Below are 144,179 nucleotides of genomic sequence, written 5' to 3'. Positions count from 1 at the left end.
TAAAAAGAACACAATGACACTGCAGTATTGATTTGCATTGACTCAATACCATACTGTGACTGAACAATACAATGATGAACAATGTCCCATTGTCTGCTTTGTTGAGCATTACCTTCTCACTATATCCCTGGAATGGATGATATCATTGAACAGATCTCGCTGAGCTGAATATTGTGAATCCTTTGTCATGCTCAGACGCTCCTCTCTTTCTCTCCTGGTTGTGTTAGCGTATCTTTTTCCAGACGACTGAGCAACAGACAGAACGGAATCGCTTTGTCCTGGTCTGGCTCTCGTTTGTAGTGCTGGACTGCACATTTCAGACCCACTGTTCACATCAGTCAAGCCAGGGAAAGGTCAAGTTCACCATGCACATTAGAGATGTTCTTTATGCATGCAGTGACAGGATCTTGCAAGCTAAACAAATGCCCTTTCACTTCCAATCCACCACGTTGTCAAATATATAGGAAACGTCGTCAAACCAATGCTCCAAATAGCAGACGAATATGCAGTATAAATGTGCAGTATAAAGATGCAGCATAAGACAATAGTTTGGGAGGTCCCACTGGGCACAATGTCTATTCCACGTTGGTTCAGCATCATTTCGGTGCACTGACATGGAAACAACGTTGATTCAACCAGTGTGTGCCCAGTGGGATATTTTTACTTGCACATCGGTGTCACAATAACAAGCATGTGCATTCTTTGTGATGTTGGGATATTTGATTGGATAGAAAATACCTTTGAACTTACATGGAAACTTTGAGACAGTCTGAATTCATTGCCACCATTTTCCCAAAGATGATTTGTATGCTGCCTCCGTGCTGTCAGAGGAGTCCCTCCTAAAACATTGAACAGGAGATTCTTTCTCAGGTCACACAAGTGAGCCAGCATTCACAGAGAGCAAGTATAACATTGAAGTTAGAACAAAAGAGGCCTATTCGGATTGAAGTGTAGCAACACAGAGTTGGGAGATGAAAGTGGGGTTTAACACGTCTGATTGAAATGGCATGCAACCTGCCGAAATGAAGTGCCCCGGGTATCCAGAGAATGCACGCACGTACACACACACATGCACGCACGCACACACACATGGCAAACATGTGCACCAAGGGTCTCAGCAGGCTTTCTAACCACCTCCTGGCTAGATGGGTTTCTTAAAGAGCTAACTCATTGGCTGCTTTAAATAGAAACATTGAAAGACGTTGACTCACCTGTAGCAGGGTGTCAGAACGAATCAGTTGGACGGGCATTTGATTTCTACAGGCGGACCATTTTTTTCACAGAACCCCTTGTGCATGAATTTTGTTAATGGGTGTTATATTAAAGACTATGGGCAGCTCATGAGTTTCAAATTTGGGGAAGCTTACATTTTATCCTACCGTTTCTTCTGATCTGTGTGCCAGTTATGATTATTTTTATATATACAGTATGCACATTTTCGTGGAAGAGCACCATTTCAATAATAAAGGTTTTCCTTTCTCAAAATTATTGTCATGTGGCTAATCATAAAAATCTCAATTAAAATGATAAAAAAATCTAAAAGCTTAAATTCAACTAATGCAAGAACACCAGCCTTTGCCCTGACCCATTGGCGGCCAAATCAATTAGCGCATGTAACTCAGAGATAGCCTATAGGCCAAGCCAGCAATAAGCGATAACTTTCATCGTCAACTAAGTAAAATACATAGGCCTAAAGCCGACACGTAAAAACAGTAGAACATATCCTGATGAAAATTCATCTCTCTACTCCGCCTGTCTGCCTCCCTTTCTGTCTGTCTTGACTAGCTATCACTAGTGCAACACTGTATTAACTCAGCAGGTTGGCATGCTGAGGCGCGCGCGCGCTACCTCAACATTATCAGGACAGAGAAACCACACACATGCTCATTGCTCACATGGAGCACTCCAAACAAAAGACAATTAACTAAATTACAAACTCTTAAATTGTGGTCATGAAATAAACCAAAGCTTGTTGTGAACTCTGCAAACAACATTTCCACTCAGAGAATGAGAATGGTAAATGATAGTAACACATGCATTAACCCCCTAGAGTCGAATCTAAATGACATAACAAAATAATCCCCATCAAAATCCATCAGTTTAAACTAGTGTCGCACTTCCGCATCTGCAGTGAAAGGTGGCAGAGCTAGAGCTGTGTTTCTCATACCATGAGACATCACGAAAATCGGTCTTCGGATGTAAATGTCTGTAGAGTCCGAAACGTTTGACCTACAAATGACTCGTTTTTGTTATATCTCCTAGATTTAGGACATGCACTTCAAAACCTTGTTTCTTACTATACATTTTTTTTTACGGTCCTTTTTTCCATTTATTAATGAATTATTCAATGCTTTTCTATGGGCTTTAGTAGTAAAGGCCAAAATCAATATTTTATCAAATATTTTTTTTATATGGATTTGTATTCCTAAAGGGGTCCTAAAATTCAAAATCAAATAGCTAAATGATCCATGGTATGACCATCTTAAAACAATTACATATGCCAGCTTTGCATCCCACCAAAACCAGAGATCTGTATGTGGAAACTAGAGATCTGTATGTGGAAACTAGGCATATGTCGCCGTCACTACTTCACAGAAGAGCCATTTGAACATAAACTTTTGTTTAATCAAAATGCGTTTTTTTGGCAGAAATGCCTTCTGTAACATGTAAACGTTCATGTGGCTTAATAACAAACGTGTATGCTATCTGTAAATACGAGTACAATTGTTAAATTGAGTTTAGCCTCAAAAAAGGACAGGAACCTTCCCGCCAGCCATGATTGGCTGAGATAATGGATGGGCTGGACATAACGAAAGATGAGTTTGGATTGGTCTGCCATGTAGTACTCTTCTGTCTATAACATGAGCTGGTCAGTATGTGTAGGTAATCCTTTCTAACGCTGCTTAAAAAATATATATCACATAGTAGAATTGCAAGTGTTGCTCTCCACCTTCTGGAGGACCGAGTTTTGAAATCAGTGGAATGCCCGGTGGAATTAGAATATGATAGCGATGGTGAAAATGCTGACGTTTGATTGCAAATATCCAGGGTCGAAAAGAAAACACACAGAAGGCTGCTGTATAAAACACCTGTCTCCAGATTACGTCTTCAAACTAAGGGCAACCATGGCATCCGTGACAGACAGGGAGAAGCGTTCATCCATGTATACGGGTAAGATAGTCTAGCTAGCTACATTTTCAGATATTAAACGTTTCTAATTTTGTCAGAAAGTAATTTTCATTTCAAGTTAAAGCGTACTGTTAGCTAGCTAGCCAATGTTAGCTGGCTGGCTCGCTAGCTAACATTACGTGTATGATCTGTGTAGCAATATTATTCTAATTTGCATCGTTAGTTATAGCCTAATGGTAGCTAGCTAACTTTGAACCTGGTTGGTTAGTTACCTACAGATTCATCCAGGGTAGTAATGTTATGAGTTGGGATTATGGTTAATTGTTTAGCTAGCTACATGTCTAAACAAAAGACTCCACTATGCAAGTAATAATTTCAATAGAATGGTCATGATACTGTCGATAGACGTAGCTGGTACATTCGCTTTGGCTATCTACTCCGATTTCAGAGCACTCTCGTCTGAGTGTGCCAGAGCGCCGAATAACTGACAAATTACGAACGCTTAACAACCGTTGAATATGGCTGGTGTCAGTAAACATTGGCAATGACGAGATGCTCATGTCTCTGCCCTAACAATGCCAGTCATTGTCCTAAAGGCGGGAATGCAGGCGACAAGCTTAGGTCTACCTATTATTCCCATATTAACGCATTGGGTTTATTCAGGAATCATGACAGATTTTGATGAGAGTGAGCCCTCTCCTTCGCCTCTTCCTCTCTGCTGAAACTAGCGAGCGAAACAGCGCCCCTCTGTCTAACTATATGTAGCCCGTGTATCTGATTATGTCTGTCCAGACAGCATCAGATACAGTGGCAAGAAAAAGTATGTGAACCCTTTGGAATTACCTGGAGTTCTGCATAAATTAGTCATAACATTTAATCTGATCTTAATCTTAGTCACAACAATAGACAATCACAGTGTGCTTAAACTAATAACACACAAATGATTGTATTTTGCTTGTCTACATTGAATACACAATTTAAACATTCACAGTGTAGGTTGGTAAAAGTATGTGAACCCCTAGGTTAATAGCTTTTCCAAAAGCTAATTGGAGTCAGGAGTCAGCTAACCTGGAGTCCAATCAATGAGACAAGATTAGAGGTGTTGGTTAGAGCTGCCCTGCCCTATAAAAACACTAACAAAATTTGAGTTTGCTATTCACAAGAAGCATTGCCTGGTGTGAACCATTCCTCGAACAGAAGAGATCTCAGAATTGTTGAAGCTGGAAAGGGTTACAAAAGTATCTCTAAAAGCCTTGATGTTCATCAGTCCACGGTAAGACAAATTGTCTAGAAATGGAGAAAGTTAGTGTATAAGAGGTCATACAATAGATTTTGTAGTGATTCCTATGTTGTTGATGTAAATCATTTTTGTTAGTCCATGGTGTGTAATAAGGAGCAGACAGATGTTGCACTTGACTCATTGATGAAATTGCTTATCCCAGTTACTAATAAGCAGGCACCCACTAATACAATGACAGTAAAAACTGTTAAATCCCCGTGGATTGATGAGGAATTGAAAAATGGTATAGTTGAGAGGGCTGAGGAAAAAGGAATGGCAAATAAGTCTGACTGCACCTACTGCAAATTGAGAAATCATGTAACTAAACTGAATAAAAAGAAGAAAATTTACTACGAAACAAAGATAAATGACATAATGATAGTAAAAAGCTTTGGAGCACCTTCAGTTACATTTTTGGGAAAACGGCAAACAGCTCCATCATTCATTGAATCAGATGGCTCCTTCATCACAAAAATGACTGATTTTGCCAACTACCTTAATGTTTTTAGGTATTTAGGTATGACATGCCACTTAGGTATGACATGCCAGAAACAAATGCTGACACTACACATCCAAGTATATCTTAACAAATTATGAAAGAAAAGATTTCTGTAGAGTGAATGTGTAAGTGAAACAACTATTGTTGTCTATCAACAAATACAAGCCACTGGGTTCTGACAATGTGGATGGAAAGTTACTAGGCATAATGGAGGATGATATTGCCACTCCTATTTGCCATATCTTCAATTTAAGCCTACTACAAAGTGTGTACCCTCAGGTCTGGAGGGAAGCAAAGTCATTCCGCTACCTAAGAATAGTAAAGCCCCCTTTACTGGCTCAAATACCTGACCAATCAGCCTGTTACCAACCCTTAGTAAAGTTTTTTTTTTAATCATGTTTGACCGGATACAATGCTATTTTATGGTAAACAAATTGACAACAGACTTTCAGAACGCTTATAGGGAAGGACATTCAACAAGCATAGCAGTAACACAAACGACTGACAATTGGCTGAGAGAAAATTGATGATCAAAATATTGTGGGGGCTGTTTTGTTAGACTTCAGTGCAGCTTTTGACCTTATCGATTATAGTCTGCTGCTGGAAAAAGGTATGTGTTATGGGATTACATCCACTGCTATATTGTGGATAAAGATTTACCTGTCTAATAGAACACAGAGGGTGTTCTTTAATGGAAGCCTCTCCAACATAATACAGCTAGAATCAGGAATTCCCCAGGGCAGCTGTCTAGGGCTCTTACTTTTATCAATCTTTACTAATGACATGCCACTGGCTTTCAGTAAAGCCGGTGTGTCTATGTATGCAGATGACTCAACACTATACACGTCAGCTACTAAAGCGACTGAAATGACTGCAATACTTAACAAAAAGCTGCAGTTAGTTTCAGAACGGGTGGCAAGGAGTAAGTTAGTCCTTAATATTTCAAAACTGAAAGCATTGTATTTGGGACAAATCATTCACTAAACCAAAACTTCACTACTTGTAACACTACTTGTATTTGTGAGAGGTATTGATTGACATGTTGAAAGCACCGAGCTGTCTGTTTAAAGGACTAGCACACAGCTCAGACACCCATGCACACCCCACAAGATATGCCACCAGAGGTCTCTAAACAGTACGCACGTCCAGAACAGACTATGGGAGGCACACAGGTCTACGGTATATAGAGCCCATGAATACATGGAATTCTATTCCACATCAGGTAACTGATGCAAGCAGTAAATCAGATTTGAAAAAATCTGATATACACCTAATCGAACAGCAGGGACTATGAAGCAACAAAAACATGGGCACAGACACATGCATACGCACACTTGATAACATATGCACTATACACACATATACACAGGGATCTTGTGTTTTAGATATCTGGGAGTGGAGTAGGGGCCTGAGGGCACACGCTTGGTGTGTTGTGAAATCTGTAATGTATTGTAATGTTTTTAAAATTGTATAACTGCCTTAATTTTGCTGGACACCAGGAAGAGTAGCTGCTGCCTTGGGAGCCATAATAAATATAAATACAAATAACCCAATTACACTTCATGACACAATTGTAAGTTGCTAGCTTGTATTCGTTCAGTAACATATTCTAAGTGACTTGCACTATTGGGTCACAATACTCAGGCCCTTGACCCCGAACCGACAAGTTGCCTAGAACCTCTGAAAATACTGAACCACAATCTTAGTTTCTTGTTTAACTATCCATCTTATATAAATATATCTGTTTATTAATGATTTAAGACTATTTTGTTGGGTAAATGACTGAAATGTAGATCCCACTGGTGAAGAGTTTCAGTACCCATAACAAGTATGAATTATTGAAGTTCATCAGCGCCAGTCCTAATGATTTACTCATCACATTTCCCTGAGGAAACGGTTTCTTTCCAGTCCAGATGTAGCTGTCGCCTCAAATTACCTGCTCTCTTTCATGTTCCAGTCTCCTACAGACCAGAACATCCCAATAAACTGATTTTTTGTCACACAGAGTAAACTTTGACCAAAAGTGAATAAGAGCAGTATGCTGTGAATCTTAACTTCCCTATGTCTTCAAACATTTTGGAAAATTTGAGGCCAACCCTCCTGAAGAATTTAAAACTGCTCTTAGTATTGACAAGATGAATCTATCAGCAAAGGTCAAATTCAGGTGCTGCTGAACGGTCTTCTCCTCATTGTTATTCAAACCAATTTCAGAGCCCTGAGAAACAAATCAATTTAATGTGTTATAATCTCCACGGGTAGCATGGGATAGGAAATTGATGAGGAGAAATAGTTGGTCTGTTAACCATTAGCCTATCATCCTGCCTTTGAATATCAACAGTCAAAATGGCCGCTTTCTCATTCGATGATTCAGTACATCTACGTCCATGGTAGTTCTGACTTCCAGACATACCAACTAAGAGTTATAAAGCCGTTATTGCCAAGACCTTAATGATCTGTCTTTGCCTGAAACAAACAACTGCCAAGGCTTACTGCAGGCAATGATTCGTCAAAATGTATGGGTAAAACAAACTGTACTAGCAAAAGAGACAGGAGACATGAACCAGATCAGGGTAGTCCAGACGTATTTCCACCCATGGGTTTCTACCTCAAATTAAGATTGCCAATAACAAGAGACACCCAGGTGCAGCTCTGCAGCTGTTTGAACGTTCTGCGGTATTTCCATTATTTCATGCCTGTCGTTCTCATGAGCCGGTCCATGTGAAACTGCCAAAGCCATTGAAAATGTGGCAAGAGAGTGAGCAAGCGAAAACAAAGAGTTTTAGCATGGCACTATTCCCTCTGTGGTAATTCAATTGAAACTGTTTTTTATTTGAAATGGGGTCTGATAGGTTATGCCACAGTGTTTATCTGGCTCTTAGTAAATATCATAGACAAAGCAGAAATGCCACTCATTGTGTTGTCATGGCTCGTGTCCTGCAGGAGAACAAAGACTATATTTCCATAAAAGTGTTGCAGATGTCTATGTGACTCATAAAGCAAATGCAAACTTCTTGCCTTGTTTTTAAACTTAGGGCTTTACCATAAATGTTTTATATATATTTCCACACCATGAGGTTGGAATAATACTGTGAAATTGTGAAAATTATGATAATGCCGTTTTAGTGTAAGAACTGTTTGAAAAGACTACCTTGGCTTTCCATGGTGACATCACCATGCGGTAAATTAGTTAATAGACCAATAAGAAAGGGAATTCCAAACCTCTCTGCCAATAACAGCTACTTTTCAGTTTCCTCTCCCCACTCAGACCACTCCCAGATAGTCATAGCAAAATGCATGCTTGAGAAATTGCCCTTTGCTAAGAAGCTATTTTTGTTAATTTTTTGTTTACTATTTTAATTGAAAACAATCACAGTAAGTACTTAATTGTTACCCAGAAAATATTTTATATTCTGATAAAAACGATGCATTGGACCTTTAAAAAAACGTGTGATGAGAATACCATCTATTTCACTTATTTCATGTGAGAAATAAAATGTAAACAGCATCTATGTACAGTATGACAATATCTACAGTGTTGTTGGCTTTTGTTACTATTGCAGGCACAATAATAAGAATCCCAGCTTAGCGAAGTGCTTTTGCAACCAGTTTGGTCTTGACTGAGGACTGGCATTGTTCAACACTTCTATCGGGGATAAGTAAATGTTTCACAGTTTTCAGATGCAACACATTTCAATGGGTCTGAGTGCTCTTATGAATCCCAAGAACAAACTTGTGCAAGTCATTCAACTTCTATTCACTATTCTTTGCAGGTTGAATGTGAGCATACGATCCAAGCACATATTTCCAGTAAGCCGTTCAGCTGTGGTTGTCATGCTTTTCTGAGACACAGAACAGTGGCCTCTGAAGAGGATTGCGCAAAGTCATGAGAGGCCACTTTTGTGTAAATAGCTCTCAATAGAATACTGCTGAATATTAACAGACATACAGTATTCCCTATTTGTTTCATAACGTTATTTGCTAAGCTTGAGGGTTACACTTCCATTTTCACAACATATCATTTCCTGGCCTTCTCTCTGATGATGTCACGTTGGAGGAAGGGTAAGAGCGGTTAAAATATCGCTAAGAGCATTAATCCCTTTTGCGTTAGCCTCTAGAACAGGAACGAGAAGCTTCAATGTTCTGTGTCATCTAAATACAGCCTCTGCACAAAGCAGATGTGTGTGTCTTTTGCGGAAACACGTGCAGGACTCAACCAGGGAGACGTGACATGGGTCACTAGACTGTATGCTAAGTGACGTAGCCGTCAGGACCCAGCTGCCCCTCATAGATAATTTAGTGAATTATCGATAGCTAATGTTCGGAAAAGTTGTGTGTGTGTCTCAAGGTGTCAGATTACTCAAAGGGTCTCAATGAGACAATATGAAGAAATATGGGCCGTGCAATGAGGAAGAACAACATAATAGAGACATAGATCAAGTTGAAATAGTGACTATCTGCTTATACAGTACCAGTCCAAAGTTTGGACACACCTACTCATTAAAGGGTTTTCCTATATTTTAGCTATTTTCTACATTGTAGAATAATAGTGAATACATCAAAACTATGAAATAACACATATGGAATCATGTAGTAACCAAAAAAGTGTTAAACAAATCATAATATATTTTATATTTTACATTCTTCAAAGTAGCCACCCTTTACCTTAATGACAGCTTTGCACACTCTTGGCATTCTCTCAACCAGCTTCACCTGGAATGCTTTTCAAACAGTCTTGAAGGAGTTCCCACATATGCTGAGTACTTGTTGGCTGCTTTTCCTTCACTCTGCAGTCCTACAAACCATCTCTGGTTTGGGATGAGGTCGGTGATTGTGGAGGCCAGGTGGAGGCCAGGTCATCTGATGCAGCACTCCATCACTGTCATTCTTGGTCAAATAGCCCTTACACAGCCTGGAGGTGTGTTGGGTCATTGCCTTGTTGAAAAACAAATGATCGTCCCACTAAGTGCAAACCAAATGGGATGGCGTATTCCTGCAGAATGATGTGGTAGCCATGCTGGTTAAGTGTGCCTTGAATTCTAAATAAATCACAGACAGTGTTACTCCACACAATCACACCACCTCCTCCATGCTTCATGGTGGGAACCACACAAATCTCAAATTTGGACTCATCAGACCAAAGTCTAATGTTCATTGCTTGTGTTTCTTGGCCCAAGCAAGTCTCTTCTTCTTATTGGTGTCCTTTAGTAGTGGTTTCTTTGCAGCAATTACGACCACGAAGGCCTGATTCACACATTCTCTTCTGAACAGTTGATGCTGAGATGTGTCTGTTACTTGAACTCTGTGAAGCATTTATTTGGGCTGCAATCTGAGGTGGAGTTAACTCTAGTGAACTTCTCCTCTGCAGCAGATGTAACTCTGGGTCTTCTTTTCCTGTGGTGGTCCTCATGAGAGCCAATTTCATCATAGCGCTTGTTGGTTTTTGTGACTGCACTTGAGAAAAGTTGACTGACCTACATGTCTTAAAGTAATGATGGACTGTCGTTTCTCTTTCCTTTTTGAGCTGTTCTTGCCATAATATGGGCTTGGTCTTTTACCATTTAGAGCTGTTTTCTGTGTACCTTGTCACAACACAAATGTTGGCTCAAACACATTAAGAAGTTAAGAAATTCCACAAATTAACTTTTAAGGCACACCTGTTAATTGAAATGCTTTCCAGGTGACTACCTCATGAAGCTGGTTGTGAGAATGCCAAGATTGCAAAGCTGTCATCAAGGCAAAGGGTGGCTACTTTGAAGAACCTCAAATATAAAATATATTTTGAATTGTTTAACACATTTTTGATTACTACATGATTCCATATGTGTTATTTCATAGTTTTGATATCTTTGCTGTTATTCACTATATACCCTTGAATAAGTAGGTGTGTCCAAACTTTTGACTGGTATTGTACGTTCCAAGCAACCGGGAAATCAGCCAAGCTAGCATTTTATCCCCAAGCTCTCTTTTGTTTACCTAATAGTTAACAATACTGCATTTAGGCCTATAAGCACAGAGGTAGAACATACACTGAGTATACAAAACATTAAGAACACCTGCTCTTTCCATGACATAGACTGACCAGGTGAATCTTGGCGAAAGCTGTGATCCCTTATTTATGTCACTTCTTAAATTCACTTTAATCAGTATAGATGAAAGGGAGGAGACAGGTTAAAACATGATTTTTAAGCCTTGAGACAACTGAGACATGTATTGTGCATGTGTGCCATTCAGAGGGTAAATGGACAAGACAAAATATTTAAGTGCCTTTGAATGGGGTATGGTAGTAGGGACACCGGTTTGTGCCAAGAACTACAACGCTGCTGGGTTTTTCACACTCAAGTTTCCCGTGTGTATCAAGAATGGCCCACCACCCAAAGGAGATTCAACCAACTTAACAAAACTGTGGGAAGCATTGGAGTCAACATGCTCCAGCATCCCTGTGGAATGCTTTCGACACCTTGCAGAGTCCATGCCCCGACGAAATGATGCTGTTCTGATAGCAAAAGGGAAGGATAAGTTCAATATTAGGAAGGTGTTCCAAATGTTTGGTATACTCAATATACATTTTATTATAATTATAATTATTATGTTCAAATTAGAAAACATTACCAAGGTCCGAACCTTGGTGTCCTTGTAGTTACGGTCCTGTGTACAAGCATTATGTGGTATTATAACACTGTGTTGCATCATTCCCAAAGCTCTTCAACCCATCAAGGGATTCGGAATTCAGAGATTCTAGCCTAAGAGTTGATCTGGGAGTCAGTGATTTTAATGTGTCACTACAATATCATCCAGTTCTCTTGGATGCCTCTTATGTTATGTTCCCTGACCTTGATGGTGATTCTGCAAACTCGCAGACAGACAGTAGCTTTGATTGGTTTGCCTAGCATCTCAGAGAGGGAACGTGAAAAGCCACGGTGTGAAAGTTGACAGCTATGGCACATGAATAGTCTCAAGTCTAGTCCCCTGTCAAGGGGATAGTCAAAAACCCAAGCTCAATCAAAAGCTCAAAAGAAAGTCTGTTCCCACACTTCATATAGTCCACTTAAAAAAAAGGAAATATTGGTTTAAATAAACACATAATTCCAGATCATTATCAAGTTTGAGCTCTTAATTGTGGTAGTTTATCTTGAATCAGGACTCATAAAGGGGCAGTGCAGTCAAAAACGTGATTTTTCCATTTTTTTAAATGATTTTCTTTTATATGACATGACATTTTGAAAATTATGATAATTACCTTTTTGTGCAAGAGCCTGTTAAGGTGGGATGAAGTTTTTGGCCCGGATCACGACATCACAATTTGATCTGATTATTCAGAACAATGACCAGTCATGTTTTATTTGCATACGTATCCTTCTTCTTTGAAGGGGTAAGCATGATCGTCTATAGAGCAGGGGTGTCAAACTCAGCGCACGGGCCATATTGAAAAAACACAACAAATTCGCAGGCCAGACTGGGCTGTAACGATGTTCCTCCTCCTCTTCATACGAAGAGGAGGAGTAGTGATTCGACCAACATGCAGCGGGTTGTGAATACATAATGAATTTATTAAGGTAAACGACAAAACACGAAAACAAACACTGGGAAGGATTACAAAATAACAAAAAACGAATGTATACTGACCTAAACCATGAGTACTTACATAAAACACGAAGCACGTATGAACAGGTACAGACTATGACAAACCGAACGAACAAACGCTACAGTCCCGTGTGGTACAGACACGGACGACAATCACCCACAAACAAACAGTGAGAACACCCTACCTTAATATGACTCTCAATTAGAGGAAAACGCAAAACACCTGCCTCTAATTAAGAGCCATACCAGGCAACCCAAAACCAACATAGAAACAGAAAACATAGACTGCCCACCCAAAACTCACGCCCTGACCATCACACACATACAAAACAACAGAAAACATGTCAGGAACGTGACATGGGCATTGTTTTATTTAAAAAGATATGGCCCTTTATAATGTCCACTTATGTACATAGGATGCTGAATATAGCATTTTAGTATATTAAAATAAAAGAAGAGAGAAATCACAAAGTATTTAATAACCAAAAAAATGAACTATATATTTTTACACTGTAGGGAACAATGGTGAGGTTGAATGCAGCATTGTTGTATGGTGCTCTCAAAATATATTGTAGTTGATCAAATGTTGCTGTAATTGGCCTACATGTTTCTCCTTTGCATGCTGTTTTGTTGCAGATTTCGTTTTTTGGTTATTAATTGTCAAGCTTTAAAACTTCTTATGGCTGCAGGGGCAGTATTGAGTAGCTTGGATGAAAAGGTGCCCAGAAGTGCCCAGAGTAAACTGCCTGCTCCTCAGTCCCAGTTGCTAATATATGCATATTATTATTCGTATTGGATAGAAAACACTCTGAAGTTTCTAAAACTGTTTGAATGATGTCTATGAGTATAACAGAACCCATATGGCAGGCAAAAACCTGAGAAAAAAATCCAACCAGGAAGTGGGAAATCTGAGGTTTGAGGTCTGAGGTTTTTTCAACTTATCGCCTATCGAATACACAGTGGGATATGGGTCCGTTTGTACTTCCTACGGCTTCCACTAGACGCCAACAGTCTGTAGAACCTTTTACTGTGAAGTGGGGCCGAAGGAGACGGGAATGAATAAGGTCTACCATGCTCTGACCATGCGCGTTCACATGAGGGAGCTCTGTTCCATCGCACTTCTGAAGACAAAGGAATTCTCCGGTTGGAAAATTATTGAAGATTTATGTTAAAAACATCCTAAAGATTGATTCAATACATCGTTTACGGATCTTTTGACATTTCGTCTGCTTTTAGTGAACGCGCTTCCTGACTTTGGATTTGTTTACCAAACACGCTAACAAAAATATATTTTTGGACATAAATGATGGACATTACCGAACAAAACAAACATTTCTTGTGGAAGTGGGAGTCCTGGGAGTGCATTCTGACGAAGATCAGCAAAGGTAAGTGAAGATTTATAATGCTATTTATGAGTTTTGTTGACAGCACCTTTTGGCGGGTAACTGTATGGCTTCCTTTTGTGGCTGAACACTGTTCTCAGATTATTGAATATTGTGCTTTTGCCGTAAAGCTTTTTGAAATCTGACACAGCGGTTGCATTAAGAACAAGTGTATCTTTAATTCGATGTGAAACATGTATCTTTCATCAAAGTTTATGATGAGAATTTTTGTTATTTGATGTGGCTCTCTGCAACTTCTACGGATATTTTGGAGGCATTTCTGAACATGGCGCCAATGTAAACTGAAGTTTTTGGATATAAATATGAACTTTATCGAACAAAACATACAGTATATGTATTGTGTAACATGAAGTCCTGTGAGTGTCATCTGAGATTTCTGTTGTTTGAATTTGGCGCCCTGCTCTGGCTGTTGTCATATCGATCCCGTAACGGGATTGCAGCCATTTAAAAACCGAAGCCAAACTGCAACCTTTTAGTAGCTTAGCAAGGACTAAGTCATGTGTCTGTACACTTTCACTCTGCTGCACGCTGTTAACGGACACACAAACGCAGCACAATTTAAGTTGAATTCACCGATACAAGTCATCAGGTTGGAATTTCATAAAAAAGACTCAACTGTTGACTCATGCATACTCGCTTGAGTGTCCTATTGTCCTAGTAGTAATGTATACCCTTGTGTGAATCCTTCATCTTAGAACTTTTTGACAATCAAGATGACTTTTTCTGTAAGCTACAGCAATGACCTACAGCAATGACCTACAGCAATGACCTACAACGAAGACACCTCGCCATCCATCACAATTCTTAGCCCCCCCCAGTTTTGTTTCATCAACTCCCATTTGTCCCATTTCTCTTCTTCTCTGTCTACATCCTGCCTTTCTTCCCTTCGTGCCATTGTTGTTGACTCCTCAGTGAATTCATAACTGTAATCGACCTATCCGTCATGCTGTCTCTTCACCTGTACTCCCTGAGAATGCCACATCCGCTCTGTGATTCCTCTTAGTTTTCCTGCCAGGCTTCAGTGTGTCAAAACACACTGTTGTTGCTGTTGTTGACGCCCCAGTGTGTTTGTGGCATACTTTTGTGGGCTTTATACAATAACACTCAGTCCATGTTGGTCCAGGTCATTTTTGATGATAATGAGCAGTATTGTGTTAAGTACTGTAAGACATTATTCAAATACACCAGATTTTGTTACATGGCATTTCCCCCCAGCTGTTTTCAACTTGAAGGACCAAATTGGTCTGTGTGCAGTGGGTATCATAATTATTCACCACATGTTGTTGCTTTACAAAGTGGAAGTGAAATATACATAGTTGTTATTTAAAAAAAATCATTAATCAACACAAAATACTCTATAATGTCCTAGTGAAAATAAAGTTCTACAAATAAATAAAAACTCAAATATAGCCGTTGCATGAGTACAGTTGAAGTCGGAAGTCTACATACACTTAGGTTGGAGTCATTAAAACTCAATTTTCAACCACTCCACAAATTTCTTGTTAACAAACTATAGTTTTGGCAAGTCGGTTAGGACATCTACTTTTCCAAAAATGGTTTACAGAAAGATTATTTAACTTATAATTCATTGTATCACAATTCCAGTGGGTCAGAAGTTTACATACACTAAGTTGACTGTGCCTTTAAACAGCTTGGAAAATTCCAGAAAATTATGTCATGGCTTTAGAAGCTTCTGATAGGCTAATGGACATCATTTGAGTCAATTGGAGGTGTACCTGTGGATGTTTTTCAAGGCCTACCTTTAAACTCAATGTCTCTTTGTTTGACATCATGGGAAAAACTAAATACAGTGTGGAGAACAAGTATTTGATACACCGCCGATTTTTCAGGTTTTCCTACTTACAAAGCATGTAAGTCACATTGTATTATTTTTAAGTAATTAATTTGCATTTTATTGCATGACATAAGTATTTGATCACCTACCAACCAGTAAGAATTCCGGCTCTCACAGACCTGTTAGTTTTTCTTTAAGAAGCCCTCCTGTTCTCCACATTACCTGTATTAACTGCACCTGTTTGAACTCGTTACCTGTATAAAAGACACCTGTCCACACACTCAATCAAACAGATTCCAACCTCTCCACAATGGCCAAGACCAGAGAGCTGTGTAGGGACATCAGGGATAAAATTGTAGACCTGCACAAGGCAGGGATGGGCTACAGGACAATAGGCAAGCAGTTTGGTGAGAAGGCAACAACTGTTGGCGCAATTATTAGAAAATGGAAGAAGTTCAAGATGACTGTCAATCACCCTCGGTCTGGGGCTCCATGCAAGATCTCACCTTGTCATCAATGAGGAAGGTGAGGGATCAGCCCAGAACTACACGGCAGAACCTGGTCAATGATCTGAAGAGAGCTGGAACCACAGTCTCAAAGAAAACCATTAGTAACACACTATGCCGTCATGGATTAAAATCCTGCAGTGCACGCAAGGTCCCACTGCTCAAGCCAGCGCATGTCCAGGCCCGTCTGAAGTTTGCCAATGACCATCTGGATGATCCAGAGGAGGAATGGGAGTAGGTCATGTGGTTTGATGAGACAAAAATAGAGATTTTTGGTCTAAACTCCACTCGCCGTGTGTGGCGGAAGAAGAAGGATGAGTACAACCCCAAGAACACCATCCCAACCGTGAAACATGGAGGTGGAAACATCATTCTTTGGGGATGCTTTTCTGCAAAGGGGACAGGACGACTGCACCGTATTGAGGGGAGGATGGATGGGGCCATGTATCGCGAGATCTTGGCCAACAACCTCCTTCCCTCAGTAAGAGCATTGAAGATGGGTCGTGGCTGGGTCTTCCAGCATGACAACGACCCGAAACACACAGCCAGGGCAACTAAGGAGTGGCTCCGTAAGAAGCATCTCAAGGTCCTGGAGTGGCCTAGCCAGTCTCCAGACCTGAACCCAATAGAAAATCTTTGGAGGGAGCTGAAAGTCTGTATTACCCAGCGACAGCCCCAAAACCTGAAGGATCTGGAGAAGGTCTGTATGGAGGAGTGGGCCAAAATCCCTGCTGCAGTGTGTGCAAACCTGGTCAAGAACTACAGGAAACGTATGATCTCTGTAATTGCAAAGAAACGTTTCTGTACCAAATATTAGGTTCTGCTTTTCTGATGTATCAAATACTTATGTCATGCAATAAAATGCAAATTAATTACTTAAAAATCATACAATGTGATTTTCTGGATTTTTGTTTTAGATTCTGTCTCTCACAGTTGAAGTGTACCTATGATAATAATTACAGACCTCTACATGCTTTGTAAGTAGGAAAACCTGCAAAATCGGCAGTGTGTCAAATACTTGTTCTCCCCACTGTATATCAGCCAAGACCTCAGAAAATAATTGTGGACCTCCACAAGTCTGGTTCATCCTTGGGAGCAATTTCAAAATGTCTGAAGGTGCCACGTTCATCTATACAAACAATAGTACGCAGTATAAACACCATGGGACCACGCAGCCGTCATACCGCTCAGGAAAGAGATGCGTTCTGTCTCCTAGAGATGAATGTACTTTGGTGCGAAAAGTACAAGTCAATCCCAGAACAACAGCAAAGGACCTTCTGAAGATGCTGGAGGAAACAGGTACACAAGTATCTATATCCACAGTAAAACGAGTCCTAAATTGACTTAACCTGAAAGGCCACTCAGCAAGGAAGAAGCCACTGCTCCAAAACCGCCATAAAAAAGTCAGACTACGGTTTGCAACTGCACATGGGGACAAAGATCGTAGTTTTTGGAGAAACGTCCTCTGGTCTGATGAAACAAAAATAGAACTGTTTGGCCATAATGACCATCGTTAAGTTTGGAGGAAAAAGCGGGAGGCTTGCAAGCCGAAGAACACCATCCCAACTGTGAAGTACAGAGGTGGCAGCATCATGTTGTGGGGGTGCTTTGCTGCAGGAGGGACTGGTGCATTTCACAAAATAGATGGCATCATGAGGAACTAAAATTATGTGGATATATTGAAGCAACATCTCAAGACATCAGTCAGGAAGTTAAAGCTTGGACGCAAATGGGTCTTCCAAATGGATAATGACCCCAAGCATACTTCCAAAGTTGTGGCAAAATGGCTTAAGGACAACAAAGTCAAGGTATTGGAGTGGCCATCACAAAGCCCTGACCTCAATCCTATAGAAAATGTGTGGGCATAACTGAAAAGGCGTGTGTGGGCAAGGAAACCTACAAACCTGACTCAGTTACACCAGCTCTGTCAGGAGGAATGGGCAAAAATTCACCCAACTTATTGTGGGAAGCTTGTGGATGGCTCCCCGAAACATTTGACCCAAGTTAAACAAATTAAAGGCAATGCTACCAAATACTACTTGAGTGTATGTAAACTTCTGACCCACTGGGAATGTGATGCAAGAAATAAAGATGAAATAAAGAATTCTCTCTACTATTATTCTGACATTTCACATTCTTAAAATAAAGTGATGATCCTAACTGACCTAAGACAGGGAATTTTTACTAGGATTATATGTCAGGAATTGTGAAAAACTGAGTTTAAATGTATTTGGCTAAGGTGTATGTAAACTTCCGACTTCAACTGTAAGTATTCCCACCCTTTGTTTAGGCAAGCCTAAATTAGTTCAAGAGTAAAATGTGGCTTAAAAAATCATATGATAATTTACATGGACTCACTCTGTGTGAAATATTAGGGGTTTATATGATTTTTTATGACTACCCCTTCTTTTGTCCCCCATACATACAACATCTGTAAGGTCCTTTATTCAAGTATTGAATTTCAAGCAGAGATTCAACTTCAAAGACCAGGGAGGTTTTCGAAAGGCTCATAAAGAATGGCAGTGATTGTTAGATGGTTAACAATAACAGATCAGACATTGAATATCTCTTTATTAAGCATGGTCAAGTTAATAATTATGCTGTGGATTATGTATTAAACCACCCAGACACATCAAAGATACAGTCATCCTTCTGAACAGAGCTGCAGAACAGGAAGGAAACTGCTCAGGGATGTCCCCATGAGACCATTGGTGATTTTAAAGGAGTTCAATGGCTGTGATGGGTGAAAACTGAGGATGGATCAGCAACATTGTAGTGACTCCAAAATAATGACCTAAATGACAAAGTGAACAGAATAATAAACATTTTGAATAAAAATATTTCAAAACATGCATCCTGCATGCAACAAGGCACTAAAGTAATACTGAAAGAAAAAAAGAACACAGCAAAGGAATTCACTTTTTGGCCTTATGTTAGGGGAAAATCCAACACAACACATGACTGAGTAACTGCCTCCTTATTTTCAAGCATGGTGGTGGCTGCACATGCTTGACATCGGCAAAGACTTGGAAGTTTTTCAGGATCAAAAGAAACGGGGTGAAGCTAAGCACAGGCAAAATCCTAGAGGAAAATCTGGGAGAGGAATTTAACTTTCAGCAGGAAATAACCTGAAACGCAGGGCCAAATCTACACGAGTTGGTTACCAAGATGACAGTGAATGTTCCTGAGTGTCCAAGTTATAGTTTTGACTTAAACCTGCTTGAAAATGTTGGCAAGACTTGACAATTGCTGTCCGATGATCACCAACACCTTGACAGCACTTGAAGAATTTTGAAAAGATGAATGGGCAAATATTGCACAATCCAGGTGTGCAAAGCTCTTAGAGACTTACAAAAGAAGTCTCACAGCTGTAATCACTGCTAACGGTGTTTCTAACATGTCTTGAACCAGGGTGGTGAATACTTATCTAATCAAATATCATTTTTCTTCCACTTTGACATTGAAGTTTTTTGTGTAGCTCATTGACAAAAAAATGACAATTAAATGCATTTTAATCCATCTTTGTAACAATAAAATGTGAAGAAATCGAAGGGGGTTGAATACTTATGATACCCACTGTATATGATCACATACTGTAACTGTTATGGCAATAATCCAGTTTATTTCTTGCTTATGTCTTTTAATAATTCATCACATGCATTATTCCTGTCTGTGAGCTACTATAATATCACCTTGCTAGCTCCTAGGAAGCTGCACAATACAGTATTATTACTTTGATGGGGGAGACTTTCTATTCATTCCGGATTTCGTTCATAATTAAATGTATTTAGAAGAATGTAGTTTATCTGTGTACATGCACATTGCAGACAGCACCCCCCATCACTTGTTCTATTTTCTGTAGACTGTGAAATAAGCATATGCTATAAACACCATATTCAGTTTTATTTAACCCTTATTTTACCAGGTAAACTGACTGAGAATACATTTTAATTTACAGCATCGCCCTGGGGAATAGTTACAGGGGAGAGGAGGGAGGATGAATGAGCCAATTGGAAGCTGGGGATGATTAGGTGACCATGACGGTATGAGTGCCAGCTTGGGAATTTAGCCAGGACACCGGGGGTTAACACCCCTACTCTTATGATAAGTGCCATGGGATCTTTAGTGACCACAGAGAGTCAGGACACCCATTTAACATGCTTCATTCTATAGCTAGAGGACTCCTGATATCTCCAGGAGTGATAAGTATCATTTTTTTGGTCTTTATCTGTTTTGGTCTAGTACTGTCTTTTTGCTAGCTACGGCCATCTACTTTAAGTGCTACCTCTTCCCTGTGGCCTACTTGGTGTGTGAACTGCTGACTGCTCATAATTTGCAGATAGTTGTTGACACATCATCCAGGATCAAGGGACAGGTCAATTTGTGACCTGTTTTGGTAATCAGTGGCTGTATTCGAGGGGGAGTGGTTTCACCTCTCCTAGGCAACAGCAATTAGCACAGGCAGGTGTGCTCTCCACCTCTGCTAGGCTATTATCAATTAGAGTTAGTTCTTCAGTCTCCCCTGGCTCCTCAGTAGCAGCTGTAAGCGGCGATCGTGTCAGTGGTGGTTTTGTCGCAAAACTAAGACCGTCGCCTTAACAAAGACGGTTCTGCCGAGTTTTTTGAGGAAGGAAGGAGAAGAAGGCTCCACACCACTCTCTCACTTGAGTATCTTACCTAGTTATTTTCAAATTATCACATTTTTCTCTTTTGTAGCTTTGTCAACTATGTGTGTGTTTTCTATACCTGTTCGCACCACTCCCTCTAGGCTTTACAGACACTCCCCTCCCCTTGGCTGCAACCCTTCTAATTTTGTGTACCCTGCTGTTTTTGGAACTGCCGATCTGCGTCAAAGAACTCCAAGTTCATCTCAACCTATGCTGCCCTTCAGTCCTTTTGGCCCTGACGGAGACACGGATCACCCCAGAGAACACTGCTAATCCAGCTACTCTTTCTTCATCTGACTATGTTTTCTCTCATAGTCCGAGAGCATTTGGTTGTCGCGGTGGTGGCACTTGTCTACTCATTTCTTCTTAGTGGAGATTTTCTATTTTCTCCCTCTCTCACCTGTCCATCTCCTCATTTGAATTCCATGCTGTCACTGTCACTTTTCCACTCAATCTATTGCCCACCAGGTGCCCTTGGAGAGTTCCTCAAAGAGCTTGACACCTTGATAAGCTCATTTCCTGACAATGGCTCACCGCTCTTTGTATGTGACCCTGGACCACACCCTGTCATTCTCTGCAAACATCAAAGCAGTGACCAGCTCATGCAGGTCATGCTCTACAACATCCATAGAGTACGACTCTACCTCACACAGGAAGCAGCACATGTCCTAATCCAGGCACTTGTCCTCTCCCGTCTGGACTATTGTATTGTGCCATCAAAGAGTATCAAAAAGTATTTTAATGAATCTTCCTCCTCACCATGACCCCCCCCCCCCCCCCCCCTCCGACTACTGACATTACTGATAGCTACGATATTGAGGGAAAATGTACTTTCTATGCCTGTGATATGTGGTTGTCCCACCTTGCTATCTTAAGATGAACGCACTAACTGTAAGTGGCCCTGGATAAGAACATCTGCTAAATGACTAAAATGTTCAAAAATGAACGTCTCATCTGAAAGACGTCACCTTACACAGGGTAATGTCCCGATCCACTGCCCTCCGAGCAGCACCTGTAACGCTCCTCCATGTGAAGGCGTGTTTCTAGGATGAAAATGCATGACGGACAAAGAGGAAGAAGAACACAACGCACTTAAGAGCAGTTGGGGAAAATAATGATATGAATAAAAGTGCCACTAAGAACCAAAGCGGTTGTATCAAGTCTAATCTATACAGTTAGTTCCTGCAAACAAGAGTTTTCATTCATCCTCCCCTGACTTTTATCATTTCAAATGCTCCGGAGGGCCACAGTAGAAGCATATAGAAAAATGATGTCTCAAAGGGGTGAGTCACGAAGTATGTTATAAGAAGTGCGTTGAGAATAAGTAATAATACTGTATTGTGCAGCTTCCTAGGAGCTAGCAAGGTGATATTATAGTAGCTCACAGGCAGGAATAATGCATGTGATGAATTATTAAAAGACATAAGCAAGAAATAAACTGGATTATTGCCATAACAGTTACAGTATGTGATCATATACAGTGGGTATCATAAGTATTCACCCACCTTCGATTTCTTCACATTTTATTGTTACAAAGATGGATTCAAATGCATTTAATTGTCATTTTTTTTGTCAATGAGCTACACAAAATACTCCAATGTCAAAGTGGAAGAAAAATGATATTTGATTAGATAAGTATTCACCACCCTGGTTCAAGACATGTTGGAAACACCGGTAGCAGTGATTACAGCTGTGAGACTTCTTTTGTAAGTCTCTAAGAGCTTTGCACACCTGGATTGTGCAATAGTTGCCCATTCATCTTTTCAAAATTCTAGAGTTAGTTCTTCAGTCTCCCCTGGTTTCTCAGTAGAGTAGATCAGAGGTGATATATCTTTGGGGGGAAACCAGAGAAACAAAGTAAATACCTTAAAATAGAGACACGTAACAGGTTTGGCAACGCTCGGGGGTACACAACAAACAACCGTGCGTGTCTAAACATCCAATGGCAGATGGCAAGCGGTGCTAGACGGGTAGTGTGTTGTGCGGTAACACTCTTTGACATGCTGTAGGCTGCACTCAGCGAAGTGGAATGGCGGCAGCGTGCACTCCGAGGTGAGGTCACACTGCCGAGCCCACTGGGAATCCAGCCATTGCGAAGATGTAGTGCCCTTGGCTAGCTGCTAACACACCACATGACCTCTTGTCACGGGATAGGCAATTAGTGCTAAATGAAATCCGTGAAACCGAGTTGATTGGATTATTTTGTCCCTTCCTTGAGATGGCGAGGCATTAACGCACTGAAAAACAGGCCAGGGTGATGGCTCAGTAGCCTCTAGTACACTACTGTTTTTCTGCAATTATAGTCCCATATCATTGCTGTCTCCTTTTTGCAGACGGGTGAGTGTGCTATGATTAGCATTAGCTTAAAGGGTAAGTACAGTGGACTTGTCTGGGCTCAGTGAGCAGCAGTGAATCCCTGGCTGCTTCTATCAAACCATCGCCGGACTTTAAAGGTGGCATGGTGTCTTCAGGGAGAATTCCCTCTCAGTTCTCATACTCCTGTGCAGTCTCTCCAAGTTTCCCAGGTTCCCTTCTCTCGCTCTCTCTCTGTAGAGCAGATGCTTTCCCCTGTTATCTGGGCTGATTCAAGGGCAAGACTGCACTTAAACATTGTGTTCTCTGAAGTCAGAGTGAAAGTATCTACATTCACAGGTTAAAAAGCTGTATGATATCACCTCTATTTAGTATATTGAGCTCTGTATTCTTTTGACTCTCCCTTAGTTATTCATCCTGGTTGACTATCCAGAGGTGCTACATGTTCCGAGCCATTCATTCAAAGCAAGTGCTAGTTCAAACATCGATACATTGTGGCATTTCAACAACCCGATTTGTTTAAAGCATTGCTCTATTCTAAAATATATATAGCACTTATTCTCCAGAAATCCCCATGTGTTTTTAGGAGAGGGATAGATGTACTTGAATACATGTTTTTTTTGGTAACACAAAACTGCAACTCATTTTGGAAGTTAGGGGTATAATACAGTATGCGGTCAGGTCCGAATGTTGATGACATTACTATTTTGAACAAAGATTATTACAACAGGGAGTTGAACTTTATGTTATGAATATGAATTCTATATTACCATATTACCCAAAAATGCAATAAAACAAAGCAATTTTGAGAGGGATAGAAAAGAGAAGGAGAGAATCCGTTCTCTTTTCAATAATACAACCCACAATGTGTATCAGTAAATATTGGTTATACAAACTAAAACAGAAGATAAAAAATACAGCTGCGAGCAGCAATGAATGGGGTTCACAGGATGACAGAAAGGACACAAGATCAGTTGGATAACAAAGCAAGCAGTCTGTCATGTAGGAACTATCTTCCTTTATGTGCAATCAGTGAAAGCATTAGCATGTTTATTTCTCAATACCACAAGGATGACTCGAGTGAAGTTAAGCGTGATAGAGCTATCAGCGCTATGACCATGCACTATGACCATGCGCTATGACCATAATAGCAATGTCAAGTTTCAAGTTGATAGGGCACTGTGGAGTGGATTTACAGTGGTTTCAATGGACACAGAATATCGGACTTTTGATTTGTCAATAACTCAGTCATCTTTTGACCGATCCCTTCGATTTTATCAAATTAAGTTCGGACATATACCATGGGCCTGCATTCCAAATGGTGTCATTTGGTTCTATGGTTCATGAGAAGTATACTTAGAAGTATACTAGAAGTATTTTTTTGCATATTTTAGCATATTAGCGTATGTGCTAATATTCATCTATGGTATAGTATGGCCATCTTTGAATGCATCAATGTTATTTTCTCAAACTCTTTAGGGACTATTATGATGAGTACTAAGACCACATTTTGAGTGAATCTGTCTTTTAGTCCATGAGAAGAAGATTTTTTACGATTATTTTATGCGTTACATAGTAAAAGAAAAGTGAATTCTTAATAGTTTATTTTTTTCAGATATCAATGCCAAACTTAACATTGTTCATCATAGTAATGTCTGTGATGGCCCTAAAAAGGTTCAAGTTGATAGGCTATTGTGGAGTGGATTTACAAAGGATTAAAATGGACACGTAAAATCAGATTTCCTGATTTATCTATTACTCAGCCATCTCTTAACCAATCCCTTAGCTTTTCTCAAACTATGTTAAGAAATGTACTATGGGCCTACATGAGGTACTGGTGTTATTTTGACTTATTGTTCACGAGAATACATTTTTCTAAAGTTTTCCCAAATTGCCAAGATGGAGGAAAATCTATCCTGACAGACCTTATGGGTCCTTCAGGCAAATTTCTTTAACATGAGGAAAGACACCTACATACAATGGTTTAAGGTCAAACGGGCCAGCGGATATGAGGTGAGACTGCTTATACCAGTGCCACCTATAGGCCAACCAGTGCCATTCTTTTTGACCAAGTTACTCGTGGCCTGTAGTCTCTGTGTGCCAAATTACAAAAAATGTTACCAATCTATGCTTGAGTTATTTGCTATGCTGTTAATGCCTAATTACATTTACTTCGTCATACTCAGCACCATGACCCGTTGTATCCAGTCTAACAACCCATATTTATCGTTCACAGTATGATTTCATCAAACTTACTGAATCTACTATTTTCTTCATGATCTGGAAACCCTCCAAAGAACAACCACTGAAGTATTATAAAGATCATTATTTACCAGTCTAGTCTATTGGATGTGCATCAGGCATTTTATGACAGAACATACATTAAAATTATGCGTGCATTAGTATTTCAAATAATTTTCAATAAAACTAATACAGTCTGGCTGTTGTCAATGTAGAATCAGCTAGAAAAAAGATTGTTTGGCAGACTAATGCCTAGCAGATGTTAGACGATGAGAGATGCTGAGGAGGAGGAATAGAAGGTGAGCTTGGCCTTTAAGTGCCGCTGTTATCCGTCACACCGCATGACAGCTGAATTTAAATTGAGGAGCAGAGTTCTTCAATCAATCCATTTTGGATGTCTGCTTCTGAGCAAAAGTTTTCTGGGAACACTGCAATGACAGGTCCCAAGAAGTTGGCCCAGGAGAGAGAAGAAAATAAAAATGGACTACTTTTCACCCTTTTGTGAGGCTATTCAAAACATTGTTGTTGTGAAATTGTTAGATTAGATTTTACTGCACTGTTGGAGCTAGAAACACAAGCATTTCGCTACACCCGCAATAACATCTGCTAAACATGTGTATGTGACAAATAAAATGTGATTTTGATTTTAAAATAACTATATGTGTATAATTTTCACACAATAAATGCTTACTTAAACATCCTTAACCAACAGTGCAGTTCAAGAAGAGTTCAGAAAATATTTACTAAAAAAACAAAAGTAAAAAATAATCAAATTAACACAATAAAATAACAACAACAAGGCTATATACAGGGGTATCGGTACTGAGTCAGTGTGCGGGGGTACAGGTTAGAGGTTATTTGTACATGTAGGTAGGGGTGAAGTGACATTGCATACATAATAAACAGCTAGTAGCAGCAGTGTACAAAACAAATGGGGAGGGGGGGTCAGTTAGTTGTTCAGCAGTCTTATGGCTTGGGGGTAGAAGCTGTTAAGGAGCCTTTTGGTCTTAGACTTGGCGCCTCGGTACCACTTGCCGTGCGGTAGCAGAGAAAACAGTCTTTAAAACCTCTCTAGGGTACGTGAGACGTTAGCGTCCCAGCTCTTCAACAGCCAGTGAAACTGCAGGGCGCCAAATTCAAAACAACAGAAATCCCATAATTAAAATTCCTCAAATATACATGTATTTTACACCATTTTAAAGATACACTTAATGTAAATCCAGCCACAGTGTCTGATTTCAAAAAGGCTTTACGACGAAAGCAAACCAAATGATTATGTTAGGTGAGTGCCTATTCACAGAAAAACACAGCCATCTTTTCAGCCAAAGAGAGGGTTCACAAAAAGCAGAAATATAGATATTTGTACATGTAGATTAATCACTAACCTTTGATGATCTTCATCAGATGACACTCATAGGACTTCATGTTACACAATACATGTATGTTTTGTTCGGTAAAGTTCATATTTATATCCAAAAATCTGAGTTTACATTGGCGCCTTACGTTCAAAAGTTCCAAAACATCCTTTGATTTTGCAGAGAGCCACATCAATTTACAGGAATACTCATAATAAACATTGCTAAAAGATACAACTGTTATGCATGGAATTTTAGATGCACTTCACCTTAATGCAACCGCGGTGTCAGATTTAGAAAAAGCAAAAACCATGCAATAATCTGAGGTCGGCGCTCAGAGCCCAATCAATACACAAATATGGCCGCCATATTATGCAGTCAACAAAGTCATAAAAGCATTATACATCTTCACTTACCTTTGCTGATCTTCGTCGGAATGCACTCCCAGGACTCCCACTTCCACAAGAAATTTTCGTTTTGTTCGGTAATGTCCATCATTTATGTCCAAATAGTTACTTTTGTTAGCGCGTTTGGTAAACAAATCCAAAGTCAGGAAGCACGTTCACTAAAAGCAGACAAAATGTCAAAATGTTCCGTAACAGTTAGTAGAAACATGTCAAACGATGTATTGAATCAATCTTTAGGATGTTTTTAACATAAATCTTCAATAATGTTCCAACCGGAGAATTCCTTTTGTCTTCAGAAAAGCAAATGGAACGGGAGCAAACTCTCATGTGAACGCGCATGGTCATCTCGTGGCTGCTGGCAGACCTCTGACTCATTCCTCTCTCCTTTGGCCCCACTAAACAGTAGAGGCATCAGACAAGGTTCTAAAGACGGTTGACATCTAGTGGAAGCCGTAGGAAGTGCAACATTACCAATATCCCACTGTATCTTCAATAGAAGCTGAGTTGAAAATCGACCAACCTCAGATTTCCCACTTCCTGGTTGGATTTTTTCTCAGGTTTTTGCCTGCCATATGAGTTCTGTTATACTCACAGACAGCATTCAAACAGTTTTAGAAACTTCAGAGTGTTTTCTATCCAAATATACTAATAGTATGCATATTCTAGATTTTATGACTTTGTAGCAGGCCGTTTACTCTGGGCATGCTTTTCATCCGGATGTGAAAATACTGCCCCCTACCCCAAGGAAGATAACTTGGGTGACTGGAGTCTCTGACAATTTTACGGGCTGACATCGCATATTATATAGGTTCTGGATTGCAGGAAGCTTGGCCCCAGTGATATACTTGGCCGTACATACTACCCTCTATAGCGCCTTACGGTCAGATGCCGAGCAGTTGCCATACCAGGCGGTGATGCAACCGGTCAGGATGCTCTCGATGGTGCAGCTCTATAACTTTTTGAGGATCTGGGGACGCATTCCAAATCTTTTCAGTGTCCTGAGGGGGAAAATATTTTGTCATGCCCTCTTCATGACTGTCTTGGTGTGTTTGGACCATGATAGATCGATGGTGATGTGGACACCAAGGAACTTGAAACTCTCGACCCACTCCACTACAGCCCCGTTGATGTTAAAGGGGCCTGTTCGGCCCGCCTTTTCCTGTAGTCTACGATCAGCTCCTTTGTCTTGCTCACATTGAGGGAGAGGTTGTTGTCCTGCACCACACTGCCAGTTCTCTGACCTCCTCCCTATAGGCTGTCTGTGATCAGGCCTACCACTGTTGTGTCATCAGCCAACTTAATGATGGTGTTGGAGTCGTGTTTGGCCACGCAGTCGTGGGTGAACAGGGTGTACAGGAGGGGACTAAGCACACACCCCTGAGGGGCCCCAGTGTTGAGGATCAGCATGGCAGAAGTGTTGTTGCCTACCCTTACCACCTGGAGAGGGCCCGTCAGGAAGATCAGGATCCAGTTGCAGAGGGAGGTGTTTAGTCCCAGGGTCCTTAGCTTAGTGATGAGCTTCGTGGGCACTATGGTGTTGAACGCTGAGCTGTAGTCAATGAACAGCATTCTCACATACACTGCCTGCTGGCCTTCCAGGCAAAGTTGTAAAGAAAAAGCCATATCTCATACTGGCCAATAAAAATAAAAGATTAAGACGGGCAAAGAACACAGACACTGGATAGAGGAACTCTTCGGGCTTGTTTCTCAAAGGAGACACTCTAATGTACTTGTCCTCTTGCTCAGTTGTGCACCGGAGCCTCCCACTCCTCTTTCTATTCTGGTTAGTGCCAGTTTGCGCTGTTCTGTGAAGGGAGTAGTACACAGCATTGTACGAGATCTTCAGTTTCTTGGCAATTTCTCGCCTGGAATAGCCTTCATTTCTCAGAACAAGAATAGACTGACGAGTTTCAGAAGAGTTTCTGGCCATTTTGATCCTGTAATATAACCCACAAATGCTGATGCTCCAGATTCCCAACTAGTCTAAAGAAGGCCAGTTTTATTGCTTCTTTAATCTTCACAACAGTTTTCAGCTGTGCTAATGTAATTGCAAAAGGGTTTTCTAATGATCAATTAGCCTTTTAAAATGATAAACTTGAATTAGCTAACACAACGTGTCGTTGGAACACAAGAGTGATGGTTGCTGATAATGGGCCTCTGTACTCCTATGCAGATATTCCATAAAAAATATGCCGTTTCCAGCTATAATTGTCATTTACAACATTAACAATGTCTACACTGTATTTCTGATCAATTTGATATTATTTTAATGGACAAATGTGCTTTTCTTTTAAAAAAAAGGACATTTCTAAGTGACCCCAAGCTTTTGAACGGTAGTGTAGGTGTTCCTTTTGTCCAGTTTGGGAAAGGGCTTTGTGCAGTGCGATTGAGGTTAAGTAAACTGTGGATCTGTTTGGGCGGTATGCGAATTGGAGTGGGTCTAGGGTATCCGGGAGGATGGTGTTGATGTGAGCCATGACCAGCCTTTCAAAGCACTTCATGGCTACCGATGTGAGTACTACGGGGCGGTAATCATTTAGGCAGGTTACCTTTGCTTCCTTGGGCACAGTGACTATGGTGGTCTGCTTGAAACATGTAGGTATTACAGAGTCAGTCAGGGAGAGGTTGAAAATGTCAGTGAAGACACTTGCCAGTTGGTCCACACATGCTTTGAGTACACGTCCTGGTAATCCATCTGTCCCTGCGGTTTTGTGAATGTTGACCTGATTAAAGGTATTGCTCACATCGGCTAACGAGAACGTTATCACACAGTCATCCAGAACAGTTGTTTCTCTTGTGCAGGCTTCAGTGTTGCTTGCCTCGAAGATAGCATAAAAGGCATTTAGCTCGTCTGGTAGGCTTGCGTCACTTGGCAGCTAGCGGCTGGGTTTCCCTTTGTAGACCGTAATAGTTTTCAAGCCCTGCCACATCTGACGAGCGTCAGAGCCGGTGTAGTAGGATTCCATCTTAAACTTGTATTGATGCTTTCCTTGTTTGATGGTTCGTCTGTGGGCATAGAGGGATTTCTTATAGGCATCCGTATTAGTGTCCCGCTCCTTGAAAGCAGAAGCTCTAGCCTTTAGCTCGATGTGGATGTTGCCTGTCATCCATAGCTTCTGGTTGGGATATATATGTACAATCACTTTGGGGACGACGTCGTCGATGCACTTATTGATGAAGCCGATGACTGAGGTGGTATACTCCTCAATGCCATTGGATGAATCCCGGAACATATTCCAGTCTGTGCTAGCAAAACAGTCCTGTAGTGTAGCCTCCACATTATCTGACCACTTCCGTACTGAGCGAGTCACTGGTACTTCCTGCTTTAGTTTTTGCTCCCAAGCAGGAATCAGGAGGATAGAATTATGGTCTGATTTGCCAAATGGAGGCAGGGGAGAGCTTTGTATGCATCTCTGTGTGTAGAGTAAAGGTGGTCTAGAGTTTTTCTTCCTCTGGTTAAACATGTGACATGCTGGTTAAAAATGTGTTAAAACTGATTTTAAAGTCTCCGGCCACTAGGAGCGCCACTTCTGGGTGAGCATTTTCTTGTTTGCTTATGGCCTTATAGAGTTGGTGCGATCTTAGTGCCAGCATCGGTCTGTGGTGGTAAATAGACGGCTACGCATAATATAGATGAGAACTCTCTTGGTAGATAGTGTGGTCTACAGCTTATCATAAGGTATTCTACCTCAGGCTAGCAATACCTCAAGACTTCTTTAATATTAGACATCGCACACCAGCTGTTATTGACATAAAGACACACACCCCCACCCCTCATCTTACCAGACGTAGCTTCTCTGTTCTGCCGGTGCATTGAAAATCCCTCCAGCTCTGTATTATCCGTGTTGTAGTTCAGCCACGACTTGGTGAAACATAAGATATTACAGTTCTCAATGTCCCGTTGGTGGGATAATCGTAATCGTATGTCATCAATTTTATTTTCCAATGATTGTATGTTAGCAAGTAGCAAATTGATGGCAGTGGGAGTTTACTCGCTTGCTTACAGATTCTGTGTCCTCTTTTCCTCCGGCTTTTCTTCACCCAAATGAAGGGGGGATCTGGGCCTGTTCCTGGGAGAGCAGTATATCTTTCTCCTCGGACTCGTTAAAGGAAAAAGTCATCCCAGTTTTGATGTCCAGAAGTTATTTTCGGTCATAAGAGACGGTAGCAGTAATATTATGTACAAAATAAGTAAAAAAATAAGTTCCGAACAACGCAAAAAACTGAACAAAATAACACAATTGGTTACGGGCATGTAATACGCCAGCCATCCTCTTCAGCACCATCTTACTGCATTGGTTACATTTCTGGTTTCTGTGACGAATACAAAAACTCTGCCTTGACAACGACTAGATGTCCAGAGGTCTGCTACTGCAGGACTAGAATATGTCCCCTTCCTCTCCACGTCTCCCTCCATCCCCCACCTCCACCCCCACACATCCTCACTTGTTATCCGCCAGGCACCTTATTGGTGAGGCACCCTGTCCGCAGGCTACATGATGACAGGGACCGTGGCCAGTGCTGTAGCGTTCCTGTTTAGGTGTCAGATAGAGGCGAGAAGTGTTTACCTGTTCTAGCGTTACAGCCCTGCAGTAATCACTACAAAGTCGACATGCCCAGAATAGGAAAATGTGTTGCATAATGTATAGTAATTAGATCAAGTCCCAGCATTTCAGTTTATATCTTGTATTTCTTGTATTTGTATTTCTTCTTTTTAGTTTACCTCCTGTTTACATGTAATCTGATTAGCACTCATCAGTTTTGTTTCCTTTCCTTCTTCTAGGAGAAGAAATGTCAGATTACTCAAATGTTGAGGTTTCTGCCAGGATGTGCAATTCCAGAGGCTGTGTCAGCCGTCAAGACAAAGTACAGTATAAAGATACCTCAGTGTGAGAAGACCACCTACGTTGCCATCATCTCTTCCTGTTGTCTCCTGAAGCTGGCGGCACATTACATGAGAATCTCTTCGGCTGACAGAACCCGCATTCCTGCCAAGCGCAATTACACACCCAGCGCACACAGGCCTTACCAGCAGTGAGGGCCTTGTGTACCCTGTCCCAGACCTCTTTGGTGGATCCATGGACCAACTCCACTCGTTGTCAAATGCAGACATACTGATTGAATTTAAAAAAAAATACTGGCTCAGCATTCAACCTGTATGTAGGCTTGTTCTGTCAGGTGCAGCTTGTTGGCAGTGAAACAAACACCTGGCAGACTGGCCCTTAGTGATCCCTGTGTTGGGTTTGGACTGATACCGTGCTGTTGCATGGAATTTGTTTGGGTTATGTAAGAACAAAGCGCACATTTGAAGTACAATTTGGCCACTAGCTGTTATGAATTGAATAGACAGCTGTAAATGTTGGTATGTTCATGCAACAGCCTACAAGATTTTGTGGCCCTTAAATCTTTAAACAACTATCTCTCAGATGATGTGGATGTTGAATCTCCTATGCTGTGCCAGTGGAAGACTTGGCAGAGACTCAGGCCTTATTCATTGATCCAACAGGAGGACATCAGTAACTGTCACCAGCCTTATAGTCTAGCACACCATGAAAGCTTGTGATGCATTAAATTGATGAAATACATGATGTGTGGGGTAAATCAATAGGATCTCTGGAATAAAACTAGATTGATTCAAAAAGGATCAGTACCATTCAACCCAGTGGACAAATGTAAGATCTTTATCCTCTCCCTCAGCCTTAATACCCCCCCCCCCCCCCCCCAACATTCCAAAGCATCATTTAAAAAGTGTCCAGCAAATCAATGGGCAATCAACTGTGTAGGTGTGCCTCATGTAAATTAATCAATGAAAGTAAGCTGTGAACTCTAGGAAGATCACATCATTTAACTAATTGGCCAGTTGCCTATTAATATTGCAAGGGGAAGTTCCTATGGGCTTCTTTCACTTGGGTTTCCTCCTGCAGTTTATGTTTATTAACCTTTCTCCCATCTACAAATGGGAATGATTAACTTCTCAGTTGACCTTTCATGCATTAGTTATTTACCTTTACAGAGACAACCATTCTAGGGCAACAACGATCACAATCAGAAAGGGTGGCAGCCATATGTGAAGGTCATGTGTGAATGTCAGACCACTCAAAGTGTATGAAGGTTTGGCTGGTGTCAAGGTGAGGTTAATGAAGGACTGACAAACATAGGCTACCCTTCAATTTCAGAATACTACCTGTTTAGTACCCATCTCACACTGTGTGGCCTCCCCCAGGCATTGTTTCAGGGGATAAAAGACAGGAAAGATTGATGTACTGTTGTCCTTCATGTTCCACTGCCTTGCACGCCTCACCGGTAATCCTCCCCATCAAAGACATGCAGACCTGGACAACAGCAGGAGACCAACATGCTTTTCAACTACAGTAAGACCACAATCATTCTGCTCTGCAGTTCCAGGGACTTAACAGCATCTATTGCTCTGTGCTCAGTTAATAATGCCTGCATTATGGTTGGATATCATGTACAATAAATTCATATAGTGCTGTTCCCAATGCAGTCTAATGGGCTGTTAGACAGTCATTCATTAGATCACTTTAACCGACAGAGACAGAGACAGAGAGAAAGAGAGTATATTACCTACCAAAAAGACAATATGAGAAAAGGTTTAGAACAAGGTGTTTATTCTAGTCATGTATCACATCTCAACTTTTAAATAGTCAACTGTAAATGTGATTGTTTCTCAATCTTATCCTCCTGACAGTGGTTTGAACGTTGCGCTGTGGGGATGACTTAAATAATATAACGGGAAACAAATTGATGCACCGAACCAAAGGTTGTACCCATAATTAATTTCCCCCTTTAAATGATCCTGTTATGATCCAAATAAATAATTCAATTTCCTTTAAGGCACCATGGGTAGTCAACTGCAAAAGCAGCATGGTCCCTTGTTGGTCGGAAGTGGCCACTGTAACATGGCTTTTTATCATGTGTAATAAATTCCTTCATATCTTTTTTAATTGTGAGTAGAACTCTTCGCTCTCTGGTAGGGTGTGGGTTGGTGGACTTCTGTTCAGAAATTTAAATCAAACAGTCGGTTGATTAAAGCAGTTCACACTAGCATTTCAAAGCATCTTATTTTTTCCAAAAACTTGTAGAAGTTTCCTTGCCAACTACATAAAATGCACAAGTAACAAGGGTTATACTTGTTAAAAGTCTTGCAGAGCAACAACGACTTTACTGACAACCTGTATGACTAGTGTATAAGATGAGAGCTTATTGGCTTTTGAAGTGTCCCTTTTTTGAAGTGCAGAAATGTAATCATTGCCAAAGAGGAGTGGGTGGTATTCTGCTGGGAAGGCATGAGTTATACAGCAGTCACCTTTTTGGGTGCCCTACTTGCAGATCAGTCTTGCGCCAAGGAAATATTGACATTCAAAGTGATATATGGTCAGTAAACACTGTGGAGGTTGGATAGAGAAGGGAAATCCCAATGGGCAAAAACTACTTGAATCAATGTTGTTTCCACATCATTTCAACAAAAACATTCAATGTGATGATGACCTTGAATCAACGTGAAAAACGGATTGAATTTGAAAAAAGTCATCAACGTCAGTGAATTTCGTCTCTTTTTTACCCATCTTTTAATCTAAATCATTTTTTGTTAATTTCACATTGAATTGACAACTCAACCAAATATATTTAAAAAACTAGACGTTGAACTGACTTCTGTGCCCAGTGGGATGTGTGGATTTAGATTCATAGAATGCACGGCTTCTTGCACCGTTCCAGTCGCCTAGCTGGTAAATAATTTATTCACACTCTTTCCTCTGGGATATGAGGAACCGTCAAGCTTGTGTAACTAGGCCAACATGTCTGACTACACAGCCAAACACCATTCCATGGCACTGGAAATTCTATCCAATGAATTAGACTGCACCTTCCTTGCCATATTAATTAATTCAAAACTTATAGTTTTTGGTTTTGTTTATTATTTTGTTCTTTGAAGATGACAAATTCAACAGCATGGTTCAATGGATTGTTCAATAAGTAAAGAATCGTTTGAGCTGTGCAGTCGTATTTTGTGGCAAGGAATTGAGTGACCCTTTTGTGTGTCTCTGCTTGTTAGTGTGGTGTTAGCATGCACAATCATTCGCAACACAATCGTCTGAAGTTATACAATGCATTCGGAAACTATTCAAACCCCTTGACCTTTTCCATGTTTTGTTACGTTACAGCTTTATTCTAAAATTTATTACATTTGTTTTTTCCCTCATCAATCTACACACAATACCCCATAATGACAAAGCAAAAACATTTTAAAAAATAAAATAAATTATCACATTTACTTAAGTATTCAGACCCTTTACTCAGTACTTTGTTGATGCACCTTTGGCAGTGATTACAGCCTTAAGTCTTGTTGGGTATGACGCTACATCTTGGCACACCTGTGTTTGGGGAGTTTCTTCCATTCTTCTTCGCAGATCCTCTCAAGCTCTATCAGGTTGAATGGGAGCGTCGCTGCACTGCTATTTTCAGGTCTCTCCAGAGAAGTTCGATTGGGTTCAAGTCTGGGCTCTGGCTGGGCAACTGAAGGACATTCAGAGACTTGTCCCGAAGCCACTCCTGCGTTGTCTTGGCTGTGTGCTTAGGGTTGTTATCCTGTTGGGAAGGTGAACCTTCACCCCAGTCTGAGGTCCTGAGCACTCTGGAGCAGGTTTTCATCAAGGATCTCTCTGTACTTTGCTCCATTCATCTTTCCATCAATCCTGACTGGTCTCCCAGTCTCTGCCGCTGGAAAAACATCCCCACAGCATGATGCAGCCACCACCATGCTTCACCATAGCGATGATGCTAGGTTTCCTTCATACGTGACGCTGGGCATTCAGGCCAAAGAGTTCAGTACTGGTTTCATCAGACCAGAGAGTCTTGTTTCTCATGGTCTGAGAGTCCTTTAGGTGCCTTTTGGCAAACTCCAAGCGGGCTGTCATGTGCCTTTTACTGAGGAGTGGCTTCCGTCTGGCCACTCTACCATGAAGGCCTGATTGGTGGAGTGCTGCAGAGATGATTGTCCTTCTGGAAGATTCTCCCATTTCCACAGAGGAACTCTGGAGCTCTGTCAGAATGACCATTGGGTTCTTGGTCACCTCCCTGACCAATGCCCTTCTCCCCAGATTGCCCAGTTTAGCCAGGCGGCCAGCTCTAGGAAGAGTCTTGGTGGTTCCAAACTTCTTCGATATAAGAATGATGGAGGCCATTTTTTGGTACCCTTCCCCAGATCTGTGCTTCGACACAATCCTGTCTCGGAGCTCTACTGACAATTCCTTCGACCTCATGGCTTGGTTTTTGCTCTGACATGCACTGTCAACTGTGCATCTAAAAAACTGTTTTTGCTTTGTCATTTCTGGGGTTTTGTGTTTAGATTGATGAGGGAATTTTTTATTTAATAGATTTTAGAATAAGCCTGTAATGTAACAAAATGTGGAGAAAGTCAAGGGGTCTGAATACTTTCCGAATGCACTGTATGTTGTGATATGTTAATAATGTTGATTAATGTGGTAATGATGTTAAAAACGAACAGATCACCAAGCATGTTTTCTCAGCCCTGAAACATGACTAACACATTTCACCTCTCACTTTTCTGCAAACAAAAACTGTTTCTCCTGCACAGGGAATTCCTTTATTCATTGAAGGGAGAAACATTGTCAGCGATCAGACAAGAAAACTTGAATATCTCAAATCTCTATAGCGCACGGAGATGGTAAATTAATGAGATTGTGGAGTCTTGTCGGAGGTACAGTATGTCGACAGGTTTTCTCACAGTTGGACTTTCGGGGGTTCAGCACCCCTCGCATCATGCAGATCTTTTCCTATGGTAATCAAATCATGTAATGTCTGCAATGACGGCTAACCATGGTGCATTGGAATGTGGCGATTGCTCAGAGCCTGGAGGCAGATGCAGAGAGATTCAAATCATATCAAATGTTATTTGTCACATGCTTCGTAAGCAACAGGTGTAGACTAACCGTGAAATGCTTTCTTAATGGGCCCTTTGCTACAATGCAGAGAGAAAAATATAGAAAAATATTAACACGAAGAATAAATACACAATGAGTAATGATAACTTGGCTATACCCACAGGGTACCAGCACCAGATGTGCAAGGGTACGAGGTAATTGAGGTAGATACAGTATGTGCATATAGGTAGGAGTAAAGTGACTAGGCAACAGGATAGATAATAAACAGTAGCAGTAGTGTATGTGATGAGTCAAAAAAGGGCAAAGATGGTCAATGCAAATAGTCTGGGTAGCTATTTGGTGAGCTACTTAGTAGTCTTATGGCTTGGGGGTAGAAACTGTTTAGGGTCCTGTTGGTTCCAGAATTGGTGCATCATTACCAGTTTCCCTGCAATAGCTGAAAGGACAGTCTATTACTTGGGTGGCTGGAGTCTGATAATTTTGACACCGCCTGGTATAGAGGTCCTTGATGGCAGGGAGCTCGGCCCCAGTGATGTACTGGGCCGTACGCACTAGCCTCTGTAGCGCCTTGCAGTCAGATGCCAAGCAGTTGATACAGCCAGTCAAGATTCTCTCAATGGTGAGGGGGAAGAGGGGGAAGAGTCGTTGTTGTGACCTCGTCACGACTTTGTTGATGTGTGTGGACCGTGGAACTTGAAGCTCTCGACCCGCTCCACTATAGCCCTGTGGATGGGGGCGTGCTCGGCTCTCTGTTTCCTATAGTCCACGATCAGCTCCTTTGTCTTGCTGACGTTGAGGGAGAGGTTGTTGTCCTGACACCACACTGCCAGGTCACTGACCTCCTCTCTACAGGCGGTCTCATCGTTGTCGGTGATCAGGCCTACCCCCGCCGTGTCGTCAGCAAAGTTAATGATGGTGTTGGAGTTGTGCGCGGCCACACAGTCGTGGGTGAACAGGGAGTACAGGAGGGGACTAAGCACACACCCCTGTGGGGCCCCCGTGTTGAGGGTCAGGTTGGCTAATGTGTTGTTGCCGACCCTCACCATCTTGAGGAGACCCGTCAGGAAGTCCAGGATCCAGTTGCAGAGGGAGATGTTCAGTCTCAGGAACACTGAGCTGTAGTCAATGAACATAATTCTCACATAGGTGTTCCTCTTGTCCAGGTGGGAGAGGGCAGTGTAAAGTGCAATAGAGATTGCGTCATCTGTGGATCTGTTGGGACAGTATACGAATTGGAGTGGGTCCAGGGTGTCTGGGATGATGGTGTTGATGTGTGCCATGACCAGCCTTGCAAAACATTTCATGGCAACAGATGTGAGTGTCATGGGGTGATAATAATTGAATAATAATTTTGTAATCTATGATAGTTTGCAAGCCCTGCCACATCCGACGAGCGTCAGAGCCAGCACAGAAGGAGTCGATCTTTGTCCTGTATTGACGCTTTGCCTGTTTGATCGCTCGTACGAGGTCGCTGCTGGATTTCTTATAAGAGTCTGGATTAGTGTCCCCCAAAAAGGGATAATTTATTTGGAAACTAATCAGTATGGCTGAGACAGCTATGCTCACTTCATTCAAATAAAACAAATTTGTTTTTTACCCAGGGCCTGAAAAATGATAGATGTGATCACACCAGCAGTTTTGTGAAGTCACCCTGAGAGGAAGGCGCTATACATTTTGCATTACACCTTGTTTTGTATGTTCTCCTGATGTGCCTATTACAGTGTAATATTGATATGTTTCAAGAATATTGGGATATAGAGATCTACTGTAAAACCTGTAGAGGCCACCAAGTTTTCGCTAGAGGTATGGTGTCTTTTCTGCAGAAAATCTTGATAGCTTTCTGTCTTGAAGTGGGATAAATAGTCAATTGTGGTATGATTTATTGAGTGTGATGGCTTGGTCTGACAGCTCGTTTATCCTTCAGCCTTGTTTGAAGGTGATTTACAGCGAGCATGTGTGTGTGTGTGTCACATAAATGTTTAAAGATCTGCTCTCTCCAGTGTCCACCCGGGAGACTAGAACACCATAGGCTGTCCTCCTTCCTGCGTCATGGCTCTGGTGAACTCACTCTCTACTGTAAGGTTTTAAAGACAGAGTGCACTGGAAACCAATAGTGTTCAAGTGGCATGTAAAAGTATTTTTAGTTTACTATGCATGCATCAGGTTTGCACTGCATCAGGTGATCTCAGTCTCACAGAAACAGGTTTAGACAAATAGACTCTAAGGCTACATTTCAAAGCCAGGAAAACAGCTGGTTCACAATCATGTTTATTTTACACTGTATCAGATGTGTTAACTGTTTTAAAACGGATAACCTACAAGCTGTTGCTATGGTAATTGCAAATTGAAAGCACATTTTCAAAAAACTTAGCAAGCGTTCCAATTGAACGCGCAGTTCAGTTCGTCTGTGATTGAGAGAAGTGGGGCCTAAAGACAGACAAACAAGGCATTTCATTTTGAAACGGATAGCCTTGTTCACTGTTGCCACTTTGTTCAGACAGTGAGCACCCTGTAAAATGGTATTTCACATCTAATCAATTGATAAATAGATTCATTCTTCAGTGTTAACGTGAACAGTACTGCAGACACTGTAGCTTAAGATACACTGCGACTCACACACCCCGCAGTGTTAATTACATATAAGTGTTTACCACTTGATTATAATTAAGATAATCATGGATGAGATGAATATTTATAAGGGTTTATATGGGTTATCATTCAGGATTGTGAGAGCATCAGAACCACAGATTAGTTTACTAATCAAGCTTGATACGTACCTGTGTTGAGACAAGTAAAAATGGCTAGGTTGATTTAAAGCTAGAATCCTTAGTTGCTACATAATTTTTTAGACTTATAAATTAATCATATTTAGCCATTGATTCTTAAAAGAATATACTTATAAATGCCTCATGTGCTTAGTTCAACTGTCGTACCCCATCAGAACTAAAATATAACCTTGTTTTACTCCAATGTTTGTGAACAAATAAATGTAAACAAATACTATATAGCCTCATAACATGGTTAAAATTATACATTTGATGGTCAGTCCTTGCATCCATAGCTCTTTCTGAATTTGAGAGTGGTTACATTTCTCCAGCCCCATCCCTCAGCATTTTAGCAAAATAGAGGCGGGGAAGCTATTTGTTGTTGTTTAAATGAAGGATTCTAGCTTTAATTGACGTAAGTAAACTAATTACTGTCTGATATTCTGTTCCTCTGTGCGTTTAAGTAAAAAGTTATCCTTTGCCAACAACATATTAATATTATGAATCAGCAATTTTATTCAACATTATGTATGTGAAGAAATATATCTATGCAAATGCTCAGATCTCCCATGTGTTTTGATGGGTTGGATGTGTTGTGTTTGTGAGACAAGAATCAATCAAAGCGGGCCTCAACATGATGAATTGCCCCCCCCCCCCCCCAAGCAACACACTGCGATTTAATCTACAGAAAAACATGTTGAATCCGGGTGTGAAGGTACAAACGAGACGAGTGCACTGCGAGATTCACTTTCAAAAAAATAAATTAAAACGGCAGAGATAAAGAGACAGACACTTGCAGGGGATGCTTTGTGTTCTCTCTGTTCACTAAGGCATTTTTTCACCTCATTATCAAGAGAAATAAGACTGAATCGTCTTAGCTATTATTGGGGTATGATATTATTTTGTGCTAACACTAAAAATAACAGGAAATGTGGAGTTTGGCTGCACTGTGGTAAATGTGATACATATCAAATGTGCTTATTTCATCGGTTTATTTTCCAGGGGCCACAATCAATGCACTATTTCTCTAGAGGTGACACGTGAAGACATCTGATACCATAGTACATGTAAAATAATACCAAAATAAAAACGAGTAGTACTTAGCCCTGGTGTCACACAGTAGCAGACTTAGCCCTGATGTCACACAGTGGCAGACTTAGCCCTGATGTCACACAGTGGCAGACTTAGCCCTGATGTCACACAGTGGCAGACTTAGCCCTGATGTCACACAGTAGCAGACTTAGCCCTGATGTCACACAGAAGCAGACTTAGCCCTGATGTCACACAGTAGCAGACTTAGCCCTGATGTCACACAGTACCAGACTAGTACAGTAGAATGACAAACAGCAACGTTTGGATAAGCCTATAGTATTTGTTTGTATACTGTAGAGATCATGAGAGCTATCCCTATGCATTAGCCTCTGGCCTCTGTGAAAGGGGGTACATTATGGGAGTAGTTTGCAGTGTGTTCTGTGTACACTGCTACTATAGCTGGAAGTTGTTGAGTGTTGGACAGACGTTCATGTATTCAGGAAAATTGTACAATGGAAATGCATGTACAATTGTACATGGTACATTTCACACCACGATAAGAGTCACTGACTCAAAGCAACAAGAGGGTAGATCAGATTTCAATCGTTGCTTGTTAGGGGGAGGTAGTTGCAGAAACGTTGGAATGTTTAGAAGGCAACCAAGTTGAACTCCTCAGTATGATGTCTTAATTTACACATGGCCAGATGGCACTACAGCATTCTGAGACAACCCCAGTACAGAATGTGATCTGTGGCCAGGTGTTTCTCTGGTATAGAGCCCATGGAATAGTGGAGGTTTTGTGGGACAATAGATAACTCTCTCTTATAGCACACAAATAAGGACCAAGTTTATTTGATTAGCGAATCATTTTTTACAAAAGTGTGTTCCGTAGCTTTACTGTAAATCTGCATGGTTACCTCCAGACATTATCGACCAAACCGTATATCAAGTTCAACCGATTGTATTTGATTTACTTTAATTGCATGCAGAAAACTGTCACATTTTCTGAATCACTTGTGTCCTCATTCGAAGTGCCATCTTGAGAATGGAATTAGGAAATCAGTGACAATTAAGTTTTAGAAGAAGCAGACTCGAGTTCAGAACGAGGCCATTCCATAAAGAAAATACACTAAGGAATATTAAGCTATCCGTTCCTTGTTATGTACGCTCTGGGGTTTATGTTCAATTATTATAAGGGCTAGTGTGCTCTTTGATGGTCCCAGGGGGTTGTGGGACTGTTAAGCTTCTCCTTTTCTCCTGTCTCTTTTTCTCTATATCCTCAAGTCATGATGCTCACTTCCACCGATTTGGTGTCTCGTTAACAAGTGGAGCATCCTCGTTTTTCATGCCCTCTTTACCCCAAGCTTGTCAACTCAGCTGTTTTATTTGAGTTCACTTTCTAATTTGGTACAGTATTCCCGTGCTCTTTTTCTTGCTTTGTTGCAATTATTGTAATAAATTTGGTTGGCGAGAAATAGTATTGTTGTGGTGCCTGTTGAGAAAATTGTTTGTGTTAAGGCCAATGTATTACTAAGGTAATATACGCTCTCTTTGACTCACTAAATGTAAGCTCTCTTTGACTCACTGAATGTAAGCTCTCTCAGACTCACTGAATGTAAGCTCTCTCTGACTCACTGAATGAAAGCTCTCTCTGACTCACTGAATGTCAGCTCTCTCTGACTCACTGAATGTCAGCTCTCTCTGACTCACTGAATGTCAGCTCTCTCTGACTCACTGAATTAATTAATGTACTCAAATATACATAACAATATATGTATGCTATGCATAATATTTTTTATTATTTCCTAAAATAATGTGTTAATTCTGTTAAAGTATAATAGTACCTGATTAATTGTCACACCGGATATGTCACGTTCCTGACCTGTTTTCCTTTGTTATGTATTTGTTTTAGTTGGTCAGGGCGTGAGTTGGGTGGGTTGGTCTAGGTTTGTTTTTCTATGTTGGGATTTTTGTGTTTGGCCTGGTATGATTCTCAATCAGAGACAGGTGTGTATCGTTTGTCCCTGATTGAGAGTCATACTAAGGCAGCCAGGGTTTCACTGGTGTTTTGTGGGTGTTTGTTTCCTGTGTCAATGTTTGGGCCACACAGGACTGTCTTCAGGTTAGTCACGTTTGTAGAGTTTCGTAATTTGTAGTGTTTGTTGTTTGTTCATTAAAGCATGAATACCTACTACTCCGCATCTTGGTCCAATCCATGCTCCTCCTCGTCTGAGGAGGAGAACGACTATGACAACCTTAACAGGATAGGTGCAGTGCATTATGTTGTTTTAGTACAGTGCCTCTGGAGCAAATTAGGGTTTGGTGCCTTTCTCAAAGACACATCGGCAGATTTTTCACCTTGACCGCTCTGGTATTCAAACCAGCAACCTTTCGGTTACTGGCCCAACGCTCTGACCGCTAGGCTACCTGTCGCCATATAAGGCAGGATAATTATTAACGTATGCACCTTAAAAATATGTCCACAATTAGCTAAACTATAAATAATATATACTCATTATACGCTTAAAAAACAAAGAGCATTGAAGAGATTGGTAGACAAATTTGAAGGCAATGTCCTCTCCAATAGCTGTCTTGTAACTACAAACTATAGATGTGACATTACAAACTCAGGCTAACATTGGGAACTTCTGAAACAAAAGCCTGAATTTCAATTTCAAAGCTACTAATTTACTTTGAATAGGGCACAATTTCACTTTGCATAAATCCAGTCTCTTCTTCGGAACAAATTATGTGTCTTGCATTGAAACTGAGGCAATTAGGTTCCCAACAATAAGTAATTGGTATTCTGATTGAATGAAAATGCTTTGGTTTAGGCCTGGGTGGGTGGAAGTGGAAGAGTGAGTGGATGGAGGGTTGCAGGGAACATGGACTGAGTGGCCCAGATGTTTCATCAATCAGTTGCATAATGAAATATCAAAGGCCTTCCTTTGTGGACAAGGATGCTGCTTAGGCTGCTGACTGCACTTGCATTCCTTTTTTAGAAGTTTATTTAACTAGGCAAGTCAGTTAAGAGTACATTCTTATTTTCAACGACAGCCTAGGAACAGTGGGTTAACAGCCTTGTTCAGGGGCAGAACAACCGATTTTTACCTTGTCAGCTCTGGGATTCAATCTAGCAACCTTTCCGTTACTAGCCCAATCCTCTAACCACTAGGCTACCTGCCACCCTGCTTTAGAGTAGAATTTCAGATATCAGGTTTAGAGCATTACCCTCAGTTATCAAATCTCCATAGATGGCTGACAGTTACATTTTGCAACTCAGCAGAGCTTAATCCCGAGCACCGCTTTCCGAGAAGTAAAGACAAGACATTTACTCTGGGAGAATGTACTGCAATATTTAGGTGGTCTGTGTTTAAAGGTAATACAACTCGGTGCAGAAAATACACACAATCTTGGTTGTGAACCCACATTTCAGATTGAATGCTTCTACAACGTAACATTGCATTTGCATATATTTGTAAGTGATAAATTGATGTGAAAAAATAAGACAAACAGAAGCATACAGGTTATGCATTTAAGATACTACCTAGATACTAAGTAGTCTGCCAAAGAGGCTGCACTATACAATATCAGCTGAATATCCATACATGTAGTATTAAATGCATGTGACAGAGTATGTCTTCTGATACAATATTTAGAAAGAACTATTTATATTAATGCAGAGAACAGAAAAGGCACCGTAAAAAGATTTATAGAAGAATATGTTTCTAATCCACCGTATGCAAGATCACTTCCTGTTTGTAATCCGCATCTCCAAATGGAGTAAGGTGTAATATCACCTAGTGTACATGGTCTAGTAATGGTGGATGTTATTTTATGCATAAATCTAAATCAGGCCAGGCACTTCATAGGAGGGGTGACACAGTCCTGATAGTCCTGCCATCATCTTATGCCAGCACCTAAAACTGAGGGGACACACTCACTAATTGAGGTTAGATCTCTCAAATAGGACTTTTTAATCTTTCCTAGTATTTTGTTGCTCCTTTTAACAAAATTAAATAGAGAAAGTCCTCCAGGGGTCCACTCTGAAATTAGATGCCCTATAATTCGACAGACAGCTTTCACTGTTGGATGGAGGACTCCCACATCTGTCCCTCATACAGCGAAGGTCTCTGGGCTACTTTACTCATTAACTAGGCCCATTATAGCTTCATCTGAGCTGCCGCTGCTGCTCCAATCACCTGTCAACGGAGTTGTCGGTGTTGTCAATCTGGGCCTTCCCTGGCCACACTGATACCTGTCTAGCTCCACGGCTCAGAGTTGCGGGGGGGAAAGAGTCTCCTGGATGTTTGATGACAGTTAAATGGATGTCTGATGGGTTTGAAATTAATTGTGCTCCCCTCGATCTGCCATTGACATGCAATCAATATGCAAAACAGAGGAGAATCTGTGCCCATGCAAACTAAGCCTATCTTCTGGGCCAATTTGGATACTTTGATGAGTGAACAAAGATGTCGATATTTGACGACTGACATTTCTTTGTTTTCCTCTCTGACTCAAAAAGAGCATCTAATATGTTCTTCTTAAACCAAATAATTGCATAGATGAATGACCAAACTAGAATTTAGAGCGTCTACTATACAGTATACTGTGGGGAATATCCTTGCTACATGGAACACTAAACTGAATGTAGCCTACATGTAGTTATTCCACAAATGACGATCATTACTGGAACTTTGCTTCGCTATCAACTTGTTTTTGAGTCTGTGGGTAAACCCCTGCCTTTGGAGTGGGGAGAATTCCCAGGCAAGCCTGAGAGATTAGGGCCACCGTCAGGAGTGAAATCCTTTTCTATTGAGGAGAAGCTTGGGAGCTGTTCTGTGGGCTGGCTTCTGCAGTGCCCAGTGGAGAACAGTTAATTGACATTGACTTAAGCATGTCTGCAGGACACCAATAGAGACCCGGCTCCCCCACGGTTCTGAGTGGTGTTTGGAGATTGGGAAGGCAGCTGGGTATGAAAAGGCCACCCCTGAGTAGGAATGCTAATGGAATTGATTTATTTCCCTGTGTCCTGCAGCAATACCTCAGGGCTAATGTTGCCAAGGAGTGGACGGAGACTGCTGTGTGCTAAACAGACCAGTTTGCTGAAAAGTGATAAGGGAAAAAATCATTATTATAACAGTGTGGATAGTTCTCAAATCGGTATAAATACATTATTGTGAGGAGTAAAACTTTATTTCTGGTTTTGTCAAGGTCAGCCGTGAATCTCTGTTGTTTTTTACAGCTTTGATCCAAATGAGGAGCCATGTGACATGTTAGCAACCTTTCAAGATGAGGGGAATCTCCTCATGATAGCTGGCAGAGCATACAGCCATGAAAAATCTGTTGTCGCAGATACTGCTGAGGGTTCTGTTGTCCCACCATTAAACGAACAGTATGTAGTTGGTATGATCAGCTACTTTTAAAGCTACAATCCTTAATTGAAACAATAACTAGGCAGTCAACCGACCTCTGTTTTGGTAAAAAGCTGAGGGATGGGCCTGGAGAAATGTAACTACTCTCAAATTCATAAACAGAGCTATGGATGCAAGGACTGACCATCCATGATATCAACATTATAGTTTTAACCACGTTTTGCAGGTATACAGTGTTTGTTTACATTTAGCTTGTTTACAAACATTGGAGTAAAACAAACATATATTTTGGGTTCTGATGGGGTACGACAGTTGAACTAATCTCATGAGCGATTTATAAATTATATCATTTAAGAATCAATGGGTATATATCATTAATTTATAAGTCCAAAATGTAATGTAGCAACTAAGGATTCTGCTTTAACAATCAAAACATTTGATCAATCAAATCTGACAACTTGTGAAATGTCCATAGAAAGTATTGGATTGTAAATGTTATAGTTGAAATGCTAAACCTCAACAGTTCAGAGTTATAGTTTTTTGTAGAACAGAGTTAAGTGTTCATCTTTTTTCGCTGTAATAATGTTACATTAATGACTTCCAATCCCATAAGAGGGTTGAGCATTGAAGCACAAAGACCATTAAATTGGAAGATATGGATGGAATGGCAACTGCTCAAATGGAGACCTTTTTTGAGCGAGGTGATAAATGACTAAATAGAATTTCTAAGTGATCAAAAGCCCTGCTGTTCTCTATATGGGTCATTCTCATGAAACCATTAACATACCATAGCAGTAATGATTTTAAATATAAAACATGTCATTTAGTAATATAACAAAATATCATAATAAAGATAATAGTGTTCTCTACCTTGCACAAAGAGTATTCTAATTACCGCAACGTGTCCAGCTCTGTCTGAATGTATGTTATCTTGTAATTCAAACAGAGTAAAATGAAAATACTCTGAAAAAAATGAATGGATGTTCTAATAGATGTTTTCAAATGACAGAAAAATTATTATCTGAATATTCATGTATAATAATAATGAAAAAATGAGGTGTCCATGACTGATGTTCTCATCCTCTGCAACATTTTTAAAGGACTGTTAACACACACATAGAGAATTTTAAATAAAGTTTGATTTTGAATGAAGCAAAACATCTGCTAGTACCTTCAAGGTGGCTACCAGGTAAGCAGAACTCTTAAAATTTCCCAGTTAAAAGTTAAATATTCTCTTGTCAGACTGTGTACACGACAGTATTGATTATCATTACCGATACAGGTAGTTTTCCACATTTAGAAAAACGTTAGATTAAAAATGTTCTATGAAAATAGACTGCATTAATGTCTAATTATGTACAATGAGTAAAAAATTGCTTAGTCATCATGTCTTCTCTATTGTTAGCAAAACATGCTAAGGTCCCTCATCCTCCGCAACACCATTCTCACTTACCGCTGCAATTTAAGGCCAGTTGCGGTAAGAGAACTTCTGTTTCGGTAATAAGAATTTAATCATACAGATTATATTTTTAAATATATATAATGAACTATTAATTTGAATATTATTTACTAGCTGTTGATATTTTGCTTTATGTCCTGTTTAATTGCAGACAGTCAGCAAGTGACAAAAAGAAAGCTTTAGCGAAGGCAGACAAAATTCTGAGAAAAGATTTACACCAACCCAGAACTGCTGGAAGAGTACAGAAGGAAGGAGAGAGAGAGTTTAGGGGTTGGAGAGGTTACATCAAGAGTAATTAGCATATATATAGTCAATAGGAAGCCTATGCCCCACACAGTGTCTATAGGAAGTCAATACCCTACAGTGTTCAGAAGTTTACACACACACACACACACACACACACACACACACACACACACACACACACACACACACACACACACACACACACACACACACACACACACACACACACACACACACACACACAGTCAGTAAGCCATTCAGTCTCTACTATAGGATGACATGTCCATAACAGTAAGATTTTTCCCATGTTTTGAGACATGCTCATTTCATGTCATGCTTCCTTTCCATTTCCAGATATCAAAAACGAAAGCAAAATTGTAAAATCTGGAAAACTCAAGATCTGACAAAGAAGCAACATGAAGAGAAGAAAGAACAGTGGCGGGAAAACTCCAAGGTATTACAGAAAAAAGAAACAGCTAAAAGCTGTATTGGACATAACACCATCAATCGAGGAAGATGAAACACTTCAACATGTTCAAGAAGCAAAATTAAGAAGTTATTCAAAATCTTCAAGACAGCCTCCTCAAGAGAACAGCCATTCTCACCTCAGCAGGTAAATGTCCCTGCCATCAACTCAACTCCTAAAAGAAGAGACACCAGGACCAATGAAGACATCTACCCCAAAGGAATCACCCAAAAAATATCCAGAGAAATTCGGAAAAGGGGCCAGATATTCCGTAAGAGAGCCTTACCGGACACTATGGCACATCTTCATAGAAGATTTCTGTCTGGGAATCCAAGGCACAACCTTTCCAAGGCTCAATTCTTTAAACTTAAGCCATTTTGGATTGGCCAGCAAAGAGTCACAGACAGAGAAACATTCTTGCAAAACGCATGAAAACTTTGGCTTGAAGATAAAGAAGCTGCACCAGCTTGGGGTCATAGAAACATCATCCCCAAGGGACAGTGTACAGGCCAGTGTGTGATGATAACATGTGCTGTTCTAATGTTCTTGTATGTGTTGTTTTTATGTGTTCTCTGTTTTTAGCCTATGTATGTTATGTACTTTTGAAGCACAGCAAAATGAAATTGATTGAACTTGAATCCATGATTGTGCCGATATCTCATTTATATTCTACATTAAACGTTTTGTTTTTAACCATACCTCAGTCTTAGTATACTTATTATCATTACCGAAATCATCAACCTCATTTCCGAACCTATGTATCATTACCACAACAGGTGTTCATTTAATGTTAATTTTATGAATGGAAATATTAGTTTGCTTTTAAATGCATGTGCAGAATCTATACGTTACGTTCTTTCAGGCTTGCCACATGAAATATCAAAAATATTAGGTTGTAGATTGCGGAAGGTGTTGCGGTAATGAGAGAAATCAGTCAAAATCAATTAAAAATCTTAATAAAAAAGTATATTTTAATTCATAGTTTCAAGTAACTGTGCATGACTGTTAATAATGTATTTTTTTTTAATGTGAAAATGTATTAGCTTTCCTAATTGTCTTGACGTTGCGGTAATGAGATTTTTAAGGACTATGTTAAAAAAGGTGTTACATTGTCAATAAATTATTTTAAATTAATGCTCACAAACACTTAAGACCTTGTTATTAATGCCTTAAAAATGAAATTTATTGATGCAAGTCTTTTTAAAGATTTCATGTTTGAAATCTTTGAAACCAAGATTTTGTGAGAATAGAACTCTGCACAAACAGAGAGCTAATGCCTGCAACCTTTAAATGTTCATTAAATATCAAAACAAAGGCTGTTTGCATAACAGTACTTTTCCTCCCTCCCAGTGAAAATGCTGGAAAATGTCTCACCATTGATATCGATTAATTTAAATCCTGTGTCTGTGTCCTATGCCATGACATTTAACATAATACAAAAAAAATGTATGTCTATAATCCTTGCTGGGCATACTTCCATCATCTTTCTAGTGGATTTGTTTGGTGTAGAAGGGTGCTGATACCCTTATCAGAGACCCTCTCATGGCAAACAGACATTATTATGAGAGGAGCACCATTTGCATTACTTTGATGTCCCTTTACCACTCACCCTGCAACATGATTACCAGGTAAACCTTTTTGGAAACAAGATCCAATCACCCTTTGAATGACACAGTACATTCTGTTCACAGCCCTTTCACTTTTATTGAATTAGATGTCAAATTTATTGGAAAATGTGAAGATGCATAACAACCATGTTGAGATGAAAAATGAACGTCAGAAACAGTTACAATTGATACATTGTTGTCTGCACATGTAATGTCGTTGCTTTACTCAAATAAGCTAAGTATGATTTCATATTGCGGTTCTGGAAGTAATCTCTACAGTCCTACAAAATCTTTTCTCATTTCCCTACAACAGAACTACGTGTATACCACTGCACTGCTTTTGAATAATTTATGAGAATTATAATGTACAGTGAGCCATCAGAAACACACGACGATGAACAATTATATGAAATCACTTTATTCTCAGAGTGTGCGGTGATTCCATTTTGGCAGGAATGTTACAGAGACTAAAAGATCAGCCTAAAATGGCATGCAGGGAGGCTGTCAGGTGAAGCTTTTCAACACAGAAGACACAAACAATTATCTTAACAACCTTGCCTACAGTACATTGCACACCATAAGCATGCACACAATTGTCAACAAATAGAGAGAGAGAGAAATAGGGAGAAGGGTGAGAAGATTTTACAATACAAAAAATACTAAAGAGACAGATTTCTCCAAGTACAACCACCAGTGGACGTAAACAGGAACGATACAGACAGAAAACTGCACCAGAATAAGCATCTTCTCAACACAGAGGAAACAGTCGAAGACAATGCAAAGATAGAAACATCAGACAGTTACATTCAAGTCACAACATAGGAATGTTTTAAGTGGGATTTTTGTCAGGCAGTTTTTATCATATCGATGGTTAATTGAGGGGTGAAATGAAAGAATGGTTTAACTTGAAGAGTGAGAAAGAGTGGATCAACAGTAATCTGGCATGGTGTCTACTAGAATAGCAAACAGAACCATTAGACTTGTGACTTGTTTTCCAGCCATTTCGTCAATAAGTGGCATTTGTTTGTGATTAGGTGATGATGACAAATAGGCAGAGATGCCATTTTGTAGATGAAAGGTGAAGGTGATTGTTTTTCTTTCTGAGCACTTTCATGACTGTTTAGTATTCTACAATGTGTTCCAAGTAGGAAATCTGGAACTTTGACAGGATTTCAGACAACTGTAAGTTGCTGGAAAACCTTGTCAGGTTGGTTCTATAAAAAAAATGTATAAGGGGCAAAGCAGATCCATGCCATCTATCCATCATCCTCGTCAATGAATGATCTGGTGTGCTTGGTCCCTAACAACAAAATACTGCATTTTCAAACTAAGTCGTGGTCATTACATGATCACTACAAAATATGAATAAAAACGTACAAACGAAAAGCTAAAATACCTGAGAATTTGAAATAAAGAAAAAACATGAGATAAAGAAATTGAAAATATGAGACATTCTATCACTAACAAGACTATTCTTTGGTTTTTAATAGAATAAAACATGTCAATGATGAATTGAATGCTGTCGATGAATGCATGTGCCAACAACTAATAAATAGAAAAGTAGTATACAGTAATTGTATAATACCAACAAGTATTGGTCGTTCATTTCAGCTAAGTTTTAGCACATTGATAAATAAGTGGCTGAAGGCAGTTCACAAGTACATAAACATCACAGGAAGTTCAACAAATGTGCTCTATAAATGACCTCAATGTTGTGGCTTTCATATGTCTAGCTTTAAACATTGTAGGCAATTGGCAGGAAAGTTTGAGAGCGTACTATGTAGCTAGTTTTTACGTCATGCTAATTTTTCTTCTCTATTTCACTGCTACTACATTAGTAAGGCCCCAGAATCACACCTGGCAGGTTTCTAACGGCTAATCTTGAATCTAACTAGCATCAACACTGGGCCGATATAAACAGTGGCAGTTTCACAAATACCATCGCCTAACTGCTTGGCACTTGTCTAGTGTACTCAACATTTATTGGTTTGCAAGCAAATATTATTATCCCAGATTGTGCATTATTGACAAATGCTCGATAGCTAGCTAACTAGCTTGTTCACTCCAAAATAAAGGCGTAACAAGCTATCTGTTACCTAGCAATCTATAAGTTAGCAATCTAGCTGCTATAATGCATTTCATTTTTCCCTTTGATTACATGTTGGACTTTTTTTCTGTACATGGCAGGCTAGATAGCTATTGACATTTACTTGGTCATGTGTTGAATCTTTATCTACCTCAACACTTAAAAAGGATTTTCGAGCAAAAATTCCTTACAGTAAGATAAGAACATCAAAGGCATTCTTTACACATACTAGCGACAAATTTGTCATTTGATGTCCATGATCCTTTGAAGCCAGTGGCCTTATGGAATGTGTTAAATATTTGGAATGTTTGAAACAGACAGTCCAGCTTAATTCATTTTAAATTAAGAAATTGATTGAAAATTATGAAATAACTTTCAATAAAGTTAGAATAAACTTTGAATAACTTTCACCAAATAATTCTGTGGTAGAACTAAAGCACAGCAACTTCTGGGGAAATGTAAATATTGACCTCTGGGATCAAAATGGACTGAGGGGAGGACAACTCTTTCCTATGGTGTATACAAGCCTCTTAAGTTATTACTAATACCTGTCTTGTCCTGCATTCTCGGCAAAGTTTAGAACACAATCTACTAGTATGTTAGAACCACAAACCAAATCCCACTGAGAGACAAGGACCCTCACCAGTTCAAATGCTGTCCGATCAAATCCCCTACATTAAGCCAATCCTCCAACCTCTTTCCCCACATCACACTTCAGACTGAGTTCGTATGCTTTGCCGTTACTAGTCAGACAACGCTTTCTGCGTGTGTACACTGACACACAAAATGTATTAAGCTCAACACATAACAATGAAGAGTGTCTGTGTTTGCCGATTCAGGACTGCACTCCATTTAGTTAACAGGAAAACCTTGAACAATACTGTATATTGCACCATTGTCACTGTCTGTTCACATAAAGTGTGTTCACAACATAGTTGTGCTTGAGAAAATGATGAGTACATCTCGTAAATCTATATTTACAGACATGGAAATAAGAAGAGTAAGCATCTACGTCCAATTTCCGGATTTGATTCCCACAAGTCCTACTATATAGGAGCGAAGCAGATGAAGCAACAAGACATACAACTCTATTGGTTTGTACTGAGCACAGGTACATCAGGAATGTTGCCAATGTTGTTTGGTTCATTGTTGAGCATTTTCAGGTTTATCGTGGACATCTCAAGGAAGAACAGTGAGGATGTGTATGTATAGCCTACTGTACATAGTAGTCGTGGTGTCATTGAAACAACATTGAAAACCAGAGTTATTGCCTCAACATTAATGTATTTCACTTAATCGTAACTAAATGGAATTTGTACATTTACTGTACTCCACAGAATATATCAACTGCATGCTTGAAAAGCATTTCTTGTTGAATTAGTTACCCATTTTCTTTCTGGTTCATCACAATGTTACTATTACCATTATTATTATTATTATTACATTAAAACCTATGAATGTCTTGGGACAGAGAACAGTATATGAATGAAGTCTCAATGGAGAAGCAATAAACAGCAAAATTCTATCAAATTTGATATGATTTGGAGAATTTCTTAAAAGTTTAAATTATGGCTTAGACTCTTAATATATTTTCTGGTAATCACATATATTTATTTTAAACCAGAGGCTATTTACAAACAAAAAGGTTGGATTATGGTTGATCTCAGATCACATTCTAAGGCCTGGACACCTTGAAAACCTGACATCAAATTTGTCTTTAAGTTAATGTTTTGGATCTATGCAGATGCTACATAGGTTCATAGTCTCACCAATCAGTGGTCTTCCTTCCAAATAAGACAATGTAACACAGATAATTTAAGTTAAGGACAAATATTATGGCACGTTGATTCATCCAGGGCTCTTAGAACAGGGATGTATGGGTGAAGGAGAAGGGTTGGTTAGGATGGTGGTCTTGGTTATGTGTGTTGGAAGGTTAACAATCTAATATCGCCAACACTGTTACTTTTTATTGAACATATCCATAAGTGGACCGGGAAGGAATTTCATGACCGTGTCCATGATACTTTCCTCCTCCTCCTCCTCGTCTCCGCAGCCGGGTGGGACAGCCTTCTTTGGGCGGGTGAGACTCCCTTCTGCTGCCTGATCCAAAGCAGCCTGGGCCTCGGCTTCCTTCTCCTCCTTCTTCTTGATGCCGTACTGGAACAGAAAACAAACAAAGGCAGCCATTTTAGGGAACAAATATACATTTCATATCACACATGCACTTTTGTACTTTCTATCAATTTCGTGGCACTCTTCAGTCTTCATAGAGTTTTGTGCACCTCAATGTGACAATATAATACACATAACAGTACAAGATGGTAGTTATGGTTGATTTTATGATAATTAAACGGGGTGGGGTTAGTCTCCCTTTTCTCCTTGCAATAGCCTCCCCTGGAATAAACAAAGTATAGAGGGCTTTTTTGAATGCACAACCAAGATCTTGAGCTTGCAATGAACTTGTCTCGATATGACCTGCCAAGATGCATTGTGCCAGTTACTTGGCATTGTGCCATCTGGCACTCAATCTTCCTCCTTGAATACCAACAATTTGCATAGTAATATAGAGACCTTGTGCCCCTCTCCATTCAAATCAAGTGGATTTGTTCTTGAATTAAAGTCATTATTTTAATACTAAGCTGAATATTGGCCGGAAAATCCTTTTAGTGTAAAATCATTTCAACAACTTCACTTGTCTTTCCTCCACATTCAATTCAGGTTGAAATAATGGATCACTTCATACTTCAAGTGATACATTTTGGGGGGGGGGGGGGGTTTTGTTCCTCTGGAGACATATCTCAATGTTTGTGTATGTACCCATTATCGTTACAAAATATCACAACCTTCTTCTGTCTTGGATCAAGCAGTGTAAAACACTTTACGGAAAGTGGAAATCATTTCCTCTTGCCGGACAATAAATAACAATTAATCAATATATTAACCAATCAATCACCCTGCATTTAAATCGTTTAGCAGACGCTCTTATCAGAGCAATTAGGGTTAAGTGCCTTACACAAGGGCACATCGACAGATGTTTCAGTGCCCATTATACTGCACAGTAGGACCAAAACAGGACTACTTTCTCTGAGATCAGCCAGGTGAGCTTCCCACTATGCGAGGGAGGATTGGGCCTCTATTAGACCTCTGGCTGAGAGAGCTTCTGGTGAGTTACTGTCAGATGCTGAGGAGGGGAGTAGGGCCACAGTGAGGGCCGACAGCCTACCTGACTGATGGACCATCCTGGGGCACGGAAGCGGAAAATGAGTCGGACTCTCTTGTGACACTTTGCTGCTCTCCCAAGCAGACATTAATGAGATTCTCAGCCAGTAAACATCTTAAAGGAGGATGGATCTTGTGGATTTAGCACACAGAGGATATAGTTTGTGAACAGGGACTCAGAAGAGGGCAATGCAGGGAGTGCTCTCAGTACTTTCTGAGGCGTATAGAAATGCTAACGCTAATTTTGTCACGATAACGCAAATCAAAAGTGTGTAAGTCATTCATTAAAATGCATCAGACTGGTATCGTGGAATATTCTAATCAAGTGAGAGACTTTGTTATTTCTTCAAACAATCACCTTTATTCAATATCGATTAATTAATGCAATAATGAGACTAGTCAACTGGCCGAGCAGCCTAACTCATAATGAAAAAATAGAGATCATATATAGGACCTAAAAATGCTTAGTCAGGGCTGGTTCCACCCCTCCCATAAGCCACCTTGGTCTATCTCCTGGTTATCTGCATGGGATGTTGTTTTACCCACAACCTGGCTTAGTTTCCCAGATGCCAGGAAGATGAGACATTGTTGAGGGATTGTTCTAAACTCTTCCAGGCTCTCTCTATCTCAGGTCACACACACCACATATTGTGTATGGAATGCCAGCTTTAGGTTTTTAGCACCCAGTCATTGTCAGCTCAAGCTATCTCTAGCAAAACCCATTTATTTGACCATACGCCCAGACTAACTGCAGGAAGCTAGAGTGGAAACCATCTCTTTATAGGAACACAGAATTAAACAGAACAGAAATGTCCTACTTTCTGTTAAGTGTATAATTGTTGACTATTAATATCAAATAAATCAGGTAAATACATCATTTTTCTAACACACTGGTCATATTTCATGTTCCAATGTGAATTTGCTAATTGTTCATGATTCTTTCATGGTGGGCCGGCTAGAAAAAGAGTTCTTTCATCTTCGAGGCTTAAACAATGAAATAAGCTGACTCACTCGATTTTCCAAGACAATTCCTGACTGCTTTACACAACGGCACAATAGAGGCGGCGCAAGTTTGCTAGAAGTTACTGGAAGAGCCGTAGCATTTTGCTGATGCCAATAGTGTGGTTGTGCATGTTGGAGAAGATCAACAGAGATGTTAGTGCACATCTTGAGTGAAACATCTTGAGTGAAACATGGAGATGAAGTCTTAATCCTGGTGAGATCAGCTAGGCGCCAGCGCCGCCAATAAGACGCTGTGTCTTTAGCCCCTCTCTTTGCATAGCAATTGATTGGCATTAACCTGTTTGGGCTGCACGCTGAATATTGAAAAAACTGGAAAATGTGTGCACATTTTCAAACGGCCTCCTAAGAAACTTTTTATTTTCCAATATGCATATATTTACTACTGTTGGATAGATAACAGTCTGTAGTTTCTAAAAAGGTTTGAATTGTTTCTCTAAGTCGAACAGAAATATTTTTACAGCCATTTTCCCAGCCGAATTGAGTTTCCCAAAATGCGATGTGTCTCTTTAAGACCTTCTCTATAAAAGGCCATTTGACTTGGGACCATATTAACACGTCAGAGGCGTACGTCAGACTGTAATGCGGAAGTGAGAATTGAAAGGGGTCGAATATCTCGTCCCTGGACTGAATAACAGAACTTCTTGTGAGACATGCGCAGTTAAAATAAAAATCCGGGCGCGAAGGATAATTTGATCTCGGCTTCTGGAACAAGGTAGATAACTTTGAATATGATGCCTGACTACGATATTATTTGCTACATGTCACAAAATCATCCTAAAGGTTGTTTTTTCAATATACTTTAATTATATTATTGCAATTTATTCTGGACTTTAGATGTGAAACGACGGAAGAATTTTTTGAAGAAACGCTTTCTGGCGCAGCAATGCTACCGTGCTAGCTAACCAAAGAGGGAAATCATTCGTTCTGGAACCCAACTAAAGACTCTACTGGACATTGGACCCCGTTACAACATTCTGATGGAGTACCAAGAAAGATAAGACCCAATTTGGGATGCTTTTTCATATATATGTCGAACTGTTGAATGCTAACGCTGCTAACTATGCTAGGCTAGCGCTTGACTAGAATCAATGCTGCCTTATGCTAGCTTATGATGTTAGCTAATATAACGATATATTGTGTTTTCGCTGTAAAACACTTCAAAAATCGGAAATGTTGTCTGTATTCACAAGATATCTGTCTTTCATTAGTTATCCACCATATGTTTTTCTGAAATGTTTTATGAGGTGTAATTAGTAGCCGACGTTGGTGTATGTATTTTCTCTGGCTACTCCCGGCTGGATTCAGACTGTAGCTATGTATTAGCATTTTTGGGTAGCATCAATGTAAAACAGATTTATAGCTAAAATATGCACTTTTTATGAACAAAACATAGATTTATTGTGTAACATGTTATATGACTGTCATCTGAGGTCGTTTTTTCTGGGCTCTTTAGGTTGGTTTTAGTTTATTTCGGTTGGTTGTGCATGCTACTTCAATCATAATTCATACTTCATAATCATAATTCATACGTGTCTGTCCACTTTTGTATTTGGTGGTGAGCTAACATAAATATATGTGGTGTTTTCTCTGTAAAACATTTAAAAAATCGGACATGTTGGCTGGATTGACAAGATGTTTATCTTTCAAATGCTGTATTGGACTTGTTAATGTGTAAAAGTTAAATATTTTTAAAAAATAGATTTTGAATTTCGCGCTCTGCAGCTGTTGTCATTTTCGGTCCGAGGTCGGGCTTGCACCCCAAACAGGTTAAATAAGAAGTTGGTTAACTCACAGACGGCGATGATTCCACACATTACTACACGCTTACTAACAGTAACATCTACAGATTACAAACAGCGAGGAAACCTTTAAGTCTGGTTTAAAGACTGATCGCACCTATTGTGTTGGATGTTAAAGGCCCAGTGCAGTCAAAAAACAGGAGTTTACAAAACAATAAGGACACCTGCTCTTTCCATGACATAGACTGACCAGGTGAATCGAGGTGAAAGCTATGATCCCTTTTTGATGTCACTTGTTAAATCCACTTCAATCTGTGTAGATGAAGGGGAGAAAACTGGTTAAAGAAGGATTTTTAAGCTTTGAGACAATTGAGACATAGATTGTGTATGTGCGCCATTAAGAGGGTGTATGGTGTGATGACCCTCCCACTTTGTCTGCTGTATTCTTTCTCTCTGCTCTAGTTTTCCTTAATAAGATGTCGGTGGGCGGCGCTGGGAGGGTCGTCAGTGAAATGGGACACACCTGGGATCGGATGTGGGCCGCACCCAGGTGGTAAGGGTAAGGAACAACACGTCTGCCACGCTGATCATCAACACTGGGGCCCCTCAGGGGTGTGTGCTTAGTTCCCTCCTGTACTCCCTGTTCACCCACAACTGTGTGGCCAAGCACGACTCCAACACCATCAAGTTTGCTGACGACACAACAGTGGTAGGCCTGATCACTGACAACGATGAGACAGCCTATAGGGAGGAGGTCAGAAACCTAGGACAACAACCTCTCTCAATGTGAGAAAGACAAAGGAGCTGATCGTGGACTATAGGAAAAGGAAGGCCGTACAAGCCCCCATTAACATCGACAGGACTGAAGTGGAGCGGGTCGAGAGTTTCAAGTCACTTGGTGTCCACATCACCAACAAATTATCATAGTCCAAACACACCAAGACAGTTGTGAAGAGGGCACGACAATACATTTTCCTCCTCAGGCGACTGGAAAGATTTGGCATGGCTCCCCAGATTCTCAAAGTTCTACAGCTGCACCTTCGAGAGCATCCTGACCGGTTGCATTACCGCCTGGTATGGCAACTGCTCTGCCTCTGACCGTAAGGCGCTACAGAGTGTAGTGCGTACGGCCCAGTACATCATTGGGGCTAAGCTTCCTGACATCCAGGACCTATATAATAGGCGGTGTCAGAGGAAGGCCCAAAACATTGTCAAAGACTCCAGTCACCCAAGTCATAGTGTTCTCTCTTCTACCGCATGGCTAGTGGTACCAGTCTTATTGGCGGCGCAGCTTCTAACCCCAATCCATAAGACTGCTTAGCAACTAAACTAATCAAATGGCCACCCAGATGATTTACATTGAACCCCCTGTATATAGCCTCATTGTTATGTAAATGTATTGTGTTACCTTATTGATTGATTAGATTTTCTTTATTTTAGTTTATTTAGTAAATATTTTATTAACTCTATTTCTTGAGCTGCATTGTTGGTTAAGGCCTTGTAAGTAAGCATTTCATTGTAAGTAAGCATCCTATTATATTCAGCGCAAGTGAGAAATAAAATTAGATTTGATTAGTGAAAACCGCCCCAAAAAATTGTTAGGTTGATATTGAAGGCTAATTTGGATTTGGAGCGTGCTGATTGTGTTAAGCATGATAAGGAATTGGAATTTAAACAGGATTTGGAGCGTGTTGATTGTGTTAAGCGTGATAAGGAATTGGAATTTAAACAGGATTTGGACCGTGCTGATCGCGTTAAGCGTGATAAGGAATTGGAATTTAAACAGGACTTGGAGCGTGCTGATCGTGTTAAGCATGATAAGGAACAGGAATTTAAACAGGATTTGGAGCGTGCTGATTGTGTTAAGCGTGATAAGGAACTGGAATTTAAACAGGATTTGGAGCGTGCTGATTGTGTTAAGCATGATAAGGAATTGGAATTTAAACAGGATTTGGAGCGTGTTGATTGTGTTAAGCGTGATAAGGAACAGGAATTTAAACAGGATTTGGAGCGTGCTGATTGTGTTAAGCATGATAAGGAATTGGAATTTAAACAGGATTTGGAGCGTGTTGATTGTGTTAAGCGTGATAAGGAACAGGAATTTAAACAGGATTTGGAGCGTGTTGATTGTGTTAAGCGTGATAAGGAACAGGAATTTAAACAGGATTTGGAGCGTGTTGATTGTGTTAAGCGTGATAAGGAACAGGAATTTAAACAGGATTTGGAGCGTGCTGATTGTGTTAAGCATGATAAGGAATTGGAATTTAAACAGGATTTGGAGCGTGTTGATTGTGTTAAGCGTGATAAGGAATTGGAATTTAAACAGGATTTGGAGCGTGCTGATCGTGTTAAGCATGATAAGGAACAGGAATTTAAACAGGATTTGGAGCGTGCTGATCGTGTTAAGCATGATAAGGAATTGGAATTAAAACAGGACTTGGAGCGTGCTGATCGTGTTAAGCATGATAAGGATTTGGAATTTAAACAGGACTTGGAGCGTGCTGATCGTGTTAAGCATGATAAGGAACAGGAATTTAAACAGGACTTGGAGCGTGCTGATCGTGTTAAGCGTGATAAGGAATTGGAATTTAAACAGAATTTGGAGCGTGCTGATTGTGTTAAGCATGATAAGGAATTGGAATTTAAAGATTTGGAGCGTGCTGATTGTGTTAAGCGTAATAAGGAACAGGAATTTAAACAGGATTTTGAGTGTGCTGATCGTGTTAAGCGTGATAAGGAATTGGAATTGGATCGTGCTGATTGTGTTAAGCATGATAAGGAATTGGAATTTAAACAGGATTTGGACCGTGCTGATCGTGTTAAGCGTGATAAGGAATTGGAATTTAAACAGAATTTGGAGCGTGCTGATCGTGTTAAGCGTGATAAGGAATTGGAATTGGATCGTGCTGATCGTGTTAAGCATGATAAGGAATTGGAATTTAAACAGGATTTGGACCGTGCTGATCGTGTTAAGCATGATAAGGAATTGGAATTTAAACAGGATTTGGAGCGTGTTGATTGTGTTAAGCATGATAAGGAACAGGAATTTAAACAGGATTTGGACCGTGCTGATCGTGTTAAGCATGATAAGGAACAGGAATTTAAACAGGATTTGGGGCGTGTTGATTGTGTTAAGCGTGATAAGGAATTGGAATTTAAACAGGATTTGGAGCGTGCTGATCGCGTTAAGCGTGATAAGGAACAGGAATTTAAACAGGATTTGGAGCGTGCTGATCGTGTTAAGCGTGATAAGGAATTGGAATTTAAACAGGATTTGGAGCGTGCTGATCGTGTTAAGCATGATAAGGATTTGGAATTTAAACAGGACTTGGAGCGTGCTGATCGTGTTAAGCGTGATAAGGAATTGGAATTGGATCGTGCTGATCGTGTTAAGCATGATAAGGAATTGGAATTTAAACAGGATTTGGAGCGTGCTGATTGTGTTAAGCGTGATAAGGAATTGGAATTTAAACAGGAATTGGAGCATGCTGATCGTGTTAAGCATGATAAGGAATTGGAATTTAAACAGGAATTGGAGCGTGCTGATCGTGTTAAGCATAATAAGGAACTGGAATTTAAACAGGAATTGGAGTGCGCAAAAAATCAAGCTGCAACAAGAGTGGCTGAAACTGGTTAGGGAAGGAAAGGAAAGCGCTTGGGAGAGTTTTCTTAGGTGACCCTGATTTACCTACGGGTCACTCCTCTCTCGGACGTGCCCCGGGCACGTTTGAAACTTACTGCTGTTGCCAAAATGTTATGACAAGGAATCTGAGATGTTTTTTTTCCGTTTGAGCGCGTTGCTGATGGTAGGAGTTGGCCTGATTTTTGATCGCACTTGCATTGTGTTGACTGGTAAAGTGCAGGAAGCATATTCAGCTTTTGGTGTAGCCGACAGTGTCAGCTATGCTAAGGTTAAAATCGCTGTTACAGATTTACTAATTGGTCCTTGAGGCATACCGACAACGATTTAGAACTTTAAAAAGGGTTGATAAACAGACTCTGTTGATTTTAGGCGAGAGTTCTTTACAGTTTAATCTCCATCTCTGCGGCTAAGAATTTCCAGGGGCTGTGTAATCTGATTATGCTAGAGCAATTTAAGGACATGATCCCTGATCGAATAGCCACGTACATGAACGAAAAGAGTGTCTCTGAAGCTGTAGTTTTGGCGGACGAGTTTGTTTGGACTCAAGTGGCTTTGCAGAGCCCCGTATTCCGAGTGAGTGGGGGCCACTGAGACACTGTGGTTCACGGGCAGTGCTTCATTCATCTAGGTCATTGGAAAACAAATGTCCTGTTCTCAGGGCTAAGGGTAAATGTAGTACTCATGCTAATATTAAACCTAAGCCTCTGGCGTTAGCAGCGCCTGTCCGACATCCATTCACTCCTCTCACTCGGTCTCATGCCCAGGTACATGTGAAAGTCCCAATTGACCCAGATTATTTACATTTCATTAGGGAGGGTTTTGTGTCTCTGTTAGGAAGTAACAACCCAGTGCCAGTGAAGATCCTGAGGGACACAGGGGCCTCTGGGTTGTTTGTGTTAGCCTGTGTTACCCTTCTCTGCTGAGACTGATTCAGGGAATAGTGTTTTAATTTGGGGAATCGGGTTGAACAGAGTTGTGTGACCAAATTGTGCCCGTGAAACAGTTAGGAGATGTCACCCATGGCTATTTTCTCCAGGATGATGTCCTGATGAGAGAATGGATGCCTCATAGTAGTTTCGTGGGGGAGGCTATTAGTCAGGTTGCTGTACCAGTTAGGTTTTGTGAGTTGGTGTTCGTGAGGACAATGCTCCTGGACATCTGGGCATGAGGAAAACCTACAATTGCATACTTAGACATTTATTTTGGCCTAAGTTAAAGAGGGATGTTTCTACATTCATCAACCTGTCAATTAACGGGTAAACTAATCAAGATATTAAGCCGGTACTGCTGTTTCCTATTCCCATAGTCAGCCGGCCTTTTGAGCATCTGATTGTTCACTGTGCTGGCCCTCTGCCTTGCTCTAAGAATGGTAGTAGTTAAGTGTTCACTGTGACGTGTTAGACCACTAGGTTTCCTGCTGCCTATCGTCTCCGGTCTATCACGACTAAGTTCATGCTAAAAGCTTTGACTCAGTTTATATTCAGATGGTCTGTTTGATCAGGTTCTCCAACAGCTCCATATTAAACACAATTTGGTTAGGGCCTATCACACGCAGAGTCAAGGAGCTCTAGAGCGCCCTTAAGTCTTTGAAAGCTTATTGTACAGCAATGCATAAGGATTGGGAGGAGGGGTTGCCATGGTTAGGTTTCACAGGTTTCATTCCAAATGACCTAGTGTTTGGACATGGTGTGCACGGACTTCTGGCAGTGCTCTGTGATGACTGGGGGTCTTCCAGGCCACCTCAGTCCCTGTTGTCTTATGTGTGTGTGGTTTCCGGCACTGCCTGTGCACCGCTAGTGGGATGGCTGAAGAGGGGCTGTCATCTTCACAGGCGAGGATGAAAGGAATATTTTGTTTTTTTGTCTCGTTGGAAGGTGAAACTTTGCCCCAGTCTGAGGTCCTGGGCGCTCTGGAGCAGGTTTTCATCAAGGATCTCTCTGTACTTTGCTCCGTTCCTCTTTGCCTCGATCCTGACTAGTCTCCCAGTCACTGCCGCTGGAAAACATCCCCACAGCATGATGCTTCACCGTAGGGTTTCATCCAGACGTGACGCTTGGCATTCATGCCAAATAGTTCAATCTTGGTTTCATCAGAACAGAGGATCTTGTTTCTCATGGTCTGAGAGTCTTTAGGTGCCTTTTGGCAAACTCCAAGCGGGCTGTCATGTGCCTTTTACTAACGAGTGTCTTCAGTCTGGCCACTCTCTAAAGGCCTGATTGGTGGAGTGCTGCAGAGATGGTTGTTCTTCTGGAAGGTTCTCCCATCTCCACAGAGGAACTCTAGAGCCCTGTCAGTGACCATCGGGTTCTTGGTCACCTCCCTGACCAAGGCCCTTCTCCCCCAAGTGGCCAGCACTAGGAAGAGTCTTGGTGGTTCAAAACTTTTTCCATTTAAGAATGGAGGCCACTGTGGTTTTGGGGACCTTCAATGCTGGAGAAATGTTTTTGAACCTTTCCCCAGATCTGTGCTTCAACATAATCCTGTCTCGGAGCTCTACGGACCATTCCTTCGACCTCATGGCCTTGGTTTTTCTGTCAACTGTGGGACCAACTGCCTATCCAAATCATGTCCAATCAATTGAATTTACCACAGGTAGCCTAAAATCAAGTTGTAAAAACAGATCAAGGATCAATGGAAACAGGATGCACCTGAGCTCAATGTCCAGTCTCATAGCAAAGGGTGTGAATACTTATGTAAATAAGGTATTTCTGTTTATTTTTAATTAAACATTTCTAAACCTGTTTTCACTTTGTTATAATGGGGTATTGTGTGTAGATTTGTATTTTATTTAATCCATTTTAGAATAAGGCTGTAACGTAACAATGTGGAACATGTCAAGAGGTCTACATACTTTCCGAATGCACTGTATAGAGTTTCTTCAGAGAAACGCAGTTGTCTGGATGCTGAGATGAATATTGCTGAGCCTTCTTTCTCCAGCAGGGCTTCTTCATGTATCTTGGTCAGTAAACCGGATGGGACAAACAGATTTTGAACAGACTACCGTAAGGCAAACAGTGTCACTAAGCCAGATTAATTTTCTCTTCCTCGGATGGAGGACTGCGTTGATCAGTTCGGATTAGCGAAGTTTGTGAGCAAGTTTGACCTGTTAAAGAGCTATTGGCAGGTGCCACTTATGTGTAGGGCACATAAAACCTCTGCCTTTATTACACCCTTCGGTCTGTACTCATATTCAGTTATGAGTTTCGACCTACGTAAAGCACCTGTCACTTTTCAGAGCCTTATGAATAGGGTCGTCTCCGGTCGGGTGCTCTGTTTATTTGGACTGGGTAATGGTTTATGCAGATACAGGTGGACAAGCCTTTTCTCATGTGCGCTTTCCCCGAGTGTTGTGGCGTATGCTTGTCATCCATGTGACCAGCCACAGTTTATTTTGTGTTGTCCCATCGCTCCTGTCATCTGTTCCTTGCTGTCCTAGTTTTCTTCTTTCCTCTTAAAGGTTGCTTCCTGTGCACAAAGGTTGCTGAGGTCTGGGGAGGACGAGGTTGGGTGGGGCAGTTTTAACCAGGGCAGTATGTTTGTGTGGTGGTCCGGGGTTCTTGGTGGTCACCGGTTTTAGGGGGGAGGGGCGGGGGGGGGGGGGGGGGGGGGGGGGGGTTGACGACTCTCCCACTCTATCTGCCGTATTCTTTCTCTCTGCTCTTGTTTTCCCCCCCATACATCAAGGAGACTCTCTCCATGCAGACACACTGTTGTTTTTGTTGTGACATTTTGGGGCTTCTTTGTGTTCATTTATTTTGGCACCTCTCAACACCCCTCATTATCACCATCTATGCATGCATCCACTACACACACCACTGTTACTTGTATATAGTTTACTTTGTGTAATAAATATATTTAGGTTATTTATTAATCTCCGTGTTTTCTCCCTCTTTGTTATGGGCTACGAGCCGGTTCGTAACAATGGGCAAGACTAAAGATTTAAGTGCTTTTGAATTGGGTAGGTACTGAACGCGCCGGTTTGTGTCAAGAACTGCAATACTGCTGGGTTATTCATGCTCAATAGTTTCCCGTGTGTATCAATAATGTATCAGACATCCAGCCAACTTGACACAAATGTGGGAACCATTGGAGTCAACATGGGCCAGCATTCCTGTGGAACGCTTTTGACACCTTGTAGTCCATGCCACGACAAATCGAGGCTGTTCTGAGGGCAAAAGTGGGGGTGCAACTCAATATTAGGAAGGTGTCCTTAATGTTTTGTACATTCAGTGTATATTTTCACACTATGAGGTTGTAATAATACTGTGAAATTGTTAAAATGATAATGCCTGAAAGTGATGCCTGTTTTGGTGGGATGGAATTTTGGCCTGCCTGGTGACAGCGTTTCAACTACTTTGGAGGTATGAAACAAATAGCCAATCATATCAGTCCAAAATATCAAATTCACAGTTTATGCTTCAAAACCAACTTTATAAGAGGTTTAAATATAGGTTATATTTGACTCGAAAGTCCATGATGTACATTAAGGCATTGTTGGCAGAATAGATGGATTCAGTTAACTGCATGATTACTATAATTCACCACAATACATTTATTGGTAGTCCAAGAAATATTGCTATCAGGTTGTAAATCATAGCTGGCCTGGTACATTGCTTGCTGCCTCCACCCATTAGGCATGCACTGTTTCAGTTTTATTGACACATTTTTTTAAACAAAAATGGACGACTAAGGCTGGAAATGTCAATACAATCAAACTAGCAAGGGCAATGAACACAAGTCAGTTATAACGTGGCTAATAAGCTAATGCACATGTGTCAAACAAGGCCAGTGGGCTGAATAGGACACACAAGCGAGTATAAATGAGTCAACGGTTGAGTCATGTGCTTTATTAAATTACAGCCTGATGCGCTTACATTGGTGAATTCAACTTCAATTGCACTGCTTCCATGTGTCCCGTTTACAGCGCGCAGCGGAGGGAAAGTGTACAGACACATGCCACAGTCCTAGCTAGGCTAGTAAAATGTGGCAGTCTGTCTTCGTATTTTAAAGCTTGACAATGAATCATCTAAAAACTAAACCTGCAACAAAACACCATGCAAAGGAGAAACACGGAGGCCTATTACAGCAACATTTGATCAGTAGCCTAGGCTGGCCGCACCGGAGCAGTGCAAAAAAATTAAACTAGTTTTAAGTTTAAATGTTGCAACAATCTTGCTACTTTTTTGTTATTTGGAGTTATTAAATACTTTTTGATTAGAGTTGCAGCATAGTATGCACATCTGCAAGCATAGCAGCAAAGGCTGGATAAATAGAAGTTATCTTTTATTTTAATGTTAAAATGCTATATACAGCATCCTATGTACATAAGTGGACATTATAAATCAAATAGGTTATGTCTGGCCTGCAATTTCGTTGAGTTTTTTTCAACATGGCCCTTGCGCTGATTGAGTTTGACACTCCTGGAATAGCATATCTATTTATTTAGCAAGCTAAAAACACCAGGCATAACATTACTTAGCTAGCTGCTGGGAGGAAGTCATCATTTTTCAGTTGCTACAGCTAGAGATGCAGGTGTCATTGCTATGCAGCTTGCTATGCTGAACTTGAATGATATCCACAGTTAGCATATCTCTTTGTTGTCAATCAAATGTATTTGACATCGATCAAATGGGCAGTCAAGTTCCCATTCAGTTGTCAAAAGGTGGGTTGAGACAAGCATGCCTTGGCAGACAAGCTGCAGAAGGACAAGTAGTCTACTATTCCCCATTGTTTATCTGTGCAATTTTGAAGGCCAACTAGATAAAAAAAAGGTTTGAGGGTTTAAATAATGTTCCCTCGTTCGATTTTAGCTAATCTTGCTCTGGCTAGCATTATTTGTTGATCTTGTTGTTATTGTTGATGTGCATAGGCAACCGAGGAACAGAGAGCCTACCTTTTTCTTGGTTGTTTGATGAATAGGACTCCCGTGGTGTCTACATATTTGCAGAAATATTTTGTGGCTTTTGGCGAATGCGTTCTAATGATCTAAAGTCACCCTGTTGCTACTGCCTGTAAACACAGTCCAGTTCAAAGTGAGTTAGGGGGCTGCAGGTAGCCTAGTGGTTAGAGCTTTGGACTAGTAACCGAAAGGTTGCAAGATCAAATCCCCGAGCTGACAAGTAAAAAATATATAATTCTGCCCCTGAACAAGGCCTGCCCCTAAATGGCCATTGTACCAAATTGGTTATTTGCATACAGGTGTACTATAGCTCTGATTGGCTATGGCGCACCCATCCATGTAGACTCCTGGACAAGACCGATGGTTTTATTACCTGTCTTAACGCATGGCCGCTTTCCCACTCTATCTTGCTAGAGAATTTTAACATTCAATGAATTTTGAAATACATGAAAATGACCATGAGTGCTTGCTTGTCATATTCTTCCTGGGGGTCTATATGAACAGATTTGAATAAGATTTCATATTGCTAAAATGCTGTCAGTTCCACTTTAGTTGACCAATAAGAAAGATTTCCAAACCTCTGCCCAAAACAGCTAGTTTTCAGTTTTCCCCTCCCCACTCAGACCATTCCCAGACAGTCCTAGATAAATTCTTGCTTGAGAAATTAGCCTTTGCTAAGAAGACATTTAGTCCGTCTCCACAGTCTTCGGTTTCCAACACTTGCTGAATCTGCACTGTCATTTCTGTCTCTCTCCAAAGCAAGGGCTCTCATGACTCATTAAAGCTCACGGCTAATTCTCCAACTCTAAAGCATGTTTCTCTGAGGTTATATCAAGTCACTCTTTTCTTGCCAGGCTCAAAAGACACCGCTACTGAACCAAGCTACCAGATTTTCAACATTGGATGACATGGAAATAATGATCAAATAGGAATTTAACAAGCATAGTGCATTGTTTGTTTATGCACAGACAGACAGACATACACATAAACACACACACACACACACACACACAGCGACATTACATATGGTAATGTATGCATGAGTTTTGCTTCGGGAGGCAATCACATGTGAGTATGAAACTTGCAACGGGATTGAATATATTTAAATAAGATTCATTGTTTAACAGGATTACATTTTTACCTTATCCCTGATGCCCTGTCGGACGTTTTCTCTCTCCGATTCCATTTTTGCATATTTTGCCTTCCTCTCCTCCTCCTGTTGCCGAAGTGCCTCTTGTCTTTCCTCCTCCTTTTTCTCCGCATCAGGATCCTTCTCAGCCTCTTCCCCACCCAGCATTTTCCCCATGTCTTTGGTAGCTCCTTTAGAGGTGAACGAAAGGGGGGAAGAAATGTCAGTCATGGGTCTGTTATGAGGGAACCCACAGTACAGTATTGAACAACAGAGGAAACAACAACTCCGAACGTGGACCCAATTAAAGACCCTCTAAATGATTTCCTTTTGAGGGGCTTTGTGTTGGACTCTTCGGCCATGGCTATCTCTATCAGAGGCTGAGCTACACACAAATGTTCCAACTGGACATTGGGTCAAGACTTGAGAACAAAGGACTTTTTTAATGGCTTGGAGTTCTATGGCAGGATTTAAAGATAGCTGATAATAAGCAGATAATAGTACATCCTCTCATTGGTCTCTACCTCTGTCCGGGCTTGTTAGATATGCTAGAAAAAAGAGCACAGAAAGATAAGGCTTGTTCAATGACATCTGAATTTCATTACGGAATATACCGTAGCCCTCTAGTGCGTCACTGTATCACTTTTATTCTGAAGTGAAAAGAGGCAGTACAGACTTGCCAAAAACCAAAGTGAATAGGCATTACCTCAGAGACCAATTGCTCATACATACTCTGCATTGACCAAGCAGATGGACATTTACATACTGTATGACGAAATGTTGGACTATTGGGAAGGAAAAGAGAACATGAAGACAAAAACACATACAGTTATTATAAATGGAGAAGACGGGAGTTGATTAACATCTAATGGTTTATTCAGTGCAGAAATGTGGCTGAAGTAGTTGTAAGTGGTGACAGGTCATAAAGATCACATCTGGGACGTGAGCATGTTTTCCTTCCCAACTTTTTGGAAAGTGTTCACCTCGTCATAATTAAGCGGTTTGCTTAACCTGCAAAACTGACACTAGGCCAGTGGCTATGAGCATTATGACAAAAAAATCACACTAGGACAATCAGATCACGTACACTGTAAAATTAAACAAATCCACTTTGCTACCTTTTTGATGTCCCTGAGAAGGATGCTTGTGTATTTTCCAAAAAACAAGACCACACACTTCAGCAAAATACACTCATGAATAATAGATTAAAGAATGTCTACATAACTTTAAAAGATGTAAAAGTCAAATACTAAATTTAGAGAGAGAGTCAGATTGCAGAGGGCTGTTCCAATGTGTATTCTCCTCACATCGAGGTCTGACACGGAGCGTGTCGAGGCATGAGACATTGTGTATTCAGTCCGGAAACTTCACATACTCTCCTCCAACAGCTGGACGCATGCCTGTGCTCTCTCGCTCTCTTTCTCTCACGGCCGCCCATGGATACCCAGACACCCTCACACACCACACCGCTCATGCCCCAACTCGCTGGAAATGTATTTTAATGAGAACTGGGCCTCCCTGATGACAAAGGAAGATGCAGTGGAGATGGCTCCACCACACCCCATCCTTCACGAGCCTTTCCGGGTCCAAAAGGCTTACTCTTTCAGCATTAGACCCGCTGTCTTGATCCAATCTGTGCAAAGTTCCGACAAGCCAGGCTGCACCCAGCTCTCCAGAGGTGGAAGAGGACACACGGCCATCTGGTATGAGATCCCCCGCCATGACCTTCGGGGTCGCTGGCTACTCTCCACTTTGCATTCTGATGCTGGCAAGCAGGAGTTAGGCAAAACTACAGCACCTCGTCCTGAGAAGAGAACGTTCATTCATAAACACACTGTCTATTTGGTGTTTCATTAGCGAGTTAGCATAGCAAACAAACGACTACGACTAGGTTTTGTCGACATCTCACGAAGGGTCATTTGAGGTCTCCTCGTTGCTTTACACATCAGTCTTAACAGTTTCATTCTACAGTGGATGTCATATAACGTGCCATTGAACACCAATTTTGATGATACGTTACACGCAGGGGTGAAATAGGGGTGAATTAAATTAAATGGAGTTTCTCTCCTTAGTATTGGAGACCACATAGATTTGTAATGAAAAATGATCTGTTTAAAACTGCACAATCCCCCCACCTATAATATTGTAAGCCTTAGATGCTTCCATTTCCAATTATGGTCCACTGTATTCATTGTATAATGAGTGGGATGTGATGTTACATTGTGTCTTTAAATGTAAGCCATTTGGAAGCAAGCTGAATACAAAGCTAAATCTGAATGAGACAATAACTACTATTGACCTTTTTACAAAACCCTTATAATGTAATAAATTCACAGCTGAAGAAAACAGATACTTTTAGAGAACTGATGAAAGGCAAGGCTGTGATTAGCTGTTGTCACGATCGTGTGGCGGATTAACGGACCAAAATGCAGCTTTTGGAAAGTAAGCCATCTTCTTTTATTTTTAAAGATGACGAAAAATAAACACGACACGAAACACTTTAACAAAACGAACAAAACAACCGTGAAGCTACAAACGTTGTGCACAAACATACAGGCTACAAACGTTCTACATAGACAATTACCCACAACCAATGAGAGCCTATGGCTACCCTAAATAAGGCTCCCAATCAGAGACAACCGAAATCAGCTGTCTCTAATTGGGAACTCATTCAGGTAACCATAGACTCTCCTAGACAACTAAACATACATAGACAACGCTAGACACCTGAACTCCACACAAACCCATATACTACACAACAACCCCTTTACCATAAAAAACACCCAAAACCAACAAAACACAAACATTCCCCATGTCACACCCTGACCTAACTAAAATAATAAAGAAAACAAAGAATACTAAGGCCAGGGCGTGACATAACCCCCCCCTTAAGGTGCGAACTCCGGGCGCACCATTACACAGTCTAGGGGAGGGTCTGGGTGGGCTTCCATCCATGGTGGCGGCTCCGGCTCTGGTCGTGGTCCCCACGTCACCACAGTCCCTAACCGCCTCCTTAGCTTCCTCCAGATGACCCCCCTCCACATTAACCACACTGCATTAAGGGGCAGTTCCGGACTAAGGGGCAGTACCAGACTGAGGAATGGCAGCTCCGGACTGAGGAATGGCAGCTCCGGACTGAGGGACTGCAGCTCCGGACTGAGGGACGGCCCATGGCTAGCTGACGGATCTGGCTGCTCATGGCTGGCTGACGGATCTGGCTGCTCATGGCTAGCTGACGGATCTGGCTGCTCATGGCTAGCTGACGGATCTGGCTGCTCATGGCTAGCTGACGGATCTGGCTGCTCATGGCTAGCTGACGGATCTGGCTGCTCATGGCTAGCTGACGGATCTGGCTGCTCATGGCTAGCTGACGGATCTGGCTGCTCATGGCTAGCTGACGGATCTGGCTGCTCATGGCTAGCTGACGGATCTGGCTGCTCATGGCTAGCTGACGGATCTGGCTGCTCATGGCTAGCTGACGGATCTGGCTGCTCATGGCTAGCTGACGGATCTGGCTGCTCATGGCTAGCTGACGGATCTGGCTGCTCATGGCTAGCTGACGGATCTGGCTGCTCATGGCTAGCTGACGGATCTGGCTGCTCATGGCTGGCTGACTGATCTGGCTGCTCCTGTCTGATTGGCGGCTCTGGCAGATCCTGTCTGGTTGGCGGCTCTGGCAGATCCTGTCTGGTTGGCGGCTCTGGCAGATCCTGTCTGGTTGGCGGCTCTGGCAGATCCTGTCTGACGGACGGCTCAGTAGGCTCATGGCAGACGGGCGGCTTTGCAGGCTCATGGCAGACGGGCGGCTTTGCAGGCTCATTGCAGACGGATGGCTCAGATGGCGCTGGGGAGACGGATGGCTCAGATGGCGCTGGGGAGACGGATGGCTCAGATGTCGCTGGGGAGACGGATGGCTCAGATGTCGCTTGGCAGACGGGCAGTTCAGTCATCGCTGTGCAGACGGCAGACTCCTGCCGGCTGAGGCGCACTGTAGGCCTGGTGCGTGGTGCCGGGACTGGTGGCACCGGGCTGGGGACACGCATCTCAGGGCTAGTGCGGGGAGCAGCAACAGGACGCACAGGACTCTGGGGACACACAGGAGGCTTGGTGCGTGGTTTAGACACTGGTGGTAAAGGGCTGGAGACACGCACCATATAGCTAGTGCGTGGAGGAGGCACTGGTGGTACTGGGTTGGGGCGGGGAGGTGGCGCCGGAAATACCGGACCGTGCAGGCGTACTGGCTCCCTTGAACGCCGAGCCTGCCCAACCTTACCTGGTTGTATGCTCCCCGTCGCCTGACCAGTGCGGGGAGGTGGAATAACCCGCACCGGCCTATGTAGGCGAACCGGGGACACCATGCGTAAGGCTGGTGCCATGTACGCCGGCCCGAGGAGACGCACTGGTGACCAGATGCGTTGGGCCGGCTTCATGACATACGGCTCAACGCTCAGTCTAGCCCGGCCGATACGTGGAGCTGAAATGTACCGAACCGGGCTATGCACGCGTACAGGAGACACCGTGCGCTCTACTGCGTAACACGGTGTCTGCCCGTACTCCCGCTCTCCACGGTAAGTACAGGGAGTAGGCGCAGGTTTCCTACCTGACTTCGCCACACTCCCTTTAAGGCCCCCCCCAAGAAATTTTTGGGTTGTACTCACGGGTCTCCAGCCTTGTCTCCGTGCTGCCTCCTCATATCGCCTCCTCTCGGCTTTAGCTGCCTCCAGCTCTTCACGAGGAAGGCGATATTCTCCCGGTTGAGCCCACGGCCCCTTACCATCCAGTATCTCCTCCCATGTCCATGAATCCTGTGTAGGTAGGTCCTGTTGCCGCTTTCCATGCCGCTTGGTCCTATGGTGGGTAATTCTGTCACGATCGTGTGGCGGATTAACGGACCAAAATGCAGCTTTTGGAAAGTAAGCCATCTTCTTTTATTTTTAAAGATGACGAAAAATAAACACGACACGAAACACTTTAACAAAACGAACAAAACAACCGTGAAGCTACAAACGTTGTGCACAAACATACAGGCTACAAACGTTCTACATAGACAATTACCCACAACCAATGAGAGCCTATGGCTACCCTAAATAAGGCTCCCAATCAGAGACAACCGAAATCAGCTGTCTCTAATTGGGAACTCATTCAGGTAACCATAGACTCTCCTAGACAACTAAACATACATAGACAACGCTAGACACCTGAACTCCACACAAACCCATATACTACACAACAACCCCTTTACCATAAAAAACACCCAAAACCAACAAAACACAAACATTCCCCATGTCACACCCTGACCTAACTAAAATAATAAAGAAAACAAAGAATACTAAGGCCAGGGCGTGACAGCTGTATTGAAGAGCAGACTCATTGCAGTGAATTCTACTAAGATCATTCTACAAAGGACAAAAAAACATTGAGGCGTCGTGGGGAACAATTATTTTACTCTAACTAATATTTTCACTCAAGGTCAGAATAAAGAATATCCCGTCTAAACAATTTATTGAACTTCTCTACAAGGTAAGTGCCACTGTCACTGATTTCCCACCAGCGTGTGTGGAACCACAGACGTTTGAGTGAACACTCTCCGTGGTTGCCAGAAGCCTGGGAAGATTTTTTCAACTTGCACACACATTTGTTTTGAGATTCTTCATGTACTGTAATGAAAATAACTATATAAATCTACTATTATTATTATTATTATTATTATTACCATCATCTGAAAAATAGGATTCCTGCAGAGAGTCTTGCTACTTCCAACATGTGGTTCGTTGTTACATAGTGACAGACAACTCTATTACACAGTCAAGTTAAATTCTAAATACATTATTTTGTCATGGTTTTACCATCTCAGTGTGTGCAATGTTGTAATTAGAATTTATTTCACACAATATGGCCCTTTCCTGGCCCTTGGCTGTTAATAAGTCAGAAAACCTACATGGAAACCCTGGCTTGCGACAAAACAACTTTCACGATTGCATCTGAACGTTATCTGCTTTTAATTAATACCATTTTCTCTTGGCAACGCTGTTCTGTTCCTCTTATCCCATCACACCGTACGCTTAATCTCAACTCCCCAGGCCAATTAGCTCATCTGATTGTGACAAAGTTGCAGCGGAACAGCATGAGACAGCCACCATCCCTTTAGTCTTAGTGGTGCCACTCCCTACCAGCTGTGTAGCCTAAGTGCTAATGGAAATGGTCTGGTTGCTTAGGCCTTTCGGCCACATTTACTGAGAGGAGTCTGTGTAGCGGCTAGCTAACAGGCGCTAACGGGCGCCAACTCAACAGAGCTTAAAAGGGTCTCCTCAGCTCAGCTCAGTCCAGAGGGACAATTTTTAACGGTGAAAGGAGTGAGTGTGCATCGTGCAAAAAGAGTTGAAATTGAAAGGGATCAGGAGAATTTGAAGTTGTGGATGAGCAAGGTCACGTGTTGGCCTAAAATGTGCCGTGTTACGTAAAGGCTTGCAGTGGACTTGGTGGAAAGTGTGAGAGTGTGAGAGTGATTGGAAGAGTGGATGAAATGGCACACTTGACAGGGTGTGTGTGTGTGTGTGTGTGTGTGTGTGTGTGTGTGTGTGTGTGTGTGTGTGTGTGTGTGTGTGTGTGTGTGTGTGTGTGTGTGTGTGTGTGTGTGTGTGTGTGTGTGTGCATGTGCGTGTGCATGTGAGTACACAGTAGGTGTCTTTTGCTTGTGTGTGTGTGTGGCAGGGGAGGCTGCTGAGGGGATGACGGCTCAAAATAATGACCGGAACGGAGCAAATGGAATGGAATAAACACATGGAAACCATACGTTTGATGTATTTGATACAATTCAACCAATTCCGCTCCAGCCATTACCACGAGCTCGTCCTCCCCAATTAAGGTGCCACCAACCTCCTGTTGTGTGTGGGTGTTTGGAGGTGGCTCCGTGTGGGTGTTACTGGCAGAGAACAACATGTACCACTCTTGTCAGTATGTGACTATGTATGTGTTTGTGAGTGGGTTGTGTGGGATTCTCCGTTCCTGCCAATGGCACCCCTGTCCATGTACAGTGCATTCAGAAAGTATTCTGACCCCTTGACGTCTACCACATTTTGTCACGTTACAGCCTTATTCTAAAATGTATTAAACCATTTTCCCCGTCATCAATCTACCCATAATGACAAAGAAAAAACAGGTTTTAGACATTTTTGCTCATTTATAAAAAATAATATATACGGAAATATTACATTCACAAAAGTATTCAGACCCTTTACTCAGTACTTGGTCCAAGCACCTTTGGCAGCGATTACAGCCTCGAGTCTTCTTGGGTGTGACGCTACAAGCTTGGCTCACCTATATTTGGGGAGTTTCTCACATTCTTCTGTGCAGATCCTCTCAAGCTCTGTCAGGTTGAATAGGGAGCGCCGCTACATAGCTATTTTCAGATTGGGTTCAAGTCCAGGCTCTGGCTGGGCAACTCAAGGACATTCATAGACTTGTCCCGAAGCCACTCCTGCGTTGTCTTGGCTGTGTGCTTAGGGTCGTTGTCCTGTTGGAAGGTGAACCTTCGCCATATGTCTGAGGACCTGAGCGCTCTGGAGCAGGTTTTCATCAAGGATCTATCTGTACTTTGCCCCATTCATCTTTTGCCTCGATCCTGACTAATCTCCCAGTCCCTGCCGCTGAAAAACATCCACAACATGATCCTGCCACCCCCATGCTTCACCGTAGGGATGGTGCCAGGTTTTCTCCAGATGTGAGGATTGGCATCCAGGCAAAAGAGTTCAATCTTGGTTTCATCAGAACAGAGAATCTTGTTTCTCATGGTCTGAGAGTCTTTAGGTGCCCTTTGGCAAAATACAAGTGGGCAGTCATGCCTTTTACTTAGGAGTGGCTTCCTTCTGGCCACTATACCGTAAAGGCCTGATTTGCGGAGTGCTGCAGAGATGGTTGTCTTTCTGGAAAGTTTTCCCATCTCCACAGAGGAACTCTGGAGCTCTGTCAGCGTGACCATCAGGTTCTTGGTCACCTCCCTGACCAAGGCCGTTCTCCCCCGATTGCTAGTTTGGCCGGGAGGCCAGCTATAGGAAGAATCGTTGTGGTTCCAAACTTCTTCAATTTAAGAATGATGGAGGCCTCTGTGTTCTTGGGGACCTTCAATGCTGCAGAAATGTTTTGGTACGCTTCCCCAGATTTGTGCCTCGACACAATGCTCTCTCGGAGCTCTAAGGACAATTCCTTCGACCTCATGGCTTGGTTTTTTCTCTGACATGCACCTTCAACTATGGGACCTTATATAGACAGGTGTGTGCCTTTCCAAATCATGTCCAATCAATTGAATTTACCACAGGTGGACTCCAATCCAAGTTGTAGAAACATCTCAGGGATGATCAATGGAAACAGGATGCGCCTGAGCTCAATTTCGAGTTCTCATAGCAAACGGTCTGAATACTTATGTAAATAAGGCATTCCTGTTTAATAAATTTGCAAAATGTTCTAGAAACCTGTTTTTGCTTTGTCATTATGGGATATTGTGTGTAGAATGCTGTGGGTTGTTTAAAAAAAATGGAATAAGTCTGTAACATAACAAAATGTGTAAAAATACAAGAGGTCTGAATACTTTCCGATAGCACTGTATATGCACCACTAAGTGTGTATGTCTGTGTGTTCCTTTATGTCTGTGTGTTCCTTTATGTCTGTGTGTTCCTTTATGTCTGTGTGTTCCTTTATGTCTGTGTGTTCCTTTATGTCAGTAGGCCGTCATTGTAAGAATTTGTTCTTAACTGCCTTGCCTAGTTAAATAAAGGTTAAATATAAAACATTTTTGTGTGTTCTTTTATGTGTGTGTGTGTGTGTGTGTGTGTGTGTGTGTGTGTGTGTGTGTGTGTGTGTGTGTGTGTGTGTGTGTGTGTGTGTGTGTGTGTGTGTGTGTGTATAAGAAGGTTGCTGTCCTTTTTGAAGGACTGCGAGGGCGGTGACGGCGGCCCCTGCCGAGCCCAGACACAGGTGGTGTTTGCGGGGGCAGCGGGACCAGCTCAAGGACTGTGTGTTCCTTCTCCTCCATCTGTCACCCATCACATGACCCTCGATCTAGCCCCACATGAACTATCAATAACTTCATTAATAATTAGTAACTTCAGTTTTGTTTTGTTTTGAGATTCTTCATGTACTGTAATGAAAAGAACTGTATAAATCTATTATTATTATTATCATTTGAACAGTAGGAATCCTGCAGAGTCTTGCTACTTCCAAAAGGTGGTTCATTGTTACATAGTGACAGACACCACCATGACGGTAAGGATCTTCCACAGAACGTCATACTTTGGGTGCAGCAATACTGTGCTGTTCCTTCAAGCTACCTCTCAAGCAGGGTCAGGTGGTAGGTTATTGTGAAAGCAACAGTCTTTGCATAGCTAGACACATAGCAGGCACCAACCTAAAGTACACAGCAGTTTGTTCAAACAGCCAAGAAATAGCTTGGTTGGTTAAATAAAATTAAAAAAACACTGACCACGGGGAGGTAGTTTGCTTTTTCACATGGATTGCAAGAGCGAGATCAATTCTCCATTTAATCTCTACTCCCCAGCAGAATAGTTTGCCTCCCCACACACATCCACCATTTCCCACCCAGTGATGCAGCTCCCAAAACTATAACAGCGTGCGAAGCTATAATCTGAAATTATATATCTATCGGTGGTGGGTGAAGGGGGGGGGTGACAATATAAAAGGGCCCCAAAGGCTGAGGGATTTGGCCTGCAGACAGGCGGTAATGAGACTGGGGGGTGTTATGTGTTGGTGAAGGGGGATGGGGGAGGAATAGGGCGGCTGAGGTAAGCTGGAGCCACAGCCACCATATCTAAGTAAATCTCCCGTGGGAAGATGGAAAACGGAGGCAGGAGGTTCAACGTTGCTGCGTTTTATCACCCATTCTCTGTCATCATCGTTGGACTGCAGCTCACAGACTTTCAGCGTGGAGATGAGCGAGCAGGACCGAACGCATGTATCACCGTGAGGCTCACGCTAATCTACCTGCAGAGTACGCAGATCACCCATGGTCCATTGTATACCACAACCAAGAGCCACATTTGCAATGAAGTAGAATTCACCCACAGTGGTATGAGTGTGTAGGGGAATACATCTAGGATTGTCGAAGGGAGCATATAGACAGAATCTATATGGCGCACAATGATGATGTCATTTGGACAGTTGTATACTCTTTTCGCCACAATCATAGGGGGAGTAGGCCTACACTAGCTGCCTTTAAATAGAGTTTTGGGCTGATGGATTTTCTCTGCTTCCTCAGATAAGCACTGTCTTTAGTGGAGCGTGCTGTAGCAACCATGGGCAGTCCGGGGTGGTTCACTTGGTTGCCTGCCAGAGATCACAGAAGACCATTGCGGACCTTCATAAGTTATAATGCTCGTGTCACTGGGTAAACGGTCACGGACGGCAGCGAGGCGGAGAACACCAACCCGTTGATACTTAGGTAACTGAGGAGTCAAGAGGACCCACTTCACAGGAGGTAAGATAAAATGAAACACCACGCTGAGTAAATGCTGAATAAAAGTCTGTGTTCTGTGACTTTTACAAGCTTTGTGTTTAACAAGAGCCTTCAGTTCTGAGGAGATGCAGGAAGATGAGAGGGTTCAGCCAAACTGAACGAGACACTATGCAGCCGAAGGGCACTATACCCTTTAGACAAAACATTTCCAAACTCAAATGGGGCATAAAGTAGCCCTCTACAGAGAACAGCAGTATAGTACAGATTAGAGCGTACATTAACAAAATGTATTAATATCTAATGCTGTGTGCTAACATAGTTTTCTCCTTTGTCTTCATTCTAAAGAGAAATCTGTTTAGTCCAATGCTCCAGGGTTGTTAAAGGGCACAGCTAGAACCTTTAAATCCCTCAGCGTTCATTTTGGTACCAAGGTCTAGATATAATCAGCCAGTCTGCTGCTAATACATGTCATGCAATGAGATAATAGGTAAACATTAAAAGCATATATGAAGGACAAACCAGACGATATTAACCTAAAATAGAGGTCTGCAGAATGTCTTTCCTTCTAGGAAGAATCATGTACTTTTATGTTAAAATAACTCAATTTGTCACACCCTGGCCTTAGTATTCTTTGTTTTCTTTATTATTTTAGTTAGGTCAGGGTGTGACATGGGGAATGTTTGTGTTTTATCGGTTTTGGGTGGTTATATGGTAAAGGGGGTGTTGGGTGTAGTGTATGGGTTTGTGTTGAGTGTATGTGTCTAGCTGTATCTATGTTGGTGTAGTTGTCTAGGAGAGTCTATGGTTGCCTGAATGGGTTCCCAATTAGAGACAGCTGATTTCTGTTGTCTCTGATTGGGAGCCATATTTAGGGTAGCCATAGGCTTTCGTTTGATGTGGGTAATTGTCTATGTCTGAACGTTTGTAGCCTGTGTATGTGCACAACGTTTATTAGCTTCACGGTTGTGTTATTGTTTTGTTAGTGTGTAAGTGTTTTTGTTTTGTTTTGCCTTCGTATTCAATAAAAGGAAGATGGCTTATTTTCCTACTGCTGCGTTTTGGTCCGTCAATCCTCCACACGATCGTGACACAATTACAATTCCTGTCTGACTTGTGCCCCAAGTATCAAATAATCCAATACTACTTTGATACAGAAAGACGTTTCTATCATCTATGCTTTAATCAAATCAACATAATGACAAGTTGGCATGTCATTTCTGTTGCATATTTCTGACACAATACCAGACTTGAATTTTAGGAGGTCAATAGTGTGGAAATGGATGTTGAGTTGATGTGAACATTCTCCCCTCCAGAGTCAGTCACCCCTTTTGACATGTATGTTGTCTGAGTGGATCTGCCAGGACTCCTCCTGACCCAGAGAAAGCAAACACAGTATTTAACTGCGTTCGTCATGCCTGGGCTAGCGAAAGGCATTAAAGGTACTTCATCCTAGCCCTTGCACTAAAGAAGAAATGGCATCCCCCAAGGTTCAATTGTTGCTCCGCTGCTTTTTGATCTTCTAAGTCCCTAGACTCTGCCACCTCAGCTAATTTCTATGCTTTTGATATGTAGCTGTTCTCCACCATTATCAGCATCCTCTGCGTGACTCTGTCTTTTTGAAAACTTGCTCAATCTGAATTTATGTAGAATAATTAATAGAAAATATGTTTAAGTTACCAATATTGTTTTGAGGACTGATCCCCCTATGATAAGGAGGTATAATAAGTGTAACTGTCATTAGAACAAGCTCACTACATTAGCATACCCCCAATTCGGGAATCTAGCTGTCAATTAGAAGACCTATTCAGATGGGTTCATCTGGATGTAGCTAGTTATAGACGCCCACGCCAAACTGTTTATGCATTAGATGATTCCCAGGGTCACGCAGTCAACTTACAAATTATTCAGGTCCTAATTATGAATTGCTTGTGCAAGCGTAGTTGTGTTCCTATTCTCTTGTTTTGCCAGGTGTGGTGGTTAAAAAGAATTAAGCTGATGTCACTCCGGGAATATTTTGCACAACTCATACTTTTCGAGGCTTCCATATAATTGCCTCTGAAACATGACTTGATTCGTTTGGAAAGTAGGGCAAAGAGAATTAGGCTTTTTAATTAAAATGACAGGTAATCAAATCCATATGAACTAAATTGCAAGATTAAAGAGGGTGATGGGTGCTTTTAAAGATCTGCATAGATGTATAGATTCACTACTGTGTATGGCTTTCAAAGATCTACATAGACATATAGATTCACTACTGTGTCTGGCTTTTAAAGATCTGCAAAGACATAGATTCACCACTGTGTCTGGCTTTTAAAGATCTACATAGACGTATAGTTTCACTACTGTGTCTAGGACTATAACCCCATAACCGTAGGCAGAACTTGCATGTCACCTGCACATATGCTATTACCTCACACCTTGTGAATAGACACCTCCCAATCAGTACCTGTGAAGTTAGCACCTGTGAAACACATTTCACAACTGTTCTGAGTTTAACAACTCTACATCTACACGTCATTGTCTCAATTATCGCATTACTTTGATTAACTAGCATAAAGGTTTTATGTTTCATTACTCAGAATAGCTTCACCTGTTATATCTACAGTATCTATTTGAGCTTGCATTGTGAATTTGGCAACCAAGAGCTCAGGTCTGTAGCCCTCCCTTGGAGATTGGCATTCGTTGTAATTATGTTTTCTATGTGAGTGGAAGTGGTGGCGTTGCTCCCAGTCCAGCACAGCTCTGCATGAGATCTCTTTGTACAACCGTTTACTTGCTTTGACAACTGTACTACCCCATTCACACGGAGGACAATTGCAATATCCTCTGAGGTAGCATTCCTCTCTCAGTATTTTCAAAGCCATCGCATTAACTACTTAAGTGGATGGTTCCGGCTCTCTGTTAATGCCATTCTTCTCTGTTTGAAAGGAAATCACATGTGAAGCTGAAACGTGAGCAAGATATACAGTAGGGTACATATCACTGCAATCCGTGCTAAATCAACTAGAGCCACAATGGTGTCAGGTAACATCAAAGAATTCCCCTAGAATCTAGAGCATCAGATTAGCATCAATTGACCTCTCAGTGGTGATCATTCCAGAGACTGGTTATTGGGGGCTGGGTTAGTGTTAGTGTTCAAAATTAAATACTAATTCTTGCTGTTGCAAATTACGAATATTGAGTTGAAAAAGGAAAATAGGTTTTCAAGAACATTCAGAATATGAGTGAGGTATGGGTCTTTATTGGAGTCTCTGTATAGACCCTTTTCCAGTAAACGACACACTGACGTCACGCACTGATGCACGCGACCCTTGGCTGCAGTAAGCAAACCATCGCCATTTTTATTACTTCGAAACCAAATCAACTTTATGGGTTCTCATACGCTTACAACGATTTTTTGATTTTTGCTTGAACAATTGATAAGATTATATTTGTTTGAAAGCTTTGTCACAATTGCAGATTTCAGCGTCTTCACATTAATGTCATGTGAAATATTTCTGAAAGATGCAAGTCAAAATTTCACTTGACGAGAAGATACTGTGTGTAAAGGTAGAGATGCAAGACCAACGTAGGCCTACAAGCATCTGAGTGTTTACTGGCTCCAGTGACCAAGACAACAAATAGTGTTAGAACATCTGAATCTCAAACCCATTACCCACGCAACATGAAAAGCCCATGTCCTTGTAAGAACATGTAAAGATGTGCTCTTCAATATCTCTGTTGGTTGGAATGTGTTGCTTGCGACATGACTAGAGCTGTGAGTTTGATTCCCGCATAAGTCTCATATTCCTTTTGAATATGTTTACTGTAAATCGCTTTGGATGAAAGCCTGTGATGAATGAGCATATTATTCCTGGTATATAACAGATTTTAAAATGAGGTCTGACCTACAAAGCTGCCATCACCTTGGGCATTATCCTAAGATCTCTGCTGCACTAGGAGGGCTCTCTAATACTTTGGTATTTACAGTATTTTCAGTGTAATTCATGCACATTGAATTGTATGCCTTGGGGCTCTAATCCCTTCCCCCAGTTTCTTCCTGGTCGCTTTGCCTTCAGCTCCCATCTTACTCCCTGGCTTCACGCTAATGTCAGATGGTATGATTCAATCCTTTCTTATCCCCTGCTTGCATGGCTTTGGAAGACGCTAATTAGTCCAGCGAATCATTAGCTCCCTTCTGCGCATAATCACATCTCCCCATCCGCTCTGCCATTCCCGAGAAACACTCATCGATCACGCAGGCAATCTGATCTCTTAGATAACTAACACCATCGTTCAAATATGAAATGACTTTCCCTCACTGTCATGCATGGGCTGAATTCTTATGGCTTCAGTTAAGCACGTGATATAGGACAATCCAATTCATGCCAATCCCTTTCACAGCATGTCACCTATGTGGGAGCACTACGAGTGTCACTGCAGATCTCTGGAGGTTGTTGCATCTATGCATTCCAAGCGTTTGACTCTAGAATCCACACCATTTGATTCAATTCGTTTCCTTCATTTGATGTGCTGTTTTCTTAGGCTCTTGAGTGTATACAGTCAAACAAATAGAACATATCAGCTGCTTTGGTATACTGAGAAAACTAAGGCTAAATTCATCTCCTTTGTCTTCATGTGTGCTTTGTGTTAACCACTAATGCTTGCTGATGCAAATGACAAATAGTGACTTGAAAAAGGAAATGCATTTTCAAGAACATTCATTTAGCAGCATTCGATTGTTATGGAGGTTAAATCCATATTTCCTCCACAGTGCCAACATCCCTTATTGTAATGGTGCGAAACTGTATAATAAAACATCTCCTTTCTTACAAGGGCTGATGGCCCGTTGAATTATTGAAAGCTTTGTCACAATTGCAGATTTTTGCCTCTTTACATTAATGTCATGTGAAATATTTCTGAAATATGCAAGTCAAAATTGCCTGACTTGATTGCACATACTGTAAGTGTTATTAAACACATTTTTTTCAAAACCCCTGGCGGAGGCTGGTCTTTTTCTTCTTCTAATATAATAAAAAATCTATACTGAAAATGATCAATACGAACCATCATGCGATTATCTCAAGTCAGTGTCATAATAACAAGCTCTTATGCCACGGCTGATGTTAGCATACCACCAGGGCTGATGTTAGCATACCACCAGGGCTGACGTTAGAATACCACCAGGGCTGAGTTCTTCTTTGAAGTGCCACGCTGGGAGAGAGGGAGCTGAGAATTGAGGTCACCGTTGGCTTCTGTAACAGTTTGCAGTAGCTGAGAGGACTTCTTGCTCTAAATATCAAGCAGGAGCTGGTAAAGAGGATTGGCCGAGGAGGAAACAGGAGAGAGGAAGAAGGCGAGAAATGAGAGGAGACAGGGGAGGGGAGACAGGAGAGAGGAGAGAGGAAAGAGGGAGCAGGATAGAAGAGACAGGAGAGAGGAGAGAGGGGTTGGGAGAGAGGAGACAGAAGAGAGAAGACAGAGGAAAGGAGACAGGAGAAAGGAGACAAGAGAGAGCAGAGAGGAGACAGGAGAGAGGAGACAGGAAACAAAAGACAGGGAGCAGGAGAGAGGAGAGAGGATAGAGAAAGCCGGAGAAATGAGACAGGAGAGAGGAGATAGGAAGCAGGAAACAGGAGACAGAAGAAAGGAGACAAGAGAGAGGAGAGAGTCGAGAGGGGACAGGAAAGAGGAGAAAGGAAGCAGGAGATATGAGTCAGTAGATAGGAGAAATGAAGCAGGAGAGAGGAGACAGGAGAAAGGAGAAGGGAGACAGGAGAGAGGAGACAGAAGAGAGGAGACAGGAGATAAGAAACAGGAGAGAAGAGAGAGAAATCAGGAGAGTGAAGAGAGAAAGCAGGAGAGAGGAGAGAGAAGACGGGAAACAAGAGAGAGGAAGCAGAAGAGAGGAAAGAGAAGATGGGAAACAAGAGAGAGGAAGCAGAAGACAGGAGAGAAAAGAAAGGAGAGAGGAGAGATGACGCAGGAGAGAGGAGACAGGAGAGCGGAGACAGGAGATAAGAAACAGGAGAGAGGAGAGAGAAAGCAGGAGAGAGGAAAGAGAAGACGGGAAACAAGAGAGAGGAAGCAGAAGACAGGAGAGAAAAGACAGGAGAGAGGAGAGATGGAGGAGAGAGGAGAGATGAAAAAGGAGAGAAGAGACAGGAGAGCAGAGACAGGAGACAGGGGAGAGGAGAAGGGGATACAGGAGAGAGGAGACAGGAGACTGGAGAGAGGAATCAGGGAAGAGGAGACAGGACAGAAGAGAGAGGAAGCAAGAGAGAGGAAACAGGAGAGATGAGAGAGAGGACAGGAAATGGGAGAGAGGAAGCAGGAGAGAGGAGATAGAGGGGAGAGGAGAGAAGAGAGATGAGAGAGGAAGCAGGAGAGAGGAGAGAGAAGAGAGGAGACAGGAGAGAGGAAGCATGAGACAGAAGAAAGTAGACAAGAGAGAGGAGAGAGGAGACAGATAAGAGAGGAGAGAGAAAGCAGAGAGACAGGAGAGAGAAGAGAGGAGAAAGGAGAAAGGAGAGAGGAGGCAGTAGATAGGAGAGAGGAAGCAGGGGAGAGTAGACAGGCGAGAGGAGAGGGGAGACAGGAGAGAGGAGATAAGAAACAGGAGAGAGGAGAGAGAAAGCAGGAGAGAGGAGAGAGAAGACGGGAAACAAGAGAGAGGAAGCAGAAGACAGGAGAGAAAAGTCAAGAGAGAGGAGAGATGAAGCAGGAGAGAGGAGAGATGAAGCAGGAGAGAAGAAACAGGAGAGCGTAGATAGGAGACAGGGGAGAGGAGAGGGGATACAAGAGAGAGGAGACAGGAGACTGGAGAGAGGAATCAGGGAAGAGGAGACAGGACAGAAGAGAGAGGAAGCAAGAGAGAGGAAACAGGAGAGATGAGAGAGAGGACAGGAAATGGGAGAGAGGAAGCAGGAGAGAGGAGATAGAGGGGAGAGGAGAGAAGAGAGATGAGAGAGGAAGCAGGAGAGAGGAGAGAGAAGAGAGGAGACAGGAGAGAGGAAGCATGAGACAGAAGAAAGTAGACAAGAGAGAGGAGAGAGGAGACAGATAAGAGAGGAGAGAGAAAGCAGAGAGACAGGAGAGAGAAGAGAGGAGAAAGGAGAAAGGAGAGAGGAGGCAGTAGATAGGAGAGAGGAAGCAGGGGAGAGTAGACAGGCGAGAGGAGAGGGGAGACAGGAGAGAGGAGATAAGAAACAGGAGAGAGGAGAGAGAAAGCAGGAGAGAGGAGAGAGAAGACGGGAAACAAGAGAGAGGAAGCAGAAGACAGGAGAGAAAAGTCAAGAGAGAGGAGAGATGAAGCAGGAGAGAGGAGAGATGAAGCAGGAGAGAAGAAACAGGAGAGCGTAGATAGGAGACAGGGGAGAGGAGAGGGGATACAAGAGAGAGGAGACAGGAGACTGGAGAGAGGAATCAGGGAAGAGGAGACAGGACAGAAGAGAGAGGAAGCAAGAGAGAGGAAACAGGAGAGATGAGAGAGAGGACAGGAAATGGGAGAGAGGAAGCAGGAGAGAGGAGACAGAGGAGAGAGGAGAGAAGAGAGATGAGAGAGGAAGCAGGAGAGAGGAGCGAGAAGAGAGGAGACAGGAGAGAGGAAGCATGAGACAGAAGAAAGTAGACAAGAGAGAGGAGACAGAGATAAGAGAGGAGAGAGAGAAGAGAGGAGAAAGGAGAAAGGAGAGAGGAGGCAGTAGATAGGAGAGAGGAAGCAGGAGAGAGGAGACATGAGAGAGTAGACAGGCGAGAGGAGAGGGGAGACAGGAGAGAGGAGACAGGAGAGAGGAAACAGGAGATGGGAGACAGGAGAGAGGAGAATGGAGAGAGGAGAGAGAAGACAGGAAACAGGAGAGAGGATGCAGGAGACAGGAGAAAGAAGACATGAGAGAGGAAGCAAGAGAGAGGAGACAGGAGAGAGAAAAGCGGAGACAGGAGAGAGGAAGCAAGAGAGAGGAGAAAGGAGAGAGGAGAGGGGTAACAGGAGAGAGGAGACAAGAGAGAGGAAGCATGGAATAGGAGACAGGACAGAGGAGCGAGGAAGCAGGAGAGAGAAGACAGGACAGGAGAGAGGAGAGCGGAGACTTGAGAGAGGAGAAAGAGAACAGGAAACAGGAGAGAGGAAGCAGGGGATAGGAGACAGGAGAAAGGAGAGGAAGCAGGAGAGAGGAGAAAGAATAGAGGAGCAGGGAAACATGAGATAAGACAGGAGAGAGGAAGCAGGAGAGAGGTGAGAGAGGACAGGAAACCGGAGAGAGGAAGCAGGGGACATGGAGACAGGAGAAAGGAGAGAGGAAGCAGGAGAGAGGAGATAGAGGAGCGGGGAAACAGGAGAGAGAAGACGAGAGAGGAGAGAGAGGACAGGAAACAGGAGAGAGGAGAGAGGAAACAGGAGAAAGGAGATAGAAGAGAGGAGCTGGGAAACAGAGAGAAGACATGAGAGCGAAAGCAGGAGACAGGAGAGAGGAGCAGGGAAACGGGAGAGATAAGACAAGAAAGAGCAAGCAGGGAAGAGGAGACAGGAGAGAGGAGTGAGGAAGCAGGAGAAAGGAGACAGAAGAGAGGAGAGAGAGGACAGGAAACAGGAGAGAGGAAGACGGGGACAAGAGACAGGAGAAAGGAGAGAAGAAGCCGGAGAGAGGAGACAGAAGAGAGGAGAGAGAGGACAGGAAACAGGAGAGATGAAGCAGGAGACCGGAGACAATAGAAAGGAGATAGGAAGCAGGAAAGAGGAGACAGGAGACAGGAGAGAGGAAGCAGGAGAGAGGAGAGAGGAGGGCAGAGACAGGAGAAAGGAGAGAGAAGACGGGAAACAGGAGAGATGAAGCAGGAGACGGGAGACAATAAGGAGATAGGAAGCAGGAAAGAGGAGACAGGAGAGAGGAAGCAGGAGAGAGGAAGCAGGAGAGAGGAGAGAGGAGAGAGGAGATAGGAGAGAGGAGGGCAGAGACAGGAGAAAAGAGAGAGAAGACAGGAAACATGAGAGATGAAGCAGGACACTGGAGACAATAGAAAGGAGAGAGGAAGCAGAGCAGAGAGGAGTGGAGCAGAGTGCACGTTGACTCATCCTCAGCCACTGATCTTCGCCTTCCAACCAACGCCAGGTGGAGCATATCAATTTCCATGATTTTACAGCTCCCTGACTGTTTATTTTCTAGCCGATAGTTAGATTAGAGCGTGGGAAATTAGTCAAACCATGGCCCATGATGAAGAAAGCTAGCCGTTATGCAGAATATTACCTACAGAGATAACCCATCCCAAATGGATGGGTGCCATTCACATGAGCACTCAAGATCAAGCTTTTTGGCAGTCATTTGAAGTCCTAGGTTGCACATGACTGCATGATACCTCTCCCCAATATCATATACACTCAAATTAGAACAAAATGAGAGAGGATTGATAGAAGTAGAACACTTTGTACAGAGAAGTGGGCACCGATGGCAGTTACTCTTTTTGAAGGAACTCTAGTTACTGTGTGTCAGCTTCGGTTTTGTTTCCTGTTTTGTGTCCTAATGTACCTGACTTTGTTCTGGTCATGCTAACAAACACAACGTCCTCTGTACTGTACACTCAATTTGATCTCCAAAGGCAAATAGCAAATCCTCAGCATGAGAAAGTGGGACAATACCAGAGAAGATTACAAATCTCTCCTTGTCCCCTCGTAGACCATTAAGAGGGATTACACAGTCCCCCTCGAGGACTGGCCTCAGGGCTGGAGTGAGCATCAGGTGTTGCAGTCACTCACACGCAATGTACTCATCGTCGAGGCTCACCACACCGTTCAACTCCCTCCCGATTCCCTCTGCTCTCCGAGACCGTGCAAGTCCGTGCCAGCGATCACTCAGGCATTCGGATGAGTTTTATGGCCTCCCTGTGCGTTCTCAAAGGCTACGGTGGCATCGGCGTCGTCTGTGACTCAGTGAGTCACGATACGGGAGAGACGCGCCGCCCTGAGTGTTCATAGCCAACATTGCCCCATTCTATGAATGATTATTTTAATGCATCTGACAGGAGTTACTCGCTCAGAAAATGTACCTTTTATCCTTTTGGGGGAATGGCAGTTCGTGTTGACCTTTGGAGGGTTTTTTGTGTGAACTGGAAGGTGTCAGATGTGAGTTGATCTGGTATCAAAGCTGCTTAGATGCTCAGCTCGCTGGTGATAAAACCCCAAGAGGAACACCAGAAGGGTTATCTGAGCCCAGGCTGTAGAGATAAGACTCCCCCTCCAACTGGCTGGTGCTGTGTACCCAGAAAGCTCGTGGAGGAGTGTATCTATTAGGACTGTACATACATGTCTACACTCAGAATCTGCCCATAAAAGATTATTCAACACATAGCACTCCAGGTGCTGTTTTTCTCGCCTCAGCACTGAATAAACACTAACTACTCAGCACTCCTCACATCACATACTCTCTGTTTGCAACCCATTTGAAGCCATAAGTAATTAGCAGCTTTAAGATTAGCCTGCATTCCGCCACATTCCAAATGAGTCCCGTTTTCTTCGAAAATATGTATTGTTCTATTCATTATTTATGTATCTTGTGTATACTCTTTGCATCTAATGATACTACTTAATCATGTACATTGTCCTGTAGTTTTAGTATTTTTAGCAACTTTTTGTCCTGTATTGTTTTCCTTTCGTTTTGAAGCACCTGGCTGCTTTTGAATGATTCGTCTTGTCTTGTTGTGTCTATAATTGTATCATTCATCATTTTGAGCACTCACTAAATATATGTATCATGACATGTTTAAGGAAAGTCGTTACCTCAACAGTATGATGGACTGAGCGGAAGAACAAGACAAAGGTTACAAACGACACAACGTTTTATTAACGGGGTGTCCAATGCTGTCTTGATTGAAAACGGCTCGTCGTTGCACTTGGATATTTTGACACAGCCAACTCCACTGTTAATGAATCGTTCACGTCATCTCTCTCAAACAGACACTCTTCATCTGGATTCACGACATTGCTATGTCTGCATTAGTGTTGAACGGATAACCTTAGTGAAACCTTGTGAGTCAAGCTCACCCTGAATTTCACTTGTTGTAGTTGCCTTGACTTCAGCGAGAATCCCTATAAACTGCAACTACTGTTTAAAAATATATATATATATATCTATGTAGCACTTCAAATATTTCAGCTGCTTCTTAGTGTACGTAGTCATGGTATTCGTCAGAGTATTGCAAATCTATATTGCAATTTGGCTTAATCTACATTTAGGTACTACCAACCGTTAATTCACTGTTCATTGTGGAGCGGAATGAGAGGAATGTATCAAATACATCAAACGCATGGTTTCCAGGTGGTCCATGCCATTCCATTTGCTCCGTTACAGCCATTATTATGATCCGTTCTCCCCTCAGCAGCCTCCTGTGCCTAGCGTACATACTTTTCCTCTGGCCATTGCTGGACCACGTTCAGAGTATGAAAGGCATAAACAAAGTTTGATCTGCTTTGTCTCGTCATCTTTCAGGCTGTGCGTAGGTGCTGTCGGCAGCACATCCAGAAGACCATAACCCTAACCCAAATTCGTCAATACCTCATCAACAAACGGCTTTCATCCAACTCATGTGGCCTTTAGGGCCAAGGATCTTTGTGAAGGTTATGGATTGGAGAGATACCACAGTGCTGTTGTCCTCCAGGACAAAGCCTGCTATTGATGTCTGACCTGTGCAGCCTCCTGATAGCCAACCTGTCAATTCCCTCTCCAGATGATCGCTGTTTCCTGATCCAAAAGACGTTCCATTCTCAAAGGCATTGGGCCCTAAAGCTGATATCGATTGGATAATTTTGTCAGACCCGGGATTCAATGTGCGAGCGTGACATTCAGCCAGGTCAAGCTAACAATAAGCATTATTGTCTGTCAGGTGAGAGTGCTGAGGCAATCGGGTTGTGGATTGCCCTGTGGTGGAGTCTAGGAGATAACCTTTACGCCAATGGCTGGTCTCCCCTCACATCTAGAATGGATCAAGTCATCTGTCTCTCTCTATGTCAGATCAGAGCAGCTCTATATGCACCGCTGTCTGCCATCCCCTCTATCATGTCCCAAAAATACAATTTACAAAGGCCTGTGATCAATTGGATGTGAACACTGTCTTTGATTTGGCTTGTGTCGCAAAACTCTCTCATTCAACTCGAGTTCTTTCCTTCCCTTTTATGTGAACCTCCCAGTTCTTTCATCCTCTCCAGATTCTTCCATAGCCGCGGGAAGCAAGGGTGCTGCAGCACCCCCTGATGAATCAAAAATACATTAACCCCCGCAGCACCCCCAACCTAAAACATCTGTCAACAAGTTAGGGCTGCAATGTCAATCCAGTTGATGAAGTGATCTGATTTGCTATTGTTGTTTTGTAGGGGAGAATCTCCAGTCCGTGCTAAAACAGACCTTATTTTGGATGGGTTTCCATGACTCATTGCCAGGATGTAAGTAAATTCCATCCTCTTTCCATCCCAAGCCACTGACAAAATTAACAATCCCTAAATTGAAGCAGGTGTAGCATTTGCCTACCAATTGTCATCCGCAAACTAATTAGTACTCTATTGTGTCCAATGGCTGCACCACCTTTTTTGATGGTGCAGACTCATCCAAATAGTCTATCTATTTGTTTTCCACATGAGCTATATGCACAGTGAGCGTTAAGCTGAGAACATGGACTTCATGAAATGTTCTTTGGCTGTGAAAGCGTGAGAGCCAGCACACGTATCAAAAGGCAACGCCTCAAAGAGCCCTTTCCCTTCACTTGCATTAAAGAGGGATTTGCGGAACTATTTTCAGAAGCGAAAGCAACAACAGCAGTAAATACCAAGTGAGCCTTGAAAATGAACCAATCGGCGTCACAGGTGAGGAAAACGTAGTAAGCACACTTTGACCTCTCCAGCCTTCAGTAATGGCTCAAGCTGTTTTGCTTAGATGCATGGCATTGCTGTAAACCAGAGAGCTTTCGGGAATCCATCAACCTTCCGCAGGTCAGCAGAGGTCCCCACACTCGCCCACGGCAAGTCTTTTCTTACTCGCCTACAAAGATGTAGTGCTGTTATTCATCTCAGAATAAGCTGGAGATATAGTCTCTGAAGTAGTGAAGCTGTAAACCAGGATGCCTATTTCTAAATTAACATGCTTTAATCAACATTCCCAAAATGTCACTTCTTATCCTATACAATGAATAGTTCCAGCATTGAAATGCTATAAAATCATAATCTCAATATTGAAAGGTAATCCATCCCTTTAGAATTTGAGCTCAAATACAAACCAATCTCTTGCTCAGTTGTGCACCGGGGCCTCCCACTCCTCTTTCTATTCTGGTTAGAGCCCGTTTACGCTGTTCTGTGAAGGGAGTAGTACACAGCATTGTACATAAATCTTCAGTTTCTTGGAAATTTCTCGCATGGAATAACCTTCATTTCTCAGAACAAGAACAAACTGACGAGTTTCAGAAGTAAGTCATTTGATTCTGGACATTTTGAGCCTGTAAGCGACCCACAAATGCTGATGCTCCGGATACTCAACTAGTCTAAAGAAGGCCAGTTTTATTGCTTCTTTAATCAGCACGACAGTTTTCAGCTGTGCTAACATAAGTGCAAAAGGGTTTTCTAATGATCAATTAGCCTTTTAAAATGATGAACTTGGATTAGCTAACACAGCGTGCCATTGGAACACAGGAGTGATGGTTGCTGATAATGGGCATCTGTACGCCTATGTAGATATTCCATTAAAAATCAGCCGTTTCCAGCTACAAAAGTCATTTACAACATTAACAATGTCTACACTGTATTTCTGAACAATTTGATGTTATTTTCATTGACATAAAAATTGCTTTTCTTTCAAAAACAAGAACATTTCTAAGTGACCCCAAGCTTTTGAACGATAGTGTAAGTCAATTCAAGCTTTATTCATACAGTTTTGTTGAATAGGAAATACATAATATAAAATATTTAATATTTTCATATTTTTATCATATTTGTACTGTGTAATTGAGCTTGTGTTTTCAAAAGTGACTACACCTCAGCAATTTATAACTATTTTACCAGAAAGGTGAGATTTAAACATTCCTTTGAGTATGCAGCATCACTAGTTATGGTTTATGGACCTCTCATGATAAATAATGACTTTTGGGGATTACGTACAGTAGATTACATTTACGATTACATTTAGTTACATTTAAACGTTTACCATGATTTTGAATGACTACCTCATCTCTGTACCCCACATATACAATTACCTTATCATGTTATGGGTATGCTTGTGTCGTGTCTTTGGCTATGCCAGATTAATTGCTATGACATGCTATTCTATAAAATAATTTCTCCGTAATTAATATTACCTGATTGAACTAATCATGTAAATATTATTAACTAGAGAGGGACACCACGAAAGAATATTTATAGAGCTGTTATCTTCTGAATAAACTCTTAGAGATTTAGTAATATTTTACATCCATAGCAGTCACATTAATCGTAATTTTATTCAGTCTCATCAGAAAGTTGTAAATACTTGGTTATCTGCAAGAATCCTGGCTAACAAGTTGAATCAGCAATACAATATTGGGTTTAATTATTTATTTACTAAATACCTAACTAATCACACAGAATCACACATACACAATTAAATCATAACTTGATCACAAATTGCCGTCATAAAGGAAAACGTCCCTACCTGGCGGAATAGATATGACAGCTTGTTACACAAAGAAAAGGGGCGGGATTTTAGTGAAAGAGCGGGAGACTGGAACATAGGCGAGCTGTGCTATCGTAAATACAGTATCTTATGCATTCTAAATTACCGTCCATTTGAAAAAGGAAAATGCAATAAATATTTACTCTGAGCTGCGCTTCAGTAGGTTGGTGGTAGATGGAAGACCGTATCGCCAACCCGAGTCCTCTGTCCTTTGAAGAATGTCTCTGGTGGTCACTGGATATGTGGTAACGTCATTGTGGAGTAGACGGATTACTCTGACTGTCCTTCCTAACCTGCGTTTGTAGCAGCTGTTGCTAACTCAACGGCTAGGAGGTATCACTTCTGTAGTGAATACGAGTTCAAAGTTCATACCATTTACAACCAAAGTCCATGCTGATGTTGGCTTAGTTCTGTAGTTATTATCTGAACCATTCTGACATCGGATCGTCATCCTAATGTACCCGGAACAGGAAGTTATATTTTTGTCAATGGCTTATATAGTGGAGGGAGAGGGGTGTGTCTGAAAAGTTTATAACCCATGTCTCTTCACAGGGGCGGGCCCCTGGTTGAGCAGAAGCCCAAACTTATGAAAACCCAAATCTCTCATTTGGAAGCTAAAATTACATTTCATCTCTTCACAAATAATTTCGTATTCAAACATTTGAATTAAACAACAATTCCATGCGAATCCGATACCTCTGACGTTTAGACTTTCCACAGTAGAGTTTATGTCATTCTATCATTGATGAGAATGTGTCAGAGGGCAACCAAACTGACATAATATACCTTAAGTACCACCGCATATGTTCAGTTGGTTGGATTACCAGAATATAGTTCATTTCCCCCCAACTTCTGATGTTCCCAGAATCTCTATGTTAACCAATGGGTTTTCTTATGTCACATCAGTTATAGTAGGGAGAGGGAAAAAGGGGGAAAGAGGTATTTATGACTGTCATAAACCTACCCCCAGGCCAACGTCATGACACTTGTAATCATTAAGGACTGGGGAGTTTTTCAGAATAAAAAGAAACGGAGATTAAGCACAGGCAAAATCCTAGAGGTAAAACTGATTCAATCTGCTTTTCACCGGACACTGGGAGATGAATTCACCTTTCAGCAGGACAATAACCAAAAACACAAGGCCAAATCTACACTGAAGTTACTTACCAAGAAGACAGTGAATGTTTCTGAGTGACGGAGTTAATGTTTTGACTTAAATCTACTTGAATATTTATGTCAAGACCTGAAAAATGGCTGTCTACTAATTTCTACAAACACGTTTTCATTTTGTCATTATGAGGTATTGTGTGTAGACAGGTGAGAATAAAACAAATGTAATCCATTTTGAACGCAACAAAATATGAAATATATCAAGGGGTATGAATACTTTCAGAAGACACTGTAGGTGGAATGGAATTTTGATTTAAAAAACAGCAAGGGTAAATAACATTCTCTCTCCCTCTCTCTGAGAGCGTATCTATTCAGAGAGCAGATTTGTTGAAGGGCATATTTGACAAAGTGAGGCTGAGGCACAGAATGCAGAAGGGCTCATTTTCATATTTTCCTCACATTCCGTTGAAGAAACACAGTAGGGCCTCCAAATTGCTTATTATGCATGATAGGAACTGGCTGCCTCATAAACAGGTTGCCGATGCCTCCGTCACGCCCAATCCAACAGCACCTCTCTCAAGCGACGAGTGGAGTTAGTTATGGAAACAGGCGAGTTTTGACTCTGGAGAAAGCACGTGATCCGCTCAGATCTCTACCATGAGACAGATTAATCACACCAGATGAATCATAACAAAATCCAATTTCCTCAATGATTCCCGCTCCCTATACACCTAACTCCTAAAGTCATTTGAAACTGACCCTCCCATTCACTACAGTTGATGGCCAACTGAGCATTCCTCCAGCCACATTTAAAATGCTATCCGGTAAAAAGAGAAGTAATAATAATTACACCTAAACCCAATTGACCCTTTTCAGGAGCAAGGAAAGAGAGGAATCTCCCTTGGACAGATGGCGCAGATGACGTTATCAGCAGAGACCAAGGCATTGCTCTGGCCGCTCTGGCCTCCACCGGCAAAACCCAGCCCAGTCCACATGTCCCTCTCCCCAAGCCTTCAAAGCTATGGGGCCAAAGGCCTGCTCTGCACACAAGTGACCAACCAGGCACATTGCTTGTGCTCTACTTGACTAGAAGTAGAATGCACACAGGGCACCATATGGAGTTACGTGTAGAATGTTGCACAATATAATGAGCAGAGCAGAGCAATTGGTGGATTGGATTATACAGGCTTTGGTAATTGGTGGATTAATTAGCATTGACCTTCATCTGAACCTTGGGTTCCCCACTGAATAAATTATTTGAGGGAAATGCGAGGCCAACTCTCCATCGTAAATCTTGATTTCAGGGATTTTATTTGGTTACAGCAATACATTGAGATAATAACCTGTATGCTAGACTGTAACACCACAATTTCACCTATCACCTTTCATTTTGTCATCCTGTGGCGAGGGTGAAAAGCTGTGTTTAATGGAATGAAAGATACTGTACCGAGTGGGCTGTTATGACCCACTCTCCTTATCTGCCCCTCCTTCTCTCTCTCTCTCACACACACACACACACACACACACACACACACACACACACACACACACACACACACACACACACACACACACACACACACACACACACACACACACACACACACACACACACACACACACACACACACACACCAGAAGTACCAGACACCAGAAGTGTACATGATAAATGACCTGGCACACCAAACAGGACCAGGCTGTTTAATAGACCTTAAAGTCAGTTTGGTTGACATAATTGATGAGCCTACATTATGTTTGACTAAGTTTCAGGGAGGGAGCAGGGAGGAAGGTAATGGAAAAGTGAATGTGTGGAGAGACCAGAATGGCCTGTAACCTTAAGGGAACCACGTCTCACCTTTACTATATTGATGTTGGCTAAAGCCTGGCAGAGGGAGACCAGGATTTTCTGCCAAGATGACATACGAAAGAGGTGGCCATTTTGGAAGGTGGTCAAGGAGGCACAGTGAGGATAACCGATGCTATGGCCAAAGGACCTTAACATACTGCCAGCCAGTAACATAGTCTCTATGGGTGGTGTAGGGTAGCATACTGTATCGGAGAGACCCAAGCGGATAATTTGAGCTTATCTAATGGCCAACGTCACAGGCCTATTTTTGACAGAAGTAGATCCTTTATATCAACAGCCCCGATACTAGCATTTTAGGTCTCTTGAATGAACTTTTCACTTTTTGCAATATTGGGAACAGAAGAACAGCCCAGCATGTACTCTACTCTGGGTGTCTATTTTAGTGGAATAAAGTTTTTGCTAAATTAGTTCAAACGATTTACATCACCAAGAGGATAAACAGTGTTTCAATGCTATGTGACCACAAATAACATTTTTGTCCAAATTTCAGCAGAGATAAGACAAAGATGAACTGATTCCAATAAATAAATAATTCTAAGATTCATAAAAAAAACAGTTTTGTTATTTTAAACTACAGTGCTCTGCTCTAAACCATTGATAGTCATTCCCCTTTGCTGATTCTGAGCTTTTATTTTACTAGGCAAGTCATCTAAGAACAAATTGTTATTTACAATGATGGCCTACTCTGGCCAAACCCTGACGACACTGGACAAATTGTGCAGCGCTCTATTGGACTCCCAATCACAGCTGGATGTGATACAGCCTGGAGTCGAACAGGTACTATAGTGACACTTCTTGCACTGAGATGCAGTGCCTTAGACCGCTGTGCCACTTGGGAGCCCACTTGAAAGCACTCCCAAAAATGACAATTATTTTTGGATAGTCTGAAGTACTACTTGGCTCTCTGTTGCCTTAATAATGGGCAATGCCAGGCAATTGATGATGATGATAATTTCAACTTCATGAAAGGTCAAGCAGATTCAAATGAGACAAAAACACGTGGCTTCAAAATAACTGGAAAATTGCTTCCCAAAATCAGAAATATGTACAGTAAGTGTACAGATGTAAGATCTTAATTTGATTTTGTTGCTGAGAATTTTCCTGCACAGACGGAATTGCAAAACTGTAGTGTATTTGAGTTTTAAACTTTAAGTTTGTAATTTACAATGACTTGATTTGCCCAAATGAAAAATCTATCAGTCCCTTCCATTAATCATAATCCACATAATAATTCACATTTCCTGTTGCTGCAGGATTATTTTCCTGCTGTAGCAAACTGGCTCAAATTAAGATCCTACATCTGTATGAGATCAGTTCATACTCTAAGTGAATCTATACCAAGCTCTGAAGTTGTTGGAACTGTGTGAAAAAGCATTGTATGCTTTTCTCACTGAAGCAGCTTTATGACCTAAACTGAAGTGAGCTTTTTGTGTTGAATTGCCGTAATATAGGTTCAAATATCCAGGCCAAACAAATTAGTCACTCCAACACGGCACGCTCAGACGCAACAGAGGAAAGTTAGCCCATCTGTGACGTGCATATGTGCAAGAGTAATGTGTGTGTGTCAAGCTATTAGTTTTAATTGTGTATGTTCAACTTTCCCTTTGTATTTCTATGAATAATGGCTTTGTCAGTTTGTGTGTGTGTGTGTGTGTGTGTGTGTGTGTGTGTGTGTGTGTGTGTGTGTGTGTGTGTGTGTGTGTGTGTGTGTGTGTGTGTGTGTGTGTGTGTGTGTGTGTGTGTGTGTGTGTGTGTGTGTGTGTGTGTGTGTGTGTGTGTGTGTGTGTGTGTGTGTGTGTGCGCATGCATGTTCGTATGAGGCATGATGGCATGACGGGTCTACAGCACAGTCGTAATCCCTACTGCCTACAGCCAACAAGGGCCAGCACTGCCAAGTGGGCTGGCCAGGAGTAGAATGTACAGCTGCTGACCCCTAAAGAACTCTCCATGCTGGACACAGCCTGTCTGAACTTCAACCCAACACATCCGCCTCGGCCCGCCTGCCTGCACAGACTGCACAGAGGGCTTGGGAAGCATCATGGTAAAACAGACAATATGCTGTAATATGCTGCAGGTCTGTGTGTTAGAGGAGGGGAGTGAGTGAGTGTATGAGAAGGTACGATACATTCAGAGCAAATTAAACCATTTATCCATTTCACACGCTATCTCCCTTCCATTACAACAGCTATCTCCCATTCATTTCAGCGGCCATCTCCCTTTCATTTCAGAGGTCCTCTCCCTTTCATCTCAGCAGCTATCTCCTTTTCATTTTAGCGGCTATCTCCCTTTCATTTCAGCAGCTATTTCCTCCTGATGGTGCTGTATAACTCCTCATAGAGAGTAGACGTGCTACATCAGTAACCCTCCTGTTGAGAGAAGAGAATAAACATTCATTATTAAAGGAGGATGTCACCATTATCTCCCAGTAACCCAACCTCTCCATTTCATCTCTCCATTGAACCCACAGCAGTGCATGTGGATCCCCTCCTGGCTACCTCGTCATGGATGCTGTATTGATTCTGTCACCCCCCTGTGATACTGCCGCTAACTTCCTGGTCATGCACGCACACAAACACACACACAAACACACACTCATTGAATAGTATTAATAGTATACACTATTAGCTGTTTCTAAATTAGTAAGCGTCAGCGCTCATGCGGCACACACACACTCGACTCCCCGGAGTCACAGGTAGACTGTTTTGATTCCAACTCCACTCTAAAAGAAAAGAGCCATTTGGAAACACAATTAGCCGCACGGAAGCTCAGGAAGTGGTTTTGTTATTGTACAGTAGTTAGGATAAGAAAATCTTATTTGACTCCACGGTCTACTGAGCGTGGGTTCGGAGAAGTGGGATTATTGTAATAATGATGATGGTAATGATTGTGGTTACAGCAATTATAATAATGCCACTGCTATTGTGTTTCTGCATATCTACTTAGTACATTACTTCCTAATTGTATTTATTTATACATAGATGCACAATTCGACGTTCAGATATTCACTAACCAAACAAACAGATTTTAACACCAGGAATCCAGATTACGAGCTTTGATTGACAGCAGTCCGCAGCGCACCCCTATTGGGATTATACCTCCAGTGGTCATTGGTCAATCTAACCTCTCTCCCACTACAGTGGAAGGAATCTATCATCATTATAACATGAGCACGGACAACACATAGTGACCTTAAGGGGACATGCCAAAGACAGACCTCACAGGATTGATGAGGGCAGATGCCAATACATCAATCATTTAGAGATTGCAGTGTTTCTCTTCCACCCAATCCATTACTCCTGTAATGGATATACCTTTGTAGTGGCGGGGTTTAAGGACTATGCATCGCCCAATCTCTTATTCATGGGTTGCATGTTTTGTCACAATATTTTTTAATATTCGTTTTAGGACTGATGCCCGACTGAGCGTTCTAAATTTGATCAAATGTGCATTACAGTGGCTTGTTATTACACTATATATACAAAAGTATGTGGACACCCTTTCAAATGAGTGGATTCGGCTATTTCAGCTACATCCGTTGCTGACAGGTGTATAAAAATCAAGCACACCTACATGTAATCTCCATAGACAAACATTGGCAGTAGAATGGCCTTACTGAAGAGCTCAGTGACTTTCAACGTGGCACCGTCATAGGATGCCACCTTTCCAACAAGTCAGTTTGTCAAATTTCTGCCCTGCTAGAGCTGCCCGGTAAACTGTAAGTGCTATTACTGTGAAGTGAAAATGTCTAGGAGCAACAGCCGTGAAGTGGTAGGCCTCAATCCCAGGACAAATTCGCTAGCAACAGCAAGCTAGCTAAATAGGACAAATTAATGCATTTCGACCTGTCCCCAAATTAATATAATTAGTTCACAGTTTGTTTTTATCTTTCAACCTGTGTGTCGTGATCGCGTTTCGTGTGGGGGGACAAAATCAATTTGAGCACGATGGCGCACGTGGACGCATGCGTGCACCCGGTTTGGGTATGGTGTTTGTTCCAGTGAAGGGAAATCTTAATGCTACAGCATACATTGACATTCTAGACGATTCTGTGTTTCTAACTTTGTGGCAACAGTTTGGGGAACGCCCTTTCCTGTTTCAGCATGACAATGCCCCCTTGCACAAAGCGAGGTCCATACAGAAATGGTTTGTCAACATCGGTGTGGAAGAACTTGACTGGCCTGCACAGAGCCCTGACCTCAACCCACATCAAACACCTTTGTCATGAATTGGAACGCCTACTGCGAGCCAAGGCCAATCGCCCAACATCAGTGTCCGACCTCACTAATGTACTTGTGGCTGAACAGAAGCAAGTCCCCCGCAGCAATGTTCCAACATCTAGTGGAAAGCCTTCCCAGAAGAGTGGAGGCTGTTATAGCAGCAAAGGGGGGACCAACTCCATATTAATGCCCATGGAAGGAGATGTTCGACGAGAAGGTGTCCACATACTCTTGGTCATGTAGTGTACATTGACATTTTCAAAAGGAGGCAAATACACTGCTCAAAAAAATAAAGGGAACACTTAAACAACACAATGTAACTCCAAGTCAATCACACTTCTGTGAAATCAAACTGTCCACTTAGGAAGCAACACTGATTGTCAATAAATTTCACATGCTGTTGTGCAAATGGAATAGACAAAAGGTGGAAATTATAGGCAATTAGCAAGACACCCCCCAAAACTGGAGTGGTTCTGCAGGTGGTGACCACAGACCACTTCTCAGTTCCTATGCTTCCTGGCTGATGTTTTGGTCACTTTTGAATGCTGGCGGTGCTCTCACTCTAGTGGTAGCATGAGACGGAGTCTACAACCCACACAAGTGGCTCAGGTAGTGCAGTTCATCCAGGATGGCACATCAATGCGAACTTTTGCAAAAAGGTTTGCTGTGTCTGTCAGCGTAGTGTCCAGAGCATGCAGGCGCTACCAGGAGACAGGCCAGTACATCAGGAGACGTGGAGGCCGTAGGAGGGCAACAACCCAGCAGCAGGACCGCTACCTCCGCCTTAGTGCAAGGAGGTGCACTGCCAGCGCCCTGCAAAATGACCTCCAGCAGGCCACAAATGTGCATCCACATTGACAGATTTTTCACGTAGTCGGCTAGGGGATTCAGGCATTTAATCCCAATTAAACACTATTAGGCTACCTGCTGCCCTAAATTGAAACGTTTCTTACAGAAGAAATATGAAAATAACCATGGTAACAATTGAAAGGGAACAGTTTGGAGATTATGGGGAAATTATTTGACCAAAGGTGAGGACACAACAGTTCACCTGACACAAGACTGAATCCAAACAGAACAGTGTTGATTATATGTGCATTTGACATTTATTGTACTTTTCGCTGCATTTGTTGATAACGAAATCTGAAAATACTCTGGATACATTCAGTAACATGATAAGAATATTCCTGGAAATGTGGGGTAAGTGCAACATAAGACAAACAAATTACAAGGGTTTGAGTGAGAGTACTAACTGGTGTCTCCAAGTGGCCATACAGTACACCTCTCCAAAGTGTGCACAGTTACTAAGTAATATCAATGCACTTTTTTTGACTCAAAGAAGAGTCTTTAGTTGTTTTTCTTTCCGAACACAACCCTGCATCCCCGCCCTCACACAATTACTGATGTTGTTTACGCAATCCAAAAACGGTCCATTATAAAACGCAGTGGGCATCATTTGAAAGCCTGTTTAATTGCCAAAATGACTAGCAAAGTTCTGTTATATTACAGTGTTTCACAATGCAATTCAGGGAAACAGATCATAATTTGATCTGCATTGTAACATGTACGCTAGCAGTCGGTAAGCAAGTACAAGGAGTGAATATTTAATAAATAAACGAATATGAAACAACACAGAAACACGAGTAGCGTACAGACATGAAACACGAACAGAGTGAATAAAGCCTAGGGACAGAACCAAAGGGAGTGACAGTTATAGGGAAGGTAATCAGGCAGGTGATTGAGTCCAGGTGAGTCTGATGAGGCGCTGATGAGCGTAACGATGGTGACAGGTGTGCATAATAACGAGCAGCCTGACGACCTCGAGCGCCGGAGAGGGAGTATAAGTGACACGCATAGAAAAATGTCATGAGTTCATTCAGGTGCGTGTGCACTGGCGTAGCACACATCCCCATGGAGGAAGGGGCACGCGCTTTGGGGGCTCGCAAAAGCTCGACCCCCCCCCCCCATGTCGGGCCCCCAAATAGCATATGAACATGTCATAAACCATGAACAAATATTTTTGAATTACAGGAAATTAGCTTTACAACTGCAACATCTTCTCTCAGCCTCTTGGCAAAATACATAGAATAGCAGGAAATTAGCTCAGGGATTCATGAAAGTCGAGATAATCCTTGTCCAGCAAGGAAAAAAAGAAAAGCATTTTGTTGCATTTTTTAGGTTAAAGTTTACATTTAGGGGAATTTTATAAAGGTAAATATATGTTTTTTAATTTTCAAAATAGTTTAAATATTATTCATTTCAGGCTCTATGCCTGAAAATTCCCTTGTCCGGAGCAAAGGATCCCAATTTCCAAATATCCTAAAAAGTTTTAAAAAAAATTAACAACTGGCAATAATGGATATTTAAGAAAACCGATCGTATGTAGTTTCTTGCAATGGCCCTCTGTGAAAGAATATTTCTATCAAAACATTGATTCCTAAAATATGTGTCTGGAGATATGGTCAACTCCGTCTGATTTGTATAAAACTCTCAATGAATCAGGAATGAGCATGGTCAGCTATACCATAAGGACCCCATTATTCATGTCCTCATTACATGTAGTGTAACAAGATGTCACACCCTGGCCTTGTTATATTGATTTTCTTTATTAGTTTAGTTAGGTCAGGATGTGACATGGGGGATGTTTGTGTGTTTTGTCTAGTTTAGGGTGTGTGTATTGTTTAGGGGGTTTTGTAGAGTGTATGGGGTTGTATTCAGTGTAGAGGTTTAGGAAAGTCTATGGTTGCCGGGTTTGGTTCTCAATCAGAGACAGCTGTTTATTGTTGTCTCTGATTGGGAGCCATATTTAAGGCAGCCATAGGCTTTAGGTGATTGTGGGTAATTGTCTATGTTCTATGTTGCATGTGTGCACTTAGTTCGTTTTAGCTTCACGATCGTTTGTTTTTGATCGTTTAGTAAGTGTTTGTTTTTCTTCATTAAAAGAAGATGTCTTTTTTCCACGCTGCGCCTTGGTCCACTCATTCGTCTCATAACGATCGTGACAGAATTACCCACCACAAAAGGACCAAGCAGCGTGTAAAGCAGCAGCAGGAGCTATATACACAGGATTCTTGGACTTGGGGGGAGATACTGGATGGTAAGGGACCTTGGGCACAACCGGGCGAATATCGCCTCCCTCATAAAGAGCTGGAGGCAGCTAAAGCCGAGAGGAGGCGATATGAGGAGGCAGCACGGAAGCAAGGCTGGAAGCCCGTGAGTAAAACCCAAAAATTTCTTGGGGGGGGGGGGGGGGGGGGGGCTACAAGGGAGTGTGGCGAAGTCAGGTAGGAGACCTGCGCCAACTCCCTATGCTTACCATGGAGTGCGAGAGTACGGGCAGACACCGTGTTATGCGGTAGAGCGCATGGTGTCTCCTGTACGTGTGCATAGCCCGGTGCGGGTTATTCCACCTCCCCGCACTGGCAGGGCTAGATTGAGTATTGAGCCAGGTGCCATGAAGCCGGCTCAATGCGTCTGGTCTCCAGTGCGTCTCCTCGGGCCGGCATACATGGCACCAGCCTTACGCATGGTGTCCCCGGTTCGCCTACACAGCCCAGTGCGGGTTATTCCACCTCCCCGCATTGGTCGGGCGACGGGGAGCAAACAACCAGGTAAGGTTGGGCAGGCTCAGTGCTCAAGGGAGCCAGTACGCCTGCATGGTCCGGTATATCCGGCGCCACCTCCACGCCCCAGCCCAGTACCACCAGTGCCAACACCACGCACCAGGCTTCCAGTGTTTCTCCAGAGCCCTGTTCCTCCTCCATGCACTCGCTCTGTGGTGCGTGTCTCCAGCCCGGAACCACCAGTTCCGGCACCACGCACCAAGCCTCCTGTGCGGCTCCAGAGTTCTGTGCGTCCTGTTGCTGCACCCCGCACTAGCCTTGAGGTGCGTGTCCTCAGCCCGGTACCTCCAGTTCCGGTACCACGCACCAGGCCTACTGTGCGCCTCAGCCGGCCAGAGTCTGCCGTCTGCCCAGTGCCGCCTGCACTGTCCGTCTGCCCAGAGCCGTCAGAGCTGCCCGTCTACCCCGAGCCGTCAGAGCTGCCCGTCTGCCCCGAGCCGTCAGAACTGCCCGTCTGTCCCGAGCCGTCAGAGCTGCCCGTCTGTCCCGAGCCGTCAGAGCTGCCCGTCTGTCCCGAGCCATCAGAGCTGCCCGTCTGTCCCGAGCCGTTAGAGCTGCCCGTCTGTCCCGAGCAGTCAGAGCCGTCCGCTAGACAGGATCAGCCAGAGCCGTCCGCCAGACAGGATCAGCCAGAGCCGTCCGCCAGCCATGACCAGCGAGAGCCGTCCGCCAGCCATGACCAGCGAGAGCCGTCCGCCAGCCATGACCAGCCAGAGACGTCCGCCAGCCATGACCAGCCAGAGCCGTCCGCCAGCCATGACCAGCCAGAGCCGTCCGCCAGCCATGACCAGCCAGAGCCGTCCGCCAGCCATGACCAGCCAGAGCCGTCCGCCAGCCATGACCAGCCTGAGCCGTCCACCAGCCATGACCAGCCAGAGCCGTCCGCCAGCCATGACCAGCCTGAGCCGTCCACCAGCCATGACCAGCCAGAGCCGTCCGCCAGCCATGACCAGCCAGAGCCGTCAGCCAGCCATGACCAGCCAGAGCCGTCAGCCAGCCATGACCAGCCATAGCCGTCAGCCAGCCAGGATCAGCCAGAGCCGTCAGCCAGCCAGGATCAGCCAGCCAGCCAGCCAGCCAGGATCAGCCAGAGCCGCCAGCCAGCCAGGATCAGCCAGAGCCGCCAGCCAGCCAGGATCCGCCAGAGCCGTCAGCCAGCCAGGATCAGCCAGAGCCGCCAGCCAGCCAGGATCCGCCAGAGCCGTCAGCCAGCCAGGATCAGCCAGCCAGCCAGGATCCGCCAGAGCCGCCAGCCAGCCAGGATCCGCCAGAGCCGCCAGCCAGCCAGGATCCGCCAGAGCCGTCAGCCAGCCAGGATCCGCCAGAGCCGTCAGCCAGCCAGGATCCGCCAGAGCCGTCAGCCAGCCAGGATCCGCCAGAGCCTTCAGCCAGCCAGGATCCGCCAGAGCCGTCTGCCAGTCATGAGCTGCCCCTCAGTCATGAGCTGCCCCTCAGTCATGAGCTGCCCCTCAGTCCGGAGCTGCCCCTCAGTCTGGAGCTGCCCCTCAGTCCGGAACTGCCCCTTAGTCCGGAGCTGCCCCTCAGTACGGAGCTGCCCCTCAGTCCGGAGCTGCCCCTCAGGCCGGAGCTGCGCCTCCGTCCAGTGGCGCCCTCTGGGATGGTATTCAGTCCGGGACTAGCCGTTCCAGAGGCGCCACCAAAGCGGGTAGTGACTATGGTGGAGGGGGGTCCATGTCCCGCACCCGAGCCTCCGCCATAAGAAGGCCCACCCGGACCCTCCCCTTCTGTGTCAGGTTTTGCGGCCGGAGTCCGCACCTTTGGGGGGGGGGGGGGTACTATCACACCCTGGCCTTTGTTATATTGGTTTTCTTTATTAGTTTAGTTAGGTCAGGGTGTGACATGGGGGATGTTTGTGTGTTTTGTCTAGTTTAGGGTGTGTGTATTGTTTAGGGGGTTTTGTAGAGTGTATGGGGTTGTGTTCAGTGTAGAGGTTTAGGAAAGTCTATAGTTGCCTGGTTTGGTTCTCAATCAGAGACAGCTGTTTATTGTTGTCTCTGATTGGGAGCCATATTTAAGGCAGCCTATGTTGCATGTGTGCACTTAGTTTGTTTTAGCTTCACGATCGCTTGTTTTTGTTCGTTTAGTAAGTGTTTGTTTTTCTTCATTAAAAGAAGATGTCTTTTTTCCACGCTGCGCCTTGGTCCACTCATTCGTCTCATAACGATCGTGACACAAGATCACTCTTGGCCTGTAAGGTTCTCTACTTTTGATAGATTTAAACAAACAATATTAGAATCACCGTGGTCACAACCATAAACTGACAATTCAATCTGCCTGACAGATTACATTTTTTTTGTCAACTCTGTAAAACAGCAATGTCAGGTTTGTGTCCAACTTGCACTCTGTCAGAATGCTAAAAGATCTGATGTTTTTATTGGGGTTTTATTTGCATTGAACTTTTCTTTTTAGAGGCAATAATATGTATGTTCTGAGTATCTGTTGTCAACTCCGTCAGTGACTTGTCAACACCATCACTGATGGCTAACCCCCTTAGGATATTGGAATCACTGTTCTGCAGCATATGCTTAAACATTTGAAGTATTTGCTGTGCTACACCTAAGGGATAATGTTTGCTCTAGAAATTTGTTTTATGTTGTAAATCTAGAAAAACAAGTCAAAATGCTAACGGAATTAGCCCTGAAGCATTTAACAGTGCTACAAAACAAAATAAGAAGACATTTGGAGATTTGTATAACATATTTGAGTGTTTGAGGCTTTTAACACTTGTTGGAAAAACATTTTTTTAATGAACGGCCTTTTATGGTGTCTAATGGAGTTTACATAAATTCAGTTAGTGGGATTTTATGGATAAAAATAGGAGGTTGTTTCTTTACATGGTGATACTTTTATCTATCAAAATATTAAGACAAATATTTGTGAGAAAAAAATTGAAGATTGTCCTGTCTTTTAAGAATCGCTGGGCTCTAAAAGAGCAACATTTTCTCACAGCCTCATGGCAAGATAAGTAAAGTAGCATGAGATTAGCTATAAAACTGCAAATGTTTCTCTCGGCGCCATGGCAAGAAATATGTATCATATTAAACATGGGTTGGAGGGGGGGGCCTTGCTCGGACCTTGCAGGGGCCGCGAAACTGTGCTTCACCACTGTGCATGTGACATGGCAAATTTTATTCACAATCGACAAACATAGGCTCATTCTGTTCAGAACAACCCAGGGTATGACGCCATGTCATCTTGTAACTGTACATCAAACATAGTGATCCTAAACGTTGACACTGTATATGACTAAGCTACAGGACTGTTTTGCTAGCACAGACTGGAATATGTTCCGGGATTCTTCCGATGGCATTGAGGAGTACACCACAATGCCATTGGCGACCAACTGGCAAGTGTCTTCACTGACATTTTCAACCTCTCCCTGACTGACTCTGTAATACCAACATGTTTCAATCAGACCACCATAGTCCCTGTGCCCTGCCTAAAAGACTACCGATCCATAGCACTCACATCTGTAGCCATGAAGTGCTTTGAAAGGCTGGTCATGGCTCACTTCAACACCATTATCCCAGAAACCTGAGACCCACTCCAATTTGCATACCGCCCTAATAGATCCACAGATGATGCAATCTCTATTGCACTCCACATAGCCCTTCCCATCGGGATAAAAGAAACCCCTATGTGAGAATGCTATTCATTGACTACAGCTCAGTGTTCAACACCATAGTGCCCTCAAAGCTCATCAATAACCTAAAGACCCTGGGACTAAACACCTCCCTCTGCAACTGGATACTGGACATCCTGACTGGCCGCCCCCAGGTGTTAAGGGTAAGTAACAGCACATCCGCCATGTTGATCCTCAACACGGGGGCCCTTCAGGGTTGCATGCTCAGTCCCCTCCTGTGCTCCCTGTTCACTCATGACTGCACGGGCAGGCACAACTCCAACACCATCATTAAGTTTGCTGATGACACAACAGTGGTAGGCCTGATCACAGACAACGACGAGACAGCCTATAGTGAGGAAGTCAGAGACCTGGCCATGGGGTGCCAGGACAACAACCTCTCCCTCAACGTGATCAAGACATAGGAGATGATTGTGGACTACAGGAAAAGGAGGATCGAACACGCCCCCATTCTCATAGATGGGCTGTAGTGGAGCAGGTTAAGAACTGGTGTCCATATCACCAACAAAATGACATGGTCCAAGCACACCAAGGCAGTCATGAAGAGGGCACGACAAAACCTATTCCCCCTCAGGAGAAATGATTTGGCATGGGTCCTCAGATCCTCAAAAGGTTCAACAGCTACACCATTGAGAGCATCCTGACTGATTGCATCACTGCCTGGTATGGCCACTGCTCGGCCTCTGACCGCAAGGCAATACAGAGGGTAATGCGTACAGCCCAGTACATCACTGGGGCCAAGCTGCCTGCCATTCAGGACCTGTTAGAGGATTCAGGCGGTGTTAGAGGAAGGCCCAAAAATGTCAAAGACTCCAGCCACCCCAGTCATGGACTGTTCTCTCTGCTACCGCAGGCAAGCGGTACCGGGGCGCCAAGTCTAGGTCCAAGAGGTTTCTAAACAGCTTCTACCCCCAAGCCATAAGACTCCTGAACATCAAATCAAATGGCTACCTGGACTATTTGCGTCCCCCCCTTTTAGACTGCTGCTACTCTCTGTTATTATCTATGAATAGTCACTTTAATAACTCTACCTACATGTGCATATTACCTCAATTACCTCGACTAACTGGTGCCCCAGCACATTGACTCTGTACCGGTACCCCCTGTATATAGCCTCCCTATTGTTATTTTACTGCTGCTCTTCAATTTGTTGTTACTTTTATTTCTTATTCTTCTTTTTTAAAACTGCATTGTTGGTTAGGGCTTCTAAGTAAGCATTTCACTCTAAGGTCCACACCTGTTGTATTGGCGCATGTGACAAATACAAATTTATTTTATTTTATTTGACATGCGTTTTATGAAATGGAAAAGTTAAGTGCACATTTGGTCTCATGGGTGTTTGGCTTGCTTGTATGACATCAAGGCAGTATTTATTATATTCCTCAACTTCTCATCTTTCAAAATACATAGTGTCCTCTTACTTTACAGCATTTCCCTCACTGAGACAACAACAAAAAATTCTGAAGTTGCCTAATTAGCGGGAGGGAGGCAACTTCTTGTCGCGACTGTCAGTCAAAACCCATACATCGCTGTGAAGCGCAGAGTCAGAGCTCTGACGTAATGTATAACATGTTACTGTACAGCCACTGCGTTCCAATTTAGGCGTGTATCAGTGTCCAAATCCGCCAGTGTAACGCGCTACAATGGGGAAGCAAGCCAAACTTCATTAACCAAAAGGCAATCTTCTTCCTCACACACATTTCCCACATCAATAGGACAGAAATAAACAAGAACATGTCTCCAAACTGCTGAAGGTTAAGACCTTGGCACCACAGCTCAATTTCCTCATGTGTGAAATCCCTTTGCACACAATTCAGTGGATTCTACTCGTCTTCTTTATCGATGTAGCTGTGTACAGCTGACCACAGGCCCTGACAAACTGCCTTATCTAGCAGCTGTTTAATGAAATGAATCCCATCTCTTCCTCTTTGAGCCCTTGCTCTCCCTAATCAGTCAGTGTTGGCTTCTCCCGCGTATCCATCATCGGGTCTCAGAACACACAGCTGTCTAAAGCCAGCAATGACAGGGATGCATGGCAAGTCACGTGTTTTATGGCAAGGGACAAGGTTGTGTGTGTGTGTGGAGGGAGGAGGCTGTGTAAGGATTTGAGAAGGTTTACTGTATTACAGTCTATCTCTAGGTTTAGCACCTCTCCATATAAGACACTTACTTCACCATCCACGAGATTGATTTGCATATTGATGATAGGATCAATTTGTTACATTCATTAAAGAATGGATTACTTTATATGCTAATCCCACATAGGGACATCTCAGCTCAAGTAATTATGAAAATAAAATCATGCGTATTTAATGTGCACTAATAAAATTGCTGAAGATTAAATTAGTGTTGATAGGCTTTTGCAGCTGGAAGACAAGGAGCAGTAGCACCGAGTCAAGATGTGCTACTGCACAGTAATACTGTTTGTAATGGTGCTCATTAGAAGGCTACAGGTAGGCTTACACTGTATTCGTTTTTTGGGATGGACAATTGTTCAACCCCTACGTTCCAGATGAACATCATGGAAGAGTAAATAGCTCTTTAAGGATTCTGGCATTAAAACATGTGCAATGCATCTGTGCATATACTGAAATGCGCAAAATTGCCAATAGTTCTCAACAAAGGGACTGACTAACTGCTGGAGATGCAGTGCGCAATTGCGCATAACCAAAACAGTGGATATTCAAAATACTATGATATTTTCGACATAATCGATCAATAAGCATCCAAACATTCTAAATATATAAATTATGCGTGTTCAAATTTCACCAAGAAAAATATAGCCTACAATTATGAACTGACATAGCTAATATTCCAAGTTTACTTTCCCAGAATATATACATAACTATAAATGTAACAGAATAACATGATAGTTGTGTATCTCCTAAAACCCATTAGCCAATATAAACAAAGTGGTTTTAGTCGCCTTAACGGACCTCGTCATGACCTATAGTCTGGAAAACTGGAAGACACTCGGACGCTCCCGTATCTCCCCATAGAGACAACAGCCTAAGACTGCATGATCTCATCAGGCAGTGGTAGGATAAGGTTAGCAACTTACCTCCCAACGCTTGCTTCATAACAAAATCCATGATGATGGCTTTTGATTCCTGACTTCTTTATCCTCGCGATCTTACATTCAGGTCCAGCAGGAGAAATAGTCCTTTATTGGCAGATCTAAAGTCAAAAGAAAAACAGTCGGCGTTGAGTTCCCACTGAAACGTGTAACTTGTCCTGACCAAAACCCTTTACTCGGAAGAAACTTTTAAAACACTACTCAGCCATATTTCCATAGGAATCCATTGATGTAAGTAACTGAATATGCCTCTTAGCACCAATAAAAATAAGCAGGTAATAGCTCATAGGTAGACTGACTGTTTAGGGCCCATAGGAAGGACACCAACCGTCAATATATCAGACCTCATAACCTAAACGCAGACGCATGCACAATCATGCATGTACCGTTTTTCACGAGCACAAATAACAATATGGTGCTGTACACTTTTCCTACACACTTATCAGTATGTTAATCTTTAGCCTAAAACATCACATTTGATTATGTCTGGTTTGTTATTAAGAATTATATCGAAACTTGTGTTCTTATTGGTAGGCTACTCAAAGTCTAAAATATGTCACCGACACTTAACTATTTCTTAGAGGTCTCCACATTTCCCGGGAGTATCAGAGGTGAAGGGTGATGACCAAAATACACAATAATACTCCTCATATTGAAAACTTCCAAAACAGAAAATTTATATTTTTACGATTCCAAATGTTTGTCAACCCATCTAGAAACGATCAATGTTCCTAATTCCTATAACCTGCGATGTTGTTACATGAACAATAACCATGCCTTTTTTATTGTATGTAGCCTATTGCAAAAACAGCGTATGTATTTAGATGATCAGTCAATTTGAACATAAAACGGATTAATAAAAAGCGTTGCATTTGTGAAAGCAACATGGAAATGATTGCGGTGATACAGGAACACTTCCTTTCGATCAAAGGCAGGTTTCAGCACCATTGCTGGTGGAAAGCTCCTTCCTCAACCTTCAACATAGTTAAACCCGACAGCCAGGTTTTCTTCAGCGCTCATAATAATTACCTGTCCGGCGATTGGAATCTATCAAAAACGACAATAAGACTCTCAAAAATGAAGTTTTTTTTTTTCAATGGCAGACGATGATATTAAGTGCACACGCCTAGCATCTCTTGTTTCCTGGCAAAAAGGTATGTCCTTGCTCCTTCTTGCACACTGGCTATATGAGTGTGTTTACGAGGGGAACTGCAGCTGCCTTGCCTGCTGCTGATGAAGCAACTCACTGAATCACATGTAGAGCTCCCTTCTGAAACGTCCCACGTTCTGACCGAAAGAGAGCGATCAATTATTGACGCGGTCCAGTCTTTGTGCGTCCCACCACTTTCGGTCCAATAGTGTATTTTCGAGTAGTTTATCGGTATGTAGCCGACAAACAAGAATACCAAGTGAACGGCTTTTATGACCAGCTATATACCTGCCTTGTTGCCTTTTAACCATGTCTGACCTGCATTATATTGTCCCAGGCGTCTGCTTTAGTGTATCTATGTGGTTGAATGTATCCTTTTTAATAAGGTGCCATCCATCTAGGGTAGCCTTCCATTAGGCTACACACACACACACATATATATATATATATATATACACACACACATTGCATTTTGCTTCAAGGCTGGTTATGAAAGCAAAGGACAACATGTGTAGGCCTACTTTTCCATTGTCAGGTGTTTCTTGAGCACCTCGGTTTTTTGGGTTTATCACATCATTGACACAGACTTAATCAGATTGCAAAGGTTTCACATTCCATTTAAACAGGGGTGAAACTAAGGTGGTGCCGTCTGGTATGTGGCTTGGCTAAATAAATAGTGGGGGTACGTTAAACATGAGCCTATCACAATAATTAAAACAAAATGTCAAGAAAACGGTAGGGTAATATACCATTATTTATCATTACCGCATGTCAAAGGCATGAAAAAAAAATTTGCGAATGGACATGAAAACCGGTGGTGTAACCTACGCTCCAAAATGCGATGTGGTTCGACGAGAACACTGACATTTTGCCAAGTCAGAAATGAGTGGCCAACACCCGAGACACGCGCGGACAACAGTCGACGCGTACATTCTGACCTAATTACAATTGCCAAATATAATAACAATTTTGTTTTTTTGTGTATGAGATTTGTTTTTTTGTGTATTCCATTCGCCACTGTTTGGAAGCTGGAAATATTTTGCGTGTGAATGAACGTGCGCGGGTAGCATAGTAAAGGAGCCCTTTGAAGTGATCATTTGACAATCAGATGAAAACATCATGACTGGTTGTCTTTATGCCACAATAAAAGGTCATACATTTTACAAGTTAAATGATGACTGGGCCAACAGAGACTAGGCCCACGGAGATCCTATTGAATTAATAGGGATTCTATATGTAATTAAACTATTAGGCCCATCAAAAAATGTTGGTGCACACAGGAGGTGTCATGTTTTTGATCATCATGTCTTGTCCCTGTGCTTCCCTCTGCTGGTCTTATTAGGTTCTTTCCCTCTTTCTATCCTTCTCTCTCCTCCTCCCTTTCTCCCTCTCCCGCTCTCTCTCTATCGTTCCGTTCCTGCTCCCAGCTGTTTCTCATTCTCCTAACGACCTCATTTACTCTTTCACACCTGTCCCCTATTTTTGCCCTCATTAGAGTTCCTATTTCTTCCTCTGTTTTCCGCTTCAGTCCTTGTCGGATTCTTGTTTGATGTTTGCTGTTCTGTGTCCTTGTTCCGCCCTGTCGTGTTTTTGCCTTCATCAGATGCTGCATGTGAGCAGGTGTCTAGTGGTCGCGTCTCCAGTCGTTCATCTCTACTGACGAGAGGATTTCAGTTTTCCTGTTTTGTTTTTACCTTAGATATATCAGGAGTATCGTTTTTGTCTAAGACTGGAATAAAGACTCTGTTTCTATTACGTCGCTTTTGGGTCCTCCTTCATCAGCATAACAGAAGAATCCGACCAAGTATGGACCCAGCGACTACGGATTCTCGCAAGACTGCCATCGAGATCCAGGGAGAAATGCTCGGTAGACACGAGCAGGAATTGTCTGCTGCTCGTCATGCCGTTGAGACCCTGGCCGCTCATGTCTCCGATCTCTCAGGACAGTTTCAGAGTCTTCGTCTCGTGCCACCAGCTACTTCCTGGTCTTCCAAGTCTCCGGAACCTAGGGTTAATAACCCACCTTGTTACTCTGGGCAGCCCACTGAGTGTCGCTCCTTTCTCACCCAGTGTGATATTGTGTTCTCTCTCCAGCCCAACACATACTCAGGAGAGAGAGCTCGGATCGCTTACGTCATATCGCTCCTGACTGGTCGGGCTCGGGAGTGGGGCACAGCTATCTGGGAGGCAAGGGCTGAGTGTTCTAACGTTTATCAGAACTTTAAGGAGGAGATGATACGCGTTTTTGATCGTTCTGTTTTTGGGAAGGAGGCTTCCAGGGTCCTGGCTTCCCTATGTCAAGGTGATCGATCCATAACGGATTACTCTATAGAGTTTCGCACTCTTGCTGCATCCAGTGACTGGAACGAGCCGGCGTTGCTCGCTCGTTTTCTGGAGGGACTTCACGCTGAGGTTAAGGATGAGATTCTCTCCCGGGAGGTTCCTTCCAGCGTGGACTCTTTGATTGCACTCGCCATCCGCATAGAACGACGGGTAGATCTTCGTCACCGAGCTCGTGGAAGAGAGCTCGCGTTAACGGTGTTTCCCCTCTCCGCATCTCAACCATCTTCTCCCATCAGCTCTGAGACTGAGCCCATGCAGCTGGGAGGTATTCGCATCTCGACTAAGGAGAGGGAACGGAGAATCACCAACCGCCTTTGTCTCTATTGCGGTTCTGCTGGACATTTTGTCATATCATGTCCAGTAAAAGCCAGAGCTCATCAGTAAGCGGAGGGCTACTGGTGAGCGCTACTACTCAGGTCTCTCCATCAAGATCCTGTACTACCTTGTCGGTCCATCTACGCTGGACCGGTTCGGCTGCTTCCTGCAGTGCCTTGATAGACTCTGGGGCTGAGGGTTGTTTTATGGACGAAGCATGGGCTCGGAAACATGAGATTCCTCTCAGACAGTTAGGGAGGCCCACGCCCATGTTCGCCTTAGATGGTAGTTCTCTCCCCAGTATCAGATGTGAGACACTACCTTTAACCCTCACAGTATCTGGTAACCACAGTGAGACCATTTCCTTTTTGATTTTTCATTCACCTTTTACACCTGTTGTTTTGGGTCATCCCTGGCTAGTATGTCATAATCCTTCTATTAATTGGTCTAGTAATTCTATCCTATCCTGGAATGTTTCTTGTCATGTGAAGTGTTTAATGTCTGCTATACCTCCTGTTTCTTCTGTCCCCTCTACTCAGGAGGAACCTGGTGATTTGACAGGAGTGCCGGAGGAATATCATGATCTACGCACGGTCTTCAGTCGGTCCAGAGCCAGCTCTCTTCCTCCTCACCGGTCGTATGATTGTTGTATTGATCTCCTTCCGGGGACCACTCCTCCTCGGGGTAGACTATTCTCTCTGTCGGCTCCCGAACGTAAGGCTCTCGAGGATTATCTGTCTGTTTCTCTCGACGCCGGTACTGTGGTGCCTTCTTCCTCTCCCGCCGGAGCGGGGTTTTTCTTTGTTAAGAAGAAGGACGGTACTCTGCGCCCCTGCGTGGATTATCGAGGGCTGAATGACATAACGGTTAAGAATCGTTATCCGCTTCCCCTTATGTCGTCAGCCTTCGAGATGCTGCAGGGAGCCAGGTTCTTTACTAAGTTGGACCTTCGTAACGCTTACCATCTCGTACGCATCAGAGAGGGGGACGAGTGGAAAACGGCGTTTAACACTCCGTTAGGGCATTTTGAATACCGGGTTCTGCCGTTCGGTCTCTCTAATGCTCCAGCTGTCTTTCAGGCATTAGTTAATGATGTACTGAGAGACATGCTGAACATCTTTGTTTTCGTTTACCTTGACGATATCCTGATTTTTTTCACCGTCACTCGAGATTCATGTTCAGCACGTTCGACGTGTACTCCAGCGCCTTTTAGAGAATTGTCTCTACGTGAAGGCTGAGAAGTGCGCCTTTCATGTCTCCTCTGTCACTTTTCTCGGTTCTGTTATTTCCGCTGAAGGCATTCAGATGGATCCCGCTAAGGTCCAGGCTGTCAGCGATTGGCCTGTTCCTAAGTCACGTGTCGAGTTGCAGCGCTTTCTCGGTTTCGCTAATTTCTATCGGCGTTTCATTCGTAATTTCGGTCAAGTGGCTGCCCCTCTCACAGCTCTGACTTCTGTCAAGACTTGCTTTAAGTGGTCTGGTTCCGCCCAGGGAGCTTTTGATCTCCTCAAGAAGCGTTTTACATCCGCCCCTATCCTTGTTACTCCTGACGTCACTAAACAATTCATTGTCGAGGTTGACGCTTCAGAGGTGGGCGTGGGAGCCATTCTGTCCCAGCGCTTCCAGTCTGACGATAAGGTTCATCCTTGCGCTTACTTTTCTCATCGCCTGTCGCCATCGGAACGCAACTATGATGTGGGTAACCGCGAACTGCTCGCTATCCGCTTAGCCATAGGCGAATGGCGACAGTGGTTGGAGGGGGCGACCGTTCCTTTTGTCGTTTGGACTGACCATAAGAACCTTGAGTACATCCGTTCTGCCAAACGACTTAATGCACGTCAAGCTCGTTGGGCGTTGTTTTTCGCTCGTTTCGAGTTCGTGATTTCCTATCGCCCGGGAAATAAGAACACCAAGCCTGATGCCTTATCCCGTCTCTTTAGTTCTTCTGTGGTTTCTACCGACCCCGAGGGGATTCTTCCTGAAGGGCGTGTTGTCGGGTTGACTGTCTGGGGAATTGAGAGACAGGTAAAGCAAGCACTCACTCACACTGCGTCGCCGCGCGCTTGTCCTAGTAACCTTCTGTTTGTTCCTGTCTCTACTCGTCTGGCTGTTCTTCAGTGGGCTCATTCTGCCAAGTTAGCTGGCCACCCCGGCGTTCGGGGTACGCTTGCTTCTATTCGCCAGCGGTTTTGGTGGCCTACTCAGGAGCGGGACACGCGCCGTTTCGTGGCTGCTTGTTCGGACTGCGCGCAGACTAAGTCAGGTAACTCTCCTCCTGCCGGTCGTCTCAGACCGCTTCCCATTCCTTCTCGACCATGGTCTCACATCGCCTTAGACTTTATTACCGGTCTGCCTTCGTCTGCGGGGAAGACTGTGATTCTTACGGTTATCGATAGGTTCTCTAAGGCGGCACATTTCATTCCCCTCGCTAAGCTTCCTTCCGCTAAGGAGACGGCACAAATCATCATTGAGAATGTGTTCAGAATTCATGGCCTCCCGTTAGACGCCGTTTCAGACAGAGGTCCGCAATTCACGTCACAGTTTTGGAGGGAGTTCTGTCGTTTGATTGGTGCTTCCGTCAGTCTCTCTTCCGGATTTCATCCCCAGTCTAACGGTCAAGCAGAAAGGGCCAATCAGTCGATTGGTCGCATTTTACGCAGCCTTTCGTTTCGAAACCCTGCGTCTTGGGCAGAACAGCTCCCCTGGGCTGAGTACGCTCACAACTCGCTTCCTTCGTCTGCTACCGGGCTATCTCCGTTTCAGAGTAGTCTTGGTTACCAGCCTCCTCTGTTCTCGTCCCAGCTCGCCGAGTCCAGCGTTCCCTCCGCTCAGGCTTTTGTCCAACGTTGTGAGCGCACTTGGAGGAGGGTCAGGTCTGCACTTTGCCGTTACAGGGCGCAGACTGTGAGAGCCGCAAATAAACGTAGGATTAAGAGTCCTAGGTATTGTCGCGGTCAGAGAGTGTGGCTTTCCACTCGTAACCTTCCCCTTACGACAGCTTCTCGCAAGTTGACTCCGCGGTTCATTGGTCCGTTCCGTGTCTCTCAGGTCGCCAATCCTGTCGCTGTGCGACTGCTTCTTCCGCGACATCTTCGTCGCGTCCACCCTGTCTTCCATGTCTCTTGTGTCAAGCCTTTTCTTCGCGCTCCCGTTCGTCTTCCCTCCCCCCCTCCCGTCCTTGTCGAGGGCGCACCTATTTACAAGGTACGGAAGATCATGGACATGCGTTCTCGGGGACGTGGTCACCAGTATTTAGTGGATTGGGAGGGTTACGGTCCTGAGGAGAGGAGTTGGGTTCCATCTCGGGATGTGCTGGACCGTTCGTTGATTGATGATTTCCTTCGTTGCCGCCAGGGTTCCTCCTCGAGTGCGCCAGGAGGCGCTCGGTGAGTGGGGGGGTACTGTCATGTTTTTGATCATCATGTCTTGTCCCTGTGCTTCCCTCTGCTGGTCTTATTAGGTTCTTTCCCTCTTTCTCTCCTCCTCCCTTTCTCCCTCTCCCGCTCTCTCTCTATCGTTCCGTTCCTGCTCCCAGCTGTTTCTCATTCTCCTAACGACCTCATTTACTCTTTCACACCTGTCCCCTATTTTTGCCCTCATTAGAGTTCCTATTTCTTCCTCTGTGTTCCGCTTCAGTCCTTGTCGGATTCTTGTTTGATGTTTGCTGTTCTGTGTCCTTGTTCCGCCCTGTCGTGTTTTTGCCTTCATCAGATGCTGCATGTGAGCAGGTGTCTAGTGGTCGCGTCTCCAGTCGTTCATCTCTACTGACGAGAGGATTTCAGTTTTCCTGTTTTGTTTTTACCTTAGATATATCAGGAGTATCGTTTTTGTCTAAGACTGGAATAAAGACTCTGTTTCTATTACGTCGCTTTTGGGTCCTCCTTCATCAGCATAACAGGAGGTCCCATACCTGGATTTTTTTTATCTGACAATCAGACCCATGCTCATCATTGGTACCTGGCCTAGTTCAAACCTTTGTTAGGCCCAAACTCTTTGTCCTCCAACATTGTATTGGCCTTGCAGATATACTGTAGCAACATCATGTCAGCATGTGTCCATATTTTCAACAGGACAATGATGTAATTTAGTGCAATTTAAAATTAATAGCAGAATATTGGTCACCTTTAGCCAGTAAGATGGAGGAATTAGTAGCAGATTCAGCTGATCATCTTTGCCTGTTAACCTTTGACTGATTATTGAATGGAATTCTATGTGCAGTCATTTGGAGGCTTGCAATGTTTTCTTGGCCTTATTAGATTCACATTGATTTAACCTTTCCTCCAATTAGATTAGAGATGGGTAGGGTTAAATCATCCCCAATTTAATGTAAAGCTCTCACAGTTTAACAGTTTAATTAGCAAAAGGCATGGATATGTACCCGTCTTGAGTTGGCTGGTGACCTCTATGCAGACACATATGCACACAGTAGACAATCTGTATGTCTTTTAAAGTACATCATTTATAGGAGAAAACGCAGTAGCATGCCTGCAGGTTGTTTGCAGACAAATCAACACTGTGCCACGACTATAAAGTGCCCTGGTACTGCAATACTCTCCCAAGCCTTGTTTCAAAGCCAGACGTTTGTGTGTGCATGGCAACCCAAGTGATGATGATGCACGTATCGAAACTAAAGCCCTCTAATAGCCAGGATTACAGATTGACGTGGGTGTCACAGATTCCTATGGAATTCAAACCTGAAATTTGGAGATATTTCTCCACCCACCGAGTGCAAAACAAGCACCACGGAGTCATCCGTTGCTTTTAGTGAGCCCACATGAACAACATGGGCCCACACACTGAGTAATGTACAAAACAAACAAACTAATTGATGGGCTTTGTTAGTGCTCCATCATGATCATTGTTACTATTGTTGTTGTAATTATTAGGATCAGGGTGCCTTGGATATACTGTACTGTACTGTAAATGTAATTTCAGTGCATTACATGACATTCGCCCATTGAAGCACTTTGGCTTACAAAGATCAAACAAACCCAATCATGGTTAAAAGCTGTGTGGTTGGAATTACTAACCATGCCAGTTTATCACAATAAGCTGTAACATCATACCTCGTTTGTACTGCAGTTCACAAGCTAAACATCATTAGGGACCTCTATGGATCTACAGAATATCAGGCCTCCATTAACGTTTAATCTCCCGCATTTTCATGTGTAAATGTAAACAGAGGGTCCTCCTGTATTCCACTGTAATAGATTGACACGTTTACTGAAATTAGGGCGCATGTCGAGAATTTTTCATCCTCCCCTTTTCAGCTTTCTATCTCGTTTCATTTTGAGGAGCAAAACAATGAGGTTGGGATTGAACAGGCTTGCCAAAACCAGGTAATTAGGCTTACTCTGCAATTCCCCACAGAGGTTTTTCCCGAACGCCCACGACTTAAAAAGCGGAGATAAAACCCAAGTTAACTCAAACAGCATTATTGCTCTGTATTGACTGAAATAGATTATAGATTCATAGCCATAAGCACAACACATAGGAACATGTACATAAATGAACTTGAGATGAAATTGAATATTTTTCATGATTCATCAGTTGCTTTTGTATTGTTCACCCTTTGAAATCACCTTGGAACAGGTTATTATTAAACTTACATTTTAGTCATTTAACAGACACGCTTATCCAGACCGACTTACAGGAGAATTTAGGGTTAAGTGCCTTGCTCAACGGCACATTGGCAGATTTTTCACCTAGTCGGCTCAGGGATTCGAACAAGCAACCTTTCAAGTACTCTCCCAACGCTCTTAACCGCTAAGCTACCTGCCGTCTTTAATAAAGTCAATTTAATACAGAAGAAGCTGCTGACGAATATAATTTAAGGGGTCTTATCAAGGTGTCCAACCAATTCAGAGGCCAGCCCTAGACCATCTTGAATACATTCCAATGCTTCCTTGAGAGAACCACTGATCTTTCACCACAAACAGATATTGATTCGGATTAATTGATTTTGAAACTCATTACAATATTGCTTTGCGATTTAATTGGCTCAATTCTATGATCTACATGATTTATCTAACTTAATTTAATTGAACACTGTCCATGTACTTTTCTTCATATTTATTCACCAGTAGGCAATATCGACCAGTGTAATGAAATGCACAGCTGTAAACCATATCCCAAGGTATTCTTGCTTCTTACGTAGGTTGCCATATTTCTGCTTTTCATTCACCTGTCCGGATTTGCGATCATCATCTTGTTTACCTGATTAATCATCTTCAGTTTCTAGAAAGCCTCTAATTTTTAACCAAACACTCGTGTTCAAAGAGCACTTCCGGTAAACCTTATAAAATCCACATATATAAAAATGGTTTAACAGAGTACTAAAGTAAATACAAATCTACACAGGGTTGCATGGTTTGGACCTGATAATTCGTCTTCAGTTTTCTGTTTATTACAAAAGACTAGAGACAGAGTCATTGTAATGCATGCTCTGCCTCTCCGAGCTGAATAAATCACCCTGATCTGCCCAAACTAGTCTTTGCCTTAAAATGGTGAGTTGGCCTCTAAATCAAGGTGGGTAATCTACAGACTTTGATGACGTGTGTTCCGTCATTTAATTGAATTATTGATCCTCCGTAAACTTCTGAAGCCCTACCTCCTTAAAGAGTTTGTAAAAATCCTGTGGCACTTGTATAAAAAAAAAAATCGATGCACTTGTATTTCCCTACTAGGGCTGACTTTGCGGATGATATGTACTTGCAAAGATTGTGAATTGTTGTTGTCTCAGCTAGCTATCTTACGATGAAGGCACTAACGTAAGATGTTCTGGATAAGAGCGTCCGCTAAATGACTCAAATGTACATGTAATGTCAAATTTCCCCTGGAGATTGTGTGTTTCATATGACCACCTAGTGGAGGACAGAGGGATGCTATAGGGTACTACTGGAATGAGGCCTCTGCTTTCTTCTCCGTTCTCCTCTTACCTCTGGGAAGGATAGGGACACTCACTTGCTAGTTGTTGATGGTGGTGGGTAAATAACTAGGAAGTTGGTATATCTATCCATCATCCTGTCATGAAAGACCTAATCTCCAACCAATGGAGGCCGTTATAGCAGGCATATTACATCCTGGTATTTGGGGATTCCTCCTAATGGATACCCTAATATCATACGTCTATCCCTGGGGTTCCTCGTTGAGCACACCTTGCAGATCTAAAATTACCGAATAGGGGTAAGAAATATGGCTGACAGGTGATGTTGTAACCATATTTGTTATGCTGATGAAGGAGGACCCAAAAGCGACGAAATAGAAACAGAGTCTTTATTCCAGTCTTAGACAAAAACGATACTCCTGATATATCTAAGGTGAAAACAAAACAGGAAAACTGAAATCCTCTCGTCAGTAGAGATGAACGACTGGAGACGCGACCACTAGACACCTGCTCACACGCAGCATCTGATGAAGGCAAAAACACGATAGGGCGGAACAAGGACACAGAACAGCAAACATCAAACAAGAATCCGACAAAGACAGAAGCAGAAAACAGAGGGAGAAATAGGGACTCAAATCTGAGGGCAAAATAGGGGACAGGTGTGACAGAGTAAATGAGGTCGTTAGGAGAAAGAGAAACAGCTGGGAGCAGGAACGGAACGATAGAGAGAGAGCGGGGGAGGGAGAGAGGGAGGAATAGAAAGAGGGAAAGAACCTAATAAGACCAGCAGAGGGAAGCACAGGGACAAGACATGAAGATCAAAGACAAAACATGACAGTACCCCCCCACTCACCAAGCGCCTCCTGGCGCACTCGAGGAGGAACCCTGGCGGCGACGAAGGAAATCATCAATCAACGAACGGTCCAGCACGTCCCGAGATGGAACCCAACTCCTCTCCTCAGGACCGAAACCCTCCCCATCCACTAAGTACTGTTGACCACGTCCCTGAGAACGCATGTCCATGATCCTCCGTTCCTTGTAAATAGGTGCGCCCTCGACAAGGACGGGAGGGGGGGAGGGAAGACGAACGGGGGCGCGAAGAAAAGGCTTGACACAAGAGACATGGAAGACGCGACGAAGATGTCGCGGAAGAAGCAGTCGCACAGCGACAGGATTAACGACCTGAGAGACACGAAACGGACCAATGAACCGCGGAGTCAACTTGCGAGAAGCTGTCGTAAGGGAAAGGTTACGAGTGGAAAGCCACACTCTCTGACCGCGACAATACCTAGGACTCTTAATCCTACGTTTATTGGCGGCTCTCACAGTCCTCCCCGCAGACGAAGGCAGACCGGTACTAAAGTCTAAGGCGATCTGAGACCATGGTCGAGAAGGAATGGGAAGCGGTCTAAGACGACCGGCATGAGGAGAGTTACCTGACTTAGTCTGCGCGCAGTCCGGACAAGCAGCCACGAAACGGCGCGTGTCCCGCTCCTGAGTAGGCCACCAAAACCGCTGGCGAATAGAAGCAAGCGTACCCCGAACGCCGGGGTGACCAGCTAACTTGGCAGAATGAGCCCACTGAAGAACAGCCAGACGAATAGAGACAGGAACGAACAGAAGGTTACTAGGACAAGCGCGCGGCGACGCAGTGTGAGTGAGTGCTTGCTTTACCTGTCTCTCAATTCCCCAGACAGTCAACCCGACAACACGCCCTTCAGGGAGAATCCCCTCGGGTTCCGATGGCGACAATCGATGAGAAAAGTAAGCGCAAGGATGGACCTTATCGTCAGACTGGAAGCGCTGGGACAGAATGGCTCCCACGCCCACCTCTGAAGCGTCAACCTCGACAATGAATTGTTTAGTGACGTCAGGAGTAACAAGGATAGGGGCGGATGTAACACGCTTCTTGAGGAGATCAAAAGCTCCCTGGGCGGAACCAGACCACTTAAAGCAAGACTTGACAGAAGTCAGAGCTGTGAGAGGGGCAGCCACTTGACCGAAATTACGAATGAAACGCCGATAGAAATTAGCGAAACCGAGAAAGCGCTGTAACTCGACACGTGACTTAGGAACAGGCCAATCGCTGACATCCTGGACCTTAGCGGGATCCATCTGAATGCCTTCAGCAGACAGATAATAATCGAGAGCCTTACGTTCGGGAGCCGACAGAGAGAATAATCTACCCCGAGGAGAAGTGGTCCCCGGATGGAGATCAATACAACAATCATACGACCGGTGAGGAGGAAGAGAGTTGGCTCTGGACCGACTGAAGACCGTGCGTAGATCATGATGTTCCTCCGGCACTCCTGTCACATCACCAGGCTCCTCCTGAGTAGAGGGGACAGAAGAAACAGGAGGAATAGCAGACATTAAACACTTCACATGACAAGAAACGTTCCAGGATAGGATAGAATTACTAGACCAATTAATAGAAGGATTATGACATACTAGCCAGGGATGACCCAAAACAACAGGTGTAACAGGTGAACAAAAAATCAAAAAAGAAATGGTCTCACTGTGGTTACCAGATACTGTGAGGGTTAAAGGTAGTGTCTCATATCTGATACTGGGGAGAGAACTACCATCTAAGGCGAACATGGGTGTGATCCTCCCTAACTCTCTGAGAGGAATGTCATGTTTCCGAGCCCATGCTTCGTCCATAAAACAACCCTCAGCCCCAGAGTCTATCAAGGCACTGCAGGAAGCAGCCGACCCGGTCCAGCGTAGATGGACCGACAAGGTAGTACAGGAACTTGATGGAGAGACCTGAGTAGTAGCGCTCACCAGTAGCCCTCCGCTTACTGATGATCTCTGACCTTTAACTGGACATGACATGACAAAATGTCCAGCAGAACCGCAATAGAAGCAAAGGCGGTTGGTGATTCTCCGTTCCCTCTCCTTAGTCGAGATGTGAACACCTCCCAGCTGCATGGGCTCAGTCTCTGAGCCGATGGAAGGAGATGGTCGAGATGCGGAGAAGGGAAGCCCCGCTAACGCGAGCTCTCTTCCCCGAGCTCGGTGACGAAGATCTACCCGTCGTTCTATGCGGATGGCGAGTGCAATCAACGAGTCCACGCTGGAAGGAACCTCCCGGGAGAGAATCTCATCCTTAACCTCAGCGTGGAGTCCCTCCAGAAAACGAGCGAGCAACGCCGGCTCGTTCCAGTCACTGGATGCAGCAAGAGTACGAAACTCTATAGAGTAATCCGTTATGGATCGATCACCTTGACATAGGGAAGCCAGACCCCTGGAAGCCTCCTTCCCAAAAACTGAACGATCAAAGACCCGTATCATCTCCTCCTTAAAGTTCTGATAAACGTCAGAACACTCAGCCCTTGCCTCCCAGATAGCTGTGCCCCACTCCCGAGCCCGCCCAGTAAGGAGTGATATGACGTAAGCGATCCGAGCTCTCTCTCCAGAGTATGTGTTGGGCTGGAAAGAGAACACAATATCACACTGGGTGAGAAAGGAGCGACACTCAGTGGGCTGTCCAGAGTAACATGGTGGATTATTAACCCTGGGTTCCGGAGACTCGGAAGACCAGGAAGTAGCTTGTGGTACGAGACGAAGACTCTGAAACTGTCCTGAGAGATCGGAAACCTGAGCGGCCAGGGTCTCAACGGCATGACGAGCAGCAGACAATTCCTGCTTGTGTCTGCCGAGCATTGCTCCCTGGAACTTGACGGTAGTGTAGAGAGAATCCGTAGTCGCTGGGTCCATTCTTGGTCGGATTCTTCTGTTATGCTGATGAAGGAGGACCCAAAAGCGACGAAATAGAAACAGAGTCTTTATTCCAGTCTTAGACAAAAACGATACTCCTGATATATCTAAGGTGAAAACAAAACAGGAAAACTGAAATCCTCTCGTCAGTAGAGATGAACGACTGGAGACGCGACCACTAGACACCTGCTCACACGCAGCATCTGATGAAGGCAAAAACACGATAGGGCGGAACAAGGACACAGAACAGCAAACATCAAACAAGAATCCGACAAAGACAGAAGCAGAAAACAGAGGGAGAAATAGGGACTCAAATCAGAGGGCAAAATAGGGGACAGGTGTGACAGAGTAAATGAGGTCGTTAGGAGAAAGAGAAACAGCTGGGAGCAGGAACGGAACGATAGAGAGAGAGCGGGGGAGGGAGAGAGGGAGGAATAGAAAGAGGGAAAGAACCTAATAAGACCAGCAGAGGGAAGCACAGGGACAAGACATGAAGATCAAAGACAAAACATGACAATATTGCTCACACTTCCATTCATTTCAGATCCATAAGGAGTAGAAAGTAATACAAACGAATATAATATTGTAATATAATACATCATCATTTTGTGGATAAGAAAAATAAAATAAATGAAGCTGCAATGTGTAAATGTCAATCCAGTCATATAATATCAACCTGATATTTTAACGTGGATAATTACTGAATAGTAATCCCTAAGGTGTCAGTACCTTTGGTGCTGCTGCTTGGTAATGGAGATCGACTTGGGTTCATTAATATGCGTTATTGAGGTTGCACTATTAATTGAATGATACCTTTTGCAGCATAATACATGGGAGATGTGGGGATCTCAAATTAATAAGGGCAAGTGTGCAAATAGGTCATAATATGACACCCAAATAATGTCGGTATTGTCTTGGTATCGTTAGCATGTGGCTTGCATTTTCATTCATTTTCTATGATGCCACTGCCTTCCGGTCTGTAGCTAGCTAGCATATAAAATCATTTGGAGTCATTAAGCCTTCAGCTACTTCTAGTTACAGTTGAGACTTGGGGGGTGTATTATGGTGAAGACTTGAGGTGGGCTGAGTGATGACCATACACTTAAATGATCATGACCAATTATCCAGGAACTTCCCTAAGCCACTCTTGGGGAGTGCTTACGCACACACACACACACACACACACACACACACACACACACACACACACACACACACACACACACACACACACACACACACACACACACACACACACACACACACACACACACACACACACACACACACACACACACACATGCACGCATGCACATAGCACTCAGACAGTGAGTCACAACATGCCTTTGCTGCCATGATCAGTCCACTGCGGAATCATTTCTGATATGCCTCTGACGTTATGAGACAGATAAGTGCAGATGGCAGTATATACTGTACATGTAGGCTTAGTGCCTCCTTCTGGGAGTTGGAGGTGAAGAGCTCCGATGTGTTGCTTCTGCCTTTCCTCTTGTTCAGAACCCTGGAAGGAGCCATTCCAGGGGCTGGTGCCTTCCTCCTCTCTCTCCAGCCCTCAAAGTTCCAGAATGGAGGCAATTGTGGTCAGGGAGAAATCCAAACCAGTCTCATTGGAATCAATGGCATTAGAGTCATTTATGATGCCTTTCCCATTTACACTGAACAAAAATATAAATGCAACATGTAAACTGTTAGTCCCATGTTTCATGAGCTGAAATAAAATGTAATAGACATTTTCCATATGCGTAAAAAGCTTATTTCTCTCAAATGTTGTGCACAAATGTGTTTACATCCTTGTTAGTGAGAATTTCTCATTTGCCAAGATAATCCATCCACCTGACAAGTGTGGCAAATCAAGGAGCTGATTAAATAGCATGATCATTACACAGGTGCACCTTGTGCTGGGGACAATAAAAGGCCACTCTAAAATGTGCCGTTTTGTCACACAACACAATGCCACTGTCACGGCCGTCAAAAGAAGTGGACCAAAGTGCAGCGTGGTAATCGTACATATTCCTTTTATTTTAGAAAATGTCGCCAACAAAACAACAAACGAAGAAAACAACCGTGAAGCTTACAGGGCTAATTGCCACTAACAAAGATAACTACCCACACTGAAAGGAGGGAAAAAGGGCGACCTAAGTATGATTCCCAATCAGAGACAACGATAGACAGCTGTCCCTGATTGAGAACCATACCCGGCCAAAACATAGAAATAAAGAAACATAGAAAACAAAACATAGAATGCCCACTCCAAATCACACCCTGACCAAACCAACTAGAGACATAAAAAGGCTCTCTAAGATCAGGGTGTGACAGCCACAGATGACTCAAGTTTTAAGGTAGCGTGCAATTGGTATGCTGCCTGCAGGAATGTCCACCAGAGCTGTTGCCAGAGAATTTGTCTTAATTTCTCTACCATAAGCCGCCTCCAACAACATTTTAGGGAAATTGGCAGCATGTCCAACCGGCCTCACAACCGCAGACCCTGTGTACTGTACGGAGTCATGTGAAAGAGCTGTTTGCTGATGTCAACGTTGTGAACATTGTGCCCCATGGTGGCAGTGGGGTTATGGTATGGGCAGGCATAAGCTATGGACAATGAACACAAATTAATTTTAGCGATGGAAATTGAAATGCACAGGGATACCGTGACGAGATCCTGAGGCCCATTATCGTGCCATTCATCCGCCACTATTACCTCATGGTTCCGCATGATAATGCACGGCCCCATGTTGCAAGGATCTGGACACAATTTCAGGAAGCTGAAAATGTCCCTGTTCTTCCATGGCCTGCATAATCACCAGACATGTCAGCCATTGAGCATGTTTGGGATGTTCTGGATTGACGTGTACGACAGAGTGTTCCAGTTCCCGATAATATCCAGCAACTTCGCACAGCCATTACATAAAAAAAATAAATAAACCTCTGTTCAACTAAAAAAAATCATAACTTGACTAAAATGAAATCATTTGTCAAGTATCTTATCAACCCTCAAACTCATACTAAAAAAACACCTACAAATTGAGCATTATTAATTAAACTTTTTATGAAGTTAAATCTCAGAAGTACCTTCTGGATCCATGAAACCGTATGTAATTAAATTTCCAGCTAGTCAATTGTTTTGCACCATTCTCAGAAACTTCTTCATGACTGCAATTCTGTTTGATCCGAATAGTGTCCATATTGGAAATTATTTGCTATGATCTACTAACACAGAACATGAATTCCCTTGGAAACCATATTGTGAAAAGTTCAACATTCTGACAAGGAGTACAACATGACATCACAGCAAAGCCCTTGCTCGATTGGAGGGCAATTTGACTGAATTCTGGAATGTGACGTACATAATGACATCATAGCGTAACCAGTGTTGGGGAGCAGGAAAGTGAGCAACTAATGGTAAATAAAAATTATAGCACTTCCAAAACTATGCCAAGCATTCTATATCTATCATGAAAGCATATTCTGTGACAGTCAACTCCATTATAATTGAGATCGGAGGTGACTATGTGGTTAAACAGTGTTCAAGGTCATATAGGAAAATTGTGGACAATCAGTTAGCTCCCACACACACCATAGTACAGCATAGTACAGCCCCCTGCCTCCCAAAACCCTATCTCCTAGCTCATGCTCCCATTCACAACTCCTCTCTCACCTGGGTCTCCTCTCATTGTTTCTGGGTCACACTGGAAAACATCGACCCACAGAGTTATTCTTTCCCCCTTAACCCTGCCACAACCAATTTATCCCCCTCATTCATAGAGTCATTAGAGGATTTGATGATCCTCTGTGTGTAGCGTCCGCAGATGCAGATGTAGGATCTTAATTTAAGCCGTATTGTCGCAGCAAAATAATCCTGCTGCAACAGGATTCAAACGTATAGTCCATAATTCTGCTTGATAGGTGCTTAAGACGGTTAAAATAAGGCTACATGTAGGGTTGAAAAATGTATTGAAAGTTCACAGAATATTGCCACCCTAGCTAAATATTGTTAATATATCTGTTTGTTAGTGTGGGTTTTCAGTTAATTTATGTAAATCATGAAGCTCATCGGCATCTCCTGCGGTGCAGAAAAATGCTCAGCAACCAAAGACTGATCAAGTGAAGATCCTACAAATCTGTATGCATAGGCTGACATTGAAGAGACTTTCTCCATGATCACCTTTTTTATTTGGTCATGCACCAGAGGTCTTAATGATGGGGAAAGGAAATAGCATGGGTAGTAATGGGAAATAATGCTCTGGTAGAAGTAGGTCATTAAGATGAACTGTGTGAAGTTACCAAATAGAGTTTCGCTGCATGTGGACATTGCTAAACACACATGTGATTGCATGACTGTATGTTCTTACTATGAAGGGATGCATGTTGTCTTAACACGTTATTTCTAGGTCCTTTTAGATTCTGTGGATTCTGTGGACTCTGTGCAGTGGTATCACCATACATTGCAACGATTTGAACAACATTAACAGCATAATAAAATCTTAGCTGAATTCAGCTACATTAGCCATATCAGCTAATTGAAGTGTCACTTTCACATACCAAAGGCTAGCCCATAGGTGATAAATAACCAAGGTAATACAAATAAATCATTGATTACAGATGGCCAACATCCCTTTCCGTTGTTTTACGATACAAGCACAAATTCACAAGACAATGTTCCCTCGATCCAAATTGTGTTCTTTTGAACCGAATAGCAGTAAACTGAAAACTTTGGGGGATTTTGATTAACAACCCACTTCTTTCTGGAGTGTTAACAAAGCATGGGGGACTGAAGGTCGGATGTTTATTAGAAGTGTAAGTGGAGTGTGCAATTGCCTCCTTGTCTCAAAGAGGGTGCTGCTAAGTCTAATGTTTCTCAACGGGCTCCATTGTTTCGCCCTCAAAACTCATCAATCATTCTAGCGTCAACACAGAAGAGCATCATGGCCAGACAATGCATTCCCCCTAGTGTTCAGTGATGGACAGAGAGAGTGGAGCTGCAATGTAGGATGGAACACATAGCACTTCTGCTCATCACTGAAAGTCGTTCCTCTGAGTGTGTTTCCAAAACAAAGTAAGTACATGGTTAATACACAATAGCGTAACTTAAGTTACTGATTCTTACCAACTATGGCCCCTTTTGTGTTATGTACACACACTGGATTGATAAACCAACTCAAAGGAATTGTGGAGAAATCTCTTACAGTTATTGCTTCACGTAGCATTTCTTCACACAGGAACTAACATTGTGTTCTTGAGAGAGAGGAAGGAAGAGCTAAAAATGACACAACTCGATGCCTGATTATTTAAGTGGTTGATATACTTAACCATTTAGGTTTTTGAGTCCAAGACATTATAAAGACAGGTAACGACTAGTACTGTAGGCTGAGGATATAGTGTAACTTGCTTAAGACTAGACTGAGCACCTCTATTAAAATGATTTGGCAATCAGAAATGGCATCAGAAGTCTTTGGATTTTAAGCTATTTTTGTCAAATCTGCTGATTGTATGAACCAGCCTCAGGTAGCCTAGTGGTTAGAGCGTTGGGCCAGTAACAGAAAGGTTGCTAGATCAAATCCCCGAGCTGACAAGGTAAAAAATCTCTCGTTCTGCCCCTGAATAAGGCAGTTAACCCACTGTTCCTAGGCCGTCATTGTAAATAAGAATTTGTTCTTAACTGACTTGCCTAGTCAAATAAAGGTAAAATAAAAATAAACTCATAGCAATCTTGGATGAATATGTCCTGCATCAACAGCTGAGCTGGAGAAGTTCAATCAAATTCAGAGCTGCTACAACATGTTGTTGTGGTGTGTTTCATGGAAACTGAGGATATAGAGGCACTACAATTTCTGGGAATATTGGCCAATGATGACAGCAAAACAATGAAAATAACATTCATAATAAACATATAAAATAACCTTGACATTAGATGTAGAAATGCATGTTGTTTCCAAGGCAATTTCTGCAGTTTATGTACCATTCACAGAGCTAATTTCAGACCCCAAGTTAAATTAAAGTAATCAATCTGGAATAGAGAGGCTCTAGCTTTTGTTTTCTTCCTGCGGCCTCATTGTTTTCTATTCAAATAGTTAATGATGACTCATGAGGCCAATTGTAAAACTTGGATGAGCCACAACCCACAGGTGAGGGAATAAAGGGTTGCTTTAGTGTCTGACCAACTGTCTCACTTACCTGCTGAAGAGGTAGTCAAATATACAGTACTAATCAAAAGGTTGGACACACAGATGACCTGGCCTCCACAATCACTCGACCTCAACCCAATTGAGATGGTTTGGGATGGGTTTGGACCGCAGAGTGAAGGAAAAGCAACCAACAAGTTTTCAGCATATGTGGGAGCTCCTTCAAGACTGTTGGAAAAGCATTCCAGGTGAGGCTGGTTGAGAGAATGACAAGAGTGTGCAAAGCTGTCATCAAGGCAAAGGGTGACTACTTTGAAGAATCTCAAACATAAAACATGTTTTGATTCGTTTAACACATTTTTTGTTACTGCATAATTCCATATGTGTTATTTCATAGTTTTGATGTCTTCACTATTATTCTAAAATATAGAAAATAGTAAAAAAAATAAAGAAAAACCCTTGAATGAGTAGGTGTGTCCAAACTTTTGACTGCTATTGTACATTCTGTACTGCCGTGTCCCAATACTCTTAAACCACTTCCAATACTCTTAAACCACTTCCAATACTCTTAAACCACTTCCTAAAGGAATCAAGGAAAGGAGTCTATATGACCAGAGACACAGAATATGACCAAAATGAAGTCTTAGCATAAAGCTGGGTAGAAAGGAAGATAGTAAACTTGAGGGAGAGTTCAGAAGAATAAGGTCATGATCCTCCACAGGCAAGGAACGCAGTGTATTCCCAATGCAGGTACGAGTTGAATAAAATAAGGTGGAGTAAATTAGGTTTGTGGCAGGCCAGCTCCAACGCTGCAGTGGAACATTAATTAGAATCCCTTGATAGGTGTAAAATTTTAATGGTTTGACTGATCACATTTTCATGGAGCACAACAGGTGAGGCTTGCGCTCAGCGGTAGGCTCATTCAACCTGCATGAACCACATGGAAAGCACAAACTGAAGCAGACAAGCGAGTTAGGGGCTGGCAGTTTCGAACTCGAAAAGAAAACTGAATAAAACTAGCAACAAAAACCAAAGCCTGTATTGATCAAAATAATCATACCAGTATGCTGAAAATCAATATAGCAGTCTTACATCTATAGTTACGTACACAATGACATACACACTAAATGTAATATGACATAAAATGGAATGGACAAAATGGCAGTCTGTTGTCAAGCAGATTAATGACATGAGGCTCCTCATGAAGGTCTAGGAGAGCAGAACAACAGCGAGAAACAGAGGGATGGAAACAGAGGGATAGAAACAGATGGATAGAAACAGATGGATAGAAACAGATGGATAGAAACAGAGGGATAGAAACAGAGGGATAGAAACAGAGGGATAGAAACAGATGGATAGAAACAGAGGGATAGAAACAGATGGATAGAAACAGATGGATAGAAACAGAGGGATAGAAACAGAGGGATAGAAACAGAGGGATAGAAACAGATGGATAGAAACAGATGGATAGAAACAGATGGATAGAAACAGAGGGATAGAAACAGGGATAGAAACAGATGGATAGAAACAGAGGGATAGAAACAGATGGATAGAAACAGAGGGATAGAAACAGAGGGATAGAAACAGAGGGATAGAAACAGAGGGATAGAAACAGATGGATAGAAACAGATGGATAGAAACAGATGGATAGAAACAGAGGGAAAGAAACATTGGGATAGAAACAGAGGGATAGAAACAGAGGGATAGAAACAGATGGATAGAAACAGATGGATAGAAACAGAGGGATAGAAACATTGGGATAGAAACAGAGGGATAGAAACAGATGGATAGAAACAGATGGATAGAAACAGAGGGATAGAAACAGAGGGATAGAAACAGATGGATAGAAACAGAGGGATAGAAACAGATGGATAGAAACAGATGGATAGAAACAGATGGATAGAAACAGAGGGATAGAAACAGATGGATATAAAGACAGGGATAGAAGCAGAGGGATATAGAGGGGTAGAAACAGAGGGATAGAAACAGAGGGATAGAAACAGAGGGATAGAAACAGAGGGATAGAAACAGAGGGATAGAAACAGAGGGATAGAAACAGAGGGATAGAAACAGAGGGATAGGAACAGAGGGATAGAAACAGAGGGATAGAAACAGATGGATAGAAACAGAGGGATATAAACAGGGGGATAGAAACAGAGGGATAGAAACAGAGGGATAGAAACAGAGGGATAGAAACAGAGGGATAGAAACAGAGGGGTAGAAACAGAGGGATAGAAACAGAGGGATGTAAACAGTGGGATAGAAACAGAGGGATATAAACAGAGGAATAGAAACAGAGGGATGTAAACAGGGGGATAGAAGCAGAGGGATATAAACAGAGGGATGGAAACAGTTGGATATAAAGCCAGGGATAGAAGCAGAGGGATAGAAACAGAGGGATAGAAACAGAGGGATAGAAACAGAGGGATAGAAACAGAGGGATAGAAACAGTGGGATAGAAACAGTGGGATAGAAACAGAGGGATAGAAACAGAGGGATATAAACAGAGGGATATAAACAGAGGGATATAAACAGAGGGATAGAAACAGATGGATAGAAACAGAGGGATAGAAACATAGGGATAGAAACAGTGGGATAGAAACAGTGGGATAGAAACAGTGGGATAGAAACAGAGGGATAGAAACAGAGGGATAGAAACAGAGGGATAGAAACAGAGGGATAGAAACAGTGGGATAGAAACAGTGGGATAGAAACAGAGGGATAGAAACAGAGGGATAGAAACAGAGGGATATAAACAGAGGTATAGAAACAGAGGGATAGAAACAGAGGGATAGAAACAGAGGGATAGGAACAGAGGGATAGAAACAGAGGGATAGAAACAGTTGGATAGAAACAGAGGGATAGAAACAGAGGGATAGAAACAGAGGGATAGAAACAGATGGATATAAACAGAGGGATAGAAACAGAGGGATAGAAACAGTGGGATAGAAACAGTGGGATAGAAACAGAGGGATAGAAACAGAGGGATATTAACAGAGGGATAGAAACAGAGGGATAGAAACAGTGGGATAGAAACAGAGGGATAGAAACAGAGGGATAGAAACAGAGGGATAGAAACAGTTGGATAGAAACAGAGGGATAGAAACAGAGGGATATTAACAGAGGGATAGAAACAGTGGGATAGAAACAGTGGGATAGAAACAGAGGGATAGAAACAGAGGGATAGAAACAGAGGGATATAAAGCCAGGGATAGAAGCAGAGGGATAGAAACAGAGGGATAGAAACAGAGGGATAGAAACAGAGGGATAGAAACAGAGGGATAGAAACAGTGGGATAGAACCAGAGGGATAGAAACAGAGGGATAGAAACAGAGGGATAGAAACAGAGGGATAGAAACAGAGGGATAGAAACAGATGGATATAAACAGAGGGATAGAAACAGAGGGATTGAAACAGTGGGATAGAAACAGTGGGATAGAAACAGAGGGATAGAAACAGAGGGATATTAACAGAGGGATAGAAACAGAGGGATAGAAACAGTGGGATATAAACAGAGGGATAGAAACAGAGGGATAGAAACAGAGGGATAGAAACAGAGGGATAGAAACAGAGGGATATAAACAGAGGGATATAAACAGAGGGATAGAAACAGAGGGATATAAACAGAGGGATATAAACAGAGGGATAGAAACAGTTGGATAGAAACAGAGGGATAGAAACAGAGGGATAAAAACAGAGGGATAGAAACAGAGGGATAGAAACAGAGGGATAGAAACAGAGGGATATAAACAGAGGGATAAAAACAGAGGGATTGAAACAGTGGGATAGAAACAGAGGGATAGAAACAGATGGATATAAAGACAGGGATAGAAACAGAGGGATAGAAACAGAGGGATAGAAACAGAGGGATAGAAACAGAGGGATAGAAACAGAGGGATAGAAACAGAGGGATAGGAACAGAGGGATAGAAACAGATGGATATTGTGAGAGAAAGAAAAAATAGTGTCCTTTGAAACTCGTTAAGAGCATTCAGTTCGCCGAGGACATCATCACCTACTCCTTATTTGATTGGAGGAGAAGGGTGAGATTGTGTTATGTTCTCTAATGAGAGGAGAAGCGACCTGAAGCCCCGGAGAGAGGGTGCCTATCTGCCACTTCAACTTGGTGACATTTTGTGCCCGCTCACGGTCAAACTCTAGAGAGAGCAAGGACAAGGTTGAGGATGACGTGCACTGTGCAGAGAATCTGTCAGGGCTACTGTGGAGTGGGCCTACGTGGTATTCTTTTCAGTGCTTCCTCAGTGTGTAGATCACAGTGACAGGACTAATGAGGTCAGTGTCATCAGGTCAGTGTCATCACTGTGCATACACTACGGAGACATTGCATGGAATATTCTGAATGTTTCAGTCTATGGCCAGAATATTTGTTAAGCATGATTAAATTGTAATTATTTCAAGTCTATCAGCAGGTAATCAGTGACCTATTTGCTAAATGCTCAGGTTATTATGCAAGGTAATTGCCTGTCTTGGCAGTAGTCATAAACAAAATACTAAATAAAAGAGTAACATTAGGTTTCTTTAATGTAGCCTACACACGCCTATAAATGGCTTACATGCTGTAGATAACGGCACACTAACTAGCTTGTATGCATTAACCATAGAAATAGCTATTACAATATTTCCATTCAATACACGTTTCCCTGAAAAGGAAAGAGAGATCAGCCTTTCTCAAGTATGTATCCAATGACCTTGTGCATATCTATCCATCTTGTGAGTCCTGGCCTTCGTTTAGTGCCAGTGCTCTCTCTTTATATACAGTACCAGTCAAAAGTTTGGACACACCTACTCATTCAAGGGTTTTTCTTTATTTTTACTATTTTCTACATTGTAGAATAATAGTGAAGACATCAAAACTATGAAATAACACATATGGAATCATGTAGTAACCAAAAAAGTGTTAAACACGTCAATTTTATATTTGAGATTCTTCAAAGTAGCCACCTTGACTTGATGACAGCTATGCACACTATTTTTGTTATTTCATGGTGTTGATGTCTTCACTATTATTCTATAGTGTAGAAAATAGTAAAAATAAAGAAAACCCCTTGAATGAGTAGTGTGTGACCAAACTTTTGACTGGTACTGCATATATATTTATTTATTTATTTATTTATTTATTATTCTTTTTTGACAATAAACAATAAAAAACTTAACATTTACATACATTTCCACAAACATTAATCACACATGCTCACACCCACATGTTCCCACCATATCCACCCCCGTATCCACCCCCGATACTTGTAAGACTCTGCCCCATATGATTTCAAATTATGTTATGTTGTTTCTGTCTGTAGACAGATTGTTTTACATATTTAAATAACAAGGCATTGATTCTTCCCTTCTCTTAACGATGGAGTTTCATTTAACTTCCAGTTTTTAAGTAATAGTTTCTCCAATGTAAGTGAAGAAAATAATATTGTCCAGTCCAATGGGGATCTTACTAAGTCTTGAAATATTCACCATGTCTTGAAATATGCAGATAGATTGATTAAAAGTAAACTTACATTGGAAAACTTTTGACAGCCAGCTTTCTAATTCTGCCCATAACGTTTGGACTTTATAGCACTCCCAGAAGGCATGAACTATTGAGTCATTGCTAGTTTTACACTTAAGACATGACTCTGCTGTTGTGCTGTAGAATTTATGAATTTTGTCTCTCGTATGATAAATTATGTACATTAGTTGATACTGGATTAAGCATTTATTTTTTCGTTAACTGTAATTTCACTAGTTATATTCCTCCATCTTGTGCCAATATTAGTTATTTTTAAGTCTTGGTTCGTATAGCTGATATTTATTTTCTAAGAGATTGTCAGTTGGATAGGCTCTCTACAAGGTTTTGTATATCTTACCTGTCATATGAGTATCTTTTTCTGACTCTGACCCTCAACATTGCTGTGATGTCCAAAATCTTTCGAAATGTTTTGATATAAACATTTAAGTTGCATTTATTTGAAAATGTCTACATTGGTCAGTCCAAAATGGCTTTTTAATTCTGTCAGTGCTCTCCTCACAGACAGCCTTTAGTCCAGGTTCTGTGGTGACTCCCTCCTCTGGATGATGTCATACACGGAGTGCCAATGCCCCCGCCGAAGAGCTGTGTACGTGTCATCAAACTCATCTGGGTCCGCATAGATATGTTCAAAGTTTTCATAGTCGGGGGAGCTCTCCCTCCTACTGACATCTAGATGAGCGCCATCATTATTGACAGTTTGGACGTTCATTCTAATATCATGTCCTCCCATGTTTCTCCTTTTCAGTGTGCTGAAGGTAAAGACCAGAAGAGCTGCGACAGTCAGGAGAGCCACCACCCCCAGAAAAACAATTAACACAGACACTGGTCCTTTAGTGACGGTGAGTGTAGCTTCCAGGGAGGGTAACGCATCCTGACCAATCAGTGCACAGGAGTAGCTACCTGCATCCTCACTGCTGACTGTGTGGAGCGTTATGTAACCTTCTTCACCATTTGGGCTGGGTATGCGTTGTCCGTCTTTGTACAAAATGAAGCCCCCAAAGCCTTGCGGAAGACCGCATTGGGTATAGCACCAGATCGACACAGAGGCTCCTTGGTCCACGACGGCAGGATATACATGCACATATAAGTCTGTGACAGACAGGGAGACCGCTGGCGAATTGAAGTATGTCCCTTGCGTTTTAAACAGGAACCTGTACTTGGACGTGTCGCTCTTTCTCAAATCTGTGATTCTCAGGGTGCAGTCATTACCGTTCCCACGATATTCCACACGACCAACATACTCCGGGTACCGAGTCAGATCTTCAGGCTCCATTTTGAGATCTGTATTATTCACCCAAAGTGTCTTTGTGATATTGAGACCTCTGGGGAATGTGTAAGTGCAAGGTAGGTTTACATATGACCCAGGGAAGCCACATATTGTCTTGGGGGTGTAACTCACATCCAAGCAGTTTCTTTGGAGACACACTGCAGGAGCACGGAGATCCTCATAGCCCTTTATAGCACAGGAGTAGCTGCCTGCATTCCTATCTTTGACTAATTTGAGGAACAAGCTGAAGGTGTTGTTGCTTAAAGTAATTTTACTGTTCTTGTACCAAACGTAGATGGTGTTATCACTCAGAGTGCAGGTAGTGGTACAGGTCAGTTTCACCCCCTGTCCATTTGTCACAAAATCCATCTTTATCTGCAGGTTTGTGACAATCAACTTGATTCCAGGTGCACTATTTATCCATCCAGAGGACTCTGCCTTAAATCTAAAGCGATAGACACCCTCATCACTCTTTCTAAGATCTCTTATTTCAAGAAAAGATCTGCCACCAAACGTCAAACGACCTTTATATTCTGGGTCTGTAGAGAGGTCCTCAGGTATCCACATCTGGGTCTTTTTAAACCAGTAGAGGTTTTGGTATTCACTTTTGGAGTTTGGTGGATGGAGGCATCTTACTTTCACAGTTGCTCCCTGTAATGCACAGATAGTCAACTCTGCACAGGTGAAACTCGCCACGTTCACAGACAGAAGACCTGGTATGACGAGAAACAGTCCAAAAAGCGTTCTTCCTGTCAGTGTCATGGGGATCTCTACAGTTACCTGTAGTGTAGATGCAATAACATAGATATAATGAATCAAGTATTTGATTAAGATTTTAGCATGAAACATTTGCCTCATATTACTCAATATTTGTTCTAACTCAAACTGCTCTAGAGCCCAAAAACTACTTGGACGTCAATGTCAACAAACTTTTCCAGAAGTTGAAAAGCTAGCTTTTTGACAAATGGGATCAGAAGTCTTGGGGTTTTAAGCTGTGTGAATTGAGAGAAATGTAATTAGTGAAGTAAATAATCACAAAGATACTTACACTTTGGGAAAGATGGCCAACTGATATCTTCAACATTTCTGGCAGCACAGTTTGAACGAAATATAACTGTGAAGATGTTTCTTAATAAACGGAGGCAGGACATGTTGCTGATACACATCTCACCCACTTCCTTCCCTTAAGACACATTGGTGGTGTGATGACTATATAAGGCAAAGAACAGAATCTGACTAACTTTACATGGGATACCAGACACTGTTGGCTAAGATAAATGTAGCTGAAACCTTTCATATGTTACGGTGGGATACACCATTATCATCTCTATTGGTTAGGTAAATGATTTCCCCCCTTTTATCCCCTGAGAATTACAATCTAATATTTCACACTGTCATCTCAGCGTTGGTTTTCATATATTTCACAATCAGGAAGAGGTTGCTTAAACTAACAACAAACTTACAAAGGTGAGTGATAAGGGGATTTGGGGGAAATGAATTTGTACAGTAGATTACACAACTTGACTTGGACCAATAAAACTCCACCAACATGGTTGCACGTCCAAAAGACAAATGTTGTATTACAGAAAAGTTACGGCTCTGCCGGTTTTATACCAATACAACGATTTGACAGGATTTTATACAGCAGCCTCATCCAGCAACCTTGACAAATAAAGTGATACAGTATTGACAGCATCTCAAACGCTAAGCAGTGATGAGGGAAAACAAGTGATAAAGGTTCAGGCGTTTGAATGTTAATATGAGAAAAAGCCAAATACCATGCATCTGCACAATAGTAATAAGGAAGCACTTTTGATTTCTCCAAACAAAACAATGTTTGTATGAGATAGCCTCTCCATCAGTCTTCTATCCCAGAGGTAGCTGTTTATACTCTGATGAATATACATCATATTACCTGAGAAAGGAGATGAGAAAACCCATTAAAGGGCTCATGTCATGGGAAATGATGGAGCCTGGAAATAGAGAGACCAGAGGACAGGTTTGAAATGGCTCAATCTCAGGCAATTATTTCTTTGCAGATTGCACCGCATGCATATCGTATGAGATCAAAAAGCTGGTGACCATGTTTTGTTTGTGTAGACGGATATTTGAATTGCTGAACAGATCCAGCCACTCTGAGGGCGGTCCATTCCCCAGGCTGAGCGAAAACCACAACACTAAAGCATGGAAATCCAATTGTACAGTAGACTCATCTCTCTTCAAGATAATCAATTCTGTACGTCTAACGATACAATTCTAGGGTTGCACAATTTCTCCATTTTACTAGATAGCTTCAGAATGGGAGCTCTTAGTTCGCTTGTGAGTTATTGCTTTTACATATAGGCCAATATAACTTGCCTCCTTTATACTGTATATGAACTGGGAACTCCATGATGTATTCTACATTGATATTCCATAATGTGAGCACTCATAAATCCCTTGCTTGGCAATGTCAAGTCAAGTTTGCAGCATCTCTTCAGTGGCCCTTGAAGGCTGTGAAAGCTGTCACTGCCACGGGCAACTCCACACTAATTTCCCCACCCTAAGCACTTGCTAGTTTCCTAGAATAGATAATGAAGTTTTCTTCTTTTTCGAAAGAGAGAAATTAAATCACATCACTGGTTAACAGTTGGGGCTGATTCATCACATTAAAACAGAGATTATTCTGATGAATTCAGTTCGCTTTTCTTTCTTGTCTTTCATCAGGCGATGGTAATTCAATCCCTTTCTTCAATCAGCTCATCTAAGGCATAACCAAGATAATTTGCTAGCCATCTTCTCTAGCCATCTTGTCTCTATGCACTTGGAAGTCTACACAAAAGACCACTGACGACCCCAGTATAGCTCATGTGAGTCTTTCTGTGGAATATTGCATGTTGAATAGTGCAGTGCCTCTTTCTTTGCCTAATCATTCCTTATGAACACATATGTTTTGTAAATGGATTATAATAGGTTTTGAGAACAAAATGTGAATCCTTGTGTGCATGACAATAGAGAAATGTGCATAACGCCTTCTTTGTTGCTTAATTGTTATTCTAAATTGCCTGTATGTAGGCTATTAGGAAACAGATGGGACACCTACGCCTTGGAATTAGCTATTCCCTATCAGAACCTCTGGCACAAATAACTTTAGGGAAGCACAGTCAAAACATGCAGGACTTAAACCGAGCCATCAGAAATGTAATACAGGAGTTTAGTAGCGTTCAAGGGTTATTACGTTTGTTGCAATCTTTCTGTGGTTTTATGTATGATCAAATCTGCAGCAAGTACTCGTTGATATAAAGGCCCAGTGCAGTCAAAAACGTGATTCTCATGTGTTTTATATATATTATTTTGACACTATGAGCTTGGAATAATACTGTGAAATTGTGAAAATGATGATAATGCACTTTTATTGTAAGAGCTGTTTGAAAATACAGCCTGAAATTGCAGTTTTGGCCTGCCTGGTGACATCACCGGGTGATAAATTAGTTAACCCCTGTAGGTTTAAGCCCTTAGATCACAATATATACTAAAGCTAACATGTATCATTATTTTAAGATGGTCATAAAATGTATAATTTAGCTGTTTTGAATTTTAGGACAGTCTAAATATATGCAGTACCAGTCAAAAGTGTGGACACACCTACTCATTCAAGGGTTTTTCTTTATTATTACTATTTTCTAAATTATAGAATAATATTGAAGACATCAAAACTATGAATCATGTAGTAACCAAAAAAGTGTTAAACAAATCACAATATATTTTTTATTTTAGATTCTTCAAAGTAGCCACCCTTTGCCTTGATGACAGCTTTGCACACTCTTGGCATTCTTTCAACCAGCTTCATGAGGTAGTCACCTGGAATGCATTTCAATTAACAGGTGTGCCTTGATAAAAGTTCATTTGTGAAATGTCTTTCCTTCTTAATGCGTTTGAGCCAATCAGTTGTGTTGTGACAAGGTAGGGGGGTATACAGAAAATAGCCCTATTTGGTAAAAGACCAAGTCCATATTATGGAAAGAACAGCTCAAATAAGCAAAGAGAAACGACAGTCCATCATTACTTTAAGACATGAAGGTCAGTGAATGCGAAACATTCCAAGATCTTTGAAAGATTCTTCAATTGCAATCGCAAAAACCATCAAGCGCTATGATGAAACTGGATATAATGAGGATCGCCACAGGAAAGGAAGACTCAGAGTTACCTTTTCTGAAGAGAAAAGTTCATTAGAGTTACCAGCCTCAGAAATTGCAGCCCAAATAAATGCTTCACAGTGTTTAAGTAACAGACACATCTCAACATCAACTGTTGTGACTGTGTGAATCAGGCCTTCATGGTCGAATTGCTACAAAGAAACCACTACAAAAGAACACCAATGAGAAGAAGAAACTTGCTTAGGCCAAGAAACATAAGCAATAGACATTAGACCGGTGGAAATCCGGCCTTTGGTCTGATGAGTCCAAATTTGAGATGTTTGGTTCCAACCGCCGTGTCTTTGTGAGACACAGAGTAGATCTCTGCATTTGTGGTTCCCACCGTGAAGCATAGAGGAGAAGCTGTGATGGTGTGGGGGTGCTTTGCTGGTGACACTGTATGTGATTTATTTAGAATTCAAGGCACACTTAACCAGTATGGCTACCACAGCATTCTGCAGCGATACGCCATCCCATCTGGTTTGGGCTTAGTGGGACTATCATTTGTTTTTCAACAGGACAATAACCCAACACACCTCCAGGCTGTGTAAGGGCTATTTGACCAAGAAGGAGAGTGATGGAGTGCTGCATCAGATGACCTGGACTCCACAATCTCCCAACCTCAACCCAATTGAGATGGTTTGGAATGAGTTGGACTGCAGAGTAAAGGAAAAGCCGCCAACAAGTGCTCAGCATATTTTTTTAATTTAACCTTTATTTAACTAGGCAAGTCAGTTAAGAACCCATTTTTATTTTACAATGATGGCCTAACCTGCCTAAACCCTCCCCTAGCCCGGACGACACTGGGCCAATTATGCACCGCCCTATGGGACTCCCGATCACGGCTAGTTGTGATACAGCCCGGGCTCGAACCAGTGTCTGTAGTGACGCCTCTAGCACTGAGAAGCAGTACCTTAGACTGTGGGAACTCCTTCAAGACTGTTGGAAAAGCATTCCAGGTGAAGCTTGTTGAGAGAATGCCAAGAGTGTGTAAAGCTGTCATCAAGGACAAGGGTGGCAACTTTAAAGAATCTAAAATCACTGTCAAATCTCACTGTCAACTGCATTTATGTGTAAATATTTGTATGAACATAACAAGATTCAACAACTGAGACATAAACTGAACAAGTTCCACAGACATGTGACTAACAGAAACTGAATAATGTGTCCCTGAACA

The 144,179-nt window shown here is 42.5% G+C and overlaps 1 protein-coding gene across 2 annotated transcripts; it reads right to left on the bottom strand.

Annotated features, from left to right (window-relative positions):
• Window positions 1-50,450: 50,450 nt before the first annotated feature.
• Window positions 50,451-112,906, bottom strand: LOC129858149 (complexin-1-like). 2 transcript variants are annotated; one of them, XM_055927155.1, is made up of 4 exons: window positions 112,716-112,906; window positions 111,454-111,569; window positions 68,799-68,977; window positions 50,451-54,291 (listed from the first exon to the last, which is right to left on the bottom strand). In XM_055927155.1, exons 2-4 carry the CDS (start codon window positions 111,482-111,484, stop codon window positions 54,094-54,096), a joined length of 408 nt encoding a protein of 135 aa, XP_055783130.1. In that variant the 5' UTR covers window positions 111,485-111,569; window positions 112,716-112,906; the 3' UTR covers window positions 50,451-54,093. The 2 variants fall into 2 exon arrangements, with proteins under 2 accessions (XP_055783130.1, XP_055783129.1); XM_055927154.1 differs by lacking the exon at window positions 112,716-112,906 and adding an exon at window positions 112,498-112,709.
• Window positions 112,907-144,179: the final 31,273 nt, after the last annotated feature.

The sequence above is a fragment of the Salvelinus fontinalis genome, chromosome 6, assembly GCF_029448725.1.
Source record: "Salvelinus fontinalis isolate EN_2023a chromosome 6, ASM2944872v1, whole genome shotgun sequence".
NCBI lineage: Eukaryota > Metazoa > Chordata > Actinopteri > Salmoniformes > Salmonidae > Salvelinus > Salvelinus fontinalis.
The sequence above is the reverse complement of the archived record's forward strand: the minus strand, read 5'-3'. Positions and strand labels throughout refer to the sequence as shown.

What these genes read in the sequence shown, in the direction of transcription:
- LOC129858149 (XM_055927155.1), bottom strand. Translation starts at nt 111,484, where the DNA reads ATGGATTTTGTTATGAAGCAAGCGTTGGGAG. An exon ending in TATGAAGCAAGCGTTGGGAG is followed by an intron (nt 68,978 to 111,453) that starts GTAAGTTGCTAA and finishes TCACCTCTAAAG; the next exon opens with GAGCTACCAAAGACATGGGG. An exon ending in GACAGGGCATCAGGGATAAG is followed by an intron (nt 54,292 to 68,798) that starts GTAAAAATGTAA and finishes TTTCTGTTCCAG; the next exon opens with TACGGCATCAAGAAGAAGGA.